The sequence below is a fragment of the Amphibalanus amphitrite genome, unplaced genomic scaffold (assembly GCF_019059575.1).
Source record: "Amphibalanus amphitrite isolate SeventyFive unplaced genomic scaffold, NRLGWU_Aamphi_draft 000233F_arrow, whole genome shotgun sequence".
NCBI classification, from domain to species: Eukaryota; Metazoa; Arthropoda; class Thecostraca; order Balanomorpha; family Balanidae; genus Amphibalanus; species Amphibalanus amphitrite.
The window spans coordinates 69,686-185,569 of NW_024881728.1; the positions used below are offsets into that span (position 1 = coordinate 69,686).

General features: G+C 48.6%; 3 protein-coding genes and 1 non-coding gene across 9 annotated transcripts; 1 reads left to right on the plus strand and 3 right to left on the minus strand.

Annotated features, from left to right (window-relative positions):
* Positions 1-7,694: 7,694 nt before the first annotated feature.
* Positions 7,695-35,639, minus strand: LOC122385846 (lachesin-like). Its single transcript, XM_043374435.1, has 10 exons — positions 35,298-35,639; positions 16,672-16,763; positions 15,605-15,766; positions 14,698-14,828; positions 14,189-14,314; positions 13,689-13,845; positions 12,587-12,693; positions 11,921-12,060; positions 9,411-9,528; positions 7,695-9,033 (listed from the first exon to the last, which is right to left on the minus strand). Coding segments are annotated over exons 1-10 (1,083 nt in total). The 5' UTR covers positions 35,347-35,639; the 3' UTR covers positions 7,695-9,032.
* A 1,021-nt stretch (positions 35,640-36,660) lies between these two features.
* On the minus strand, positions 36,661-48,154 carry LOC122385847 (stress-induced-phosphoprotein 1-like). Of its 2 annotated transcripts, none has more exons than XM_043374437.1 (9): positions 47,608-48,154; positions 43,299-43,433; positions 42,262-42,388; positions 41,371-41,516; positions 40,980-41,157; positions 40,592-40,753; positions 40,102-40,205; positions 39,270-39,433; positions 36,661-37,285 (listed from the first exon to the last, which is right to left on the minus strand). In XM_043374437.1, the coding sequence occupies exons 2-9, from the start codon at positions 43,314-43,316 to the stop codon at positions 37,213-37,215; spliced, it is 972 nt and encodes a 323-aa protein (XP_043230372.1). In that variant the 5' UTR covers positions 43,317-43,433; positions 47,608-48,154; the 3' UTR covers positions 36,661-37,212. The 2 variants fall into 2 exon arrangements, with proteins under 2 accessions (XP_043230372.1, XP_043230371.1); XM_043374436.1 differs by having other exon boundaries at positions 47,686-47,908.
* Positions 48,155-50,864: 2,710 nt separating this feature from the next.
* Positions 50,865-71,235, minus strand: LOC122385842 (stress-induced-phosphoprotein 1-like). 5 transcript variants are annotated; one of them, XM_043374427.1, is made up of 10 exons: positions 71,158-71,235; positions 68,985-69,069; positions 68,633-68,766; positions 63,107-63,233; positions 62,070-62,215; positions 60,833-61,013; positions 59,682-59,843; positions 57,409-57,512; positions 56,379-56,542; positions 50,865-51,614 (listed from the first exon to the last, which is right to left on the minus strand). In XM_043374427.1, exons 3-10 carry the CDS (start codon positions 68,648-68,650, stop codon positions 51,542-51,544), a joined length of 975 nt encoding a protein of 324 aa, XP_043230362.1. In that variant the 5' UTR covers positions 68,651-68,766; positions 68,985-69,069; positions 71,158-71,235; the 3' UTR covers positions 50,865-51,541. The 5 variants fall into 5 exon arrangements, with proteins under 5 accessions (XP_043230362.1, XP_043230365.1, XP_043230366.1 ...); XM_043374430.1 differs by lacking the exon at positions 71,158-71,235 and adding an exon at positions 71,086-71,154; XM_043374431.1 differs by lacking the exon at positions 71,158-71,235 and adding an exon at positions 70,417-70,435.
* Positions 51,789-51,874, plus strand: Trnay-gua. Its single transcript is given in 2 exon segments — positions 51,789-51,825; positions 51,839-51,874. It is a non-coding gene; the product is annotated as a tRNA-Tyr (tRNA).
* Positions 71,236-115,884: the final 44,649 nt, after the last annotated feature.

Sequence of the window (115,884 nt, forward strand, 5' to 3'; positions counted from 1 at the left end):
TGAATTATTACCAAAGTTACCAGCACGCTCGCAGAACCAGCCAGCCTTCTACACTTCAGGCTAGTCGTCTGCCGGGCCGGACATGCGTGACTCCCCGAGATACTCGGGACTCGCACTCCGTGGCCGTAGGCGGCACAGGACGTGGTTCCCAGATGTGGCCTCAAGGTCACCGTGTACATACACTCATCGAGCCAGTGTGTGTGTGTGTAAGGGAGCAAGGAGAGGGGGGCGTCGTGGGGGAACACTCGTTTAGGTGCTGAGAGTGCAAGTCATCGGTGAGAGATACACACGCGTGAGGAGAGGAGAAATGTGGTGGTTAGTTTCGCCGTATAATAATAAGATTAAAACAATTTTTACTGTCTGATCTTATTTCATGTGACATTTACCTCATTCGTTTCATTCTTTCAAATATCTGCATCTCTGAGTTTTAAAGTGTTATTTTCTTACGACCGCTCCACGCCTCACAGCTGAAAGGGTGGCGAAGCTCGACCATCACACTAAATTCTCGCCGATGACTGGTTTCGTGTCGTCCTTGGTCAAATTTCATCGCCTCCAGGCAGAGCACAGATGATGATTCGCCATCTGTTCTAACTCTCGGTAACCACAGTCGCCACTGAACCACATTTCCTCAGCACACCAGAGCTATACCATCCACCGACCAGCTCCGGCCCTGTCCTCCTTCACATGGCTCCGGTAACAGATGAGTCTGGCAACCACAGACGAGCGGCGGGTTTCTGGCTGACCGCTTGGAGCAGACGGTGGCGGCGTTTTGAGAGGGTTCACTGCCGCTGGCGCCGGCTGCGGGTTATGGCTGATACAGGCTGTCGTAGCCGCCGCAGAGCCGCTCGAGATTGGATGATGGGATGAGGGGATGGGCTTGTCGAAATGGCCACTGCCACCGGCCTGTGTTGGAATCGAGTGACAAGCTAAGAGGGCAGACGAAAGAGTGCAGTTTTGCGGTTGTGGCCCACCAGAGCCCAGAAGTGCAGATAGAGCAGCAGCACCTATATGCTGTGTTCGCATTTGGTGCATTATATCTCCCATGCTTCCATAAGTATTGCATTCTGCATTACTGCTTTCTACTGCAACCATACGTCTCCTCTAGAGCACTTCATGGGCCGGATAAATCCGTTATCCACGGATAAATCCGTGGACCGGATAGGATTGGATCCCAAATTTGGAAAAATAGAACGGATCTGGGCGGGCCGGATTTGGGAATTGAATGTTGAACACGGATCAGAACGGATAAAATTGTAACATTCAATATTCATGTTAAGAATTAGGTAACTTAACTTGCTAGGCACTGCAGCAGAAGTATTAATTGATTTACATGAGATTTATAAGCATACCTTTGTGAGCCATGATAGTCTGTAAGGTATATGGCAGCACCAACCAAATTTTTAAATATAGATAGTCACAACATAAAATCTGCAGACTCAGCCATGTTCCTAACCGAGGAAGCGAGAACAACCGCCATGGCATCATATCCACCATGGCTCGCTGGTTCCTGAATAAGATACGAATCATGTAAAAAAATGTGTTAATAACTCACTTGTCCTGAGAACAGTCCCCATATAATATGTATAAAAACGATAATGCGTTCTCGAATTTTTCAATCTTCCAGACAGCAACAAACACTGCGCAAGGTTAGAAACACATGCGCAATAACAGAGCTTTTAACCAGCTGAATAAAACGCTGCAAAAAAAAAGTTTTAAACTTGGCGCAATGCCTCGTGGATGATTTTTTTAGAAATAAAAACGATCCAAGACGATATCAAATTCTGATGTTATCAACATTTTCAGTGTAAATGACGCCAAAAAAATATTTTCTGATCAGAAATTCAACTTAAAGGGTAAACGAATCAATATTACGTCATCAGCTCGCCTATTTCATAAAGAGAGAGAGCAGATCTTATAAAAATCAATCCTTGCTTGCTTTCTTGCGCCACTATCGTCAATTTTGTCTGTGTATTGTGTTGTGTCGTCTTGCTGATACGACAAAATGCCGGTTTAACTTATCTTCCTTTCATTTTAGCACCAAAGTCAGGCTCAAGGCTATTTAATACCTACCTTTTCAGGTGGGTTTTCAGTGTCAAATTCTTTGTAGAGTGTGTCAGACCACATTCCAAGGCTAGTTTCCAAACAATGTGTTTTGAGGTGTTTTGATTCTGCCTTTTCCCATATAGAATGTTGCCAATGTCATGAAACTTTATTTTTTCATTGTATTATACTTATTATTACCTACCATTTGACTTACTAATTGATTGTGGTTTTGCTATATGAATAAGTACTCTTCCTTTTATAGACCACAGTAGATTCTTAACAATTCTAATGATAGCCAACCTTGTGAAATGCTGAGGTCCATGTCAATGTGTTACCCCTATCCTTAGCAATGCAGCTTTTACCACAAAATGTATTTTGCAGTGGCTAAGATTGCTGTTATTACAATTTGATAGCTTCCTAGTGTCCAACGTTTGGATCTTATGGCGATATGCTGATAGTCTCACAACCGGTTTGTAATGAAACGGATTATTATGGATATTTTTTGGATGTATGGCTGAGATACGGGCCATGGGCGGGCCGGATTTTGAAATTCAAAGAAACACGGATAATGGGCGGATCTGGATATGACTTGCCGGATATGGGCCGGGCCGGATCCTGAAAGCCTATCCGTGAAGTGCTCTAGTCTCCTCACCAATTGCAATGTCCGCTCTCACATCCATATTTCACTTCACACTACTTGTCTCCACTCTCCATCAGCTCATTCCTGTGGTGCGGTGGCCGTGTGATCGGGACCGTGGGAGTGATGAGTCAGCTGCAGCGCGATGTCTGCGATTCTGGCCACACCTGGCTGGTGATATATGGCGAATGCTGTCCCGGCCATTAAATGTTTGTGTGTTAATGGTGTTCAGCTGTCAGCTATCAACATTTTTGTCTGAAAGCTGGCCCCAGCCCCCAGATAAAGCATATGTTTCCCTCGTAGTCGGTGAGAATTGAAATTGAACTCATGAAAGGAAGATGCAGGGAACCGCCCAGTTTTACACATCGTTTGTGAGATAAACGAATGATATTGCCTTTACGCCAGCTTCACTTGTGTTTGTTTGTTTTAATTTGCTTTTTAATTCATTTATTTATTTTGTGGAAGCGCCCATTGATATCAAACGAACTTGAAACCGGCTGTCCGTTGGCTAAACTAAACACAAGATGGCTACCAGAATGCAATTTGCACTGCATATCAATCTAATATTCACCCACAGTCAGTTGTGCATCACTATTGTTGTCTACACAGCCCTTCTCCTGACCGACTTAACTGGATGGGAGATAACTACTGAACATATGTGGGAGACAGCCAGTGAGCCTGCAGACAGTGACTCCCACAATTGGCGGCAATGTGCAGGGCTAGCGGGCTCAGTGCACGAAGGTATGCAGACAACTGCAGACGACCGTATCTGAGTGGGATATTGCACAGTGCAAACCGACACCGTGCACGCGACATAGCCAATGACGACATCATTTGATGGGCGAGCAATTCGAAGGGAAATTCATGCTAAGCTATATGGTCAAGGGTCATTGTCGTTATCAAATTGCAGTTATTGCCATAATTTGAGTCGGTGTCGCAAACAGGGATCATGACAGATTTGCTTCTGTAGATATAATTGAATGTTTGAGTCAAATCAGTCACACGAGACATCAACACTTTCACCCGGGAATCGATGTCTCAAAACTATGTATGCAACACATCGCAATTACATTCAGACATTTCCCGGCGCATATAGGGATGCGATGTTGGTAGGCGTTCTGTAGACAAATTAAAACAAATTATTCATTCAAGCTGCAATTGACGGTTAAGATCGCTCGCATGATTCAGTCGCATAGACCTATCTTTTACCATTCTTATTCCAACTGGTTTTATCATTATCCTGTGCCTATAACCCCACTTGACGGTTAAGATAGACTTGCATGATCACATTAGGTACTAGTATTGCATGAGTACGCAACGCCAATATCCCACTGACTCACGATCGGTCTTTCTTTATCTCAGTTCCGAGTGTCAAGTCGTCGTCATCGCTATGTCACATGTATCAGTAGCTATTCGCAGTACGAGGCGGAAATCCGGTATAAAGCCAATCTGGCTCAGCAAGTATACGCTCATATACCGTATACGGCACGCGGTTTGGAGCGGTTCAGTCATCATTCAGGAAAGGAAAAAATAGTGAGAAAATCAGCGACACACTGAAAAAAAAGTCAGCCAAATTTTGGTCTCAGAGACCAGAAAGCGGTCTTTTTTCCCCTATTCAAATCAGACCACACTTTTTGAGCCATTCTGCGCGGTCTTTCTGAAACCCTTTTAGAGAGCTTAGAAACCGGTCTCGCGAAACCATTCAGTGGTCTCACGGAGAAACAAAACTGGTCTCCAAAATGCTCAAAGTGTGTTCTCTTTTGAAACTCTGAGCTGGATGAAACCACGTTCTGGTTTACGATAATACCGCTGGACTGTCTCAACATCAGCCACCATTGGATTAGACCAGAAAATGGTCTCATAGAAGAACTCAAGCCATTCTCGTTACGAGCCTTCTTTCTGGACTCTCGAATGTAGCCGCGCAGCCCCGCCCTGCCGCGCGGCCATATTGCCGCCCAAAATACAACCATGTTTTCTTCTCAAAATGTATTAGTCTCGTATTAGTCGCGTCGTGCCGCGCGCTGCCGGCCCGGTCGACACAGGCCCAGGCCCTCTCAAACACAAATTTCAGTGCAGTAGCATATATGCGGAGACAATTGGCAGTCCCGTCGTGCCACGCGCTGCCGACCCGGTCACAAAAGGCCCAAGCCCTCTCAAACACAAAGCTAGTTCATGCAGTTGCAATGGGCGTGGCGAAAGCAGTCGCGTCGTGCCGCGCTGCAGTCCCCAACCAAAGAACACTCGTCACTCACCCCGGCCGCCGCTACACCGTGGTGAACGCGCGGTTGTGCGAAACGTCTTCTCCTAGAGAGCGAAATTCCTCGGCCGCCACTGTCTCTTGGTTCTTCAATATGTAGAGGTCGGGAAGATCGTTACCTTCTTCAGAAGCCGAAGTCACTATGACATCTGCCCTTCCAATCTTGATTTCAACGAAATCTTACTGTAGCGAAAGATGAAAAGATTTTTGACCATGACTGATGAGCAAGTGTGTTGTTTCCTCTGTTATCATGCACAATATTTTATATATGGCTAAAGAATGTCTCTACTTATAACAATATAACTCCAAGCGCAGCGCACACCAACGCACACAATTTGCAAATGGCGCCTGACAATGCGCTGTATGTAAACAAGTCCAGAGACTGCACTTATCTGAAACCCACGCTGCCTCACACCGACGCAGGATATGAGATGAGACCGGCAAACATTCTCACGGTTAGTCCTAAAAAGAGTCGCACCCATGATGCTTCAAACGCTGTTCAAAACGAGACCAACTATCAGGCTTGTCAAACAGGAGACTCGGACAGCCCTAATAAATGAGGTCAAGCAAGCACCATTTCACTATATAGACCACCTCGTGGTTTCACATGAAACCCAATCCGTAACCATTCTCATTTTGTTTTTTCAGTGCAGAGTCGTGACCAAACCGCTGTGTGAGGCATGAAAAACCGGTAGAGACACGAAGGATTATCGTGTTATGTGTTGCATATCGCACAATGCGACAGACAGTAACACAAGGTGCTGTATACTTCGCGGCATGCATGTCAGAATACCGGTTGGCGCAATCCTCAAATTCCTATTAGTTGACCGGTCTGCTTTGTGATGTTAGGAGCATATCATCCGCCTGAATTGCGTTTAAGGCATTCATGGACTCCACGGTAAGCCCGCGCATCTTTTAGTCTCGGATAACAAATGAAAGACAGGTGTTTTGTGTTCAAAGAATAAAAAGAAAGGACCACCATGCGACACAAAAACGCAATGGCGCCGAGGATATCCTACTTAATGCGTCGACTCTGTATTCGCTCAAACAGGCTAAGATATCACCCAATGTCGTGAAGTTACCTTGGGGGGGCATCAAAAATAATGCTGTATATTTATCACACCATACCGTTTGAATTCACCATTTGCGTACACAGTACAGCACAGCAGCCATTCGCAAAGATGCAGATGTGGAGGGCAAATGGAGGCGCCATATCGGTTTCACCACTGCGCCTCCCAACGACCTGAATAAGTGAATAGTGTACGGTTGAGGCGAGCTCGCTGACCTCTCTGCAATGTCGACACGTCATTACATGATTCATCCTCGTGGAGAAGGTCAATAGGTGTTCCCCTCCAAGCCCACGTGCCTCGCCACAGATCATTGCAAGGCGAGAGCGACTCTCCACAGTAGCTCAGCGGCGTTTCTATCCTCTGACGTTGCGGGATCATCGTTATGGAATTAGTTCACAGGCGGATGATAGGATTACTGGTAGAACACGTGACATTGTCGGTAAAGCACCAGCTTGTTTAAGAATGATGTAATGTAAAAGCTGTTTTGTGTCACCCATGGGATACCGACGGATCGTTGCATGGTGCATTCAGGTTTAATTCGTGTTTTTCTTTATGTGTCATCGTCCATACTGTTTAGTCTTTATTTATACTATATGAGCTCTATCCAAATACGGAACAATTATGTAATAAAATGTGTGTCGTGTGCGTCAGGACTTATAAAGGCAGGAATTAGCCTTTTAGCATATCGCGTGACAAACCATCGCTGTAGATAACAGCTTGTCAAGCCCTATATATGGCCTAATGTCAAGCTGTCCGAAGTCCTACGTCACATATCGAACTATGCTTACATAGTTCAGTAACGCATGGCCAAACAAATCATTGAGCTAATAAATCACACGATCACGCACGGACAGCTGACGCATTATCTCAGCTAGTTCGCTGCACAGCAACACCCATCCCATGGAGGTTATTGATGGCGGTTCTAAAGACCGTGTCTGATTAAATTGTAAACAAGTCACCAGAAGTTCCTGTGGATTTTGCGTTCGAGACCTACTACAATGTATCCGCCTTCTTACATCCCTCTTGATGTGTCACCGTTCCGTGCTTCTATCCTCAGGATACTGAAATCCTTCTCCCCAACACCGCAACCCCCCTCCGGGCTGGACAGGCAACTTTATCTCATGCGGGCTGCTCCCTTGGAGCGGCACCGCTGCTCCCGAGGGAGCTGCACCCCGTAGCCGGGTGCAGAGAGTGCTTGGGGGGGCTGGTCGGCCTGTCCATTTGGACGGGCTCAGCCCCGGCGACTCTCTAGGGTGCCTGCCCAGACCAATGTCTCCCCCTAATTCCTATCATCCTTCCGGCTCTGCAATGGTCTTGTCGACCGAAAGGGCCTAACCCAACAAAACAAAAAACAAAAAATTGATGTGTCAGTGTAGTGTTGAAGGATAACATGAAATTACCTACCGTGAGATGGAATTTGAAACCTAAGGCTACAAGAGATATTATGGTACAGCCAACCGCTAAAGTAATGTGCGGTTTTGCCAATCTCAACGGATGGCTTTGACTGGCGATTTTTTAATGAAGAGTGATCGAAAAGAAGACGTCACTAGACAAAGTCATCGATCATATTTGATGAAAGGCGATTTCACCGTTTTGCTGAAGACCAGTGCTTACGGATGACCATTGGCTATTGCCTATTTGGTGTGGAAGTGCATTAAAGAAGTAAATACATACTAAAACAATGAGCTTCGGCCTTCACATATATTGTACACAAATGACTGCACGGTGACATGAAAAAGTGCTGTATAAAAGTACAATGACTACCCACTACGGACCTACTCACAAATACACCCCTGCACATGGCTGCACAAAATCGTTTTAAACTAGAGGTGGCAAATAGACACAGACACACATTGATCGTTAATCAGATCTCGTCAATCACCGGTTGCAGAAATATTTCAGATCTAAAATGGGTACCAAGCTTTACCAAACATTCGCAAGTATTACTTAAGCATTACTGAAGTGTAACTTCACATCAGTGACGAAAAACAAGTGAGCTATTAGTAAAGTGATAGCCGACTCGGTTTATTTCAGTAACCAGCAAACACCCGGTAGACGGCGCGACATACTCGACCATAAATAATCAGCCATCAGTTCACCTTCAGTCATACAGCCACCACACGTGGTTCACTAGTTTCACCAGTCTGAAAACAGCTCAGACCTCGCTCACTGAATCTTTCAATCATCTCTACCGCGCCACGGCACAAGTTCATCAACTCACAAATGACACATCACTCCCACTGCTCGCTGAGTGATCGCTCCTCTCACTGCTCACCGAGTGGTCACTCGTCTCTGACACGCCAACTCCATTCAGTTATAACTCGTCCCAGTGACCACAGATTGTCCGCAGCCGGCCACATTCGGAGCCCAGTTTTCTGCAGGCGGCGCCTCTTCGATCACCAGTCGAGCACAGCTCCTCCCTCTTCCTCTGGTGCTCTCTTCCTCTGCCTCTGACGGCACTCTTTAAGTCTCATTTGGCGTCACACGGCCGGACCATGCGCTGAGGAGAGAGGGAGAGAGCGAGGGAGAGGGAACGGGAGGGGACAAGCGACAGCGTCGACGACGACAATGACGCAACAACGCGACGGTGTCGGCGTGTCGAACGAGCCGTCTGGGACATTCCTACAGCCGGGACATTAGCGGGAGAGGGCGGAGGGAGTCCACACTCCACACCGGTTCTCTGTCGAGCAGAGAGTGGCTCCAGGGCGGGCCAGCTCCCCAACCGAGAGAAAAGGAAAGAGGGAGATTGAGGGGGGAAAGGGGGGAAACAAACAGGAAGACAGAGAAAAAGAGCGACAGAGTTAAGAATCGGGGGAGTTTTAGGCAGAGACAGGTAGGCGTGTAAACCATCCAGCCAGTGGGCAGAGCCGCTGGGGAAAGGTCGCCGGTGCAATTATTCCTCGCCGTGGGCGATGCAATTTGAACGAGCCGGATACGCCCAGTTGACGGTGCCGGCCGGATATTTCACCCTGAACCGGATACGTTGCTCCTCCGTCGCCAGTTTGAGGCGCTTTGGAGTGACTAATCTGTAATGTAAAGATAAGTGGTTAGAAACCGGTAATAGCGATAAGATGATGCCATACGGGCTACTTTACAGTGATCAATTGAAATCACTTTAGACGTGATAATCAAAGACAAGGCATATTGGATTAAATTACGCAAGAGGAAGAACAGTGTAAATTGATTCCTATGTGTGACATCGGCCACACTACAACTTCATAAATTATTTTCTGAAAATAAACTAGCAAAACATAGCCGTAAGGCATCAGACATTAATCGTCCTTAAAATACTTCAGCGGACTCTTTATTCTTTTGACATTCATCATCATCTCTATATTTCACTTTATCAATTAGGCTTATGGACACAATAGCAAACGACCGGCCACTAAATGACGCCACCTACCAGCGTCGGACGGCCACGACGGCCACCAGTGCTGTGGCGAGCGCTGTGACGCTGGGCAGGACGGCACCGGCACCTCCGTACACGTTACAGGCCGGCGGACACACCGGCTCGTACGACTCTGCGAATATGAAATAATGATAGGTAGATGTAAATGAGCTCATTGTAAATAAAATGAAATAATGCGGGTGACCGGGGTGAAGTACTTTGAATATAACATACGAGATTCTTTTCTGCAAGCCTCTCTCCTCTTTCAACACTAAAATGGACTAGAAATAATACGAGATGAAAATATCGGAGAGATGTCTCAAGCACCATAAATTCAATGCTGAGACTCGCACAAAACAATGGTTAGACTGTGCCGCAATGCATGCCCGGCGGATATACTGTGCCGCAAGGCAAGCAGCAGCTATTCAAAACGGATCTAGCGATATACTTAATTAAACTACTATGCCAAGAAGTGTTGTCAAGTTTCCTAATACAGACGGTTATTTCGGCATGTTTTTGGTGGGTAGATATATTTTCACCAAATAACGAATCTATGCCAAAACACTGAACAGCATGCAGATCGGGACGAGTTCTCGGACGAATACATGCGAATTGGCCCTTACAGCCCAGGCCATGACACATATTTAGTATGCACCAACTGTACCAGCGTGCTAGTCAACTCAAAAGACTTCCGCATCAGCCTCGTAACTGCTACAGCGCTTCGACTTTGAAGCGAGAGGCTTCGACGGGTATTACTACTGAAGCTAGATATATTCGCAGCTCTAGAGTAAATTACATCATGATTTATGTCCCACATGAAAGACATCGATCTGCTAAGGCTGCTGAGTGGCTTCACTTTGAAATCACGCACCAGTGAATATGCCGTGATAAACCGGCTAGAATTTCCTGAAATTGAACACAATGATGGAACACAAAGTATTTACATAAGTGACATCCTCCTGGCTACGAGCTACAGATCACCTCTCCACAGAGTGACAATGCAGTGCAGTTTTCCGATCGGATGCCAATCGTGTCCTACAAAATTATGGAAATTTATTTCTGTGACCTTCATTTTACGTTGATCATAAAATACCAATCATGATCAGGAAAGCCTTAACCCGCGCCCTGGTGGGGTCTGTTTATAACGCGACCTGGTGGGGGGGGGGCTATTTTTTGCCCCCCCTCGTATCTCCGAAACTACTTGACGGATCCTCAAAATTCAAACGGCGTTCGAAAGGCCTGTCAAATTTGTCGAGGGAAACCAAATTTCATTGACCTCGGGGTCACCGATGACGTCACAGGTCAGGTCAAAGATGACATGTTTCACCGTTCACGGGTCATCTAGGGAATGCGCTATAACACCGAAGAAAACGCATTTTGTCGAGAATCAGCGATAGGGCGTCAGTTGCCTAGTACATATGTTGCTATAAGAGGTCACTGACAATACCAGGTCAGGTCACAGGTCAGGTCACCAAGGGTCAGAGCCCAGAGGTCAGGTCACATGAACCTAACATTAGGTACTAAGGTTGTGCGATGCATGTTTTATGGCCAATTTTTCATTTCCAACTCAATGGTGTTGGTTATAAGACTATCAGGTACGGCTTAGGTCACTTTCTGGTGAAGGTCAGGTCAAGGTCAGGTCAAGAAAGGTCAAATTTTAAAGTTGATAGTTTTGCATAAAATGGGTATTGATTCGATGCAGCTCGTCACGGGGAGTCTAATAGTGGTCTTTGTTTTGCGCTACGGTGTCTAGAATTGCTAAAAATTGAGTTTGAAAATTTGACGTCATCAATTTTGAACAGTTTTTTCGCTATAACTTCGCCAAAAAATGAGGTATCAATCTCAAATTTGGTATGTGGATAGAAGGCGATAAGGACTATCATATATATTCCGGTTTTTGCGAAACTCCAAAAACTTTTTGGATTTTTCGGCTATTATATTCAAAAAATCTATTTTTTGATTTTTGGGGGTCAAAATCCAAAAAGTTCAAAAATCCGAGATAGCAGTTTTGTAGCCCTGTCAATTTTACATCTTTTATGTCTTAATCGTTTTTCTGTATTTGCAAAGCTATAGGCCTGACAGCTCTTCCCGCGAAACCCTTTTTTTGGTCGAAAACGGCAGAACATGACGTCACTCTGACGTCATTTCCAGCCAACCTATCATAGCCTTTGGAAAATTTTTTGGTCACGATGTGTAAAATTGATGTCCGAGAGGGTACTGAAAGTTTGGTGGCGATCGGCGCAGCGGTTCTGGAGATATATCGAAAAGTCTGGAGGGGGGCAAAAAATAGCCCCCCCCCCCCACCAGGGCGCGGGTTAAAAATGACCGAAATCAGTCATAAAAAGCATCATCCTTCTGAAACCCGATGGTCAAATTACTTACATTTTAAGTAATTCGCTTTCTTACACTCTCGCCGCCTGGCTTTTTCGTCTCCTTATACCTAACTCTCTTCTATAGCTCCATCTCTCCATCTATCCGTCTCTCCATCTATCCTCCCTCCCTCTCTTCCCCATCTCCCCTCTCACCAGTCAGCTGTATCTGCGCCTCGGCAATGCCCAGCCTGTTGGATGCGCGGCACGTGTACTGTCCGTACTGCTTGTACTCGACGGAGAGGACCCGCAGGTTAGAGTCGGTCGTCTGGTCCGTGGTCGTGAATGTGGTCATCCTGCGGAGAGAGTGACAGAGAGAGAGAGAGAGAGAGAGAGAGAGAGAGAGAGAGAGAGAGAGAGAGAGAGAGAGAGAGAGAGAGAGATAGAGAGAGAGAGAGAGAGAGAGGGAGAGAGAGAGAGGGTGAGAGATGCAGTGTGTGATAGACAACAAACAAATGTGTAATCACAGGTTTAATCGACGCCGGAAACGTAAAGGTCCTTTCTTAGCGGAGTATTTTGGTTTCGAGTCGACGTGATGATGGTATTTAAAAAGAATATTTGATGTTACACAATGTCGAAAGTACGTACTTCAAAGAACCCAGTACGTTTAAATCAGGCTCAGCTTTTATAGCTCGGGAAAATTTAAATGTAATCAAAAAGAATATGTCACTGTTTATAGTATGGGTCAAACAACCAGCTTTTCTTTAACGTGAGCAACTAAGCAGACAGCAGTAAAAACATCCATATAGGAGCCGCTGCACTATCACACCCAGCCGTGCGGTATAACACCCACGTCCCACATGTAGTAGTGCGACCACCTACTTGTAGTGCGAGTTGTCGTTAATGACGATGTCCTCCTTGAGCCACGTGATGCGGGGAGGGGGGTACGCCTCCACCAGACACTCCAGGTCCATGTCGTACTGCAGCGCCTGTGACACGGGACAGTGGAGGTCACCGGAGGTCATAGGAGGTCACGGGAGTTCAATGAAGGTCACGGGAGCATATGGATATGTTTCATGAATTATGCATGACATCTGCATTCATTTTGAACACCGTGTGTTGCCGCCAGACCACCACCCACGACACATTTGATTTGTTCCGTGTCTAAATTAGCAGAGAACATTATCGGCTTGGACAGGTCTTCAATAGTTAGACATAAGCTGCCAGGAAATTAAAATACTTCACTCTCATATTCTAATCATACACCGATCCAATTATCAACCATCCATCTGGTCGGAATTTCTCTGTAATCGACCAGTCGCCACCAGCGACAGAGGCCCCGGTCGCCGCCGTCGGACCGCTCTGGTATTGAGCAGCGCGTCCTCGAGCCATTGGACCGGCACCGACCTGGGTCACCGGAGCCACAGCGTCGGGCTCGACGCGGGCTCGACGCTAAATGAAAGCCGACAGCGACCGGCCCGACGAAAATAAATGGAATCGATCATCACTCCCGGAAATGATAAACGTCCCGCGATTGGAATTGGTGTGGGCTGTTCGCTTTTTGGGGATATATGAGGACAGAGGTTTGGGGGATAGATGGAACCTAGAGAGAGGAGGCGGACCGTCAGCGGAGGGGTGCATATAAATCGATAATCGTTCAATTGCTAGCATATCGGTCAATGCGGCAGATCATGCCATGGACGCCATGTCAAAGAGTCGGGTTTTCGATAAGTATTTTGATTACCTACGATGCAGGTTTGACCTTCAACATCATTTGAGGTGATTATTAATTAACTAAGTAAACCCCTGGATGAATCGCTGCTTGATTCGGACATGCATTCGACTTTGACCCAAGCAATTCACCTGGCGGATAATAGGCCATGAACTTGGAGTTATTTACCGATTTACGAAATACCAGAAACTTTGCTGGCGCAAATCCGGATACTAGGAACTGGAACAGTTTGTGACCCACACAGCCTCTCACCTGGCGTAGGGTGGGCCGGGGCACGCTGATGACAGGCGGAAACTCGACCTCCACGGCGACGTTCCTCCGCGAGCCCTCGGAGACGCCGTTGGTGGCCACGCAGTAGTACATGCCGCGGTCCTCCTTCTTGATGTTGTGGATTACCAGCACGTTGCCGCTGAGATTGTCACAGAGACAGTCAGAAATAGGGCCAGATGCAGGGCTCAGGTCAGGAGCCGGGGTCAAATGTGAAACTAATCTGTAACGTCGATAATCGATATGCTGGTAAAAGATCATACCCCTTCCAATAATGTATGGTCTGGTTTTATCAGCCTAATGCTGGCAATCAACTGTTACATGGCATATATGAATAATGCAGGGCCATCGTTTCTTTCGTATTGCCCAATTTCTTATTTCGGCGAGCAGGACTTCTTCACCATCGGAAGTCGTTGACAGTTCAGATCCCATCACTAGGTAGCGCCACCAGCCATACCACCGCTGTACCAGTTTCGACCACTCACCGATAGATAGCACTGCCGGTCGGCAAGAGGGCGTTGTTGTCGCGGCGCCAGGTGATCTCGGGCGGAGGAAAGCCAGTAGCGTGACAGTGCAGCTCCACGCGCTGTTTCTCACCAGCGATCACCGACCTGAGGCACAGACGAAGTGGTGTCAGCATGACCTCCAGCTATGACGTAGCTACGAGATCAGCTGACAGAGGCGACGAGTCGAGAGGCAAGTCATACCGCAGCCGACTAGGTCGTCACTGCTCAGGCGAATACCCACTGAACTACTTAGCTCAGACTCCAGTGAGCTAGCTCCCCGCTGAACTGAGCTCAGACTCCAGTGAGCTCCCCACGAGCTGAGCTCAAGCTCCAGGGCCGAGCTGAACTGAGCTCAGACTCTCCAGCGAACTCCCCGCTGAGCTGAGCTCAATGAGCTGAACTCAGAGTTTCCAGTGAGCTCCCCGCTGAACTCAGACTCTCTAGTGAGCTCCACGCTGAGCTGAGACTCTCCGCTGAGCTGCCCGCACCTGGTGGAGTTGTCGGAGATGACGGGCGGCAGGCGGACCGTCAGCTCGGCAGTCCCGCTGACAGACGTCTGCAGGTTGATCTGACAGCGGCACTCGTACGTCGCCTGATCCGTGTCCTGGATGTCACTGATCTGCGGACAGAGGTAAGGGTAGGTCAATGACCTGATCCGTGCCACCCAGAGGTCAGGGTAGGTCAATGGTCTGGTCCGTACCACCCAGAGGACAGGGTAGGTCAATGGTCTGGTCCATGTCACCTAGAGGTCAGGGTAGGTCAATGGTCTGGTCCGTACCACCCAGAGGCCAGGGTATGTCAATGACCTGGTCCGTGTCACCAAGAGGTCAGGGTAGGTCAATGAACTGGTCCATACCACCCAGAGGTCAGGGTAGGCCAATGACCTGATCCGTGCCACCCAGAGGTCAGGGTAGGTCAATGGTCTGGTCCGTACCACCCAAAGGTCAGGGTAGGTCAATGACCTGGTCCATGCCACCCAGAGGTCAGGGTAGGTCAATAGTCTGGTCCGTACCACCCAGAGGTCAGGGTAGGTCAATGGTCTGGTCCGTACCACCCAGAGGTCAGGGTAGGTCACGGGACGTGGTTCAATTGAGACCTAAGCGTCACGCAGATAGTAAAAGCTATTCATAAGCTCGTTTGGGCGAGAGTATAGATGCACTAACTATAATGATTGAAATCGTCTACCAGACAAAAAGAACATCAAGATGGTGGAAACGTTTAGTAATTAATTATTATGATCCATGTCTGCTCATCCCAAAACGTTACATTCAGCAAGTCTTGAACCTACCAAAGCAAAGGCATTTCTATTCATAATTTCAACACTGGTCCTGATTCAGACCGACCGACTCAAACTCAGTCAACTGAACTCGGACACGCACTCGGACTCGCACTGACCTGGAGTGTGTAGGTGGTGCTCTCTGGGTCATGTCGCAGGGCGAACCGACTCTCGCGCGCCAGCAGAATCGAGTTGGTGGAGATGAGCACGTCCTTCTGTTCGTCCTCGTCGCCGTATTCTTTTCCTTTCTTGATCCACAGCACGGGGAAGCTACCAGCGAACTGAAACGGAACGGCACAATAGAGTTCATGCATCCCAGCGAGTTAATGGGCCTACATATCTACCTTTCCGGTGCCTAGACAAAAATTCAATTACTGAAATCAATTGGGAAGTAATACAGGGTGTCCAGAAAAAACGGATACTATTATTTTTTGCTGTAATTCCGAAAATAAACACCGCACATTTTAAAATGGCACATGCTTGTATTCGCAAAAATATGGCAAAACAGACAGCATGTGCCACATGGCATGTAAACCCTTTGGTTAGTCGCGCCAGCTCCTCAAAGCAGATACTCAATGTGAGCGGCCTTCCGGCGGATCAGCTCCAGCACTAGCACGGTCGGCAGGTGACTGATGGTCATGTTGACCCTCTCGGAGGGCAGGCAGACAACTTTCCAACGACGCATTACAGTGCTCATGAGTTTTGCCAAATCTTGCACTATAAGCACATGAAGTTGGAAAAAAATCGGCACGTGCGTTAATAAATGCGACTTAATTTCCGTAGTATCTTTTTTTCTGGACACCCTGCCATAAGAATAATAAGTGTTCTTTGTTCGGACCGTATACATTTGGCGAAATCTTCTAACTAAGGAACCAAACATACTTATCACTTATCAGTATATGTCTAGAAGGTGGAATGCATATAGAAGGTGGAGACTGGAGCATGAAACAGATGAAGGTGGTCCTCGCAAAAAAAAGTGAAACATGAGACGACACCTGAGATATGAAGTTGCATATGACACAGGAAGTGACAAATTATCATTAGTAATTAGGTACGGTAAGAACCTACCCTAACGTGAAAAATGTTTTCGAAATTCAAAACTACATTAAGATGAGAAATAAGCACTGTTCTCACAGCTTCGGTTTCCGGTGATGCGATCGGTGACTATAACTTGCCCATAACGTACCTGAACGGAGCATTTGAGTTCGGCCGTGCCTCCGATGTCTGCCACAACATCCTGGCTGATGTAAGATATCTCCGGGTTACGCTGCGCCGACACTGAAACAAAATCATACAAAAGTTAATCAGCAGTAATTAAAAACACTCTGAATAGGGTCGGATACCACATTTATTTACTGTTGGGCTGATCTTAAAGGAAATAGTTCACTTTCACGAAATTATTTTTTTTTGCAACGATTTATGATTTTTTATGTTCAAAATAATCAGCAAAGAAAATAAAACCTTTTTATAACAAAATATTTTTTTTCTATATTTTGATATAGGAAGAACTTTTCAGTTTCTGTAAGGCACACGCGATCCAGTATGAAAAGAGCATGGGTCCCGAAAATTCTTCAGAAACAGAGAAATTATCGCAGCCACCGGCATTTGGGCGATCTGCTCGATCTGATAATGTTCCCCTGAATGTCCTAATTGATCAGTACGAGAATTTCTCTAGAGTTCTCGTAGATAATTTCTCTAATTTCTGAAGAATTTTCGGGACCCATGCTCTTTTCATACTGGATGGAAATATATGCAAGGCACACATCCTCACCGCAAGACACCTTTTTCGGGACGAGAAATAGAATATCTTTGCCTAGGGTGATCGTTGGGCTGTAAAAGCTCCTGATTTATGCTCGTCTCAGCCCAAGCTACGGAACTGCTATTCCAGTTCAAAACCCATGTTAAAAAGTGAACTATTTCCTTTAAAGTGAAATATGCTATGAGCGGCGCGTGCTGAGTCCACAACTCCGATCTAAGTATGACTCTGATCGGTATTTTGTGATCCTATACAATGTCGAATCTACCGGTGTTCCTGACAGCTTTGTGAATAGAAGCATCCAGCACCACTTCAGTTAGAAAACCATGAAATCCTCTGTATCGATACCGCCTAAGTAGGTAAGCCGGAAGTTACATTTACCACCAATAGCATCCCATTACTTATCGCTGAGTGCGTAAAATCTCTGTATAAATCGTCCATTCACTCACTGCTCCCTGGTGCTCGGTCTACAGGGCCCAGCTGTAGCTCCGCCCGGTTATAATTTGTCATCCCGAGGCCTGTCTTTTTCCGCGGCTAGCGACGTCATTAATATCAGTTCAGTTCATCCCAAACGGTGAAAAGATGGGCCAGGTGGCGCTCACCCAGCGCCACTATTGCCGCCTCACAGCTGCGACAAAAGTGGCGCACGGCGCGCCGCGCGGCGACACCGCCACCGCTTTGAAGGCTGCTCTGGCGGATGTTTGAAAGCCTGTTCTATGGACCGGCCCGCGGTGACCGCGGACGCACCCCGGGGTGTGGGGTGACGCAGCGGCGTGCTGCCGTCGGTGGAAGTGTACGGCTCGACACGCCACAGAGGGGCCGCCGATGGAAGGGGGCGGGGCGGGCCGTCACCCGTCACACGGCGTCCTTATTAGATCGTCCGACACACGCGTGACAGCCGGTTGGTCGCGGTCGGGCACCGGCGTGTTATCACGTGCCGCTAAAAAAGGACCGCCCGGGGGAGTCTTTTGTGGGGCCGCGGTCACGAGAGGGTCCGGAAATGATTAAAATATAAAACACCTCCCGCTGGGGAGGTGGCGGGGGACAGTTTGGCCACGCGGCGCTCCTGGGTGACAGCTGGAGCGGCGCGGATGATCGATTCGCCGCAGCCCTTCCCGGCAGAGCACGGAGACTGACGCTGCCATCGAGCGTCGTTAGCGCAGAAATGCTAATCAGCCGGACCTCCCGCCGCCTCGCGCCGACTGTTTGCTCGCCGGACGCGTCGCACGCATTCTCCAAATATCGGCGGGCTGAGAGAGGACGGACGCGGCGGCCGCATCCCATTGACAGGCGAGCGGGACGGCTGAGAGGGCTCCGGTGCTCCCCTCCACACAGACCCCTGGCCACCGGGCCGCTAAAGGGTGCACCCAACCACTCGAGGCGTTGAATTTCAAAGGGCTGTCGTTCTGATTCATAGGCGCTTTGACGGCGCGTGAAATTGAAACCGACTTGTGCCGCTGGTACGCTGAAAGCCGAGCGAGGGCCCAAAGAGGTTTCGAGAGGATTACAAGAGCTTTGATACGGTTTGGTTCACGTGCTCAATGATCATCACATTGGCAGATTTTGATCGGAATAGCTATTAGTTAATAATAGTGGGACGATTCAGATCAGTCAATTGCATATGAGATGAGTGGATAAAACTGAATTGGTTGCGGTAAAGCATTGTCATCTGATTCGCTGGAAGCTGCTAACTGATAACTACCCGAATAGCTATAATGTCTTATTTAAAAAAAAAAACTGACTACATCAAGAAAAGAAGCAAGCACAAGTGACAATAAATGTTGTCTTTTATAGATTTGTTTAACCGGGGTTGTCTTCTTAAAGATGAGTTGTTTGTATGTAGATCAGAACAGGTTTCGTTAAAAATATATTTTGATATAAGAAGACCAGCAAAGTGATGAGACTGAACATGGACTTTTCTAACCGAATAAGTGGTAACAAGACGTTTACTTTCAGTTAATTTTTTAGCTTTCCATATCTGTAGCTTTTTCGGTGTTTTTATGTAAGCAATCCAAGGGACCAAGCATGCATAATGTAAGCTCTCCTGTGGTCGCCCTCTGCCCGCCCAGCTGAGCTGTTCCCGCGGTAAGTGACCGCTGCTCTCTGCGGTTTCTGCCTGGTTACCGTAGGTATCTGCGCCCGCTGACCGCCGCGGGGCAGGGGACGCACCCCTGCAGTAGCCCACCCCTGCCCGACCACCTCTGCTGGAAGGTCGGGACGGCACGCAAACAGCCGATTAGCTGAGAACCGCGCCGCAATCGGCTCGCCGCGCCATTGTTGTCGACAGCCGCTCCGGTGCGCCAGAATAGCCGCGACAAGATAAGCCCCGGGTGATGGCCGCAGGGACGGCGGGTTCCGGTGGGCCCCTGTTTGAGCCGATCGGTAGCTGCCCCCGAACGGGCTTAGATCCCGAGCGGCCCGCAGCGGCCGATATGGACGAGCCGCCATCGAGCTCCCCTATCTGAGGATGAGCTTGGATGGCGCACTGGAGGCAAACGTGGCGCAGCGCCAGAGGTTCTGTGGCGATACAGACGCGAGGGGCTGGTATTGTGATGAGATGGAGCTTCACAGAGCGATTTTTCTATTCCTCTATCACGGCGAATCTTTTGCTTTCCACGCTTTTTGCGTGCTTTCAGACCGTTTGGAATAAGTGGAGAAGCCTTAGTGGCCAGCATCACCAAAATGGCACAATCACATATGACTAGAACGCATATCGGTACCTGGTTTTACAAAGGAACCAAGACCCCTTGTGGGGCGTGAGTATATTGGATGAAATATTCCGGTCATAAATCACTGACGCTTTTTAAGCTGCTCGTGAAATGAATTTGAGAACGTCAAAGGGCTTATTCTCCCCCAAAGTCCAGGGAGTCACCCCATCAAACGCGCATTCAGAGATTCAATTGTCCCTATCATAACTCACGTGGTCATCCAACCGGGCCAGGGCACCCAGAGATGATGAAGGGGTCCGAGTGATAAAAATATCACAACATATTGTCACGCATGGTGCGCCCTGTTGTGATATAAAATATAGCCGGGGTCCGTCGCGCAGGTCTGTGACGTCATCATGGCGTCACAGTCGCTGGTTCCGAGCGGGCGCTTTTCCCCTTTCGACAACAATATGCGCGACGGCTTGGCGGGGCGCCGCTGAAAGCCGCCTGATTATATTGTCCCCCGATAAATTTCGCAGGGATTTTCACAGACAGTGGGGTTTTGGAGCGTGTCAGCCAGGGGAGGGACAGAAAGGCTGTCTGTCACTGGTGCTCGGAGTCGGTAGTCATTTCAGATACAAAATCTGGCATTTGGCTGGTATTTCTTGTCCATAAATTATGAGCCGGATGGCAGAATCGAAACGAAGTCCGAGATTCAGCTCAGCGGCGAAAAAGTATTGCCAGGAACTACAAAGCACAACAAGCGCAACAGACTGGAAAGGAGACAAAACGAACGAAGTTCTTTCTTTTCTGTTTACGTCCGCCCACTAAAATCAGAATCATACAACGGAAACATTGGCTTGGCACGTTTGACAGCCAATATTGGCATCGAAGGCTGAAGTAAGCAGCAGAGAAGCCAAATCGCACAAACATTGAAGTGGATGCCAAGATGCATTACAAACCTCACGAGTCCGGAATCTCACTCATTTTACACCACTTCCTAACTTGCATATTGCGGTCCCTGTACCAGTAAGTCCTAGCGCTCGGTTCAGCCACCATCGGTCACGTGGTGGTCCATTCGCACGGTGTCCGTTATACCGACTCCCATCGACCAGTGACCACTGACCAACGAGCGAGCTCTAACGGGATGTGGGCTCTTCCATGCGACCAACAACTGAGGTGAACATGGGCTGTGGTCACTGGATTCAGCTCGCGGGGTTAACTTGTGGAGTTGGGGCGGTTAGGTAGAGTTGGGCAGTGCCCGGTGGATTTCACGTGTGTCTCTTGAGGTTTGGCTAACTTCGCAGCCGCAGTCGAATACCGCTTTCGACGTTGCTAGGTCGGAACTGAGAAGCAGCTCATTATTTATTTACTTATTTATATATTTTACTCAGCATTACCAGCTGAAGGTTATGCCATAGCCATTGGCCAATAAATTTCCAGTCGTCAAGCACGGTAAATCGCATTTGCTTGGATTCATGCGCGGTTTCCATCGTGTTGGGAGGTCAGATCGGGCATAGCTTAGCGACAGACGATGTATCCACCTTTTGCATAATGTATATGCATGGTGACCTATTCACTGTGCACTGCGCAGTGCACATATTGAAAACGGAGGTAGTCTAAACGTTGAGCTGCCCCTGATAACGAGCGACGACGATGTTTAGGAAGTGGAGGGGAACAGAGGACCTGAAGCGCTAATTGTTAAGGACAGGAAACGTGACATGTAGTTGGGCCAATATGGGACTCAGATAAGATTAAAGAGTGCCTGTCCCTAAATGACGTCCGAAGCGGTACGATGACGATGTATTCGTGAGGGAGGGCATGGGCGTCTTTCAAGTCTCTGAAGGTAATCAAAAGGCGTGACCATCTAACTCACCTGGAGCCCATGTGCTAGTGATAAGGTGACAAATGAATTTAGTTTGGTATACGTAAATGCCGCGCTGTGGGTATCTTGTTGGTAATAAAATATAGGGGATGACAAATGATGAAAAACTCGGATTTATACGCAGGAAACATACAATATGCTGATGATTATCAGGAATGAAAGCAGCTCGAATAGCTCAGTGGCAATGCTTATCATAGCAACCAACTACAACTCTATCTTGTTTTCACATTTTAATTAACGTGGATCATCTGTTAACTAAATTTAGATGATAATTAAAGTTGTTAGGTATATGCCATAAATAACGAACTCGAACTCCTATCAGTTTCTCCAAAAGAACACAAAACAACACCATTCAACCGGAAAAGAATATTCAATTATCCAACCAGAATTCTTTGATCAGTCTCACGCAAGACAGAAACTTTTCCCTCGACGGGCGAGGGCGCCACCCCAAACTCACAAACAGGCCCGAACGACCGCACGTCACGTCAATAAAGTCATTCGGAAGGCGGCATGCCGGCTGGAAAAGTCAGTCGGCTCCATCACGGGATAGGAGGGAGCCAGACTGACTGGTGGTGGCGGGCTGGAGGAGGGGAGGGGTTCAGACTGGCCTCAGTCGCCCGCGCGCTGGTGTTCGGCGTATAGACCAAACTTTCAGTCACAGTGGATCGCGCCGGGCCCCATTGTGCGCCTATTGATTCCGGCCATGGCCGGTCTCCGCGGCTGTTTGCCGCCACCCGTACGGTACACAGAGCGCACAAAGGTACCGCACAGAATAAATCTGTCCCACGATAAAGGGGAGGATACGGCCGGTCCAGAGGGGACGCCAGGGGGGATGAAGCGCCGAAAATGGTCCGAAAACATCACAGAGCCGATGGCGAAGGCCATAGACACATCGATCCTAGTATCAATGGCGAATCGTTTGTTTTGGTTTTCAATATTGTCAGGGTGGTGAGTGATGGGGAGATTGTATAAAACGAGATCGATAAAAATGGTAAATTTCATGGCTAGGGTTGCCGTACGGAGTTACGGACGGTCCATAGCGTGTAACACAACCGCTCAAAGGGTGCTGACAAAAAATTCATTACATAAGTCAGTCAAAATGACCGTTTCGTATGTTTATTTGTGTACAGCTGTTTATTTGTGGAAATGGTGGGGCTACTTGTTTTCAGCTGAAACGAAAACGACAGCTAAGAAGCAACATAAAACGAAGGAAGGCCTTCAATTCAAACTCCGAAACCGGTTTTACACGTGTCATGCGAGTGGCACCTCCGTAGTTCGATGGACCTGCCGCTGCATACCTACTGAGTCAAACCGCGCAGTTGTGTCGGTCAGCAGTCAGATATTCGGCACACCCTGACTGTCCCAGTGACGTCATCCGATTAGAATGCACCAGGAGTGACTGCGTCATAGGATCGCTGTTCAGCATCCGACCGCAGTCACGATCCACGGCCAATGGCCGGCGCGGTTTGGAAACGTAGTGTGACGAGTCCAGGATGATTCACGGTTAGGGTAGGGGATTCGTGATTTGCGCTGCAGCGCTGCATCATAGTCAAGAATCAGAATGCAGTTATCATTATAGTTTGATTTCAGACATTGATCGTGCTTTATCAAACTGCTAAGCTTCATATTTATTTGAACGTTTCCCGCTTTTTTTAATATTTCGACATTTCCCCAGCCCGACTTCCTTCAATCTTCAACAACACACGCCGGCATGCATTCCGTATCCATTTCAAACCCAAACCGGCCACCTTACCCGCTCAGCAGCGTGGACTGAGGAACCTGACCCCGGCCACGAAACTAGAGCAGCGCATGTGAGCGTCGGAGGGTGATCGACTCAGCACCCTTCACACCGTCCCTGGCCCCGCCTGTGGTCCTGCCGTGTGGCTGCGCGATACAACACGTCAGCTCGTACCCGTCGAGCGCCACCCTTTCAGCCGGGTATGGCGAGCGACCGGCAGCCTGGGGAACGCTGGGACAGGGAGAGGGAGTGGGGGCCCACCTCTCTCCCGAGCTATACCCTATGGTACGATCTAATCACCTACAATCGGCCCAGCTCCAAGCAAAACAGTTCCAGAGCGACCGACCACCGGCGGCTCTCTAACGCTGCCGACGACAAACAGCTTTTGTGAGCGGCGTCAATGTTGTCTTTGATGTGTCAGTGGTGGTGGTGGATTTTTGTGAGCGCTTGGTTCAGGGGAGGAGGGGGGAGCGCGGGGGAGGGGAGTCACCTCCCAGACAGAGATTAGCCACAGTTGCCGCCTGACAGACTCATTCAGGGACCGGTAACGAGGAGCTATGGCCCACGTGACACCGGCCGAGCGGGGTCCGAATTGAATTAGGGACAGGAGTCGGGCGGCGAAAATTGACGGCGGGCGCGGCGCCGGCTCCTGGGAGCGATCTCGGCGCAGACGCGGCGAACTGGGGACTGCCGAGGGCTGATGGACAAGGCGGAGGTCGGAGACGGAGCTACCGGCGTAAACAGAGGCAAGGATACAGGGCAAATGGAGGAAACAGAGCTAGCAGGAGGAAACTTCTTGAAATTCAGGATCGTTCGTCGTTCGTAACATGACAGGAGATCGTACCTAAGAATGTCGAAAACGGTCAGAAGTTCCCGGAAAAATGTTGGTGAAAACAATGAGTGAAATGCAAAATATCTCTTCAGCACTTATGTAACAGAATCTCTTCAACATGTCCAGGATGAGAGACGATGACATTCACCGATTATTTTATGAAAACACAAATGGCACTCCACCAACGAATGCCTACCAATTGATTTAAACTACATCCACTGGCGGATCCAAGGGGGGGCCACGGGGGCCATGGCCCGGGCGGGTGGTATGGGGGGGGGCCATTGGCCCCCCCCCCCCAAAGGCCTAAAGTGGCCTGTTTGGCCCCCCCTCCAAAACGTAAGAAAAATTGCTAAGAAAATATACCTTGATGGAGGTTTTTAGCCACTTGGTGAAGTAAAGCTTTCCACAGCATAATATGGAAGCAATATGATAGCAGTGAGGGTCAGTCAAAAGTTGCGCGAGTGGAGTCGACCTTCAAAAAAAGACTTGTTGGCACGTGTTTATGGCACGGTAGCTGGGAATTGGCGGTGTTTCGCGTGGTGTGGCATCACTGGCGGATCCGGGGGGGGGGGGGGCACGGGAGCCTGAGGTGCCCCTGACAGACCCGTGGTGCCCTTGGTAGGTCTGTGATGCCCCTGGACCCTGGCAGGCCTGTGGTGCCTCTGGCGGGCCTAGGGTGCCCCTGCTAGGCTGCTGATGCCCCTGGGACCTGACAGGACTGTGGTGCCCCTGACAAGCCTAAAGTGCCCCCAACAGGCCCGTGATGCCCCCGACAGGCCCAAGGTGCCCCTGCGTGATGCCGTGATGCCTGCGAGGCCGGTGGTGCCCCTGCGAGGTCGGTGGGGCCCCTGACAGGCCCATGGTGCCCCTGCGAGGCCGGTGGTGCCCCTGCTAGACCGGTGGTGCCCCTGGCAGGCCTGTGGTGCCCCTGCTAGGCCGCTGGTGCCCCTGGGCCCTGACAGGACTGTGGTGCCCCTGACAGGCCCAAGGTGCCCCTGTAAGGCCTGTGGTACACCTGCTAGGCCTCTGGTGCCCCTGACAGGCCCATGGTGCCCCTGCAAGGCCGGCGGCGCCCCTGGCAGGTCTCTGGTGTCCCTGACAGACCTGGGGTGCCCCTGACAAGCCAAGCCTGTGGGGCCCCTCACAGGCCCGTGGTGCCCTTGTTAGGCCTGTGGTGCCCCTGGCGGGCTGGTAGTGCCCCTGCTAGGCCGGTGGTGCCCCTGACAGGCCTGTGGTGCCCCCGGGCACCAAGGGGGGTCATGACCCATGTGGCCCCCCTTGGATCTGCCACTGGTACATATTATATTGATTTGTAATGGCGTTATGGCTTATGCAATATGCAATTGCAGGCACTTGGTATCCCTCACTTATCCCTCATTGGGGGCTCTGGCGGGCTCCTGAGGGCCCACGTCTATCTCCGGGAGCCCTAGACAGGCTCCTTTGGGTCCTTTCAGTCCACTATAGCATAAGAGGTCTCCATGCGAGTCCTATACATCTGAGGACGTACCCTGACGTCTGAGGTACTCAACTGCAGCTCCAATGGTCTCTTACACTGGCGGATCCAGGGAGGGGGCATTTAGAGCCATGCCCCCTTCCCAGAGGCCTAAAGTGGCCCGTTTGCCCCCTCCCCCAAGCGATAATGAAGCACAGTTCAATCAGTGCCTGGCCCAGGAGCCGAGTTAGACCACCTCCCGTTTTACCACCTCCCGGCCCGCAAAGGGACCCAAGCACTGACTCGAAGCGGGTTAACTGGTCGACAAAAGCAATAGTAAGTGTTTACAAAGTAATATAAAGGCATGGGTCGGGTGGGCTACCATTTATATATTTTTATTTTTAGTTAAAAAAAATATTCATAGTGTCAGGGCTGTGACGAAAAATAAGTGGCCTAAATCCGATGAGAAAACAGGATTTGGGGGTACCCTAGGTTTGGCTCCTGCATGAGTTGGCCCCCCCCCCCCAAAACGCAAGTCTGGATCCGCCAGTGACTACATCTGTTGATGCAAAACTGAAAAGCGTTAACAGTAGCAGAATACCAGCCGATTAAATTTCCATTATCTCAGACTGCTCACCAGTAAAATCTAACAATAAAACGGAACCTCGCGATGGGTACAACAATAAAACTCAGCGGAAGCCCCATAGCTTCCCGCTTTGAAGCAGCAGCTGCAAACCTAATCTACCTATCTGTCGTGCCGCCCATATACGATTTCGCTTTTAATCGCCGATCCGGGCGGGTCCAACAATAGCGCTAATCACTCCACACAGATCGGCGCATGGCTAAATCCGACGGCGACGCTTCTGACGGGGAGAGGGGCGGGGGACAGAGCGGTGCGCGTGGAACATGTCCGGTCACATGGGTTGGGTCAGGAGGACACAATGACAGAACGTCGCGCCCCGTCACAGGATGTAAACACAGACAAAAGGAAATACGACTCGGCTGGTACGGAGGGGGCCGGTGAGGCAGCCGTATTGTGCAGGTGAACTGGACAATGGGAGATGTTGATCGAGCTGTAAATACAGCTCAGGTTGGACCGTGGCCGTGGACTCGTGGACTCGTGGCCGTGGACGCGTGACCTGACCCGCCGAGGTCCAGGACACGGGTCAGGGATGTGGCACAGGGTAAACGATGTAAAACTAAAACACGAGTGGTGAACTTTCCGATTGGAATGTGAGGATGCTGGTTCCCAGGATGAAGAAGAAAAGAACACGATGCCAGACCCGACTTTCGGCAGAAGCCAAATTGGATATCGAGGAGAGGGCAGCCTCCTCCAATCATTCAAAGCTGACGAGATATTTCGGATGTTGCGTCTGACGGGCGCTCAGTGGAGGCAGCCCTGTTCGCCGTTACCTGACCTGAGCGTCATTAGTCGACCGCCAGACGGAATTAGCCCCAGCCAGGCAGAGACGCTCTTATCGCTCTCCAATCTACCCCTTCCACCATCGACCAGCTGCCCAGCCCCGCCCGGGGGGAGAGCCGTCTCCCTCCTAGGAACGAACCCCGCACGAGTTCTCGGATATGAAGGTAGCACGTCACCAAATTTATGCACGATTCTCGTCGCCATACTGTGCGGCTTTTCACAAGCCATAAACGGGCAGAATGGGGCGCTAACTATTGGAGGGCTGCCAGAACGGGTGGCGGTGCGCGGTCGGCCAGATTTTATCTGTCTCACTCGGGGAGACAATAGGGAGAGTGGAATCAGTCCCCATGGGATATCAGCGGGATGTCTGAGGGATATTGCCTGAGGCTCGTGCCGGCCGCCCAGGGGTTCGCTGAGGGGAATGCTCAGGAGAGGAGATGAATAAAATGAGTCTGAAATAAAGCAAATGAATACCTAAAAAAGACAACGTAAAACTTTATCAAACGACATTTGAGCGACGCGAATCTTCATTTTTAGGCTGTACCAATATGAAAAAAATCATGGAACTCCTAGCATTTAGTATTAATAAATAGATTGCAGAGATACGCATGGCGTAAATGATCAAATTCAAGCCAAGGGCCCTTGCATTCAACTCGCGTCCACGGCGTCCGTTCCAACCTCCCTCTCGGCCCCTTTCCACCACTGGGGCTAACACCGACCCCATGACTGGGGTCAGTGCGCCCCTGGGTTACCCCTGGTCACAGCTGACCAGCCGGTGCCGACAACAGCCATACATCATCTCCCTACCCCCGACACCCCGGCCGCCCCTCCCTGCCGGCGGGGAGGGGCAGCAGTCGGGACCGTGGCACCTCCCCACCGCGTGGTCAACGTTAGCAGGCGGTCCGAGCGGGGCTGAGCTATGTAAAGCTCGTGGTGGGACCACTGGCTCCAGCTGCAGCTGCAGCCTAAATATTTACATTTGTTGTGGATGTCGTGGGTGCCATAAGTCATTTATTCACAAATAGTAGGCCAATAAATCGCCGAATAACGTTGTAGGCCGTTACTTCTCGTTTTGTTTAACTAGACATTATACCGCCCACAGATAACAGTAGTACCAGTATAACGCCTTTTGGGGCGATTAACGGAGCGAGCGAGAGGGTGGGCCTTGCACGTGCGAAATTGCGAGGGGGTACCTTCAACTGACTTGTGCACGGCACCCTACTAACCGGTCTCCAGCGATGTGCCAAATTTGGGCACAATTGGCCCAGCCGTTCTCGAGATCTGGAAGCGGCACCCTGCACGTGCGCACGTGCAAAATGGGTCCCAACTGACTTGTGCACGGCACCCTACTAACTGGTCCCTAACTGTGTACCAAATTTGAGCGCAATCGGTCGAGCCGTTCTCGAGATCTGGAAACGACCCCTGCACGTGCGCACGTGCAGCAGCACCCCAACTGTGGCACATGGATATGCAGTGCCTAGTGGGTGCCTACCTACATGCCAACTTTCAGCGCAATCGGCCAAGTAGTTACCGAGATATTGCAACAATTACAAAACGGACACCTCTTCGTTTTGCACGTGGCACGTGCATAAGGGGTCACCCACATGCATCAGGCATAGTCCAATACTTGGTAGAAGGAATGAAGCTACCCTACAAAAATTACCGCGTGTAAATCGGTCAAGTGGTTGCTGAGATATAAGCCTCGCAAAAGCGTGACCACGGCCGGCCGGCCGGCCGCTCATACTCAGAAATTTCCGTTAACCTAAGGAAAGACTACGCTCGCTTCGCTCGCTCCGTAACTACTGTTATCTGTATACCGCCGAATTAAAAAGTTCCTTTCTAGGAGTTATATAATTATTTAATGAATCTAAAGTTAATCCAATAACTATTTTTGATCATGAAGAGTGAGTACAAATTATTGTTTTATATAGGTTAAAGGTAGTGTGCCACCTTTGAAAGATTTCCCATTTTATTTTTCCTAGGATAAGAAGCTTCTGTTTTTACCTAATATCGCAAAAAAAATTCAAAAATGGGCCTGGAATAGTGCCTTTTTCGCCTAAAAGTTTATCGGTTTTTCGATATGTATAACAACTGTAGTGGGCTGACCTGCAAACAGGCGTCGGCAACAATCACGAATGCGGCGCACATGTGACAATAAGCAAAGGTCATTATAGAGTTACGACGTACGGGAATGAGGTATCAGCTGTCTAATCGTAGACAACACAATGTCGAGCCTTAAACTGTAAGCCTGTATTGGTATTGTTTCTTTTATTTGGCTGTCGAACATTATTTATGGTTTGAAATATGATTTTATGTAAAATAATTGATATGAAAAAGCCGTCTCTTAAGTTATGACCCCATTTCACCACACGCAAGTGGCAGAAATGACAATGATCAGCTGACGCATTTTTCTTGGCCGAAGTCAGAGCGCGCGGCCCGACGCACCACCACCGCACCACAAAGTATGAGCAGAAGCCGCGCCCAAAGCCAGGGCCCCGGTAACGTGAGGTAGCCGAGTCGGGGCAGCGTGCGCTGACCCAAGCCGGGGCCGCAGCTTTGGGCGCGGTCTACCGCATCCCCGCGGGCAGCCCCGGGCTATCACATGACACCGGGAGGACGCGCGGCCCCGGCTTGGATCAGCGCACGCTGCCCCGACTCGGCTACCTCACGGTACCGGGGCCCTGGCTTTGGGCGCGGTCTACCGCACCACCTAACAGGCGTGTTCGAAACCGCAGGAGATGATGATGAACGGGTTTATCGAAACTTGATTGGATGAGCATATCGGTAATAGCGATTTCAGTGTGTGCATTTATTGTTCATAGTGGTGTGAAATGTGGTTGGGGTACGACCGACAACCCGTAGGGGCGAATTTCGCACTGGGGTACTCAAAATTTGAAGAATTTAAGACGTTTCCATGAGTTTTGAAGGTATGGATAAGTTCTAAAAATCCGGTTCTCCTTGTCTGGGCCATTAACTCCATACGGTCCAGGAAAGCTGGCACACTACCTTTAACACCATTCCATCCATTTCTGCTTGACAGAAACATTAGCACTATTCAATATGAAATTAAGCTATTGGCAACAAACAAAAAGTTTCCCAAACAAAATATTTACCTAGTGGACCCCACACCAACCACTCATCGGTACTCAGCGCAAACACCGCACAAACGCGGCATAAGCGGCGCGCCACAGATCGCCGGCGTATCCGGCGCGGGCGATCGTGAGCGATCCATCAGAGCAATTAGGGCCGGTCGCGGGCGGCCGCCGACTCCCTTAGTGGAGGGGAGGGGCGGCGCGTTTGCATACCTACTGCCCGTGACGTGGGGAGGGGAAGGGTGGGGTCGGATGCCTGAGTTTCCTCAGTGGAGGGGAAGGGGGGCAGGGCGGTGAGAGGAAAACGCCGCCGTTTATCCGATCTAAAACGTAAACGTATATGGTGGTCGCCCCTGACTGTGCAGTGTGCATTCCGGCAGATTGGCAGATAAAAAAGGTAGAATTTGACGCTGTGGAAGGACACAAATCCCAAAAAGGTTTTATTGTTTTCAGCGACAAGAATTTCGTTTCCTTACCCATTGCTGCTGACGTTAAACGTAAGCTCTTATGAAACAAGGTTATTTGATTTTCAAGGCGAGAAAACGACAAAACATCGTCAATTACACACCCTGCGGGACGGGTAACTTCCCATGTGACCCCAATCCTTTATCCAAATGACCCGTTGATCCTCTAGTGTGACGGCTAGAGGGTGCTGTTGCAGCAGCTTACGCGGAGACGGCATGTGTTTGAGTGATGTTTGCGGAGAGAGAAGCGCGTTATACTTCTCCGCCTTAATTTAACCAGACTGAGCATCTATCGTTGTCACTTTCCCTCTTATCGCAACATTATTTTTCGTTTTATTCGCAGATATTCATTACCTGGCCGGCGTTCCGCCATACACCACCGTCTAATCCATCTCTACCTTAAACTAGAAACGAATTTCCGGAGGGCTCCGAGCACCCTCTTTAGTGAAATTACCCGCATCTGCCCCACGAGACAGAAGGGTGGCCTCTCGCCAAACCGGACGCCCCCAGACGGTCCAATCGCAGCGATAAATTTCCCTCACCGCGGCGCGCAAGAAGCCTCTCATATAATCACCAGATTGGCTGTGGAACGCTCGGTGGCGGTTCGCCAGCGCTGGCGCGTGACGCCATTGTTGTGGGTAATCAGCCGCCCTCAGGCGTCGAGGTGCGCCACGATTGCCAAAGTTCGCACGTCGCGTTGGCCGCGCGGCGCGCCGGAAAGCAGTCAATGCGGCAATAATGTGTTCATTACTGCGCGGGCTGTGACTGTGGGGACCACGCGACCCACGGGGCAGGGGAGAGGGAGTGGAGGGAGGCGGTGACAAACGGCTGCAGGGGACACATGGTGCGGTGCCGGTCGGAAGTGCGTCGGGTTTGTCGCGTCGGCAGGTGGAATGAAACAGTTCTACAGTTCGAAACAAAACCGGATGCTACGCTCGTGAAGAAATGGTCCATTCAAACAGCCTCAAGTAAATTTAATCAAGAACGAGCAAAAAGTGGACACAGATTGGCGCAGAGACAATTGGGAAAATGGTTTGTTAAGTGGGGGAAGGGTTCATTTCTGCCTGTTATTGACCCCTGCCCTGTCCCCTTCAGCCACGTTGATGGCCTTCATGGTCGCGGCGAATCAGTGGTCACCGAATTCGAACGATGAACCCTGAAACCATCACTCTGTACACGCACGTCGCACAATTCAATATCGATGCCACCCGCTGATCATTAATAACTGTATTTCAATCGCGCTCTAGGGAGAGGCGCTAATGGTCGAAATCACTTAGAGACCACTATCGACACCCGTGGCGCCCACTGTGACCGACTATGACACCCCGGGTGACAGTATATAGCGCCCTGGGGCCTGATGTCGACCAGGGGGTATGGGCCGCCAGACCAGGGGGTAGGGGTCGCCAGACCAGGGGTAGGGGCCACCAGGACAGACGGTCCAGGGAGCTCCAGGTGACGCTCGCGCTCTCTGGATACCGCTTTAAATTTTCATGTTCGAAAATGTTAAATGTAAGGAGATAAGTCGCAGTTCTTTGTTTATCAATTCTGGATTAGCTTATGATGAACGTAATACGCATCAACGAACACCGCAGCCCGGATGTTTTAAAGTGACAGGTCCAGCATAAATTCTATAACATTTAGCTATTAAAGACCGGCGTTTCTCCACTTAAGTAATTCGGTGTGATGATATTGTATTATAGGTAATCCCGATCGCTGCGTTTTTATGTTTTATCGATACTTTTTGCTGTGCCCGAGTTGATTAGGAAATGGGAAGGGGCGAGTTAGGCGAGCAGATCAGGGCTGATTAGCCTTTTTTGCTTGTTTTCAATTTGATTGAGGAGGTTGACTGAGAGGGGATACCTGACTATTGTATAAACTTTAGGCCACGCGATGGTAACTAAAATCGTATAGTGCCCCACGTCTCATCGCGTGCCTGCCTCACTTACCGGCAGCAAGTTTTCTAATTGCGCGTAGCGAATCTAAGGCAATTAATATCCCTACACAGCCGAGACGCACAAATGATGAGGATGGTGTGTACACGACCTAATATATCAACATCTAGAGTGATAAATAATGTGTCGCACGTGCGGGGCGGCCAGAAGTCAATCAATTCGGGGCAGCGGACGACCGTCTGCGCCACCATTGAACCCACACTGATCCGGACGTTTCAGCGCGCTCCATATGAAAAATTAAGTCGGCGCGCACACGCGAAGGGCAGACACAATGCTGGGGTGGCCAGAGGTGCGTCTGTCTCCCTCCGTCCGCGTGCCCTGCCGTCCAGCGAGCGACCACACCGCGCGCCGGGCCCATAACGCTAACACCCTCTCAATGGCGCCGCCGAGACTTATTTCCCGGCGGCATTACCGACGCGCGGACAACGATCTCGACGCGGTGCGGACCTTTGTTCGACGCACACGTCGTCGCGACCGTCGCGGGCGTTCAAGTGATCGTGGGGAGACAGCACCAGAGGGGGAGGGGGAGGGGTGATTGACGGGAGGGAGGCCCATCTGCCTGCCGCAATTGGGACGTATTCACGATTATTTGCCGTGGGAATTCGACAGCGAGGTGCGGCCAATATGACGCGCCGGACGACGGCGGCTGTTTGCGACAAACAATGTCGCCGGCAGAGGTGTGAGGTTATCGACACCATCGAGCAGAGCATGGTGTGTTTTGTATCTACATTCTTCTCTCAGTCTCAATCGCCGTTTGCGTAAAACTAGCGCAAAGGAATGTAGGAATGGAAGTGACGATGGAAAGATACGTGTGGAAGCTGTGAATTAGAAAGCGGGATTAAATAAATGCTTTAGTCGCTACTAACGCTGCAATTTGGCCTGCCCATACGCGTCACGTCAGTCTATACCTAAATGAGCCCGTGGGTGCACAACGCGGGCTTTGATGACGTATATATGTTGATAATTAATTTGGACTTAGCATTTAAAAGTTTGTCAGACTAACCTAGTACCTATTCTAACATCTGGGCAAAAGTGAAGACGATAGGGAGATAACCCTGCCTACGCATCGAGCAGCGAGCTGTCGCAGTCATGCTATGTTTACCTTTCTCCGCTTTTTTCTTTCCGAGAAACGGAAAGGTAAACTTTTCATTATGCATTTAATCGGATATAATATCCAATATCCGTTACAATGAATAAAAGTGTAGTGCACAAAAATGTATATATTGATCGTGGGCCCTTATTTTCAAACTCGAAATGGTGAAACTGTATTAAATTGACGCCCCACCTAGCTCGCAGATCTTTCAGTAGCGCGGTTCGTTTGGAGACTGCAACGCCGCAGGAAAAACAACCCAGTGACAAACTGGATGAGATGATATGCCCGGTCCGCGTCCGCGAAAGCAAACGTTAGTTGTAACTAGAACTTCACGTTTTACATTTTATGTAAGCACAGGCCCTGACGACACATAGCGAATGGTTTTATTTCAATTACTACTTTTCACGGTAGAAAACAGTTGCCTTATTATACCTGAATGACGGCTTATGTCGGTTCTCCATGCACTTACAGACGTTCGAGGGAAATATTAGCTCCGATACCATGAAACTGCCGTCCAAAAGGACGCTAACAATTACAAAATTGGAAAATGTTTATCCTATATCTTTATGTGATTGTGATCTGGCCAGCAGTTGTCTGGATTGAGCCATATACAGAGTCAGGTATCACACTATCACAGATCTGCAGCGGAGACTTCCATGGATCGGTAGAAATTCGTCTGAAGTGATTAACTTACTTCTACAACTTGTCTGCCTATGAAGAAAAGTTCAATTCTTCAAAAAGAAAACAATCAAATCACAACCATGAGTTGCCAACTAAAATCAAAACGGTTATAAAAAAGTCTTCAGAATATTGATTTTTTTTTGCAGACCGGGAGAAAATCCCCTACAGCGGCAAAACACCTGAGGCTAGTTACCTATATACTAACAGAAAAATCGCCGGGTGCGGTCATGTTTCGCCTTCAGCCGCCCCCGAATCTCGCCAGCCTTGAGAAAAAAGAGCCGCTGACCGGCTAGTGCAAAACTAATTATTATATAAGCCTTACATTGTAGGCATCATTTCCACATAAGAGGTTTCTGTTTCGTATGGCTAATTTACCTTGTGGGATGCTTGTAGAAGTAAAATACCCGCAGCCGGCGATTTTCTGTTGGTAAACCTGACTCCCGAAAATAATAGCAGCATTCCGTTTACGCAATGTGTCTACTGTCTACGCATAGATATTGAGCACATCCGTATACCTAGCAGCCGGTGAGCGAAGCTAAAAAACTGCCTAATGCATGCAAGTATGAAGCTGTTTGTTGGAAACCTAGCCCACCTTTCAAATCCGCATGATCCCAGGCCTCAGCAACGGGGTACCGGGTATCTAGTCCTATCCATACCAGCATCCACCGGCCGCTCATGACAGGAAAATGCCCAGTCACGTGCTGGCGCTCGACTTCGTAAAAAAAAAAACGGAACATTGAGGAATGTCCCAACTCCCGGTGACCTTCACATGTTTTCTGGTGAAAATAAGGCGAGCGGCCCCACAAATGTACTCACCAATAGCTGCCGAGGCTAGCAGGAGTAACACCGTGTTGAGCGCCGCCATGCTGTCCAAGTCCGCACCACGCCTGGTTCCGCTCCGAGTCCTCCGTCCGCCGACCTTCCCCGCTCACCGCCGCCGCTGCTCTGCCGCCGCCACCGCCGGCGGGTCCCGCCCGTGCGCCGCCGCCGCCGCCGCCGCCGCGCGTCAGCGCAGAGCGGTACAGGAGGGACACACCACCGCACCGCGCTCAGCACAGGAAGGAACGGTCACGGGCTGCGGAGTCGCGGTCTGTCGCCTGCCGTGACACAGAGGAAGCACGTCGGCCGGTAGGTGCACGTCGGTGGTTCAACTGACACCGGACGGCGTAGCTGCACGGATCGACAGGTGCACCGGTGACCAGGGTGACCAGAGGCGGAGCCAGGCACGCGCACCTGGGGGGCAGCCGGCAGGGTGCGAAGCCGGCTCTGACATCATGACCTCATGTCATGGACTTCATGATAATGGGAAATAGCAAAGCCGAGAATGCATTTATTTTTGATCGCCTTGACTTCATGTCCTATGAGCGCCACTGATGACGGGCACCACGAAGTGAAGGGTGGTGAAAGGTGCACAATGCAGATGGCCGCACCACCTGGCGGACTTATTGAGAAGCTGTCGTTTGGTAACCACATAGATGTCCCTACCATCTGCAGAGGTTTACCGGGTTAGTACCCAAGGTCCCAGCAGAAGCTTCCGCCTGTCATCCTCCGCTTCATCGATTCCATTCTCAGGATAGTCAATTCCTTCTCCTCCAGCCCGTGGCCGGGTGCGGTTTCATGGGAATGAGTGGCCTGGGGTGGCCTGTTCACGTGGTGGGCTCAGCCCCGATGGGTCACCAGGGTGCCCGCCCAGACCAATGTCTTCCCCCTAATTCCTATCATCCTTCCGGCTCTGAAATGGTCTCACTAGACCGAAAGAGCCTAACCCAACAAAACAACAAACTTACGACTGTGAGGGTAGTTAGCCCCAAGTTTAGCCATAAGGCTCCTCAAGATGGTTAGCCCAAAGCCAATCCGAACACTTCTTTGCACTTATTTATTTTAGCAACGCCAACACTTAGGGTATCACCACAGGCCAGCAGAATCAGCTAACTCGGTCAGATGTAAGCGTTGAAGCCGTCCATCTAGCATTTTCACAATGCCTATCATGAAAAGTGCCAATGATAAACGAAGCGAATTTGTGAGAACTTAATCGTCAGAACTCAGAACTAACTCATAGGCGAGCAAAAATCAATTGCTTATGAGCAATCGCAAACAAGAAAAGCTCCCCCCCCCCCCCAGCCGGAAATTCTGCCTTAGGCTACGACCCCAGCGCCACCTACAATGTGCACAGACGGCATCGTAACGTGTTTGTATATTACGAATTGCTGCGGATGGACCGGGCGCGACAGGACGGCGGGTTTGTCCCACTCCGGCGCACCGGCACAACGCGAATGTATCATAAGCGCCACGCTCGCCACTGCGCCACTGCCGCCGGCGGCTACAAGTACCCAGCTTGAAATCACCGCTTAGAGTCAACACACACTCGCGCCGGCCACGACCGCGATACGAACGCGCTCAGACCGCGACGGCGCGGTCGCTACGGTCACGGCGGGCTCTCACTGAAAGCGACCCTGCCTGACGAGCACAGCTCAGTCCGGCCGTGCGCACACCGGGCGGTGACCCGTGCCGAGTTCGGGTCAGCCTGTCACGAGCCGAGGTCAGCCGTCGCTCCGAGCACCGTCTCAGCGGCAGGACGCCACTGAGCGCTACCGGTATTGGAGCTCAGTTACCATAACAAAACGTTACTAGAATCGCTCATTTAGCTTACGTTTCCAAAGAAACCGAGCATCAACACCGGTAGCGTCGTGCGCACTGAAACAGGGCCCCGGAAGGAGGATGGAGCGGGACTTCAGCGGAACGCGAGTATACCAGACTGCACCAGCTTCTGAACCTTCCGTGCCACATCTGGGTTATCCAAATGCCTGGAACACACAGAGAAACGAGAAAGTCAGGAGAGACACGGGTGAAGGTGGAATGAATTTCAAAGCGAACAGACCGTTCGCAAGGTCATGCAGCGTGTACCTATTTGAAGAAATGGATGTTAGATAAAATTGGACGCCATTTAATTGCGTCCCAGAAAAGCTATTTCTGGCACCTAAAAGCTGACTCGCCCCAAAATTGGTCCTCAGCACCTATTTGGTGGATACCAGCACCAATCATGGAAAATGACCTTAATTAGCTGTTTCTGGCACCTATTCACCGGTACGCCTTACTCTTTTTTCTGAATCTGGCACCTAAATGCTGAGCGTAGCACCAATCTAGTAGAAAAATGAACTACTGGCTGGTAGAATCATGTTGTTCTGGTATAATGACCCCTGGAGTCTAGCCTAAAGGTTGCCAGTGCAGCTACACTCTAAGACAGCCCCGTAGTGATCTCAACATTGTATATGACGTTTAAGTAAGCAAATAATATTAATTTGTTTGAAAAAAACAATGTCATTTAAATATTTAAAAGTATTTATTTGTAATGCTTAAAGGGAAACATTTTTGTGAGTAATTGTCTCGATTTTGACCATTAAAACGGGTATTGTATTTTTTGACGTCATCAAATAGCTCCAAAAAAGAAATGTAATGTTTTCATTCCGTTCAAGGCCGCTGAAGAAACGCGGGATCTTGCGTGGGACATTGTCCGTTGTTTGCCGCGCAGAGCTGTGCCGTGGTTGTGCCTTTTTCAGGACGACGGTGAAAACAGGGCGCCTGGGGCGATTTGATCAAGGTTCGTTAAATTTACACGTGACGTTTGGCATATAAAAGGCCCATAGAGAGGGAGAAGTTCCAAATGTCACGTGACTAATATGCCCTCCGGCGCCCTGTTTTCACCGGCGTCCCTTTTTCATCCGTTTCTTACGTATGGCATATGTGTGCATGAAGCTTTGATTTTGTTTTTGGTTATTGTGTGGCCGGTCAGTCAAACGCCCCTGTAGAAACCGGATGCTGCCTTTGATCGAGATGGAGTCAGACGATGATTGCAGAAAGCTAATAATATTGAAAAGAGGGCCGGTTGCGTGGCATGTCTGTTCAGAGTTGACATTTTGCTTTACTCCAGTTTATGACTTGAGAGCCTGGCTGGAAGTGACGGATCCAAACTTTTCACGTTAAAATGGCTGAGGGTGCAATACCTAATCTCTAGTCTCTACATAGCGGGCTGGTATAGGAGCGTCTTGCTACGCTGCACCATAGCTGGCTAGTGATTCTCTTTTGGCTAGAAATGGCATTAATCATTATCTCCACTGGCGAAAATGGCACTTGACATCACCGAATGCAACGTTCATGTTGTTAGGATACATAAAATCAGGAAGATTACGCGAATTAGGTAGGCAAACGTGGAATAAAATAGGTGCTGGATGTTTTGGTTTTGGTGCTGAATCAGCAAACAGCAAATACGGAGTTCAACTAGACGATCTGGCAACTTAAGGCTGTGTGGAAGCAATTAGGTGCCAGATTCAGATATTAGGGTCGAATAAGCCTTTTGGGGCTGATCAGCAATTAGGTGCCAGAAACAGCTTTTTAGGGACCAGAAACAAATATTCCCCGATAAAATTGAAATGTGACACAGCACTATCTAGTCCAGCATTAAGTCAACCGCCAACACCTCCTCTGGTAGCTCAGTTGATAGAGCGGTGGACTGTAGCGGTTTCACAGACATCCATAGGTCGCTGGTTCAAATCCGGCCCGGAGGACGTTTTCTCAATAACTCCTCAATACTATCGCCGCACCTCGCCGCACAATCTACAGTAAGTTGCGAAACGTAATTTCTTTCATAAACCGCTGCAAAAATAGTGACCAAACTAGGACAACCATAAGCTGAAGTAGACACATACGCTATTGATAGTGACTCCCATTGTCTGGTTTAACTCAGAATGTACCGGTAGTAGCCATCCCGGAGCCCTCGACCCGTATACGCACACTTTGGCCGCTCTCGGGTCGTCTCGCATCTGGTTGAGGATCTCCCTCATTCCTGGGTCGGACATAATGTCCTGCACCTCGGGGTCGTTGAGCGCGCGCCGCTGCACCGCCGCCGGGTCACTATCGATGGCCATCATCGCCTCTTTGTACCCGTTGAGCGCCTCCTGTCGATGGTAGATGGTGGGGACGTTAGAGAGGCAGAGAAATGAAACGATGGAAGGGAGGGAGGGAGGGAGGGAGGGAGGGACGGAAGGAGAGAGTGAGCCCGAGAGGGAGAGGGAGAGGGAGAGGGAGAGGGAGAGGGAGAGGGAGAGGGAGAGGGAGAGGGAGAGGGAGAGGGAGACGGAGAGGAAAAGAGAAAGAAAGAGAGAGAGAGAGAGAGAGAGAGAGAGAGAGAGAGAGAGAGAGAGAGAGAGAGAGAGAGAGAGAGAGAGAGAGAGAGAGAGAGAGAGAGAGAGAGAGAGAGAGAGAGAGAGAGAGAGAGAGAGAGAGAGAGAGAAAGCGCAGCGCGGTGGGAGGGATGCGGAGAGAGAAGAGAGAGCTCTCTTCACGGCGCTAAACTGTTCCACACAAGCCACGCCGCAACGGTGACGCCTTCGTTGTCAATGGAGCGATTATGCAATATGCAGTTGATTAGCCGGAGAAAGCGGTTAAATTGCTTATTTATAGTAAGATTTATTGAAAAAAATGTAGCGATGGGTTACCGATAATGACCAACGTTTAAAAGAAAGCTGCCTGTTTGAAAAAAAAACTATTACCAATCGTCGCCTAAAAGGAAATGAGCATTTCCGAAGAAATGATTGAAATGGTGATGTTTTTAATAACGACTCACCGCATTGTGTTCGTCGAGTTCGAGGGCTCTCTGGAAACATTCCAGGGCCTTTTCGAACTGCCCTTTGGCCTTCAGGAGCATGCCCTTGCGAACGTGACCCTTCACTGAAAACAGAGGCCACCACGTTCAATACTTCATGCAGTTTCCTTTCACGCCTTGTTTCCGTAGTCGTTCAACACTTGCGATATTCAATTAGGCACCTCCTAAATCCCTGAGAAGAGCCAAATACTTGGGAAAAGAGATAAGGCTACCGTACACAAAAAAAAAAAAAAAACGAAAAAAGGCAGGCTTATCGACTCAAAGATTAGGCACTGAAATAAGCCGGCATGAAATATAAACCTGCATAAGCCTAAAATAGAAGCCGCTTCATGCTTACAGGCACCATCCTGTTCCGGAATTATACCACTTTGAGTATCCTCTTAACACCCTGCCTCGACCGCGACCAAGTTGAAGGACGCAGCATCTACCGCAGTCCATCCGGAAAGCTCACCGAATTGGGAGTCCAGCTCGATGCACTTGTTGCAGTCCCTCAGGCCCAGATCGTACTCGGTAAGCTTATTGTAGCAGGCGGCCCGGTTACTGTACGTCTTCGCCTCATCAGGGTTGCGCTTAATGGACTCGGTGTAGGCCTTGATGGCTTCAGGGTACCTTCCTGGGGGGGGGGGGGGGGGGGCAGGAAAGGTCACAGGACGAATCATTGTGGACAGGCTTGTAGCCAAATATAAGCGTAAACGAACATACATTTATCAACATACAAACTTTCTCATTCCGCGACTAAGTATTTATCCAAACAACATCCTCCACCTCTAAGCCATTCGCTCCAATGAGCCCTACACGGAGGTTTCGTCCAGCAGTAGTCCCACGGCCGGGACACCCACCCTCTTTGAAGAGTTCGTTGCCCCTCGCGCGCTCCTGCTCAGCCTTTTCGGGATCGCGGTATTCTCGTTCTATTTTTTCTTTAATGAGTTTCTCCACTTCGGACAGCTTAGCCTTGGTTTCCGGGGTCCTGTGCTCCGCCAGGGACGACTCGTAGTATTTCTTGGCCAAGTCGTACGTCTGCAACGGACGAGGCAATTCGTGAGACAACACAGAGTAAAGCATACAACATACCAGGGCAGCGGAGACGATAGATTTTAAGGTGACTCCGACTCCGACTTTAAAAAATCGACTCCGACTCCGACTCCGACTGCAGCATACAACATGCAACAGCAGGACATGTGCCTCACACCGGACGGGTTTCATACTTGATCAGTGCAGTGCATTGCCCACCTTCTCGTCCTGTCTGTAGGCCAGCGCAGCGCGCGAGAAGGCCTTGGCAATCAGTTTGTAGTCGGCACGGTTGGCTCGCCCCACCTCGACCGCCTTGAGCGCTGTCTTGGCGCACTCCTCGTAGTTCTTCTGCTCATACAACACAGCTGGAAGGCGGTACACGGGTCCGTCAGACGTGTCAGAAATTGGAACGCAATTGCATGCGTAGTGAGGTACTTCAGAGGCAAACCCACACAGTTTGATCACAAACTAGGAAAGATTCTATGAATTTGAAATCCACATCTTTAGCTGCGGGAATATAACAGACTGAATAACGCCAAGAACAATATAACTAGAGTCGCCACGAAGATCTTTGATGACGAACACTTCTCCCATTTTCATAGTCGAGAGGAATATCCAGTGTAAGGTTTCAAACTCAGGAATATTTCGAATGAACCAAAATAATGACCACAGGCTATCTCTTCACAGCGAAGGAAACGTCGCTGTAGTGTACAAATTAGCAAACACTGACGGATTGGTGTCTGGAAAGTTCTAGCCCTTCTCTTGGACACCACCTAAAGCGCGCGGTGATTAGTGGAAAATCAGCCTATCACCACGGGCTTAACCCCTCGTTGACCGGTCAGCTGGGGGTCGTGCAAATATGACCTTGAAATCGTGTTCACGTTCAGTGATGGGCTTCAAGATGCACCTTGCCGCTGCCTGCCCGCGCGGTGCGGCCAGGCGCGACTTGGACGAAGCGCGAATTGGCTTGAGTTAAATTTACCTATTACCGTTATCGTATCCCGGCGTTTGCAAATGCTATCGTTTTCTGTCTGCTTTACTTCTCTGTTTGTTTGCTTATTTGTTGGCTGGGGTAATTAAGGGCACGTTGCCGATGTCACTATTACTCACCAGCCTCGTTCAGAATGAAACGCATGTCGGTCGGGTCGAGCTCCAAGCCCTTGCGGTAGTGTGCCAGCGCCTCCTCAAAGTTTCGCTTCTTGTAGGCGGCATTGCCGAGCTCCTTCTCCTTCAACGCCTGTGTGATAATGGGCAGAGCGTGAGCAGCCACATCAAAGTCATTTTTAATAAGCCATAATCATAATAAGCCAAAGTCATAATTTAATATCCCATATGATTAAATCCTGCCGAAGGACGACAATCGGCTAGGTTGTACTGCAATTTAATGCAACACCTATTCAGTGATCATACTTTTACGTCAAGCCAGTGACACCGAAATCGCACGATAATTAAGATCTAACAAGTACGAGTATAAATCGCTATTGACGGAGGTTTTGAGGCCGTTCTCGTTTTTCGCCACCACCGAGCCTTATCGGGTGCCTGGTTGGTCCGGCCGACGCCGGCCGATTCAGGTGGTGAACCACCCAGCGCCGCAGTAACCCTCTTATCGGCCGGCGCTCGCCGCACGTGCAGCGGCGGTATCGCCGCCCCACTAACCGCGAACCGGGGATAGGGGGTAACAAAGACCACTCACACCGGGAACTGACAAAAAAAAAATGTGATGGCTAAAAAACGACTAAAAATGGCTAACATGGCTAAAAACGACATTTGCTCACCACATCTAGACGATTTTAGCAATGAAATGTGACTTTAAATTGAATCAATTGTTCAACAGTGATTCTGTCTGAAAAGTTGTGTAAACGACCTATAGCAAGAGAGCATAAACAAAACAGTCATAGCTATCCGACTTCTGGAGATAATTCATATTCCATAGGTTATTCAACACCAAATTTTCATCTCTTTCACATGCTCTAATTCAACAGTGGCATTAAAATTCAATACTTGGTCAAATCATGCAACAGGATACCTACCCTCAAGGTGATAAATTTCAGAAAGCTTGGGTGTGTACAAATATGACACACTTTTGCTAAGAAAAAGATTGGTCCTATCTTCTACAAAGACACCACCATTTCTAGACAAGAACTTACCTCTTCTGAATTTGACATGGCTGCAGTTTGGTCTTTGTTGGCAGCTATACAGATGGGTGCCCAAAATATCTGAGCAGCTTCAGCAACTGACTGTGTCTATTTCCAAGGACCGTTTACCAGCCCTGATTGGTACACCTGGGAATGAGTGACAGACATTTGTAAGGATTGCACTGTTTGTTCTTTTCTGATGTTAAAATGAGCACTGGCTGATCCAGGAAGGCAGTCTTTGCCCTTGTGTTGTTGTTTTGTATTAGGGTGTGTAGCAAAGCAACTTTGCCCTTGTGGGGACTGGGGGTATACCTACCCCTAAAAAATGGTTGGTAGCTAGGTTATAGGTTGTAGGTTGTGGGTTGTAGGTGGTTGCATAGGTTGCAAGTGCAGTTTGGTAGGTTATAGGTATGTATGTTGTAGGGCCTGTTCCAGCGCCTCCAGTAGAAATTCTTGACTGGAGGCTCTACCAGAGGTTTCACTGGAGGCGCTGGAACGCAATCTGGAGATTTCTGGAGATTGGCATCACAGATACCAAAAGAATGAGGATTGATCTCTCTTGAAATGCAAAATTTATTTTCAATCTTATTAAGAAAGATTAGCAAAATTATAGCAATGTAATTTTCTTTACATTCAAGTTGTAAAGCAATCAGTCAAAAGTCCTTTGTTTACATTTGTGATTGTCACATGTGTGCCATAATTGTAGACCAGAGCCTCCAGAGAAATTTGGACCTCCCAACTCTCTGGAGGCTACTGGAGGTTTCTGGAGCTTTGACGAGAGCTTTCTGGAGCTTTCTGGAGGTGCTGGAACGCTCTCTGGAGGATTCTAGAGCTTTCTGGAGCTTTCTGGAGGTTTCTGGAGGTGCTGGAACAGGCCCTAAGTAAGGTTAGGTCAGGTTATGTTTTTTCTACTCAAATTTCATCTTCACATTTACAAAAAAAAATCACATTACCAAAAGCTAATTTGATTTTGAATTATTATGGCTGTCATGCAGTTTAAAACAAACTTGAGCTTTCCATACTGATCTACTTTTTAATTTCTTTGTACCCCCAAACCTGTCAATTATTCTTATCTTGATCTTTAATTGTGTGCTGCAGAATGCCTTTGCCTCAAATCCCCCTGATTGCCAGTGGCCTGGGGTTGGGGGTACCAATAATGTCCTCCAACACAGGGTGGTGAGGTGACCTGCGCACAACACAAGGATGAAAATGGAAGCACACTGCCCCACTCAACACTGGAATGTCAGTTGGGCAAACTAGACCTTTGGAATCAAAATATGGAGGCATCAAAAGATTGATTCCTTTTGGGCATAAATGCAGACCATTTCTAACTTACCAATCACATAAAAATAAGAGAGTGTTTCAAGAAGGAGCATGCCTGATCTTGAACAGAAATGCTTGAACTATCTTCTAAGCAAAATAATATTGCTCCTATCATAACAATTTGAATTCTAAAGGTAGTGAAAGGCAATCAAGGAATTGATTCACTTTAAACAGATAATCATAATATTGATTCCCCATCAGCTGGCTAATCATTATTTTGATTCACAGGTAATGTTCACAGATAGGCAACAATGACTTGCAAGAATACAGCATTTATCTTGCTATTATTCTCATTTAGTGGTATCCTCAGCACCACAACTGATGCCTATAGCATTGTTGTACTTTACTTTCACTACATTTGATAACAATTCACAATTTTTAAATGTCAAGAATACAAAAACTGAAGCAACAGGTAAAAACCATATAAATAATATAAACGCACTAGAACAATGATAATTAGGGGTTTAAAAATTTCATTTTGCCATTTTACACAAATACTGATTGGTTAGTATGTGATTCATGATACAAAAATAAAATACAGTGTGATTTCCTCAAAACAGCTTTTACGTGATGGACAGTGGCTCTTTCTTTTTCCCATTCATAAGGCCAAAGGGACAATTTCTTAGCTTTGAGGTAACACTTTTTGCAAACCTACCACATTTTTCTATCTTTTAAAAGAAAATCTCACCGTCATGGGCCTTTTTTCAACCGTAACGATTCATTTGAAGTCAAAAGTGTACCCAAATGAATCAAAAAATTGATTCCATGCCCATATTTGGTCATGGCTCCTCCCACCAGAATCAAATTATTGATGCCTCCATATTTTGATTCCAAAAGTCTAGTTTGCCCAACTGATGTGTCTCAGCTTACCACATCACATCAAAGCATTAGCAAACTGGTCATTTCAGTAGGTGGAACTATGGTCATGAGTACCCAAATATAGGAACGTTCCCATTTTTGGGAACGGAGTTCCCAAATATGGGAACGGGCGTTCCCATTTATGAGAACGGAAGGTAATTTTTCGGCCGTTCGCCTGCTAAAACTCATTAGTGCATCACGTCTCAAAAAAGTGCACGCTAATTTAAGTATCTACTAATTCTCTATAAAATTATCTTTAATCTGACCGTTGAACAAGGAAATTGACCGTCGAATGATATTTTTAATGATTTTTTGAAATGACGGAATGGTGAAAACATGGGTTATACTACATTTAACTTGCAATTTTAAGGAAAATGAAGCGTTTCTTACATTTTGAGGTCAAGTATAATAATTTTCGCCTGGTTATGAAGTTTCATACTAGCGACACCAGATGCTGACATATGCAAGCGAACACGCGCACAGTCCCGGGGTAATATTGTTGACATTTGGTGTCGGGGCGGACGACCAAGTGGAACGCCAGTGATTTTACCAAACTACTGTTGTAAACTCAGTTTAAGTGGTCGAAAATTATTCAGCTGTATTTTATCATCCCGGAAAGACATATTTTATTTGGATGCTAGCTGTTTAGCGCTGTTTTATAAGGGCGCTGTTCGGCGGCCGGCTAGCGCGCTAGCCCGTGCACACATACGTGCACGTTGCCCCGGCAACGGGCTATTGACCAATGAGAAGCGCGCTACAGGGGGGCACAGGTATATGAAAAATCGCAGTGACGTTGCACTTTCCTCGCTTCTCATTGGTCAATAGCCCGTTGCCGGGGCAACCAGCACGTATGTGAGCGCCGGCAAGAGTACTAGCCGGCCGCCGATCAGGGCTAAGGAGCGTCATGAGCGTGGTTTTTGTCATCCGTGTTTCTAACCATGATCGTTTTGGGGGAATTTCTCTTATATAGGTCGCTCTGTGTGACTTATTTATAATTTTTATGCTGATTTCGATCATTCCTCGTGCCCATCCTACCAGGCCTTTTGCCACTTACACTCATCAAGAAAGGAAAAAACTAGATTTTCATTGGGACTAGGCATGGGTGTCGTTTTGTATAGGCATGGTAGGGCCCGAGCCCTACCAATAATTTTGGAAATTTAACATTATGCCTATGGCGTTGCGTGGAAAGAATCGCTTTGAATTGGCAAAAATTTACATTAGAGCCCTACCAATAATTTTCGGAAAGTGTCGCCCCTGGGACTAGGTGTTTTGAGGGTGTAACATATTCAGCGTTCCCATTTTTGGATACTTCCCTGTGCTCGTTAACTATCGGTGATCAACAGACAGGTGCTTGACATGTCTCCGCCCTCGGCGCGGACGGTGGATATAGGTATGGAAGACCTTGTTGAACATCGCTGAGCGTTGTGAATTACGTAATCCTGCAGAGGGGGGCGTGCCCGCTGCAAGATCGACGGAAATAAAAGCGCAGAAGACCGGGCAAACATGCGACGGTCTTGCCGGAAAGGTCATCTGATGATTGTTGCGTTAACAATAATTTGCGGCGTTGGACGTGATGCTTGTTAATGAAAAGAGCCCATGAAAGGCGTCGGTGAAATCGTTCCCAATTTTGGGTACGCCGTTCCCATAATAAGGAACGCTTGCAGCGCCAGTGTACGAGAGCGTTCCCAAATTTGGGCTCGCGGCCCGGATGATGGACTGCTTTAGAAATAGGGGAACAATTTGAAACTACGATGGGCCTTACAATATCGAACTTTTTCCCAACAATATCGAGACAAATATCAGGCGGTTCACAATCATTTTATATTTTTTGGACGTCATTTAACGGTTCTTTTTCTTGTTTTAAATAATGCCTACATGGCGTTCCCATATTTGGGTTTATCGTTCCCAAAAATGGGAATGAAAATGCGTTCCCGAAAATGGGTACGCTTGACCATAGTTCCGCCTACTGATTTGCTTTAATTGGTAAAATCAGCATTTAATGATTAATGAGTCTGATATTTCGCAAAAATCCTACGAGCTCAAACTTATTTACTGGAAAAATGTCCAGCTCATCACCGTCCGATTGGGGGCATGCACGGGCATTGAACTGGAGAATCAGAATCGGAATTTGATGCCTTACCTCGAGGCTCGGTTATAAGCGAATTAGCGACTCGAGTATTATCAACACCAGGAACTAGTATCAGACTTCCACACTCACTTCAACTTGTCAGAGTTTTCGAGACTGAAAGATAACGTCAACGCCAACGCCGGCCTCCTTTTCCCAGCGCTTTCGTTCCTCGCTCCTCACCCTCCTCACGTTTACCACGCGCGCGCCGGATTTGCACCGAATTCCGTTTGTTTCCACGGGTGGACAAGGCTATAAAATTAAATCGCATGCTGAAGCACGGGCGACCTTCAGCCCGTCAGCTGGGCTGGGCTGGGCCGAGAAGCTTCGCGAACAGAGCGGCAAGTTTACTAAAAAAAGGTCAGGCCCGTCACCATTCACCAGCGTGGTGTGGTTGACCGAAAGGTGTTAAAATAATGAAATATTTATCATTACACATCTAATATTACTAGCAGCTTGTAATTTCACGTTCTGGATTGTGGGATAGGGTGTAAAGACTCAAGAGGAGCGAGCTAAGTATTTATAGTCACCGTGGAGCTAAGGACAGTAGAAATGTCTGAGCAGAGCACACGGGGCAGGGACGTAGCCAGGGTCTTTTCTCGGGGGGGGGGGGGGGGATCGGATAAGTGACGGGGACGAAGACGGGGGCGGGCCAGGGCTGGACGGACGCAGGTGCGGCGGTGGCCAAGATGACCAGAGGCGAAGCAAGGAACGCGCACCGGTTGTGAAGCCGGTTCTTTTTTCGAACACATCATTGATCGCAAGGTCGTATACGAAGGTCGTGCCGTGGAGTGTAAACTACATGGTTATGATAAATGTAAGGCGATACTGAGCAAATAGCAAATATCGATCGCCTTGGTCCCAAGTCCTTAAACTATCATAAGTGACAGGCAGCACCACAGTAAAGTGAAGGGTGATGGCATTCAGCGGCGTATTTAGAAAATCGCGAAGGGGGGGGCCAAGGGTTTGGAGGGCGCCACCTCACCCAAGGAGGGCGCCATACGGTCGCGAGATAAAAAATCGCTCAGTGGGGGTTGGGGGGTTGGGAGGCGTTTTTTACCATGCCACCAGTTTTTTTTGCGTAACCTCGTATAGGTCGTGCTGCATTGATTTTGCATCGTGTGTATTCTTTATACTCCAGGTCACAAAAGGTCAAGTGTTCTTGAAATGCTGCGCCGAAGGCGCGCGAAATTTTTGAAAACAACCTTTTCCTCCGCTTTTTAGGCACGCCTTTTATACGATCACTGTTCAAAGCTCCTCTCGCTCTTTTACCAAATTTGAAGGTGTAAAAAATACCTAAGGTTTGGTCGGGCCGCTGCCACACAAACTGTACAGAAAGCTTGGCTCATGGGTGTCGATGTATAAAAGTTTATTGGCGGTGGCATATCTACGCACCAGATCACCGTATCGGATTGATACCGGAGCGCGAGATGCGTAAACATCATCCAAATTACCTCAGACCAGCCTTCATAGCCTTCTCACAGATGCATACAGTGTACCCACATAACCAGTTTCAATCACCGAAACTTCAGATGCCTGCTGTTGCGCCCGAACCTGTTGACAATACTTAATCGTAATCCATATAGATGCCATGATGCACGTAAAGTAGGATCAATCCGTTAAGACCAAAGACGTGTTTTATGCATCGTAGAGCGTAGATAGTTTTGGTAGGTATAGATACTTCATTCATTGTGGTGAATGCACGTTCATTTGTGGCAGTTTTCACAGGCAAGACATCAACTATGTGCAATAGAACGACTAAGTTGAAAAACATGCCAAAGGAGTAAATAAATGATAGGAGGGCAGCGATCAACGGATGTTGCTAATAGGTAGAAGGGCTGCGATCCACAGGAGGGCACTAATAGGTAGAAGAGCCCCGATCAACATCCCGAGTTTCGACAGTAGGGCACCGATAGGTAGGAAGTTGGCGAGCAGCAGGAGGGCGCCAATGGATAGAAGGGCAGCGATCAACAGGAGGGCACCAATAGGTAGGAGGGCGCCGATCAACAATCAACAGGAGGGCGCCACCAGGTAAGAGGGTGGCGAGGAACAGGAGAGCACCAATAGGAGGGTGGCGATCAACAAGAGGTCGCCAATAGGTGGGAGGGCGGTCATCAACTGGAAGTCGCCAATAAGCGGAAGGGTGACGATTAAAATGGGGGTGGCAATGGTGAGGAGGGCGCCTTTGCTCAAGAGGATGACACGAACAGGAGGGCGTCTGTGCGGAGGGCGCTGGTCAACAGGAAGGTGCCAGTGGATAGGAGGGCGGTGATCAACAGGAGGGTGCCAGTGGTTAGGAGGGCGGCGATCTACACGAGGGCGCCAATAGAAGGGCCCCGATTAACATTCAACAGGAAGGACTAGGGAACCAATAGGTAGGAGGGCGGCACTGAACAAGAGGGTGCCAAAAGGGAGAAAGGCGGCCTTCAAAATTTCACATGAGGGCTCAATAGGTAGGAGAGCGCCAATAATTATGAGGACGCCGATCAGCAGAAGGGCGGCAATGTGTAGCAGGGTGGCGACCTACAGGAGGGCGCCTTCGGGTGAGAGGGCGCTTATTTACAGGACAGCGGCTTACATAGGCGACCACCGTTACGCTTAGAGAGCTACAGCCTACAAATGTGGTTGGAGAGCGCCCGAGGGAGCCCTCCAACCGTATTTGGAGGGCGTATTTGGAATGGGCGTCCTCCGAGGGCGCCCTCCATCCGTATTTTCCCTGTAAACACATTCGCGATTGGAGGGCGCCCTCCAGTCGCGATTGTTTTTCGATTCGATTATATCACAATTGCATTTGCGATTGGAGGGCGCCTTCGGCGCCCAAGGGGGGGGGGGCCATGGCCCAGTGCCCCCCCCCCCCCTGCCTACGCCCCTGATGGCATTGATCAACTGATGACTTGAGGCACATTGCAGATGGCCGCACCACCTGGCGGACATATTGTGAAGCCGCGCCTTGACTAACTCATTGATGTCCGTACCGTTTGCAATGGCCCTCGCAAAACCCGAGAACACTGGGTTTCCCGATCCAAATAATTCGTCCAAAGGAGTTGAAAGGACTCGGCACTCGGCAGAACCTTTCGACCGCAAGGATCGTTTTCCATAAACACATCACTTCTTACTTAGCACGCATCTTCTAGCGAACAATGCGAATACATACAGCACGTCGCTAAAGACTAGGGCAAGTACCTAGCGCGAATTCGCCCGGTCAGTTGATAACTAGGCCTATTCAACTTTTTTTGGTAATGGCAATTCGCAATCATGATAAGTCCAAACGATAAAAAGCATATGAATATATTTTAGCTTATTGATAGAAAGACGGTCATTGGCAAACATAAAAGCAATTTGTTTGTTTGTTTTGTTGGGTTAGGCCCTTTCGGTCGACAAGACCATTGCAGAGCCGGAAGGATGATAGGAATTAGGGGGAGACATTGGTCTGGGCAGGCAGATAAAAGCAATTAGCAACAGCACTTATGATCAATAACAAGCTCAGCCTCCAAGCCCGGCGCAGTATGCCTTGCTCGCGCAGTCATCCTAGCGCCACCTACATAACACACAGACGGTATCGTATCACTATTCATGGCAGGGGAGGGCGGGGGAATGTCGCCCATCGGGTGATACCGCCCACCCTGGATCACGAATTGCTGCGGATGGACCGGGCGCGACAGGACGGCGGGTTTGTCCCACTCCGGCACACCGCGAATGTATCATAAGCGCCACGCTCGCCACTGCGCCACTGCCGCCGGTGGCTACCAGTATCCAGCTTAAAATCGCCGCTTAGAGTACACACTGGTACATACACACACACTCGCGCCGGCCACGACCGCGATACGAACGCGCTCCGACGGCGGACTCTCACTGATATCGACCCTGCCTGGCCGAGTTCGTGCCCATTTCGGGTGAGACACGTGCCGGGGTCAGCCGTCGCTCCAGACGACAGGGTAGAGCGGGAGTATCAGCGGAACAAGAGTATACCCGACTGCACCAGCCTTTGAATCTTGTGCGCCACCTCCGGGTCCTTCATATGCCTGGCAAAGAGAGAGAGATGGATAAGTCAGGAGAGAGACACGGTGAGTTTCAAAGCTACATGTCGTCCAAGAGCCAAGAGACCATACAGCGCGTATGTAAAAAGGATCCTGCATGAATTCTGAGAGGATACACAACACTGTGCATACCAGTTTTCAAGCCCATCGGCCCCAACTCCTCTGGTAGCTCAGTTGGTAGAGCGGTGGACTGTAGCGGACACACAGGCATCCATAGGTCGCTGGTTCAAATCCGGCCCGGAGGACTTTTCTTATCAAATCCAGTCGGTACCGCAACCTAACTAGAGCAAAGGAAATATAGCGGCCTCTCTCTATCACACTGCTCTACCATTAGAGATTACCTATGCAAAAAATAGGTACCAAATTAGGACAGAACTAGGTGGTAAAGTTTCCGTGCCTTTAACTCATTACCATTGCTTGGCTTAAAGGTAGTGTGCCACCTTTGAAAGATTCCCCATTTTATTTTTCCTAGGATAAGAAGCTTCTGTTTTTACATAATATCGCAAAAAAAAAATCAAAAATGGGCCTGGAATAGTGCCTTTTTCGCCTAAAAGTTTTTCGGTTTTTAGATATGTATAACAACTGTAGTGGGCTCACCTGCAAACAGGCGTCGGGCAACAATCGCGAATGCGGCGCACTTGTGACAATAAGCAAAGGTCATTATAGTGTTACGACCATACGACGTACGGGAATGAGTTATCAGCTGTCTAATCGTAGACAACACAATGTCGAGCCTTAAACTGTATTGGTATTGTTTCTTTTATTTGGCTGTCGAACATTATTTATGGTTTGAAATATGATTTTATGTAAAATAATTGATATGAAAAAGCCGTCTTATAAGTTATGACCCCATTTCACCACACGCAAGTGGCAGAAATGACAATGATCAGCTGACGCATTTTTCTTGGCCGAAGTCAGAGCGCGCGGCCCGACGCACCACGCGTATTTGGAAATTCCGACCTCGACGAGCATCAGAAGCCACCTAACAGGCGTGTTCGAAACCGCAGGAGATGATGATGAACGGGTTTATCGAAACTTGATTGGATGAGCATATCGGTAATAGCGATTTCAGTGTGTGCATTTATTGTTCATAGTGGTGTGAAATGTGGTTGGGGTACGACCGACAACCCGTCGGGGCGAATTTCGCACTGGGGTACTCAAAATTTGAAGAATTTAAGACGTTTCCATGAGTTTTGAAGGTATGGATAAGTTCTAAAAATCCGGTTCTCCTTACCTGGGCCATTAACTCCATACGGTCCAAGAAAGCTGGCACACTACCTTTAAGTCGTAACTCACAAATGCTCGCCGTTATAATAGCAGTAAGGCACGGCCTACGCAGAGGCGTCGCTATTGCCAGGATTCCCATTAGGGTGTGTCATCGAGGGGGTGATTCTCGCAGAATCAAACGCCGTAAGGTTTTTCCTTGGCACATTGATCAATAATGAATTTTCATCCATATCCGAGTCCACCAAAATTAAAATTCGTGCGGCGCCAGCCGTTCAAAGTTTTGGCGCCCGGCGTTGCAGTCTCCAATGCTGAGCGTCACCCAGCACTGCGAGTAACACCAAGTATTGTAGGAGGTAATAATGCAAAATAACTACCGCTGAAAATGATGCTTTTGAGCGCTTCTAAGGCTGATTGTTGCAAAAAAGCATGTCCTTAGAGTGTCCAATTATTCTTTTTATTGTGCTCAATGAATTAAATCGAGCATGGCTTCTGAAACTAAAGAAGAAGCTACCCGATTTTGAGAAGCGGGCGGGGTGGAGGCGGAGACGGCAAGTGACTCAGATTCGTCTTCTGAAAACACCGACTCCGTGGCATCCTCTGGGCGGTGCTTCTTCTTCTTCTTCTTCTTCTTCAGCATGTCATCTCGTGTGACCTGGCCCGTCTCCACCAGGAAGTCCCGGATGAGTCCAGCCTCGGTGGAAAGGATCTCCCTCAGCGTCGGCAAAGGGCCCCACGGGCGGGTCCGTGGCCCCTGGTAGGCGGGGTAGTCGACCAACAGGTGTTTGGCCGAGTCCGGTTCGTCGCAACGGACTTTCTCGTCAGACTCGGCCGGACCGAGTCGGAATCGGGTGTCTCCGGTGAGTGGGGAGCAGCTCACGCGGAGCTGTGCCACTGTGATCGACGCTCGGCGGTCCAGTTCTCTCTCCGTGGCCCAGAGCGCCACATCGTCCGCATTCGCAGATGTGTACCTCCAGTTCCCGAGCCGCAGTTATAGCCGGTCATACGAGCCTGCAGGGTTAGCGTCCGATGGCTGCGTTGGTCCTTCAGGAAGACAGCCTCCTCCTGAGTGACTCAGTGGGCGATGAGACTTTTGAACCTGCTCTGAGAGTTGCATTTGCATTTGGCGATATCCAGGAGTTGTTGAATTATGCAGTGGCGGCGCTTTGCTGGTTCCCTGTGTCGTGCTATAATTGTCGTATGGGCATTTCCTAATCAGCTACGTTTTTTTCGCCTCGTGAATTATGATCCGGATAGCATAGGGCCCTGCCGAAAGTGACACGGCCGCGTACAAAACATTTCGTGATAGGACAGCCGGCACTTTTGTCCCAACAGCGACTGCTGACTAAAGCAGAGGCCTTCAGTTATGTCAGGTGGCTGAGTGCTCAAAGAAGAAATCCAACAAATAGTGCATTTAGGGCCGTGGCGAAAAAAGGACAAGGCAACTCTGAACTAATGAAGGAATCCCTGTTCGCGATCTATGTAAAACACACGACGAAAGTGATCAAAAGGGACTGCTATAAGCCCTACAGACAGCCCTACAAGTACAGACTTCTGAACAAAACACCAGAGACACAGGAAGGAACAAAGCGCCGCCACTGCATAATTCAACAACTCCTGGATATCGCCAAATGCAAATGCAACTCTCAGAGCAGGTGCACAAGTCTCACCGCCCACTGAGTCACTCAGGAGGAGGCTGTCTTCCTGAAGGACCAACGCAGCCATCGGACGCTAACCCTGCAGGCTCGTATGACCGGCTATAACTGCGGCTCGGGAACTGGAGGTACACATCTGCGAATGCGGACGATGTGGCGCTCTGGGCCACGGAGAGAGAACTGGACCGCCGAGCGTCGATCACAGTGGCACAGCTCCGCGTGAGCTGCTCCCCACTCACCGGAGACACCCGATTCCGACTCGGTCCGGCCGAGTCTGACGAGAAAGTCCGTTGCGACGAACCGGACTCGGCCAAACACCTGTTGGTCGACTACCCCGCCTACCAGGGGCCACGGACCCGCCCGTGGGGCCCTTTGCCGACGCTGAGGGAGATCCTTTCCACCGAGGCTGGACTCATCCGGGACTCCCTGGCCGGGTCACACGAGATGACATGCTGAAGAAGAGGAAGAAGAAGAAGCACCGCCCAGAGGATGCTTCGGAGTCGGTGTTTTCAGAAGACGAATCTGAGTCACTTCCCGTCTCCGCCTCCAGTTCCACCCCGCCCGCTTCTCAAAATCGGGCAGTTTTTTCTTTAGTTTCAGTAGCAATGCTCGATTTAATTCATTGAGCACAATAAAAACAGTAATTGGACACTCTAATGACATGCTTTTTGCAACAATCAGCCTTAGAAGCGCTCAAAAGCATCATTTTCAGCGGTAGTTATTTTGCATTATTACCTGCTGCAATACTTGGTGTTACTCGCAGTGCTGGGTGACGCTCAGCATTGGAGACTGCAACGCCGGGCGCCAAAACTTTGAACGGCTGGCGCCGCACGAATTTTAATTTTTTGCAAAAACGGTTGCTATGCCGTGTGTTTGCAGGTCTCAGTGCCAAGGAATTTCTTTACGGCATTTGGTTCTGTTACTGATGACACACCCTAATTCCCATGCTCTCCATTAACCCTCGTCGACCGAGGAAGGGGAGGGGGTGGGGGATGGCGAATGCAGGTGCCACTCCTGTTTTTGTTTGTTTCTTTGTTTGTTTTTTTACTATCTCTCGGAACACCCTGGCGATAACGAGCTAGTCCCTTGTATTCCCTAACCTTTGATTCAAGCCGGATCTTGTGACACTAACTACATTTTCAGGTCAGGTCCCTGAACCATGACATCGTAAGTGAACCAGCAGCTCTGCACGACCCTAACATGTCGCAGCTTCGCAATGCCCTCAGTGTCAAAGGAACGTCTATAGGGAGATGAAATTGATAGGACCTAGGTAGCATCCTCCAGAGGCCTTAAAACTTAAGTATTTCAAAATTTTCCTTAAAGGGACCCTCCCACCTTCAAAAAAGTTAATTAATTGGCATGAAAGTGATGTCGCTCGGTTCAGAAAGAGCAAAAACGAATATCTACCAAATTTCATCGAAAAATATTCACCGGTTTTCAAGATATTACTTTTATTTTTGTTTACTTTTTGGGATCTCCGCTGTTCCTAGCGACTTTATTTGAAAGTGCGGCATTTGTTGCGCGCAAAGCAGCATATACCACCGCGTGCTACAAAACGTTTTAGTCTAACATTTAACGGACGTTCGAAAGCCTGATGACGTCATCAGATTCCCGTAATGGTTAAGAGATAGGGACCACGCTGGTCCCACCCTGCAAGTAAAGGGAAGAAATTTCTTGACCACCATAAAGCTGCGGGGGTTGCGACCAGGATAAATGGTGGTTTCTGAGCCTGGCCGCAAACTTGGCTATCTCAACTCAAAACTAATGTTAAGGTGGGAGGGTCCCTTTAAACAGAGCCCCCGTCCCCCCTACCAAGAGGGTCACGCCAAAGCCCTCCCTCCCTCCTACCCCCCCCCCCCCGTGTACGTACTCTCTGCCGGCGAGCGGGTCGTCCCGCATCTGTTGAATAATTTCCATCATCTTCTCGTCTTTCATGGTATCGTCAACCAGAGGATCGTAGCGCGCGCGTCGTTCCACTCCCGCTGGGTCGCTGTTGAGGATCATCATCACCTCCTTGTAGCCTCTGAGCGCCTCCTGTCGACGGTCGATAGAGGGAGGGCGGTTAGAGAGGGAAAAGGGAGAGAAAGAGAGTCAGAAACAGGACAGAGACAGAGACAGAGAGAGAGAGAGAGAGAGAGAGGGGGGGAAGTGAGAGAGAGAGAGAGAGAGGGAGAGAGAGGGGGAAGAGAGAGAGGGAGAGAGAGAGGGGAGAGAGAGGAGAGAGAGAGTCAGAGACAGATAGAGACTGAGACAGAGGGTGTACCGCAAGCACCGACTAACAGCAGCAGCAAAGTCCGAAGGGGTACCTGGAGCGAGATATTGCTAGCAAGGCACGGTATTATTTCGCATATCTTTGTGGTTTCCAATATACAATTGGCTTGTTACACCACAGCGTCATACAAATACACATACCGGCTGCCATGATATACAGAATAAAATATACATGGACGCAGTGGCGTGAGTGATGCCTAAAAAAAGCTAAAAAAAGACATGTAACGACTAGCTCAATGACAAGGCTAAAAGATGGTGACGCAATGTAATATAAAACACTCTTGTTTAAAATGATGGTAGGTGTGTGCGTGCTCTAGAGTTTGGTAAGCGGTACCAACACGTCCCACACAAGCAGCGCCATGATATAAATTGACAAACCGACAGTTCCGGTGTTAGTGGGGTTGTTCTGCGGCTGATAAGCCAGAGAGAGTGGTCATATTCTTAATCTACTCGTATTAACATAAATCACTGCAATACGAGACTTGTTGAAAAACATGGACAATGGGCGTCAACGATTTCACAAATGTTTCAAAGATGATAGAGCACCCACTATCAGACGTTCCCTAGCCTAACCGTTTCCGACTTCCGAGCTAATTATCGAAACGGTGACCTCTTAAACAACGACTCACCACACTGTTTTCGTCGAGTTGGATGGCTCGCCGGAAAGACTCCAGGGCATTTTCGTAATCCCCTTTGGCCCTCAGCGAAATGGCTTTGCCAAGGTGCCCCTTCACTGAGAACAGAGGTCATCACTTTTAACATGTCATGCCTTCAACGCCGCGTTTCCACGCAGTCACTCAACACCTGTGGCATACCTACATTTAGGCACCTCCCAAATCCCTGAGAGTAGTGAAATAACTGGGAGAAAAGATAAGGTTACCGTACAAAAAGAAAGCAAGTTAATCGACTAAGAAGTTGCAGAAATATCAACCCGCATGAGAGTGAGACATGAACCTACGTCCCACACATGCCAAAAACATCAGTAAGACCGCCTTCTGGGGCGAAAAACGAGCCATCGAGAGTAAGCCCCCCACGAGCGGAAGTGCGAGAGGGTTCTTTCGACTGACTTGTGCAGTGTGCACGGCACCCTACTAACCGATCTCTAGCGGTGTGCAAAATTTGAACACAATCGGCCCAGCCGTCCTTGAGATGTGGAAGAGGCACCCTGCACGTGCGCACGCACACGTGGAAACTGGGTCTCAACTGACTTTCACGGCGCCCTGCTCGCCGGTCACTAACCGTTTTTCATATTTGAGCGCAATCGGCCCAGCCGTTCTCGAGATTGATCAATTAATCATGTAGTTCAGCTTGCATCCATAAAATGGGTTTTCAGCACACAGTCACACACGGCGATCAAAAGGTAAGAGGTAAAATACAAAGCAATAAAATGAATATGGCATAAAATAATGATAAGATGTGTTATCATCAGTCTCCACCTAGGCCACGTCTAAATACCGTCAAAGCTGGCGAGTTCCTCACATGGCTCGGTAGCCGGTTCCCTGTTCTGACGGCTAGCGCCAGAAACGCACGGCGGGCAAACTCGGCGGAGTGCGTGGCGCCTCCAGAAAACGGTCGTCTATATGGCTCTGGTTGTTTGAGTAGACGCATCGACGCGACATGGGATGTGTGCGGCGTGCGCGCAACAGTTCCGGGGTAATGTCATCGTGTAAGAGGTGATGCATCGTGCACAGGCCGTGCTCCACTACCATGTCACCCATACCGCTCCAGCCCAGCTCTGAATGAGCCGCTGACGTGGTCCCTGCGGTTAACCCGGAGACAAGGCGGGCTCCAGAGCTCACGGCCTCTCTTCTGGCGGGCCGCAGTACAGCTTTCCCGCACAGACACGCAAAGTGGGGTACCACCAGCGCCTCTACAAGCAGAGGCCTGGATTCGCACGGGATACCGCTCTGCATTCCGGCAAGTCCGATCAGTAGCATCGTCTGACGATAATCGAGACATACTGCTTCCACGACAGACACGAGGCAACGGTGACGCCCGGAATTTTAGCCGATTGTACAGTACTGATTTTGATCTGCCAAATTTCACAGCGAAATTTGTAGCTTAAATTTTGTGGGATGCTCTCAGAACAATGAATTCCGTTTTAATGTTGATAAATTCCGAGATCTGGAAGTGACCTCTGTAGGTGCGCACGCGCCGTAGCACCCCATTTACGAAGGCAAATGTGAATGCATTGCCCGGGTGGGCGCCTCCTGGCTACATATCAGTTTAGGCACGATCGGCAAGGTATTGCAATTGTTGCAAATTTGACCTCATCGTTTTGCACGAGGCACGGCAAGTGGTGGTAATGCACATGCATAGAAAGTAGCTGCATTCATGATTTATGGGATGAAGCCAGTGTCCCAAAATTGAGTTTTGTCTGGGGTGTCAGAGGGGAAAATTACCCACCAAAAAGAGGGGAGAGTGGAAAACTGCTGATTTGATTAGATCCAAAAAGAGTGAGAAACGCCATAAAACATGGATTTTATTCTAGGATGTAGAATGTTTGATGCTAAACCGGGCATTCAGAACTGACAACCGCTCTTTCTAGAGGTAAAAAAAAATCTAGGTTTTCTTGGTTGGGAGTGGAAAATTGTTCTTAAAAATTGGTGGTGAGAGTGGAAAATGGATTTCCTTTGGATGTCATTTCCCACCCAAATCGACAAATTTTGGGACATTGGATGAAGCCATATGATGCCGAAGACCGCTTGTCGATCGGTCGATGAGTGCCTAAGCCTATCAATAGCGTCCTGCTGCTCCGATATTCTACTCTGAGTATCCTCTCAACATCCTACCAATATCCTCGACCGCCACCAAGCTCAAGGCAGCGCCCCCCACCCCCTGCCAGTCGGTCCCAAGGCTCTATAGAATAGAGGCTGTCTATAGGTCGGTCCCGACCACTCACTATGGGTGGAGTCCAGATGGATGCTCGTGTCACAGTCCTTCAGCGCCAGGTCGTGTTCGCCTATCGCCTGGTAGCATTCGGCACGGTCACTGAACGCGTGCGGCTTATCAGCATTCCGCCTGATCGACGCCTCGTAGGACTCTAAGGCCTTGTCGTACTTTCCTGGGGGAGGAGAGGGGGAGCGGAGAGGGGTCAGACGGTGATGTGGTGATTTACGATTTCACGACGCCCGGATTGGTCATTAGCGTCCAAAACGGCGGGCTATTAAAACGTAAAAAATAGCGTAAGAATATGTTACATCACAAAAACCGTCTATTAACACGTTAGGCATTCAAACCAATCACACTTGACGACCATACAATCAGCTGGGGCCGGCAGCCTGACGGCCCACCCGACTGAGCCAGGACGGGCCGTCAGCCCTCGCTGCGGGCGGAGGGGGAGGGGGCTCAGGACGGGCCGTCAGCCCTCGCCGCGGGCGGGGGGGGGGGGGCTTCAGCCCACCCGACTGAGCCAGGACTTATCAGCCCTCGCTGCGGGCGGAGGGGGCTTCAGCCCACCCGACTGAGCCAGGACGGGCCGTCAGCCCTCGCTGCGGGCGGGGGGGGGGGCTTCAGCCCACCCGACTGAGCCAGGACGGGCCGTCAGCCCTCGCCGCGGGCGGGGTGGAGGGGGGGCGGGGAGGCTTCAGCCCACCCGACTGAGCCAGGACGGGCCGTGAGCCCTCGCCGCGGGCGGGGTGGAGGGGGGGGGGGGGGCGGGGGGGCTTCAGCCCACCCGACTGAGCCAGGACGGGCCGTGAGCCCTCACCGCGGGCGGGGGGGGGGCTCAGCAGTAAACGTTGGTCTGGTCCCATATCTAAGTATGCCGTTACTGGGGTCAGAGGGGCGATCATGGAACGAACCATTGCGCACCCGTTACACAGGCATGAACTAAAACATACTTTTTTCTCAACAAAGTTTAAGCTGATTTGATCAGGTCCATGGCTGATTTAGAATTACAGGCTTAGAAGCTAATGAACAAACTTTTTTCTTCAAAAATCCCATCCCGCGGCAAAGTTATCCAAACAACACCCTCACTCGTTAGATGTTTCCTCCAATGAGCCCACGCGGAGGTTGCGTCCCGCATAGTCCCAGGGCCGCGGGGACACTCACGCTGTTTGTAACGAAAGTTGCCATATTCCCGCTCTAAATCTGCCATTCCGATATGGCGGCGGTCCAGTTCCACATCGACCTTCTTCGCTGTTTCCTCCAATTTAGGCAGCATATCCTCGATTTCTTTGGAATACTCATACTTCAGCGATTCCTGGTAGTATCTCCGGGCGAATGAAAAATGCTGCCGGAGACAATACAATTACTGAGACAACAGCGCAAAACGTACAATATACAGCTTACAACGGGAGCATGCAACACGAATACACAGTGGCGATGCTGAATGGACGTGACAAAGATATGCCAGCATGACGTGTTCCAGTACAGGGAATGACATTCTGCAAGTTAAAGGGACCCTCCCGCCTTCAAAAAAGTTTATGAATTGGCATGAAAGTGATGTCGCTCGGTTCAGAAAGAGCGAAAACAAATATCTACCAAATTTCACCGAAAAATATTCACCGGTTTTCAAGATATTAGACTTTTACTTTTGTTTACTTTTTTGGGATCTCCGCTGTTTCTAGCGACTTTATTTTAGAAGTGCGGCGTTCGCGGCAGATGTTGCGCGCAAATAGCATATATCACCGCGTGCTACAAAACGTTTTAGTCAAACATTTAAAAATCGTTTGATATTTGCGCTGACGTCACACATTCAGAGGGGTATTCCTAAGCATTAGCCCCTCTGAATCAAAATGCTGCAATTTTGAAATTCAATATTTCCTATTTAAGGCATTTCTCGATGTTGTGAGTGCCGGAACCGGTAATTGTGAGCCAGGGACCCCATTTTGGCTATCTCAACTCAAATCTAATGTTAAGGTGGGAGGGTCCCTTTAATGCATGGCTGCCTGATTTACAAATATTCTGAAAGACACATTACACAAGAAGATGAACTGTAAGCACAGCTATGAAATAAGCATCATACGCCAGTCTTTGTTAGTCCACGACTTAACTGTCATGAAAAGCCAGATCAGAATCACGTTCAAATCGATATTTACACAGGAGAGTCCATAGCAAATAGCATTTTGTATAATTTTTATCACTCTTACCATACCCACCATAGAATGCATCAGTAGGAACACAGCATTGAACCCAAACGGTCCTCCGAGTGCGGGCACATATCGTGTACCCAGCGGTTCCGGTGCATTTACATCAAACTCTCGCCCGATAGAGCCCAGCTAAGAGCTGCCCCGTGGCGCCCCACACGGACGGGGCTGCTTGATCACTAAGCCAGTGCGCTGCCCACCTTGAAGTTCTCGTAGCTGCGCGCGGAGCGCACGTAAGCCTTGGCGATCAGCTTTTTGTTGTCGGGGTCGTTCTCTTCTCCCACCTTGGCCGCGTCGCGGGCGAACTTGGCGGCCGTCTGGTAGTCTCCCTTCTCAAACATCGCGGCTGGAAGGCGGCGCGCGGGTCCGGGACGCGTCACAGACACTCAGAGAGACCGGGATAACATGCGTAATGAGGTATGTCAGAGGTGCACCCACTCAATCAATTCGATCAAAAAGAAAACAGTCCAAAAATTTGATATCCGCAACTTTATGTGGGGGAATATAGAAACCAGAATAAATATACAAACAAGACAACTTATGTGGCCTTTAGCCTCCATGATGAGAAACACTTTCCTCATTTTTACCAGAATAAAACTCCTAGCTGATTAAGTAACTGTGTAGTGTGTTGAGCATAAACGTGGTTAATGACAATAAAATCAGTCATAGACCTTTTCCAGTTTTCGTTGTTTTCGAAAGCAGTAAGCAAGATAACGATTCAGAGAAAGGCCCACGGCAGCGTTATTCCCCGAGGACTACACATAGGGTGTAACAAAATTATACAGGCATCTTCATTCACGCTGGAATTAAGAAGTAAAACAATCTGCGGTTCGATTTCGAATGAGCCAAAAATATGACCAGAGGTTATCCCTTTGCAACGAAGGAAAAGTTCCCTACATTTGTATTTACACGGTGCATATCTCAGCACGCATTTACGTATTACCGGTCTGTTTTCGTATCCCAAAATTTACGAATAAGATCAATGCGGTGTTTGCAAATTTCAAAAAGTGGCTCAGCATATTTGACTGAGCGAATCTTCCCCTGAATCAGAATATGCATAAATGATAAAATTACATATCCTGATTCAATTGAGGATTCGGTCAATTAAAATATGCTTATCATCATCATGTCATCGTCTGTGATTTGTTTGTTTGTTTGTTTGTTTGTTTGTTTGTTTGTTTGTTTGTACATTGGGCTTTTAGGGCACGTTGCCAGACTGGGCCATTGTCGATCTTACCGGCCTGGTTGAGGAGGAAACGCATGTCGGTAGGGTCGAGCTTATACGCCTTGCGGTAGCGTGCCAGCGCCTCCTCAAAGTCCTTCTTCTTGTAGGCGGCATTGCCGAGCTCCTTCTCCTTCAACGCCTGTGTGGAAGCGGGTAGGTCGTGAGCAGCCAGCTGTAACCAACATTTTAAGTACTGATTCCCGATGAAAAAAATCCTACCAGAAAGCAGCAAACGACTAGGCTGTACAGCAATCGACTGCAACATCACGTATAGGGATACATAGCAAAGGTCTCAGATTTCAAGTTAAATATCGCAAAAAGCTGATATCGCCGGATGATGTATATCAAAGAAGTCTGAAGTACAACTGACTCTCTATTAACGACCGTTTTCGAGCCTCTCCTTGTTTTTCGCCATCACCCAGTCTTATCGGATGTCGAGTTCGTCCTACAGACGCTGGCCGTACATCCAGTGGTGTGAATCACCCAGCTGCACCCCTCTTATCGGCCGGCGCTCGCTGCGCGTGCAGCGGCGTTATCGCCGTCCAAATGACCGCGAACCGTCACGGATAACAAAGACGACTCGCAACGGAAGATGATAAGGCTTATGATGAAACAAAAAAAAAATCTCACAATTTCTACCAATTTTAGCAGTGGATTAAACCAAATACAATGTTTACTAGTGAATAATATCTTGCCTGAAAAAACTGACCCATTAGCAAGAAAGCATGAATGAAACAGACATTGGAATGGTAGCATGGGATAATACACATTTCATAGCTTATTCAAAGAAAATACGTTATCTCTAGCACATACATTAAATAAATGGAAAAACCAAACTTCACTTACCTGTTCTTACCTGGTATTCTTACCTGGTAGGGTTCCCTTAGTCTTATTAGGATGTGATTGGGGATGGTCCGGGATAGGATAAGGAACCCAAGATTCTGAGACGCGCCAGTTCTCTGGGTACACAACTGCCAATAAGGCCATCAGAGTACACACTACAACTGGAATCGAGCGTCTTCCAATGTGATAGTTGGCAACAAAATCAGTAAACTAGAGACTTGCAATGAGAATATCGACAATGTCCTAACCTAATCTAAACTAAGTGTATGCATACAGAGAGTCATGAAGGTGGGCGTGTAACAATTGTTTAAAGGTTTTCAAGTTAGGAGTACATACTGCTTCCTCAGGCAATGAATTCCATATAGGTACACATCGAACAGAGAAGAAACGCTTTCTAACATCAGTGCGACTATGTGACAGGAGAATCTTAAAGCAGTGTCCTCTGGTTCGACCTTGGGGGGCCAGGTCAAACAGGTCTTTAGGCGATATACAAGAGTGTCCATGGAAGACCTTCCAGCACTGGATGAGGTCAGCTCTTAATAGTCTACCCTGAACTGAGTACAAGTCAAGTGTTTTTAGACGATCGCAGTAACTTAGGTTACACAACCCGGAGATGTGTTTCGTCCATTTTCTTTGTACATTTTCTAGCAGATGCAAGTCTTTAGAATATCCAGTGGACCACACGCATGAACAATATTCAATTATTGGACGAATATGAGTGGTGAGAAGGAAAAGCATGAATTCAGAGGATCTACAGACTGTGGACTTCAAAAGACTGTGAGCCAGCCCACCAGCCTTGTGGACAGTGGATTGGACGTGCTCATGGAACTTCAGGTCTACATCGATGGTTACACCGAGGTCAACGTGGGAGGTCGCAGGCTGGATGGGCACTCCATCAAGGAAATATTTAGGCACAGCAAGATCAGCTCTTCGCTTGGAGAAACGGAGCACCGCACACTTCTTTGGGTTCATATGGAGGCCCCAGGAAGCTGCAGTGGAGTGCAATGTATCAATGTCATTTTGGGCTCTCCTCATGTGATTTTGAGATTGATCATTGTAAGTATCATAGTTCGTGCAAGCAAACATCTTAAGGTCATCTGCAAATATTGCATATGTGCTGTGCAATTGGGATGCTATGTTATTAATATAAATCAAAAACAAAAGAGGACCAATCACGGAGCCCTGCGGTACACCACTAGATACATGTTTAGGTTGGCTGAAAAGACCTCTCACACAGACTCTCATGGTTCTATCAGTAAGGAACGACGATATCCATTGTAGCATACATCCATTAACACCAATCAAGCTCAATTTTGTTAGTAGCAATTCATGGCTCACAACATCAAAGGCTTTACTAAAGTCAAAGAGCATCACATCAGTTACAAGTCCTCTATCTGTGTTAAGAGAAACTGAGTTGTAAAACAGCAGAAGTTGTTCCATAGTTGATCTCCCTGATCTGAAGCCAAACTGATATGGAGATAGTAGTTCATTACTTTCAAGATAATGTCTCAGGCGAGCACATACAATTCGCTCCATTGTCTTACAGCATGTTGATGTTAGGCTTATCGGTCTATAATTAAGAGGGTCATATCTCATACCTTTCTTAAAGATTGGAATCACAGATGATGACTTCCAGCTAATGGGCACCTTACCCTCCTGCATTGATCTGTTGAAAATTAGACACAAAGGGTATGCTAATACATTGCGGCACTGTTTCAGTAGTAATGGATGTATGCCATCAGGGCCCATGGCCGAATTTCCATCAAGTTGGTCTATAGCTTCATAGACATCCTTGGGGCTTATACGGCTATGCCCAACGGACCCATCAAATAATTGGTGGGGGTGAGGGTTATCTGGGACATTTCTGGTGTAAACAGACACAAAAGCTGTTGCAAAGATTTCAGTCATTAGTTGAGGTTGGTCTGTCAGCTGACCACAATCATCTTTCAGTGGGCCTACCATTGGTCGGCTAACCTTCTTGTGCCTTATATATGAATGGAGAAGTTTAGGATTCTCTTTGGATTCTAGTATCAACTTTTCTTCGTAACTTATCTGGGACTGGACAGCAAAATTTCTATATCGTCGGTTTACACATGTAAATGCAGCATATGCAGAAAGAGCCTCCTGGGATCGCCTACCAAGCCGCCCTCTGATAGCTTTGTAATGGCCCCATGCTTTCTGCCTTTGATTTATCAGGGACGTGGGAGGTCTGGTGGACCATGGAGGTTTCTGATTGGCAGGGGGCTTATGAGGGATGTATTCCTCAATGAGATCGTGGATTATAGACGCAAAGTGACAGTATGACTCATCAGCATTCAGAGAAGCTAACTGGCAGTCCCAGTCTATAGCACTTAGGCAACGACAAATGTCTCCGTAGTGACCCTTGTGCCAAGATCTCATGAGGCCATCACATTTGCCAACTGAGGCATGAGACCCGTGGGACCCGGGATCTGTAAACACATAGTCAAATACTGTAGGGCAGTGGTCACAGCCAGGAGGAGGCGGGATCACTTTTAGGGTACCAATTCTGTCAGCTTCAGAAGTAAATACTAGGTCGAGGATGTTTCCGGATCTAGGGAAGGTAGTCTCTGTAACCCATTGGTGCAAGCCAAGGGAGATAAAGGCAGAGTAGAAATTCCTTTCCATAGGAGAGGCATGTGTGGATGGGCTGCTCGAGGACCAGTCCAAGTTCGGTAGATTGAAATCTCCAAGGACGATTACCTCTTTTCCTACACAGTAATCGACAATAAATGAGCACAAACTTTCATCGTCATCAGGAGTGTTTGATGGGGGGCGATATGCAAGCAAAATAAAAACATTAAATGAAACAAGATGAAAAGCAAGAACATTGGGAATATGAGAAACAATGTCACCAATTGTAATATTTTTCTTGACATATGCACAGACACCGTGCTTCGCAACTGGACCAGCAACATCATTACGAAGGAGGTTAAAGTGGGGTATGCCGACAAAGGAGTCTGATAGGAGGGGAAGGAGATGGGATTCAGTGACACAGACTATGTCCAAGGAAAGATCTATGACTGAATCTGCTAGAGTACTGAGTTTAGGAGCAAGGCCATTTATGTTGAGTTGGGCAACTTTAATTGGCAGGGAGTTTGGCAGGCTAGGATTCAGTTTCCCTGGGTTGACGGGGTTCCCTGGGAGTTGGAGGGGGGCACCACAGGGACAGATGGGGTAGGAGTAGGAGCAGCAGATGGCGCAGCTACGGCTGGGGCGGCTTGGTTGGTGGCTGTGTCAACACTCATGGCTTGATGGGGAGGTGGGGCTCCTCCCACAGCCCCCAGAGTTTCAGAGCTATCCTGGGCTCGTCGAGCCTGGCGCCGGTTGAACATCTCAGCTCTTTGAGCATAAGTGAGATCCCGTGAGATATAAACATGTTCATGTCGTGTGCCCCGGAGGCTCTTCGCTTTGTCGAGGATTTCTCTACGGGTGTCATCATGAGTAATTTTGACTCGAAAAATATCAGCATGTCCAGAGATTTTCTGCACTTCAGTAGGGACAACCTTAACACTGAACTGTCTCTCTGCCAACTGAACAAAGCTGGTGGAAAAGTCTGTGACTGAGTTGGCTTTTAGCCCTTTGACTATGATGGACTCTTTACGTTTTTCCCTTTCCTTCAGCTCCCTCAGCTCCTCACGGATGGCTGACCTGTACTCGGGTATGGTCTTGAGCGGTTGGGAAGAGGGTACCATCTGAGGTGCGCGAGGGAGAGGCTGGATGGGGGCCTCTCGATCCTGCACTGAAGGAGTGTCGAGAGATCTCTGGCCTGTTTGGAGAGAAGTCAGGGATTGGATCTGTTTGGATAGTTCCTTCACCACACCACATATTCCCCTGATCTGATGAAATAGTTGCTTTAGAGTTCCTGCAACATCAGGATCAGCATTAGCAGGGACAGATTTGCCTTTCATGGTCACATTGGAGATCCTACATTGCATGCATGAAAATTTTATACCATCACCACTGTACTTGGAGATAGCTTCCCTAACATCCGAAGGGAGACCCGAGCACATGTCCGAGTTGTGCACCCAGGTTTCACAGTCATCACACCCGATCGCGTCGTCCCCAACATCCAGACAGCAAGATCCACATAGTTGAGTCCCTTCAGCAGCATTGGTGGCAGAAGCACCTGCTCCCCGCCCACCCTTCGCCCGTTGGCTGCTTTTGCGGGTCATGCTTCCCAAGCGCTCAACAGGAAAAGCCACAGCACACGTGCACAATCAGTGTCAAGCGCTAGCTCAATCAGTGTCCTAGCGCTAGCACAATCAGTGTCCAAGCAATCCTCTAGCCAGTGAGCAGGCAACAGGCAGGGAGGCCAAGGTGCAGGAGAGGACAGAGTGACAAGACAAGACAATTAGGTACTTCCAACCAGGCTTAGAAGGCCATGCAGATTGCAGACAGCTTCATGCAGACAGCAGGCAGACCAGCGGCTCCTCAGACCAGCGTGTTTCCGTTTCGCCAGCTCACCACTCCTTGCGAGTTGCGCACGCTCCGGATGGTGACAAACTTCCGACCAAGTTACTACCAAGTTAGTTAACACATCCAACATGCTATATACCAACCCTCTTGGTAATAAGCTTCAATAAGCTTGCATATTGTGCACAAGCTTGTTTCCTTCTTGCTAAGAACAAGAGAGGTCTACCACAAAAATAACACCATTTCCAGACAAGAGCTTACCTCTTCTTTATGTGACATGGCTGCAATTAGCTCTTTATTGGCAGCTATACAGATGGGTGCCCAAAATATCTGGACAGCTTCAGCAACTGATGTAACCGTCCCCAAGGATGGTTTACCAGCCCTGATTGATATACCTGTGAATGAGTGACGGTCAGACATTTGTAAGAATTGCACTGTTCTTTTCTGATACCTATGGACAAAGCAGCCTAATCTTTTATAAAAATCCTATGAGTAGAAACTGTTCATTTACTAATTACTAAAACATATCAAGCACAAGACTATTAGAGTGTGATAAATAAATAAGCATGCAAGCAGGGGCTCTGGATTGGAGACTCAGAATAAGATGTCTTACCTCGATAATAAACAAATTAACAACTTGATTATAGTCAACGCCAGTACCCAACTCACGTCTTCCACAGCTCCTTCAATTACTCAGGCTGAAAGATAACCAGTAACTGTGACAATGCCAGTCTAGGGCCTCCTGCTTTCCAACATGCATGGGCAATCATATACAGGCATCTCACATGCTGCCACTCATTTGTGAAAGGTTGTTACCTCCAGCTCCTGAGATATTAATGCAAATTTTGTTGTAAGATGCACCCAGGGCAATAAAGTAGCAAGGTTTCACATTGGTAGGTTGTAAGTTTGTAGCTTGTAGTTTTGTTGGTTTGTAGGTTGTAGGTTAGTAAGGTTAGGTTAGGCAAAATTAAAGGGACCCTCCCACCTTAACATTAGTTTTGAGTTGAGATAGCCAAGTTTGCGGCCAGGCTCAGAAACCACCATTTATCCTGGTCGCAACCCCCGCAGCTTTATGGTGTTCAAGAAATTTCTTCCCTTTACTTGCAGGGTGGGACCAGCGTGGTCCCTATCTCTTAACCATTACGGGAATCTGATGACGTCATCAGGCTTTCGAACGTCCGTTAAATGTTTGACTAAAACGTTTTGTAGCACGCGGTGGTATATGCTGCTTTGCGCGCAACAAATGCCGCACTTTCAAAGAAAGTCGCTAGGAACAGCGGAGATCCCAAAAAGTAAACAAAAGTAAAAGTCTAATATCTTGAAAACCGGTGAATATTTTTCGATGAAATTTGGTAGATATTCGTTTTTGCTCTTTCTGAACCGAGCGACATCACTTTCATGCCAATTCATTAACTTTTTTGAAGGTGGGAGGGTCCCTTTAAACTATATTTTGTTCTGTAAGACTATTTGAATTGACCTTAATATCAGAATTTTGTAAATATTTCCAGAACTGGAGAGTCTTGCGACTTTTCACCAATGGCTGGCAGCATGTGAGATGCCTAGTATATGAATACCCGTGCATGCCAGATCTATTGCACTTTCCGCAATTATTTAACCATACTGCATTGTGCGCAGTGACCTATACAATATAAATATACGAGTTACATCGTCAATAACACATATTTTTATCTTGACAGTAGCTAGGAAAAGGTGCAGATTTTGTCAGTATCAGCTACATGACCTTGGATATAGAACAGAACTAAGGGAATTTAGATTGTGATGCTCGAGCACCCCTTGAGTTAAAGTTGAGTGCGCCACCTTATTGCAAAAACACACCTCAACCTTGAATGTCAACACAATAATCAATTTCACATGATATCTAGGTATGAGCCCACAAACACATAGGTAGTGTTCATTGAAAAATTATGCATTATCATTTATCAACACTGGTATCAGTATTGCCATCAATATCAAACTTCAAAGACAATGGTATTGTTTACTCCGGGGGTATATAATGTGTGCCACGAAGTCCACGTCTCACTGACCAAGTGACCAATGTCCTGCTACTCAAGGCCCTATATACCAGGTAGGGTCGTCCGGCGATTCTACCTTTTCGTGACGTCAGCTCGTGACGTCATTTGGAGTCAAGTCTCGAAGCCCCGTTCAATCCTCATGTAAATGAGCGATTTTCGAAGCACTGTAGAATGAAGTCTGCACAAGATATATCAAACTTAAGTATCTTATCTGAAAGAGCAGACAATTTTCTGCAAGTTATCTATTACGTGTTTTTCGCTAAATCTTTTGCTTTTTTCATAAAAGCGTAAAATGTCCCCCCATGTCTCCGCAGCCTCCCTGCCGCCGGCCGCCGCGCGGTCGCGGTAGTGTAGTGGTTAGCGTGCCCGCGCAGTATTCCAAAGGTCCCGAGTTCGAATCTATGCGGTGTGGAACTTTAATTGCAATTCCAAGCTGAACATACACACATCCATAATAAATTATTATTCGTATAGCTAAACTGTCACCAAGCTATCCATATAAATTGACTTCACCCAAAATATCGGCAAGATTCTATTAAAATATAAATTCAAATATGGCGGCTTGGACTGCCGCGTGCGTTAGGCTCCGCCCATAGCTCCGCCCACATGCGTGACGTCATTCGTGTTAGTGGACACGCAGAGAGATAGGGGACGACATGGGCCTGCTGCTACTCAATATACCCTGTGTCCTGCTAATCCAAATCTCAAGAGCATCTCAAAGCAAACTAAACCACTGAAACGACTAAAACTGACCGACTAAAAGTATGACGTTGACTGACACACAGACTGACACAGACTGACACTGACACACGCAAAAATAGTGTGCGCCACATTCGTCACAAAGGCAGTGTAAACGTCTATTTGTTATTCCTGCCATATCAAGTATTTTCTTCATCATGAGGGAACCAACGATTTTCACGATCGTGCAATCTTGCACAATAGTGAATAGCCTGTAGCCACATACCTATAATCAGGCACGTATCCAGGATTTCGCTCAGGGGGGGGGCGACAGCCGAGAAGGGCCCGGAGGTCAGCCAAAAGGGGCCCCACAGCGACTGCCTATCCTGGCGTGTAAAAATTCGAGAATGTCGAAAAAACAGCAAATTTACGATATAATTTGGCATTGTAAATGAAAATGCATTGTCTTGCGTTTCTCGACCTTGATAACATGTTTGCAGTTAGCTTCCGTTGAAGTTCGTTTTTGCAGTTCACTTCCGTTGAAGTTCGTTAACCCGCGCCCGGCCGGGGGGGGGGGGCTGTTTGAACACCTCCTCCTTGCGGTTTTACGTGGATATAAAAAAGAGGGATGAATCTTATCTACAGATATGAAAATTTTACACCCAGGTCGCTCAAGGTCAGGTCACCAGACCACGTCAAGTGACCTCACCTCAGAAAAGGTTAGAATGCTCTCCATAGCAACACCGACTGAACGATCGGCTTGAAACTTTTAGCGATTGATAAGAGTAACAGTATGTATAAAATGATTATCTCGAAATTTGCATACCGGTGGTGACATAAGGTCAAGTCAATTTTTGCGCCCTCTCCATTAGGTTTTATAAATGGGAGAAAATCGAAAGGTGCCTCTTTTAGGCAAACGTCATCCTAGGCACCCTCAATCACCTGGTTACATAAAAAATGACAACCTAAATCGGAAATTTGTACCCGTGACCCCTCCTTATGTCTATGGGGTCATCTCAGGTCACGAAACGTCTCCACAGCTTTTGACAATAGCATTTGTTAGAGACACGCTAGAGCGTTGAAAACACCTTAGATGTGTTCAGGCCTTATCGACGATACGGTTTGACGGATGTGCAACATGACCTTTCAGGTCAGGTCACCTTGAATTTAGTTCAAATTTTCTAAATGACCTGATAAGGTCAAATTATATGTAGTTCATTCGACGCGTCTCGACGAGAGTAACACGATGCTGACAAAAGAAATGTCGTGCCTTTTCCTGAGTCGAAAATTGTTAAAGAAAAAAAGTGTTTCATAAAACGACTATTTTAAAAGTTTTTTCTCTCAAGAGGCTAAACCGTTAACCCGAGCACCGACGGGGGGGACTGTTATCCGCCCCCCCCCCCTTGAGGTTATGTGGGAAAACCGCGGCGCGTAGCGCCGCGAAATTTGGCATGACTATTTTCTCATTAATTTTACACATGGTGTGCAAGTTTGAACCTCCTAACTTTTAAGGTCAGATCACCAGGTTACTTCGAATGACCCAACCTCAAATCACTTTTTTGCAACTTTGTCACGTCGTGTCAGAGCTACAGTAGATAACGGAGTATGATTCGATGCGGATTGACGAGAGGATCACGATGGTGCCCTTAGTTTGTTCCTAGCTTGGCTAATTCGAAAGTTATTCGAGAAAAACTCTTCATATCTAGCGCCGCCATTTTGACTTTTTTTACCCCTGTGACGTCATCTTTGACCTGATCTGGAAATGACCTAATTAAAAATTGTAGACCTTGTCCGTGCGTACCCCATGCCGTTTACCGCTTGTCGCTATCTTGCTTCGTTCTTGAGATCTCAGCAGGGCCTATTTTAACATGTTAACTGGGGTGGCAAAACCCACCCCAGTGGTGCGGTTTTCCACCCCAGTCGTCTTGCTTTGCCACCCCAGTGCAAAACAGCCCAAAAGTCTGCCCACAGATATTGGCTGCCGACAATCACGGAGGCGATACATTCTTGGGGCGAACTCAGCTTGACAGGGGGAAAAGGGCTCACTGAGGCGCCACCACCACCAATGGGATGCCCTCTCACTACTGGGGGCGCCCTGCCGCAACTGTGGCGCCCTACTTTTTTATAAATTTAGCTTGAATGTTTGAATGGACGGATTGACAGAGCCGGAGCCCACGCTAAGCAGAGCTTGTTGCGTAGACCCCGACCCCTACCGTCCGATCGCGCAATTCCGGGTAACGGAATAATTTAGATGCCTAAGTTTAACGTGCCCTTCAAAGCCGGACACAACCTGTCCCACTCAACTGACTTCAACTGGCTGCGGCTGCTCCCACCAACCGCAGACCATCCCCGTCAGGAGTCTCAAATATCGAGCACCGGAGCGACTCGAACCCGGGCTCTCACTACCGGGAGTCCGGTGCTCTACCAACTGAGCTATGGGACTCTCTAATTCGATTGGGACACACTACCGGCAATGGCGCGCCCTACCAGCACTTGGGCGCCTACCACGACTGAAGAGCCCTATCAACATTCGGGCGCCCAGACACGATTGGGGCGCCACACCACTACTGGGGCGCCAACTGCACCTTTGGGAGCCCTATCAGTATCGGCCGCAAAATTAAATTTGTCATGTGGCTATGAGACAGGCCGTGTGATCAACAATGGATTTTCAAACGCACGTGCACGCATTGCTTCTGACGAGGGTATTTCCAAGAGAAAAATCTGGCGAGCGGCGGTTTAACCCGCGCCCCGCTGGGGGTCCTGGATTTCCACGCCCTGCTGGGGGGGCGGGGATTTGAACACCCCCCATCTAAGTCGGCTCCTGGGCCAAGTAGCGACACGCGGTAAGCGACATCCGAAAGAACGTCAAAAACCATGACGAAAATACCCACTTGTTATTTTTTAGGTCAGGTCAAAGGTCAGGTCACCAAAGGTCATCAAAGTTCAAATTTTGTTATTTCAACATTTTTCGAAACTGCCGACGGACAACTCGGGAACCAATAGAGCTACAGCGCCGCGGAAAAGCGCAATCGATAGCTCTTTTACAGGGCTTTCTGAATAATGTTCTCAGGTTTGACCTCAGGTCAACGGTTTAGCCTCCAGAGTGCAAAAACTTCGTTTTCTTCAATAACTTTTGACTCAAGAGAGACACGACAGTATTTTTGCCAGCATGGTGTTCCTCTCGTCTAGACGCGTCGAATGAACTATAATTTGACCTTGAAAGGTCAACTTGAAAATTTGACTACAGGTCAAGGTAATGACCTGACCGGAAATGGTCGAGCTGCATATCAGTCGATCCGTATCGTCGAGCCAAACACATCTGAGGCGTTTTCATCGCTCTAGCTTGCCTCTATCAGAAGTTATTAGCGAAAAACTGTTGGATACCATTCGTGACCTGATATGACCTCGGGGGCATAACGAGGGGTCACGGGTGCCATTTTCTGGTTCAGCGTGTCATGTTAACTCGTAATTTAGTGTTTGAAAATGTTTAGAATGGCGTTCGTCTAAAAGAGGCGCTTTTCAATTTTCTCCCATTGACTTATACCTAATGGAGAGGTCGAAAAATTGACCTGACCTTAGGTCATCGATATCGAAATTTCAAGATAAAGTGACCTCGAGTGGCGCCGGCTTCTTGGTATGGGAAGGTGTTTATCATGGACGGATCGGGGGGGGGGGGGGGATTTGAGGGCCATCGGCATAAGCAGTAAAAGTTCTCTGACGAAAGGGGGTTGCACCATGCACAGCCGACTTTTGGCTTAATTCTTTCCATGCATCGCCCGAAAGGGCTATGTTAGAAAAAAAAAACTATGCCAACAAAGGCCTCCAGACACTTTCCCGAAACGTTAGCCCTTACGTACTACCGTCACAAAGAAAAGATTCTGAGACTCGATTGCGACGCCCCCCCCCCCCCCCATCGAAATGCTGCGCACAGCAGTATTTCGGTGGGGGGGGGGAGACGCCCACACAAGAGACAGGGGCGCCACCACTGCCTGGCCACCCCAGTCCAATTGTCTTAAAATAGGCCCTGGATCTCAGGGGGCGGGCGGTCATCCGCCCCCCCCCCCCGTCGGTTCTAAGTTGGCGCGGACCCCCGTCGGTGCGCGGGTTAATCGCAGGTCAATTCTGAGAACAGTTTACGGAAAGAACGTTAAAAGAACTATTGAATGCGTTTTTTTTTTTGTGGCGCTGCAGCTCTGTTTGTACCCGGGTTATGCGCCGGAGTTGTCAAACAATGTTGAAATAGGCAAAATGTGACCTTTGCTGACTTATGGTGACCTGACCTTTGACCTGACCTAGAAAATGACCGAGTTACTTTCGGCATGATTTTTTACGCTCTTCCGAATGCCACGTACGCTTACGTGTCGCTACGTGGCCCAGGAGCCGAGTTAGAGAGAGAGGGTGTTCAAACGCCTCCCCCACCGCCTGTCCCAAACGCCATCCGTGGCGCAACTATGGAGCTCATTTTGTTCGGAGAACTGTAAACAGGAGCAGCCCCATGAGGTCAGTCGAAAGGGTCCCATCATCGGCTGTTGCCTGTTCCTCGGGCCCCATGGCCTGGGCAGGGCCTTCTCAGCGGGCCCTTCCGTTTCTGGGGCCCGGCCAGGACAAGCTGTTTCTGAGACTGGGCACGGAAGTGTATATCTGGGCTCGCTTTCTTGATACGTTGTCGAGGCCGAGGGACCAATACTTAAGCTCAAAAGCCTGCTTCAAGGCTTTCTGAGCGGGCCCTTCCGCTTTTGTAGACCTCCCGGGCCCCCGGTTGTCATTGGCTTGGCCCGGTCTGCTTGTGGGGCCCGGCTAGGGACCCATATGAGCACCGGCAAGACCCTATGGGCCCTTTTTGGACCCGAAAGCCTGGGCAAGATCTTCTCAGCGGGCCCTTCCACATCTAGGGCACGGACAGGCCCTGTGACTGGGCACGGAAGAGGATTTTTTTTCGGATCCGCTAACCATAACTTCTCCGGGGCCAATTAGCTCAAAAGCGATACCTTTGGGCCCGATAAGGGACCCGTTTGGAGTCCGGCAGGGCCATAGGGGCTCTTCCTCAAGCTCGAAGGCTCGAGCATATCCTTCTGAACGGGTCTTTCCGCTTTTGGGGCCCTGCCGGGCTCCAAATTGCCCTCGCTCTGCCCAAAAGTGGGCCGAAGGGCCCAGTTACGGACCTGTTTGTGGCCCGGCAGGGCTCCAGGGGCCCATCCGCGAACCAAAAAATTCGAACAAATCCTTCTGAACATGCCCTTCCGCTTTTTGGCCCAGCCGACCCCAAATTGTTCCTGACTAGGCCCCAAAGCGGGCCCTTCGGGCCCGCTTTCTTGATGCCTAGCGGGCCCTGCCGGGCCCGCTTTTGGGGCCCGGCAGGACCCAGGGGGGGCGACCGCCCCCGTCGCCCCCCCCCCTTGGATACGTCCCTGCCTATAATTAAAATCAAATTGATTATCATAGTTTATTTATGCGTCCGTGCGGTAACTAACTGATGGATCCAGGGGTTGAGCGGGTCGAGAACATTTGGGGCATGCCTCCCGCAGCCACTGGCGGTCGCAGCCGCTAGCAAAAGGGGGGGGGGGCCAAAGTCACACTCGCGGGACATAACATTTATCCGTCACCGGAGGGGGGGGAGTGATCGGCTAATTTTTTACGTCCACGAGGCGCTGCGTGGTTGGCATTACTTATGCTTCATCCATCTCATTCTTGCGTGATATCTTTAAGCTCAATGTAAGGCAAAATCACCAGTTCCATTTCTCGTCCCACGGTGTTTCCACTGGTCAGGCCACTGCACGGTGCACCATGACGACGTATCGGTGTAGCATATGCTGGAAGGTCGGGCACGCGGATGCATGACCTTACCACTATAAAACAATTCGGAAAAGTACAGATACCTCTTGCTTTGAACAAGCATGTGAAACCCAGAGAGCATTTTCAGACTATGACATTTACCAATAGGTATAGTTGTGTGGCGGTGGGAGAGAGTTGGTAGACCGACCTCTGGAGACCCCCACAGGTTCCTGGTTTTCAAAATTATTGGCATCTGAGGGCCGTGAGCGACTTCTGCGGGGCTTCGCAACGGCTCTATTGGGGCTCACTCAACCTGCCTAGTCCTACTGCTAAAAAGACTGGCCCTGAGCCCTAAGGACTTCATCAGTCACTGCCAGCCCCAGGACCCATACCGGCTCATGGGGCCCCGACGTCGAAATAGGAGGGAATCTGCGCGGGACCATCCGGACGTAAAGTAACCTCGATCAGGACCAACGTAAGGCTGTGCAGGAGTCTGCGTGAGCTCTCTGATGTTCAGAAGCCCACCCATGTATGTTTTCACTTAGAGGCCAGTTTAGGGCCCTCAGAGACCAGTACAGGGCCTGCAAACTGCAAAGGCCAGTGGTTTGAGACCATCAGAGACCGAGTTGGGCTCTCAGAGGCTAATGTGGGTCCTTACTCAGTACAGGCCAACATGGGGCCCTCAGAGGTCAGCGTGGGGCCCTTAAAGACCGGCATGAGCCGTCGTTGGACCCCAGAGGCCAGCAGAGAGCCCTCAAAGGCCAAGATGGGCCCTCCTCAGAGGCCAATACAGGCCCTTAGAGGCCGGCATCGGGTCTTCAGCAGCCAGTGCGAGGCCCTCATTGGCACCTAAATGTTCGTCTTGGGACACCAGAGACAGAAATAAGGCCACCAGAGACCGGTGTGAGACCCTCGACGCCGTTTGGGGCCCCTGAGGCCTGTTAGGGGCCCTCATAGGCCAGATGTGGGACCTCAGAGGTCGATGTGGGCTCTTAGTGGTCAACGTGGGCGCTTGACCGCCACTGAAGTTCCCTCAGAGGTCAGTTTCGGACTCTCAAAGACCGGTGTGGGAGCTATATTAATAGCTGGGCGTGGGATTTTTTAGCCTCATGACGATCGAATCAGGGCCAGGGCCCCATATACCTATGGGGGGCCCATCGGTTGCTTGAGTGGGAGGGGGCAAATGATATGATGGCCCCCTTTATGTGCCTTTGGGGGGAGGGCATGGCCCTGATGCCCCCCCCCCCGCGACCGCCACTGTGTACACATTACACACAGGCCTCTGAGATTACATACTAGCTCATGCAAACTCTATGCAGGCCCCGGAGGTCCCACGCTAATCCTTAAGAAACCAAGCCGGCATACGGCGTCACCACCGGGCTTCTGAGATGCATAGCACCAACCCATGAGGTCTTACTTTAGTGTCGTAGAGCCACGCTCATTTGGCAGGGCCCACCCGCCACTACCGAAGAGGGTCTCATGTCAGCCATTGCTGGGCCTACGAGAGCCTCAAGTAAACCCAGGCTGATATTCCATATAAGATCCGGCCATACTCGTGAACCGGTGCCAGCGACGCTGACCGCCAAATTGACAGAATGCGAAACTGAACCCACTCATGACTGAAATTCACGTCCTTTGATGGCTCAAGAAAGAAAATGAAACATACAAAAAGCTTTTCTAGGACTTTTGTTCGATTTGAAAGGTGGGGCCAAAAGATAGTATGGCCCCACCTTTCAGCACCAAAGGGGGGGCATGGCCCCCGTGGCCCCCCCCCCCCCCTGGGACCGCCAGTGCCCGCAGCGCTCGAAATCGACAGAAATTTCAAATTTGTGTTTTTTGATCGACTAAAAAACGAAAACTCAACAATTTTATTACATATTAGGAAAAGTTTCTTTCTAACTGCACAGCAGGGCACAAGGCAGGGCATAAGTGTAATAGTCGACGTGCCTCGGTTCCAACTGGCTGTAATCGGGACGGCGGCAGAGGTAGGTATAGCCGAGCCCGGCGCCGCCCTCCTGCGCCTCCTGCAGGTGGCTGCGGGATGTTGGAGGAGGTTCCGCTGTCGCTCTGACGGTGTGTAACCACCGTGTGGTCTGCGACAAGTGTCCGCGACCAAGTGCCTGCCGGTGTCAGTTCCAGCAATGAAAGCCATTCTCAATTTCATGGGAGGTAAAACCAAAGGTCAGGGACGGTAACTACAAAGTACCGACGGTGATTGGTGATCTGTAGGTCTCCCACACCATTTTTATATGCACATTTGTCGTCCTGCAACAGCGCCACTCTAAAACAGCAGCCATGAGCATTCTATCTTAAAGGAAGGGTGCCACCTTCCGAAATTTTTGTTCTATGAATCTATTTTACTTATTTGAATTTTTAGACGTGGTTAGCGCGTCCACAATATACAAAAAACCGAAACATTGCATTTAATACATTGGCCAAAAAAAAAGATCGTTGTTTATATCACCACTACAACTCAAGGTCGTTTGATGTGGCAGCTAGGACGGCTGGCATATCCTGTTGTCATGGCAACATATCATTCTGCCATTTGCATTGATGGCGCAACTGAGACAAAAAGATGAACAAATAAAAAGGAAGAAGATAACATGATTTGAACTAAAGGTTTCATCAAAAGAACATCAGAAAGAACATCAGAAAAGAACATCAAATAAGTCGAGTAAAGGTTTTTCCTTTACAATGCTTAAGAGATCTATGGAACCCTTCACCCTTCATGCAACTTACTAGAAAAACTTCCCAATTAAAATTTTAAAACTTAAGTGTATACCATAAAGAAAAAATATACCCTTTCAAAATGATAAAACATGCTTCAAAAGTATAAGTTTTATACATACCTTTGCTGATTTCATGTTTTATAAAATACCCTTAACACGACGAGGAAATAGTGCTGAAGATTTTTGCCTGCCCGAATGCTGGCAGCAAAACTCGCAAATGATAACTTCACGTGCGGATTCAATGCTGACCGTCTCGAGCATAGGTAAGTGAAACCGGTTTTTAGGTTCATGTGAGGCTAATCTTGTAAAAACTGCGTTGTGTCCAAAAGGTGGCACCCTTCCTTTAACAACAGCTTATTGTATTATATCAATTAGAAGACACGATTTCTTATCTAACGTATAGGTACTATTTATATACTTATGATTATATTTATATAGGTACTGTAACGTAACGTTTTTTAGTAACTGGTATTGGTAAATCCTGTCGTTCTCAATGTCGGTGCACCGCTGGGCGATAATTGCTCATCCCGTTGTGAGAGGAGGAGCGTCGCGGTGGGACCTGCCGCACAGCCGCTCAAATGGTCACTCGGACATGCTGTTTCTATTGGTGCTGCCCTCAGTGGCCATTTGAGCATCAGTAGGAGCCTGCCTAATAGTGACCGAATGCCTGACCGTGGCTAACTTTTTGTACATAAAGAGCCTGTGTTTGATTTAGGAAGGGCAGGTATTAATAGCCCTTTGCACGACGGCCATATGGTACACATTATTTGGTGTAGATTAGATGCACATTTGGTGCAGATTTGGTGAAATTAGGCTCCATTGTGTTTTGTTCCGCAAGTGATTAGTTAGGGTTGCACCATAGGCGTAGGAACAGGGGGGGCCAGGTGGGCAAGTGCCCACCCACTTTTCGAGGTGGGGGGGGGGCCAACCATGTGTTTTGGCCCACCCACTTTTTACTCGAGGCCCCTCGTCTCGATTTGAGAGGACGTCGTCACCTTCCAGAATAAACAATCTCCGTAAAAATAAGTTCCACGAATCCCCACGCACGGGCTCCAAGGGGCCGTGATGGATCCAAGGAGGCCCTCTGTTCATACTTGTCAGTCGAAGCCCCTGAGACTGATGGCCTGAGAGGCCCTAGTGGATCTGAGGAGGCCCCAATATCCACACTGGTCTGGGGAGGCCCCTGACACTGGCAGTCTGGGAGGCCCCTCTATCCACACTAGTCAGATGTCTGAGACTGGTGGTCTGGGAGGCCCCTCCATCCACACTAGTCAGAATAGGCCCCTGACACTGGCGGTCTAGCCGAGGCCCCCTACCCTCACTAGTCAGAGGAGGCCCCTCTATCCTCAATAGTCAGATGAGGCCCCTGAGATTGATGGTCTGGGAGGCCTATCCATCTACACTGTAGTCAGAGGAGGCCCCTGAGACTGATGACCTGAGAGGCCCTTATAATCACACCAGGCAGAAGAGGCCCATGAGACTGATGGACTGAGAGGCTCTTCTATTCATACTGGCCAGAGGAGACCCCCAAAACTTTCAGTCTAGGAGGTCCCTCAATCCGGCACCAGCCAGAAGAGTCCCCTGAGACTGATGGCCTGGGAAGCCCTTATATTCACACTAGGCAGAGGAGGCCCCTGAGACTGATGGTATGAGAGGCCCTCATATTCACACCAGTCAGAAGAGGCCCCTGAGGCTGATGGCTGTGAGGCCCTTCTGTTCATATAACTGGCCACTGGAGGCCCCTGAAAGCGGTGGTCTGGGAGGGCCGTCTATCCACACTAGTCAGAAGAGGCCCCTGAGACCGATGGTCTGAGAGGCTCTTATATTCATACTGGCCACAAGAGGCCCCTGAGACTGATAGTCAGAGAGGTCCACTCCTAATGAATCTGAGGGGGCCCTCTATCCACATTTACACTTTTCTAGGGAGGCCCCCGAGACTGATGGTCTGAGAGGCCCTTTTATTTATACTGTCCACAGGAGCCCCCTGAGATTAATGGTCTGAGAGGTTCTTCTATTTATACTAACCAGAGGAGGCCCCTAGGATTGATGGTCTAACAGGCCCTTCTATTTATACTAGCCAGAGGAGGCCCATGAGACTGATGGTCTGAGAGGCCCTTCTATTCAAACTAGGCAGATGAGGCCCCTGAGAATGATAGTCCGAAGAGCCATGCGGCGGCAACTGGCCGTGGCCATATTACGGCTCGGTAGGGCCCCACAGAGCTCATGAGAGCACCTCAAGGGCTCCTAAGTAGACACGCTTATCCCCATAAGGATGCCACGACGGCTTCTGAAGGCTCCTTGTATGATGTAGGCATCTAAGGGCCCTTTCCGGCCTCTAACGGCTCCACCCGCCTGTGATGGCTCCACGCCAGTGTTTATGAGCGCCACACAGCGGCGCCTTTGAGGGTCATACTAGTGTCTCTTAGGGCCCTATATCGGTGGCTCTGGGGCCCCACACCGGCGCCTCTGTGGGCCACCACACCTGTGCATCTCAAGGCTCTATAGATACATTTGAAGGACTCACACCGACACCTCTGAGGGCCCCACACCAGTATCTCGGAGCTCTGAAGGCCCCCAGTGACTCCGAGGACTCACCGGCTCCTGAGAGCACCATGTTGATGTCTAACGGCTCCACAAGGCCACTGAAGGCACCACACAAGCTCTCACTGAGCTCTAATGTCCATGTACCGGCCTCTGAGCGGTTTAAGCCAGCGCATTCATAGCTCCACACCAGCAATTGTAAGAGCTTCACACTGAAGTATCTGAGGGTTCCACACCGGTGTCTCTAAGGGCCACATACCGGCATATCTGAGGGCCCCATACCGGCGTCTCCGAGGGTCCACATCTGGCGGGCACCCATCAGCGACTGAAGGTCCCACACTGTCGACTCCGAGAGCCCCATCTGCGTCTGGGAGCACCTCTAAGTCTAATCTCTAAGAACCACAGCGGCTCCTCCGTACGAAAGATGGGCGTCTGCATGCCAAAGGGGAGCGGTTCTGAGACAGTAGGGCACCTACGTGCAATAGAGGGGCGCCTATGAAGCCCATAGGGGCGCCTCAATGCGAAAGAGGGGCGCCTCTGAAGCCTACATATATGAGCGTCCACATGCAATAGAGATCTGCAGACTGCAATTGATCAATGCCATGGGGTCTGGGGGTGCATTCATAAGAAACAGGAGCGCCGGCATGGCAAAGAGAGGCGCCTTCAAGTGTCCATAAAAGAGAGACGTCTATGATAAGCGCACATTGTATGCGACAACGGGGCGACTGTGGGACATATAGGGATGTCTCTGATGACTATACATAGGGCGCTTATATGCCAAAGAGGGCGCCTATGAAGCTAATGGGGACACCTGGGAAACGAGGAAGACATTTGTGTAAGGGTTTTCAGGGGTCATGCGCCGTTTGCGGCAAATAGATTCTAAAAAAATCGGAGGGGGAATAAGTTTTAAAAATGGTGCGCGGACTTTCCGCACTGTTCGCTTAAGCGGTTACGCCCCTGGGTACATCTGCCCGAGCTCAGAAGCTAGATTTGGAGGTCATACTTGAAATTAGCCAGCAGGACGAGGCAAAAGTTGGAGGCCCCTGAAAATAGGAGGCCCCCTGGAAAAGGAGGCCCCTTGACAGGGTGGCCCACCCACTTTTCATGACGTTCCTACGCCCGTGGGTTGCACAGATGCTTATACCTATAGGTAGGTATCCTATCTTTCATATTGTTATGAAGATGTTTGTTATAAATGAAATTAGGTGCAGATTTGGTCAAATTAGGTGCATTCGCCAAATAACCCGTCGTGAAAACGACGGCCTAATATGCATCTATTTTCCATCAATAACTTAAGTATTTAAAAGCTAGTTATGCTGTTAGCAACAACTAGTGAGCATCGGATGCACCACAGGGGAATGGGTATTGGGCTAGGTCGGAGCTGTCTCAACAAAACGCATAAACTGCTGGCGTTATCCGGCTCAAGATAACTCCTGTTACCCGTGGTAGCGTGGTCTACTTCAACCACTCACTGGAGAGAGAGATAGAGAGAGAGAGAGAGAGAGAGAGAGAGAGAGAGAGAGAGAGAGAGAGAGAGAGAGAGAGAGAGAGAGAGAGAGAGAGAGAGAGAGAGAGAGAGAGAGAGAGAGAGAGAGAGAGAGAGAGAGAGAGAGAGAGAGAGAGAGAGAAAGAGAGAAAGAGAGAAAGAGAGAGAGAGAGGAGAGAGAGAGAGAGAGAGAGAGAGAGAGAGAGAGAGAGAGAGAGAGAGAGGGAGAGAGAGAATGAGAGCGAGAGGGAGGGAGGAAGAGAGAAGAGGAAGGAAAATAACGAGCCTTTTCCCGCTGGTAAGCTAGCCTGTCTGAGACCGTTCTCATAATTCGGGACATTCAGCATTTTCATTGGAAATTGTTCACGGTTAGATAATGGCGCAGGCAACTACCTATAACTAACCTTAGCTGGTGTTCAGAGCGACGTAGCGTTTAATGCTTGTTATGTAGGAGATAAATCATAAATATAATTTTTCCTTTGTGACTGAACGAGATAAAATATCATGCCCAGCCTTTGCTTCATGCGCTATTCCAAGCTCCAATAGCATCGATTGAACTGGTAGCTGCACCCTCACACCACAAGCACTATCATTTTCAATATGCGGTCTCTGCTCGCACTGAGACGCAGTCCCCCCTTCGTCCCCCCCGCGCGCCGGCCGAGCTCGCGAGGGGGCGATCACGCCACCTGACCCCTAACCTCTTCGTCTGGATTTCTGCTTCGAGACGAAACATGAACGGCGCCCGTTTGTTTACATCTTTTGTGCTTCGATATCCGCTATGATCGTATGCACGAGGAATTCCTTGACCCTTTAGCAGTACTATCAAACGTATTTCGTATATTGGGATTCAAAATCGCTGCCTTTAGATGCGTATTTCACCCCAGAGAATGGGGCGGATACAGGCAGCGCCTCTAGCGGCCGGCCGGCGAACTACCGTCGGGCGGGAGAATCGCCTCGAGTCGTCTGCTGGAGCCGGCCGCGGTCAGGTCGCTGTCGCGGTAATGCCAGAAAATGGGAAACTCTGCGGTAATTTCGTAACGGGGCTAGCGATTCATGCGTGTGCGTTACGATGGGGGGTATTTTGAAGTGTCTGTGGTGGTAGAGTGAGGTGTCAGTGCTCCGGTGTTCCGTGAGTGAGGGGTGCTCCCCTGGCCACTGACGGCCGAGGAGATCCGCCCAGCTATGGGGCCGGCACCTGTCAGAAGACCGGCTCGTCGGATCCTGAATGGTCAGTCCGTCCCGCTCATGTTGTGGACGGTAATTCGGTTATCTTTTCCGACTTTTTCTGTATCGGTACCTCTGACGTATGCTGTCTATTTGCCGGCGGATCCAAACGGAAACAGGCTAATTATTTATAAAATTATTTATGAAATAATCATTGGTGATTGCACATTGGTTTGACTAAATGAATATAATTGAGATAATCTGAAAACACCTTTGGGCTTTTACTGATGCAATTCTAACGCTGCTAATACCAATTCCCTGTGTATGTTTTGTACCTAACTGTTTCGTGTTATTTGTCAGATTCCATTATGTCCTTGTCATTGTGAGCATTTAGTTGGTTTTCAATAGCAATATTTTGGTTTATCATTGCACTGCTTTTCCGTGTCTAGGCCTACTTAAAGGTAGACTGCCACCTTTTTTCCACAAAACGGTTTTCACTAGAGCTGAGCCACCTATGTCCCAGACTGAAGTCGGTTTTCCGAAATTCGAACCCGTTTGCGAGAAAACGGAGACCAAAGTTCAGTTTGATGCCATTTTTTAGTCCAAGAAAACCGACATCTCTACTGTTTATCGATAACTTTGAAACATGAATTTTCTTATCTTTTGGTAAATATATGTCAAAACTTTGATTGTTTCGAGATCAGAGAAGAATTTTGGGGAGTCAAAATAAAAGTTAAACTTATATAATATATATTCAGTAGTTCATTTTTTCCAAAAAGTGTGGGAAATGGGGTTTAACATGGGCCAGACCCATTCCAAATGAGCCATGATTTTTAAATGTTTTACGAACTTAAATGCAAAATAAATTAAACATGGCCAATTTCTTATGAAATCATATATTAGTAAATCATAAAATACCTTACTTTTTCAAATAAAATGTAATAATCTTATGACCTTGAAGTCTAGTGATGTGTAAACATTGTCGCTAGACATTAACCGATTGATAATTGTATGATAATCGACAATTTTTTTCGCGATTCACGTGATGATACTTTGTCAGGTGAATTCTAAAATTTTGTTTTGTCCAGGGAATAAATCATAGGCCGATCTGAGAAAACTTTTTGAAGGTGGCAGTCTTCCTTTAACGCCACATTGGATCCGCCGGACTTTTTTTTAGTATCAGGTCGGCAATGCACCCCTCCAATCTAAATCGCTCGCCATGTTAAGCTTTTATTGAACAATGAACTTGAACCGTTACCGATCGCCCTTGAAATTAACTTGACAGGGACCGATTTTAACCTTGAAGTGATAGATTTTCAATGTTGTTACGAATATTCAGTCATTAAATAGTAGAAACCAATAGCGTATAGCCAGTGTTACGTACCTATTTACCAGTAATAGACTTACAATTGTGTCAGTACAACAATAATTGTCATTTCAATTTTGTGTATCAATATGGATAAGATTTTCCTGTAATGCTCACAAAACCGTCCATCACTTATATGATATGTATGTTTATATAATTTGCCGAGTTTTATAGCAATCCGTTGCGGCCTTGTGCTGATCGATTTCTGATTGGAGACGTGCATTGCTGAACTTAATTGATTAATGTGACCTGACTCGCATTATTTTAACCGTTTTGTTCAAGGGCGCTCGAAACGTTCACCGATTTGCGGTGAGTGTTATCCTTCGCTGATGCAGTGCATGATAATATGCTTACTGATGATTATTAATAATTTTTAGCATTATGAAAATTACCTGCAAACAAAACAAGTTTTATCGGCAACAGGTAACTCCATACAATGTGTGCTGCAGTTTGTAAATTAACTGAAGTGTTTTTGCGTCAAGTTTCATAGAGTTTAGCTCAGTTATGCTAAAGCTGCGTAACCATTGAACTCAATATTTTATGGCTCATTACAATATTTTCGTCTGTTTTCACAAACATAACTATATGAAGCAACATTAATCTGACAAACTAATACTTTTTATGAACACAACCTGCCAAGTTGAACCTGGGGAGGTATTTGCCGAGTTTCTATCAGCCCGTAATCGGATCATTACCTTGGGTGTTCTGGGTATTCATATGAAATATTTCTAGGCTCCATTTAAGTCCAGCTTTATGTCGGGTATGTTTTCATCGTTGCCATTGTGTTTGTCGTTGGTAATTTGCTCCAGTGCAAGATGCAACTGGTTATCAATTCCGGTCTCCCTGCATCTGCTGCGTCATTTGTTAGGTGGTGTTCCAGCCAGGGCTGCGGAGTCGGAGTCGGAGTCGGAGTCGGAGTCGGTCGGAGTCGACAGTTGTGACCGGTGTCGGAGTCGGAGTCGGAGTCGATTTTAGAAACCCGAGCCGGAGTCGGAGTCGGGGTCATCGAAAATCTGTTGACTCCGCACTCCGCAGCCCTGCTAGGTCTGCGTAGTCGGAGTCGGGAGTTGGAGTCGGTCGGAGTCGACAATTCTGCCCGGAGTCGGAGTCGGAGCTGGTTTTTGAAAGCCGGAGTCGGAGTGGGAGTCGGAGTCGCCGAAAATCCATCGACTCCGCAGCCCTGGTTCCAGCGCCAATAAATGTCTTCTTTTATTTAAAGTTTACTATACTTCTTCAGTCAGCTTTCATTTTGCTCCAAAGACTGTATCATACATGGTTTTCATTCGTCGATTGAGTTCGCTCAGATGCTCGTTCATTATCGTCTGCAACTTCTAGTTCTCTGTAAATGAGTCATAGAAATTCGGTCGTCAACTGTCGTCTGATGTCATCAGCCAGTCTTCTCTCGTCACCAAATCTCCCATCACCAGCCATTCTTCGGTCGTCACCAGCTCGTCACAGCTCGTCACCTTCTATTCTACTGTCGTCAACTGTCGTCACAGCTCAACACCATCTAGACTCCTATCGTCACAGCTCGTCACAGCACAACACCAGGTGATCAGCTAGTCATCCGTTGTCACAGCTCGTCACAGCTCAACACCAGCTAGTCTACTATCGTCACAGCTCGTCACAGCACAACGCCAAGCTAGTCATCCGTCGTCACCGAAATATTACTCCCTGGGTAAAAAAAATCGGCAACTGTCTATTAACGAGACTCCGAGTAGGGATGTCGAAATTAAATGCACATCAATTTACAATCCAAAGAGTAGATTCGCCAAGCTGCCACTGCGGCAACGAGCTTGAAAATGTAAAACACTTTTTTCTACACTGCCCATCATATATCGAACAACGACGTACTTTATACAGGTTTATTACTCATAATATTTGTGACGACTTCGCCCTTAAATCCGACACAGGTAAACTGAATCTCCTTCTACACGGAACAACCAACGAGCATGAACAACTCCTGACACTGGCACAACAGGTCCAAAATTACATTATGTCAACTAAACGTTTTTGTGTGTGAAACGCAAAAGTGTGTGATGCGTAAAAATAAATGAAATAATGAAATTAAATAAGTAAATAAATAAATAAATAAATGAATAAATAAACAAATAAATGAATAAATAAATATACAATAGGGAACCCCTGGCGCTGCTGCTGCCGGCTGCTGATCCATCTTTATTACCGAGCGGGTAAATGAACTCACACCTATACGAGCGGCGGTCAACACATAGTCAAAATAAAGAAGCAAACAAGTAGACAAATATGTAAATACGAGTTACCTGATTAAGCAAAAGGCGCCATGATTCAAGTGTTTAGGCACTTTTGCGCCAATTGCATGCTCATCTTGTTTTTATTTTCATTTGTGTTTGTAATAAAATTCGTTGTGTGTGTGTGTGTGTGTGTGTGTGTCACAGCCGTCACCATCTAGTCATCCGTCGTCACAGATCGTCACCAGCTCTTCATAACTCAACACCAGCTAGTCTATTATCGTCACAGCTCAACGCCAGCTAGTTATATGCTGTCGTCACAGCTCATCACCAGCTGGTCACCATCCAGTCTGCTATCGTCACCAGCTCGACACAGCTGAACATCAGGTAGTCTGCTGTCGTCAGATCTCGTCACCAGCTCACCACCATTTTGTGAGTAATGTCGTCACAGCTCGTCACCAGCTCTACATCAGCTAGTCTACCATCTTCACAGCTTCTCACCAGCTCGTCACAGTTCGTCACCAGCTCCTGACAGCTCAACACCAGCTAGTTTATCGTCACATCTCGTCACGGCTCAACACCAGCCACTGTACTGTCGTCCGATCTCGTCACCAGCTCGGCACCATCTAGTCTACGGTCGTCACAGATGATCACCAGCTCAACACCGGCTAGTCTCCGTCGTCATAGCTTGTCACCAGCTCATCACTGTTTGACACCAGCTAGTCTACTGTCGTCCAGATCGTCACAGTTCGTCAGCAGTTCGGAGTCAGCCAGTCACAGCTCAACACCAGCTAGTCTGTTGTCGTTACATCTCGTCACCAGCTCAGCACCAGCTTGTCAACAGCTCACGTACTGTCTTCACTGCTCGTCACATTTCGTCACAGCTCAACACCAACTAGTCTACTGTCGCTACGTCTTGTCACAGCTCGTTGCCATTTAGTCTACTGTCGTCACACAGCTCGTCATATCTCGTCAGCCTTCACGACTCAACACTATCAAGTCTACCATGTCGTCACATCTCGTCAAGGCTCGGCACCAGCTTGTCTACCGTCGCCACGTCTCGTCCCAGTTCGTCACATGTCGTCATAAGCTCTTCACAGCCCAACACCAGCTAGTCTACCGTCGTCACTACTGGTCACAGCTAGGCACCATCCTGTCGTCTCAGTTCGTCACCAGCTCGTCACAGCTCGGCACCACCTAGTCTGCTGTCGTCACAGCTCGTTACAGCTAGTTACCATCTATGTATAGTAGGGTGTCTCGAAAGTGGGGTCAAAAAAATTAATTCACTTCCTATAGCAAAAACCACTTGCATCTAGCCTTATTATGACATGAAATGATGATTAAAAAATTTTCATTTAATGTTAAGAACCAGCGCACCTCGTCTATCGTAACCCTTTCCGGACAATTTCAGGCGTTGCAGTCTCCATAGGCTTTCTTCGGTGTTATTTTCACGTAAACCGTATAAATGCGTTCTCGCTTCAACTTGCGATCTTTCAACGAATCAATACATATGTTGCATAAACATTTACTAAAACACTTTCCTAGCGCAACATATCCAAGAATTGCTACCTCAGTGATACTCATCCTGCTGACAGTAGGTTATGCTAAAAGCTAATATCCATGTCGCTGACTAGGTAAAATGCAGTAAGAATGCCAACACACATGATATACGGCGTTTTCTACGTTTCTGTCCTGCTCTTGAGCGCACTCCACTCAAATTTTTTTTTTTGTCCGGATAAGTGGGAGGTCGAGCCTTGACTTCGCACGGCTGACATTGATATCGGCCGTCATGGCCGACACGCTTCTGCGACACTCTTCTGCGCTAGCAGCATTCCTCTACTTCAGGAATCATGGGAGAACATCGCTTCTCCACGGAAGCTGCGTGCGAGGAAGACTAGCGGATCCAGATTTGCGTTTTTTTTTTTGGGGGGGGCAACTCATGTAGGAGCCAAACCTAGCGTACCCCCAAATCCTATTTTCTCATCGGATTTAGGCCACTTATTTTTCGTCACAGCCCTGACACGATGAACATTTTTTTTTAACTAAAAAGAAAAAAAATATAGAAATGGTAACCCACCCGACCCATGCCTTTATATCACTTTGTATAAACACTTCACATTGCTTTTGTCGACCAGTTAACCCGCTCCGGGTCGGTGCTTGGCGCAACCTTTGCGGGCCGGGAGGTGGTAAAACACCCCCTGTTTAACTCGGCTCCTGGGCCACGCACTGATTGAACTATGTTTCATTATCGTTTGGGGGGGGGGGGGCAAACAGGCCACTTTAGCCCTTTGAGGGGGCATAGCCCTAAATGCCCCCTGCCTGCAGATCCGCGAGTGTAAGAGACCATTGGAGCTGGAGGAAGTTCTGCTGGGTGGACATTCAGGACCGGGACCACGGTCTGGTTACGGGTACTTGGACCGGGCTTTGCCATGGCCTGAGAATGAATGAGGAACTTCACCACCAATGCATACATCGACAGTTGACACCATCACGAGAGTTCAATCAACACTGGCGGCCGCAGCCCCTCGAGGTGAAACTCACCAAGCCTCCAGGCGGCAGCGGGCGTCGTTCTCGTCCTCGCCGAGTGGCAAGTAGGCTCTGGACACGAGACGGCTCACAATTGTGGCTTGGGTACTATGATTATGGCTAGAGCAGACGAAAGCTATCACTGTGCTGCTGCCGCGGTCGGGCTCGAGGGGCTCGAGTGTCGACTAGGCGTCTGTGGCGCTAGCGTGTCTGGTCCGAGTTCCGACTGAGATTATGGGCTGGTGCCGGACGTGGTTTGTCCAGAGTTTAGCTGCGCTGAAGCGGAGGGTGCATTACAGGCGTGACTTTATAAAGTGTATCGACAACGTCTACACTAAATAAAGTCAATTAACTACCGACCTGAAACTACGCTTAAACTCTTCACCCACGAACTCTGCCTGAGACTTTCGTGAAACTACCACCGTATTATTACTGCCACTAACACCAAGCAAAACCAATGGAGACTGCAACGCCCGAAAAGTAGGTGCAAGCTTTTGGAAATCGCGACTGCGCTTGTTGAAGACAATGGCTCATAATTTTTTAATTGCGATTTTCGAAACCAGCAGACTCGATTGCAAATGTTTTGGGCTATAGGCATGTCAACTTTATTTTTCGAGACACCCTAATGTATAGTGTACTGTAGACACCAACTCATCATCATCTACATCATGCCTGGTCTTCATGGTTCGTCATCATCTAGCTGTCGTCACATCTCGCCTACAGCTCGTCACCATCTAGTCTACTCTCGTCACATCTCGTCAAATCGCGTCACAGCTCAACACCAGCTAGTCTCCTGCCGTTACCAGCTCGTCACCAGCTCATCAGAGCTTGACACCAGCTAGACTGCTGTCGTCACAAATACGTCACCATCTAGTCTCCTCTCGTCACTTCTCGTCACCGCTCTGAGCTCACAGCTCACAGCTAGGCACCATCTAGGCTACTGTTGTCACAGTTCGTCACCAGCTCGTCACAGCTCGGCACCATCTAGGCTACCGTCGTCACAGTTTGTTTTCAGCTCGTCACAGCTCATCACCATCTAGTCTACTGTCGACACAGCTCATCACAGCTCAACATCAGCCAGTCAACCGTCGTCACAGCTCGTGACAGCTGAACAACAGCTAGCCTGCTGTCGTCACAGCTCGTCACAATCTAGTCTGCTGCCGTCACAGATCGTCAGCAGCTCTTCATAGCTCAAAACCAGGTACTCAGCGTTATCACATCTCGTCACCAGCTTGCCACCATCTAGTGCACTGTCGTCACAACTCGTCGCCAGCCCGTCACAGCTCGTCACCATCTAGCCTACTGCCTACGGTCGTCACAGCTCGTCACCAGCTCAACATCAGCTAGTCTATCGTCGTCACATCTCGTCACGGCTCAACACTAGCTAGACTACTGTGGGCACAGCTCGCCACCAACCCGTCACAGCTGGCCGCAATCTAGTCTACGGTCGTTACAGATCGTCACCAGCTCAACACCAGCTAGTCTACCGTCGTCACAGCTTGTCACCAGCTTGTCACTGTTCGTCGCCAGCTCTGAGTCAGCCCGTCACAGCTCAGCACCAGCAAGTCTGCTGTCGTCACCAGCTCGTAACAGCTCAGCACCAGCTCGGCTACTGTCGTTACATTTCGTAACAGCTAGTCACAGCTCGTAACCTTCTAGTCTTCTGTCGTCACAGCTCGTCACCAGCCCCGAGCCCGTCACAGCTCGTTACCATTTAGTCTACGGTCATCACAACTCGTCTCCAGCTCAACACCAGCTACTCTACCGGGCGTCACAGATCGTCACAGTTCGTCACCAGCTCGGAGTCAGCCCGTCACAGCTCAGCACCAGCTAGTCTACTGTCGTTATAGCTCAACACCATCTAGTCCACTGTCGTCACAGCTTGTCATTAGCTCGTCGAAGCTCGTCACCATCTAGTCTACTCTGGCCACAGCTCATCTCAGCTCAGCACCAGCTATTCTACCATCATCACAGCTCGTGAGATCTGAACATTAACTAGTCCACTGTCGTCACAGTTCGGCACATTTCGTCATTAGCTCATAGTCAGCCGTCACAGGTCAACACTAGCAAGTCTGCTGTTGTCGCGTCTCGTCACCAGCTCTTCATAGTTCATCATCTAGATTTCTGTCGTCACAGCTCGTCACAGCTCGTCACCTTCTATAGTTGACAGTCGTCACAGATCGCCACAAAGCTTTTCATAGCTCAGCACCAGCTAGTTTATCGTCACATCTCATCACGGCTCGACACCAGCGAATGTACTGTCGTCACAGCTCGTCACCAGCTCAACACCATTTAGTCTACTGTCGTCACCAGGTCTTGGCGGCTGAACATCAGGTAGTCTGCGTTCGTCAAATCTCGTCACCAGCTGCCATCATTTAGTGTACTGTCGCCACAGCTCGTCACCAGTCCGTCACAGCTCGGCACCATCTAGTCTACGGTCGTTACAGCTCGTCACCAGCTCAACATCAGCGAGTCTACCGTCGTCACAGCTTTTCACAGCTTGTCACAGTTCGTCACCAGCTCTGAGGCAGCCCGTCACGACTCAACCCTAGTTAGTCTGCTCTCGTTACACCTCGTCACCAGCTCAGCACCAGATCGTCAACAGCTAATCTACTGTCTTCACAGCTCGTCACATCTCGCCACAGCTGAACACCACCTAGTCTACCGTCGCCACGTCTCATCACAACTCGACGTCATCTAGTCTACTGTCGTCACATGTCACAGCTCGTCACCATCTAGTCTACTCTCCTCACAGCTCGACACAGCCCACAGCTCAACACCAGCTAGTCTGGTGTCGTCACAATTCAACGGCATCTAGGCTACTGTCGTCACAGCTCGTCACCAGCCCGCCACAGTTCGGCACCAGCTAGTCTACCGTCGTCACAGCTCGTCAAAGCTCGTGACTGTCTAGTCTACTGTCGTCAGCAGGTCATCATCATTACATCTTTACTTCGGTGTCTTCACGGCTCGTCGTTCATCTAGTCTGCTGTCGTCACGTCACGTCAACATCTCGTCGCCATCTAGTTTACTCTCCTCAAATCTCGTCAGAGCGTGTCACAGCTCAACACCAGCTAGAATTCTGTCGCCAGTTCGTCACAACTGGTCACCACCTACTCTGCTATCGTCACCAGCTCGTAACATCTCAGCACCAGCTAGGCTACTGTCGTTACATTTCGTAACAGCTCGTCACAGCTCGTTACCTTCTAGTCTTCTGTCGTCACAGCTCGTCACCAGCCCCGAGCCCGTCACAGCTCGTTACTATTTAGTCTACGGTCATCACAACTCGTCTCCAGCTCAACACCAGCTACTCTACCGGGCGTCACAGCTCGTCACAGCTCGTCACCAGCTCGGAGTCAGCCCGTCACGGCTCAACACCAGCTAGTCTGCTGTCGTCACATCTCGTCACAAGCTCAGCACCAGCTCGTCAACAACTAATCTATACTGCCTTCACAGCTCGTCTCATCTCGTCACAACTGAACACCAGCTAGTCTTCCGTTGCCACGTCTCGTCACAGCTCGTCACCATCTAGTCCACTGTCGTCACAGCTCGTCACATCTCAACATCAGGTAGTCTGCTGTCGTCACATCTCGTCACCAGGTCGTCACGGTCACCAGCAAGTTTACTGTCGGTGCATCTCGTCACAAGCTCGTTACCAGCTAGTCAACCGTCGTCACAGCTAGTCAACCGTCGTCACAGCTAGTCACCCGTCGTCACAGCTTGTCACCAGCTCGTCACAGCTCGTCACCAACTAGTCTACTGTCGACACAGCTCATCACAGCTCAACATCAGCCAGTCAATCGTCGTCACAGCTCGTGATAGCTGAACAACAGCTAGCCTGCTGTCGTCACAGCTCGTCACAATCTAGTCTGCTGCCGTCACAGATCGTCACCAGCTCTTCATAGCTCAACACCAGCTAGTGTGCTGTCGTCACAGCTCAACGCTACCTAGTCTACCGTTGTCACAGCTCGTCACAGCTCGTCATAGTCCAACACCAGCTAGTCGGCTGTCGTCACAGCTCGTCACAGCTCAACCCCAGGTACTAGGTAGTCAACCATCGTCACAGCACCTCACAGCTCAACACCATCTAATCCACTGGCGACATAGCTCCGCACCAAGTAGTCTACTGTCGTCACAGCTCGTCACAGCCAGGCACCAGCTCGTGGCCATCTAGTCTTTTGTCTTCACAGCTCATCTCAGCTCAACACCATCTAGTCTGTTTGCTGTCGTCACATCTCGTCACCAGATCGGCACCATCTATAGTCATACTGTCGGCACGTGTCATCACAGCTCGTCACATTTCGTCAACAGCAGCACATCACAGCTGAACACCTGCTTACTAGTCTACTGTCGTCACAACTCACTGTCACAGGTCGTCACTTTTCGTCACCAGCTCGTAGTCAGCCCGTCACAGCTCAACACCAGCTAGTCTGCTGTCGTTACATCTCGTCACCAGCTTGGCACCAGCTCGTCACCAGCTCGTAGTCAGCCCGTCACAGCTCAACACCAGCTAGTCTGCTGTCGTTACATCTCGTCACCAGCTTGGCACCAGCTCGTCGCCATCTAGTCTGCTGTCGTCACAGCTCGTCACCAGCTAGTCTTCTGTCGTTACAACTCAACACCATGCAGTCTACCGTCGTCACGTCTCGTCACAGCTCGATACATCTCAGCACCATCTAGTGTATGTACTGTCGTCGTAGCTCAACACCATCTAGTCTACTGTCGTCACAGCTCAGCACCATCTAGGCTACTGTCGTCACGGCTTGTCATCAGCTCGACACAGCTCGTTACCATCTAGTCTACAGTCGTCACTGCTCGCCACACCTGGTCACCAGCTGGTGTACTTTCGTCACAGCTTGTCGTCATCTAGTCTGCTGTCGTCACTTCTCGTCATCATCTGGTATTGTATTGTATTGTATTGACAATTAAAACACTCTCCATATTAAAATGGCTATTCTGAGTGTCGCGTCTGAGTTAAAAGGGGAAAACGAGTTAAAATGCACCCAAATCACAGCACTCAGTAAACATATCGAACCATTCACTCATCCCTAAATACGTAAAAACCACTCGGAAACAGAGCGTTTAAAACTTCCCATAGAGAGGCTCCTAAAATCATGGGGCAGGCGATTATATAACTGGGCGATGCTGTAGAGCAGACGGCGCCTCCCTGCTTCGGTCCTCACGCGTGGGAGAGCCAGATCAGTGTCCCGCCTTGTCGAGCGTGAGCGCAGGGAAGAGTTGGTCAGGATTTGAGAGGATATAGTCTCCGGCTCCCCAGTGCAGCGTATTTTGTGAAGGAAATTGAGTGAGTGGATTTCGAACAGCTGACGGGCGGTGGGCCAACCCAGTTCCTCTCGCACGTCCGATATGTGATCAAATTTTCTTCGGCCAGACACAACGCGCAGCGCAAAATTTATGACTTTTTGGAGACGTTGTATGTTTTTGTCCGAGCCGTTTCCGTAGACCGAGAGACAATAACGGACGTGCGAGAGGACCAAGGCGCTGACCACAGTAGGCAGGAGTTCACTAGGGATGTGGTGACGCACGTGGGACAGCCCGATGAGAATACCGTTGCATTTTTGGACGAGGGCCGATACGTGAGCGTCCCAGGTGAGGTGCTTGTCGAAAACCACGCCAAGGTTCCTCACCGTAGGGTCCTCACGGATCGTGTCCTCACGGAACCGAATCGAGATGGGATCCAAGCCACGGCAATTTTGACGAGAGCCAAACATGATGAGTTCAGTTTTGTTAGTGTTAACTTTCAAACCGTTGGTATGAAACCAGGCGTCAAATGAGTCCAAAATTTGTTCCAAAGTTGCAATGAGATGAGGGAGGGAGTCTTTTTTGCCAGATAGTAAGATTTGAGTATCGTCAGCGTACTGCACCACGTGCGCCCCAGGGGCGTAGAGGGGGAGGTCATTGGCAAATATTTGGAACAGGAGCGGACCGAGCGAGGATCCTTGGAACACGCCGATAGGATTGGGTAGAGGATCGGAGAGGACTCGATTTCCTCGCCCGTCAGCTGTGCAAACAGATTGGGTATGGCCACGGAGGTAAGAAGAAAACCAGGTCGGATCGATAGAATAGGTTTGAAGTTTGGACAGAAGCTTTGTGTGGTCGATCACGTCAAAGCATTTGGAGAGATCTATTGTCTTATTGAGATCTATTGAGAGGTCTATTGTCGTCATAGCTCGTGACGGCGTCGTCATAGGGTATGAGTGCAAAAACTTAACTAAAACATGTCGAAAAGTTTTTCGCTTATAACTTTTTACCTAGTAAAGATAGAGCCAAAATAAAAGGACCAGTGAACTCAGGGCGTCCGTGCGCATCGCATGATATACTTTGTTACCAATTTGAGTGATCTCTGGAATTCAGTTGCCGCTAAGCTAGTCCAATTTTCCCTTGACCTTGTACCGGTTTTTGTGACCTGATGTTTTGCTTGCTTTTTCTCGTTTCGGATTACCGACTTTCCGCGATGTTCTCGTGCCTGCGGAATTATTTATGCAAGAAAAACCAAGGCAGCGTTGTATTAAGGTGTTGAAGTGTGATTGGTGATTGTTCCAGTGGTGATTTGCTGAACTGGCGTCCAAGGGAGATTCGGTGAGGGGTTAACAGGTACATATGTACTCTTTTTATTTTCAGGGCTCTAATCTCTATTTATGCTTTTATTCTTTAAGGGCTAAATGTTTAATAACATATACCTACATGGCAGGCTGTGTAAAATGAATGCAGTGTTGAAACACATACGGGCACCTGAATTTGTATCACTTCCGCTTGCATGTAGAAGGTTTACCCGTATCTACATGTATGAGTTTCTTTGCATAAGCACGCACAATAAACCCATAAATAATTCTGCTGAACAGCTCAGTGCTCACGATATTTACTAACTGCGTTATACCGCAAACAAAATAAGCCTGCAAACAAATAGACCGGAACACACCTCGGCATACTATCGGTAACGCACGGTTTTCAACTGCGCCACGTTTATTTGATGTGTGGTTAAGTGCTCCGTCTTTCGATTCCGGTGTTTTACGCGTTTACTTTTCTCATTTTTCTCTGCATTTGAGGCCACATTTCCGCGCTCTTTTTTATTTATTTTTTACTGTTTTCGTTTCGCTTTTCAGGGGTATGTGCACACAGTGATTTTGACAGCACGATGCTGCAGGATTGAGGTAACAGCATGGTGAGTACGTTACCCGATGTTACAGTGCTCCTGTTGATTGCTTGTTTCTTCGACATTGTAAGCGCATTGTGTTTGTTTGTGCTCGCAGACGTGTGGATGTGAGATCGTGAATGCCTACATGGTGTCATGTGTTGATTTGCTGACCTGGCTGGTGTCTCCTTCAGGATGGCGTGCTCATTTGTTTGGATTTTAATCACATCCTTATAGTATATTGATGCATCGCCATTTAGGTATCTTTGCCACACATTTGCTCTCAAAGCTTCTAAAAATGTAGGCAGGCTGGCTCCAGTGCGGTATACGTGTACTTTTGTGACATTTCTTTTTTAACCTACTGCATCCAAAGTACTTTTCTGTTAAAAGTCAAAAAGGTAAAGATGATGGCATTCACTGTTTTAAAATCCTTTTTCAGTAGAGTTTTCAATTTTAATCTATTGCTTGTTTTTTAATGTTGTCTTTTTATGATGGTAAGTGGATTCATATCCATAATAATTTAGTGATAATATTGTTTAAATGCAGTTAAGGAGAACGTTATGCGTTAGACGATTATCAATCAGATAACAATATTAGGAGTAGCGATTCCTGGAATTGTGAAAAAACTTGCACATATAGTTAGGTGCGTATAGTTGAAATTAAGGGCAGTGTGGACATTGATTGTCATATTCCATTCACATGCGATGGCGAGCTCATTTTTTTACTTAATTATATATAACAAATACCAATGTGAAATGGGACATGACGTAACTTTTAGACTGGTTTGCAGTGTTTTGCCGGGAACTTGTTAAGATTCGGGTAGTATAAAGTAAGTGAGAATCAATATCAGGTTGTAGCTAGTGGTTAGAGTTTGTGCGTAATTAGGCAACGTGCCTAGCTAGCTACTCACGTATTAGGTAGACTTAAGCCATGATACTTGACCTGAAAAATACTGTATCATGGGTTTTGGACAGCAGTCAGCCACCGACATGAGTTTGATTTTGTTTCGTCATCCAGTGATTCGATACACGTTTTAGTGTTTCTCACGTAATTCATTGTTTTTCCCTAAGCATAAGTGTAATATATTTTTGCACTTTGTCGGCCTGACTGCTCTCCAAGACGATGCCCGTCCTATCCCTCCGGCTCCACGTGCCGGGCATCGGGCAACAGGGAGGCGCGCCCGCTGCTCATCTGACCGCCCTGACACCCCGCTGGGTGTGACCGATCAGGACCGGGCTGTATGCGCCCTTGACGGGTGTTCGGGTGAAGGGGTGTCAGTTAAGTTATAACGGTGAGTCTGACAGCATGGCGCCGTCCTGGCTGAGAGAGGGATATCTTTCTAGAAGTTTTTTTTTTGCAATTGGTTCTATAGTGCAATGATATTTCTATTTCGCACTCCCCTGAGATGCAAAGATAAGAAGACCGAAAGATTATCTTTTGAGAATTTGAGGGGATGGGGCTTTTGTAGAGTGTGGTTGTCGATGGCAGACTTGGTTTCTATTGCGGGTATGTTTTTATATGAATCCTGAAATGATTCATTCATTACCGATACCGACTTCAATATCTGCGTCATTCATATGGACCAAATAGCGCCATACGCAACACTGCATAACCGGTTAGTTAACAGGTTAAGTCAGCCATTATCAGAACGCCACATCGAAACTTCATCTATACCCTCTCATGTCATAGTCATAACATAGATAAAACACGTGCGCCCAGACGCCTGTCATTATGGTCCCTTCGCAGTAGTGAGTCCATGCAGTCCAATATCGTCTGATCTGATACCAACCGGCCCGGCTACAAGGCACCCCGAATGAAAACTGAGACGCACGCTGATCACGTGACGGGCAGAGTCGGCGGCGCGGGAGGAGGCGAATAGGAGAAGTCGGGAGGGGAGGGGCGGAACAGGGAGACGTCAGTGAAAGCTGCAGTGACAGATGACACGTGGCAGTGCAGTGGCAGCTGACAGTTGCCGTGACAGCAGTCAGCAAGTGACGGGCGACATTGAATTGCAGAGCGATGGAGGCAGTCACGCTAGTAACTAAGTCATTTCTGTCATCTGAAAATATTTGAAACGGGTAGTGTCGAGGGGTACTTTATTATTTTTGCGTTGTTTCAATCAGGGCTGCGAATTCGATAGATTTTCGGTGTTTTCGACACCGACGACTCCGGGCTTCCAAAAATCGACTCCGCCTCCGGGCAGAGGCAGAGCTGTCGACCCGCAGCCCTGGCATGTATGCGTACTCGATGAATTTTCGGTGACTGACTCCAACTCAGTGCAGTGCATGTGCGAAATTGGACTCCGATTCTGACTCCCTGGACCATATCAGTGATCAGTCATGATCAACACCAACCCTCGTTATTGCGGCTGGCGCACCTCTGCAATCGAATCTTCCCTTTCATGAGAAACTCGAGCTTTCCCACCCGCGCGCATTTCCAAACCGTCAGTTCCCGCCGGCGCGGCGGCTCATCTCGTTCCTGCGCGCTGATTGGTCGGACGGTGGACCGTCTCCTAGGGGGCGGGGCTTGGTCGGCGGCGACTGCGGGCGACGGGGGAGGTTCTCACGGGACCGAGCGGCCGCAGCTCCGCGCGGTGGTTAGTTGTGATCCAGACTTGATGGAGGTCGGGTGGTATCGTGGGTGGAGTCGGTGGTGTGCATTGTGCGAGCCAGGGCATATTTTAACATACTGACTGCGTCCCATTTTGGGACGCAGCCCCCTGCCTTTGGGACGTAGCCCTCGCGAAATTTGGACCACTGCGTCCCACACTGAAATGTCACGGTTTCAGCGGAAAAGTGCAAGCAAAAATATTTAGCATGCCTCGGTCTTTTACTATGCAACAGATGTTGCCTTTCCAGGCACGTACCCAGGATTTCGCCCAGGAGGGGGCCACCTGCTTTCGAAGGGGCCCCCCACAGTGTATAGGGCCCCCAGGTTCCCCGGGAGCCCCCGGGAGTCATGAAGAACCTTTCGATGGTGGGGGGGGGGGGGGGCATAGTGGGTCCGGTCTCCTTTGCAGACGTAGGTGAGAAAACGCCACGTGTGTGGGAAAACGCAATTCAGTTCTTTACAACCTAATGTAGCATTTGGTTGTGATTTCTCGCGTTCAACTTCATCAAAGTCAATTAAAACGGTCTCTCTAACGGTCTAAGCCTTGAGAAAATGTGGAAAATTGGAAAGTAAAAATATTTTTGCTTGAGGAGTGTGCATGAAACGCATAGCATTTTATGAGCGAGCGCCTCAATTACTGAACATCCTCCAATTCCGGATATGTAGGTATATAATATAATAGTGGGGAATAAATGTCTCGTTATCGGAATTCCACTATCTGGCAACTAGCCCTATGTAAACGCGGCTATTATATGTTTCACTAGAAATCGAGCGCAATTGTACTTTAAGCCAGAAAATAAATGTTTGTGTATTTCTGGGACACTCTGTATTAATTGGAGGAATAGGACTTAGGAGGAAATGCGATTGCAAATCGACCCACATCCCTGTGTTAGCCAATGACGCCTTTGTGGCCAAGGTTGGGGGCCGGGGGGTATTCAGTTTAGCCTTTTTGTTTTTCTGTGATATCTCCGGCACCGTGAAAGATATTGGCTCCTTCAGATGAGTGCCTACTCCAGTCACTACTTATATCCAGTAGCCAGTAGCCACTCAGATGATTTGGGATCAAGCAGGTGATAAGCGTACTTTCAGACCACCAGGGGCCCCCAGTTGACCAGGGGTTCCCAGGCGACCAGGTCCTCCAGATGACTAGGGGCCCCACTGCCCCAGGCGACCAGGGCCCTCCAGGCGACCAAGGGCCAATGCGATCAGGTCCCCAAAGCGATCAGGGGCCCCCAGGCGACCAGGGGGCCCCCAGGCGACCAGGGGCCCTCTAGGTGACCAGCGGCCCTCAGGCGATCAGGGACCCCCAGGCGACCAGGGGATCCCAGGCTACCAGGGGCCCAAGGCGACCAGGGTCCCCCAGGCGACTAGGGGCGACCGGGGGCCCCAGGCAACCAGGGGCCCCCATGCGACCAGGCTCCCCGGCTACCAGGGGCCCCCTGGGCGACTAGGTACCCCCAGGCGATCAGGGGCCTCAATATCATGCAACCAGAGGCCCCCCATGCGACTAGGGCCCCCTAGGCCACTAGGGGCCACAGACTATCAGGGGCCCATACGACCAGGCCCCGGGCTATCAGGGCCCCCTAGGCAACTAGGGGCCCCCAGTCGATCAGGGGCCTCATGCGACCAGAGGCCCCCCATGCGACCAGGGCCCCCTAGGCGACTAGGGGCCACAGGCTATCACGGGCCCCCATGAGACCAGGCCCCCGGCTACCAGAGGCCCCCTAGGCGACCAGGGGCCCAGGAAACTGGGGGCCCTTGGATGACTGCAGGGGCCCCTTGGGTACCCAGGGCACATAAATGAAACTTTTTAATATCAATTTTTCTTCCGAGTAAAAGACGTTTTATCCAGTGTTTAAAAAAATATCCTGGGGCCTGAGGGGCCCCCTGAGCGCCTTCGGCGCTCAGGGGGGGGCCTTGGCCCCCGTGGCCCCCCCATTGGGTACGTCACTGTGCCTTTCTGATTGCTTTGTGCCCTGATTTACTATGCACCTAAGTACATACATGCGCTCTCCAGTCCTTGTGCCCTGCCCTATCCTAGGGTCGTACACCTTGTTATGTCCTGCCCTACTATACCCCTAGGATATGTGACCTGCCCAGTGCCCTGTCCTAAGGTCTTGTACCTTGCCCTGCCCTTCCTTCAGGCCCTGCGCCCTGCTCTGCATTCAGGCCCTGTGACCCTCTCTGCCCTGCCCAGTTCCCTCAAACCCGATACCTTGTTGTCTTCCCGTCTTAAGGACCCGTTCGGTGCTGCTGCCGGTTCGGTGCTGGGCCCGGATTTCGGGAAAATTGTGCATGTCTAGTCCTGTTCCTTGCCCTGCCCTCAGATCCAATAATACTTATATTGATTTAAAAAATCAAATATAAGACTTTAGCTAAAGCTGGAGAAGATTATCCCTGGACCTGGGCGGAACCCAGGGAGGCGAGGCGAGTTATCACAAGCAGCATAAGTGTCACCTTTAATCCCCTACGCTCCCCCTCCCGTGTGGCACCATCCGCCGCCCACCACCCATTCATGATTCACATTCGCGTAGTCGCCGTGCTGGACCTGTCGGAGCCGAGGCGGACATGCGAGCCTGGCATGGTGTGTCGTTTCGGGAACTAGCGACCCGCGGCCGGGCGGCAAATTCCCAATAGTGCTACACGCTACGCACAGCCCAGGCGGGTGACGTCACGGTGTCGTCACTCGCGTCCGGGGCATGCGCATGGGGGCCCGCTCGGCTCTGGAGGCGCCGGCGGCAGGCGGCTCAGAGATCTGCACGGCCGATGGGAGGGGTTCCGAGATGTGCACGGCCGATGGGAGGGCTCGAAGACCACTGCTCTGATGCCTTTAATAGTCAACTACACTGCGAACGATTTATCGGGTATATCCGACGCAGAAGTTGCGGCGAAAGAACCTGAGGCTGTTGCGTCATGCAGCATTATGGTAAACGAAATGTGCTCTGCTCGTGCGAGGGTTTAGAGTTGTGGCTTGGTGGGACAGATTCCTGTGCCCATCGCCACTTGCTAGTAGTCTGAAGCTGTTCAGAGTAGTTGAGGTAGAAGAACAGTAAATTTCAAGCCAGTTTCTGAACTCTTCTCGGGTTTTGACGTCCTACATCCCAAAGTCAAGGTTGAGGTATCATCTTTGCAGTTCACGTCGACGGTCGATGTTTGAAAAGCCTGAAGATTCAATTTTTTTTCCGAGAAAAAAACACATCTTTTTCCATCTTGCACCAAAGGTACAGAAACAACACCACCCACAAATCCAACACAAATTACAGTCTAATAGGTGTAACACCAACACGGCCTTCAAATCCAACATCCAGCGCCAGGGCTGCGGAGTCGGAGTCGGAGTCGGAGTCGGTCGGAGTCGACAGATCTGCCCGGAGTCGAGTCGGAGTCGGAGTCGATTTTGGAAACCGTATCTGGAGTCGGAGTTGGAGTCACCGAAAATCAATTGACTCCGCAGTCCTGGCAGTGCTGCGGAGTCGGAGTCGGGAGTTGGAGTCGGTCGGAGTCGACAGTTCTGCGCGGAGTCGGAGTCGGGGTCGGAGTTGGTTTTTGAAAGTCGGAGTCGGAGTCGGAGTCAGAGTCGCCTAAAATCCATCGACTCCGCAGCTCTGTCCAGCGCACTCGGCCAAGGCCATCAATCAAGGCCGTAATTCTATATACCCTGGTATGAGGCCCTTGAATTCGCGCCTTAGGTCCGCGTGTGATTCGTGCATAGACTCGTATATTGTCGTCATAGACTTTCCTTAACCTATATCTGAACTAGCGAATAGATCCCCACCTCGTCTGACTATTGGCTGATGGATGTGACGTCACATAACCCCCAGGCCAATGAGCGTGGGCGTCAGGTTATGACGTCATCTCCCGCGAAAACCAGCCAGTCAGCGCTGGAGGTGCGTAGCGTGTAGCATGATTGGGAATTTGCGGCCGGGCGGCGAGTTACCTAAGTGTGGAACTACAAGTCGATTCTAGGGCTCTGATTGGTGACTTTGGTCGGGGGATGACGCTTATAGCATGACGTCACTCGCGTACTTGGCCGGACCAACGGCGCGGCGCAGGCGCGCCGAGCCAACCCAGAGGCTCTCAAACTCAATTGTACAGATCCTGCGCATTGAATGGCGAAACTTCGGCGAGTTCGCTTGAGTTTGGAAGCCCCTGCTGCAGAGAACTGGAGACGGCCGGATTATTTGCTGGACAGTGGGCAGCGCAGATGGCGATTGACGGTGCCAAAAAGATGATAGGGAAAAAGGGGTTGAGACTTGAGCAGTGAATTATAAGCCTGTTGCATAGCTGAGTGGTAAATTGTAAAATACTTAAGGTTTGAAGAGATGCAGTGTAGTTTAGCCGACTCAGGGGCATTCTGCCGAGTTATGTAAGGCGGAAGGGTCGCAACTTGCAAGTCGTTTGTTTACATGATTGCCTGATTAAAATGTAAAGCGTACCTAATGTTTAGTTGATAATACAGCGAGGTTGGGCATCTGCTCAATCCATTTCTTCTCTGCAATAGTGCATTCGCCACTGTAATTCATTGTAAGAGGCACTGGGCTGCGCCGCCTGTTAATTATTCCGAAACCACTCCAGTGGTTTCGTTTATCCAGTTTTATCCAGTTTATCCAGTTCGTTTATACTCCAGTTTGGAATGCCCCGTCAGTGAATTGTCACAGTCACTCACAACAATACGAATCGTTCAGTCGTGCGCTGGGGGTCCGCCAAGTTTGAGTGTGCTGCAGAATGCAGACTGGACCGCCGAGAATATAACACTTCCGTCTCCCTGGGCGAGCGGCGCATTGGAGCCGAAGGAAACTGCTTCAGTTTTTTGTGGGGAAGATACCCATGTTTGAAAATTATGTTCTGGAATGATGCAATAAGGAAAAGGACGGTTTCTTGAATTGAGGGCTGTGGAGAAGAAGCAGATTTTCTCATTTGCTACCCGATACAACGCGAAAAGACGCAAATGTTGCACATTGGGCTTAATAAGTCTAATAAAAGATAAGGGATTTCGTGAATCATGCCTAACTGACCGCAACCCAGTTATTTGCCACTGCAGGTAGGTAGTAGGTAGGTAGATACTCATTTGTAAACAGAGCGTTCCACCAACCCTCGCCAGAAATTCAATCAGCAGTTGCTTATCTTAAAACGTGTGAGTGCACCTAACAACCTTTAAAAAATGACGTACTCCCTTTCAATGGTTCGTTCGAAGACACAAAGCCAGAATCAGCCAAGCAATATCGGAATCCATTGCGCAGTGTGTCGACTGTCTGATGTGCCCATCCACATAGCATAGCACGCACTGCTAAATGCAGGTACGCTCACCTACACATTAAGTATTCGAAGGACTTGATAGCTCATACACATGGAAGAAACGCATGAAATGTGATTAATAGCTGCAGCAGAAGTTTGGCGTCCGATGCCTCTTCGCCAAGTTAAGACCATGCCAATCTCGGCCAGTCTGCCGCCGCGCCGGCACTGCAGGCCGTGGTGTGACGTCATCCGGCCGGCTCGGCGCTGGGTAGTTCCACACTTAGGTAACTCGCGGCCGGGCGCCGCGGAGAGGTGCCCGCCATAGGGTTTGGGGGCTATTTTTTCACGTTTCGGTCTGAATCGTGAAAAGTACTGGTCGTAGCAAATATGTTCCCTGGTTTCTGAATTTTCAGCCCACGTGGAGTGCGATAGGACAAGAGTCATTTTCGTACAGACAAAACTGTGCCCGCGTTTTTTGGTCAAAGTAAAAATGTTCAGCAGCTTTTAACACGTGGGCCGCCGCAAAACAGGGTACACCGGAGGACTTAAGATTCAATATCTCCTAAGCCATCATAGATAGCAAATATGTTCCCTGGATCTATGTAGATGATACTTTAGAGAACACTTCAGGCCAAAAATTGTTTCTCGACAACTTACACCCAGCCCGCGTTTTTGGCCCAAATGCATTGCAACAAGGCAGCCGACCTTTAGGGCTCAGTTAGCGAGTTTATTTTTGGGTGCGGTTATTTTTTCTCATCTTAGTTTGCTATTTTGGCGCGATTTTGACAATTTCTGGCGCATTCCACTTATTTACTTTAGCGGCCATAGGGCAATGGTTTACTAACGGGAGATGTGATGAATTGCAGCAGCAATACTTGGAATATAAAGAAGAAGTGAAGCAATTATGATACCTATTATTTTTTATGATGACAGAAGGAACGTGGAAGAAAAAACGTTTTGTGCAGCATGTGAAAACAAGGAAATAGAATGAAAGAAGGGCTGCTACTTTTCATGCTGATGCGCCCGAAATCAGCCACCTCATCAGTCATCATCATAGCATGGTAATGATAGTTTAAGTTTGTGTTAAAAAAGAATAGCCGAGGAGCTGCTGCAAAGGTGATGCCTCAAAGCTGTCAAGTCAAGTCAGGCATGCTCTTACAGACTGAACGTTCAAGTTACGAGACCCCATCATACCGTTCCAGTGGCTGGTGCCTATATCAATATTGTGCAATTTCAGGTACTTTGTTTATTTTTTGTGGCATAATATCTAGAAAGTTTTTTTTTTACAAGTCTGGTGATGACTGATAATTCAAGTAAGTGATGTAGTAAAATTAAGTTGAGTGGGTACAAGTGCTTTTTTCTGTAGAAGAAATATTTGATTTTGTTTTTACTTTGCTTACATGCTGTCATTATCATAATTGCCTCTATTGAGCTGGGTATTTCATTATATACTGAACTACCGAATTTATATTTGAAAAGTAGGTATTTAATCTGTAATCAACGAGCATTAGACTGCATGGCAGTAGTCGAGCTTGTCAAATGCCTAAAAGTTTTGCTCAGAAATTGTTTGCTTTATTGGTTTCTTGAGTTTCACCAGATAAAGATACAAGGTTGGATGATTTGGTGTTAGTTATCCATGTTAAAGTGCACTGTTTGTGACAAGATAATGGAAATTGTAACCTCAATATGGTTTCATATGAAATTTCATGCTGTCAAAGCTATGAGATGTTGCCTTGAGTTTGGAATCAGGCAAACATGGATTGAAGCTGTTTTCTAAAAAAAAAACTGCTTCCTAGTAACTTTCACCTCATAATTCACCTCACAAGTCACGGTCACGGCCTTGGATATCACAGAAGATTTTGCTGAACTGCCAAAGAGAATCCTGTGCAAGGAAATGTTTTGGTTGATTTGGCTTAACAGCATAAATTTTATTTTCCCAGTTGCATTGGGGCTCTGCTGGAGTTTGCTGATGACACGATGCTGAAGGGCTGAAGCTGGCAGCTGTGGCAGGCCGCAGGAGTCCAGTGTCCACCAGCTCAAGATCCGACGCCGCCGCGTCGCCGCCGTGCGGCACTCCGCGGAGACGGGGACGGCGGTCATGATTGAAGACACCGCTTACCCGCCTGGACTGTCCGGTCGGAGACTGGTAATCCCTCCGGTGAGACGCACACCGTGGAGCTACTGCACCGCGCGTGTCCACCCGCAGTGCAGTGCCAGCAACGGTGCCGTGAGTGCGACATCTGCGTGCATATGACGCAGTGCGACTGTCACGACTCGCGGCTCAGTGTTAACTGTCAGTGTGACAGTGCGGCTCGCGCTCGTTTTAGCGAGGTGCTCTGTTGTATATAACCGCCTTGATGGAGACCTATGTGCTGCCGCTTGAGTTTCATTCAATCATCAATGTACAGTTTTATGCATCAAACTGGCGTAAGTAAATGGCTGTCAGAGGTCAATTTGAAGCGCAATTAGTACCCATAACCCAGCTGGGTTGAGCGTGTCATGTGACTAGTCCCGATGAACGTACTGTTTCGATGTCGTCAGTCGTAGACTTTTGTAAACCATTCGTTTCGGAGCTCTGTGTTGTGTTGTTCGGGATCGCAGTTGTTTGAGCAATTTGCTTTATGCGTCGTACGCTGACAGAACGCTGGTCGTACACAAGTTATGTGTTTCCTTTCGCCCCTAATGGGTTACTGCGGTATCTATGCAGTTGGAATGTGTCTCGAGACACTAACTGGTTGCACTTGGTTGTGAAAATGACACTAGCTGGTCGCACTAGGTTTCAAGCTGCGCTTGGAAATGGTGCAATATTATTTGCATTTTGCAATGCAATTTTATTGCCGTAACCGTATTGGTAGATAGTGTCAGAAGTTGGCCATTTGATGCGTTGTCACTTGTCAGACGCTGTTGCCTTAGTACTGACAAATTGATGGGCCTCGTTTGTGTTCTTGTTAAGAAACGGATCTCAATATAAGGTGATTCAGAGGTAGGAACCTGAATGCATTCGTTCAGACTTTTCATTTAATGGGGATGCACTGTTTCATGAGCAAGAACGAGCATGGCTCTGGTTGAGCGAAGCGCAATGATATTTGTTATCGTGTTTGTAGACTGTGGCCACGTTTACATCACTATTCAACTCCACGCACCAGCATTATTTAAACTGCTTGAACTTATACTTCATTTCGCTAAATTTCGGGGTCGTCAACCTACGGTCCGTGGCCGTTACGTTTGGCCAATAACTAGATTTTATACATATTAACGGGTTCATATAATCACAGCATGATGCCCCGGACAATTTTTATTTGATTCACTGATAATGAATGTATCCCAGTACCGCACAAACTGAGACTGAAACTGGACAACTCGCTTTTCGAGGTTCAAGTTCATTATCTTCAGATGTTATGGTATGGTAAGCATTTAATGTTCGAAGAAAATGTTCAGCGTTAGCAGTGCTAAGCGGGTATTATGAGCTTTCAGTTATTTCAATATTTGTTTAGGCTATTATTCTTGTAGTATCTGCTGTCAATTTCACGCGGAATATATAGTATTATCTTATACAATCGCGGTAACTAGTAACTACATATTTTCTGCCGGTTACCTACTGTTTTTATCATTGATTCGTAATATTTCGCTACGAGCGTGGCTCGATTCACATTGTTATTATATTGGTATTCAAGATTTAAGAATAAACATCTTTTAATGCATTCCAATCCCATCAAAATGTCAATATGCAAAAAAAAAAGTTATAAAAATTGCAGCAGTTTTGTGAATCAAAAATAGCTGTAAAATAGGCCTGTATAACTTCAACAACAGTGCGCCGAAAAACGTCTAAAAACGCGGCAACAAAAACTAAGATGTAAAAAAATAACTGCACCCTTATTTTTTAGCGAGCACTTCAAGCATTTCAACGTTCAATGAAATGACATATTTTTTCAACGCAGTCGTTTCTTCATTTGCATCTAAACGCGACCCATATGATAATGTGACGGTATCGTCACACTAGAAAGTGTAATTCATATTAATTTATAGGGCTAATTCTCGGCGCACAGCAGCAGACGGACACCGACTGACCCACCATCTAAAGGCAGTTTGGCGAAGCAGTATCGTGAATCACAGCCGCGAGATGTCCCTAGCGTAGAACACCGTCTGTTTGCCCAGTTTAAATGCGTGCTGTTTGCCCTCTGTCAACCCCTGAATCATGGGGCTGGGGTCGCGGATGAATGGGCGACCGCCCGCCGCGCGGGGAGGGGGCTGCTCCCCTGACCCGGACCGCCACGGCGTGGGGACAGACGGTCCCGCGCGTGCCTCACGTCGCCGCATCACACCGGTCAATTACGCTGGTTGTGAGGAACCGCCCATTGTAGTGGTGGGTGATCCAACGCAGACCATGTCAGAACCCCACTGAGGGGGTGTCAACTGTCACCCGTGTCAGCTGGCTCAGACCCATGATATCCCCATACGGAAAGCGACGTTCCAAAGAGCAATATGCCTATAGCAGGTATTATTGATGTTTAATTCGAGAATGTATGCATGTAAGTTCATGATGTGTGTTAAAGCACTCCAACTGCACAACTTTGCCCTCTCATCTCGAGCAATAACCTATTTTTTACTTTTGACAGATCTTTAGTGACTTAACACTCGCAAGTCGCACTTATAGCGGGGTCGAACGGACCCCCCCCCCCCCACGGTTTTTCGCGATTACCTATCTCGCGCAAAAAGCGGCCGATCGCGACGAAACTCTCAGTACCCTCGAGTTAATCAATTTTACACATACTCTTAAAATTTTATGACCTGACCCAAATGACCTTTGACCTGTGACCTGATTCTCGAGACCATGTTCGACCGGAATCGCGAATTGGCGATGTCGGCTCACATTATCCGCGCAATTTCCTTTTTTGTGGTGTGGGTTTCAAGGTCACGTGATGGTCAGGTCAAGGTCATTGATGACCTTGATGACCTTGCTTCACTTTTTCGAGTTTAACATGTTTCTAGGGTAGTCTCTGGAGCTGATTTCGAATTCCCATTTGAAGATTTATGAAGTAGTTTTGGTGCCCTCGTAACATGCTACGAAGCTGTCAGTGGTGGTCAACACCTGATATGGATGGCCGCCGGCCGGCAGGACTCCTACTGGTTGACCTGACCTGACCTGACCCGACCTGGCCTAAATACATTAAGACATCATAGGTATGTGATCAAAACTAACATGAACTAGGTGTTCAGTATCCCGCAAAATCCCTTTTTCAGCCTCACTTTACGAACTTCCAGCAAATCCTGATTTTCCCGATTTTTGGGTCATTGACCTGACCTGGAAGGTCAACCAATGACATAAATAAGACCATAAAATTGGGCATCATTGGCTTACTCTCGTCGCGGGCAACACGTTCGTTTTTCTTTTCTGGAAGCTCTAGCTCCACCAGAGGCCAAACGGCAAGGAGGGTCCAACAGACCCCCCCCCCCCCCTATGCATTAGACGCTGGCAAACACGAATACGGGCGAGGGTTTAAACGAAGGAGAAATATTATTACCAGCGAACGGACAGCGCAAGCGAAGCGAAATCTTTTTAAGATACTCGTAACGGAAAGATATCAGCATTTACATACATATAGCGTCCCGGCCCGGCCTGTAACGCTTTTGAGAGGCATATGTATATTTCAGGCCTCAGTAACCGTAGCAGTGGTTGGGCTGATCGACCTGCCGCCCTTTTTGCTGGGTAGCCTATTTCCTCTACCTCGCAATTAACTTGCCATTTTGCCCCACCAATGAGTGTTTTGCCCCACCAACTTGAGCTGATTTGCAGGACTTTGTTGCTTTTCAAATCAATCATTGAGGAGCACGTGTCACGCGAAAGCTGTTTTGTTGAAGTAGCACTTTTGAAAGACCTAAACCTTTCTAGTAGAGGTTTTAGCCAATGGGTCTACAGTGCAGGGATATTTCTATTTTGCACTCCTCTGAGAGCTAGAGCTTCGCGGAAAAAACGAGCGTGCTGTCCGTCACAAGAAGAAGCCGATGATACCCAATTTTAAGGTCCTAGGTCATCGGTTGACCTTCCAGGTCAGGTCAATGACCCAGAAGTCGGGAAAATCGGGACCTGTTAGAAAGTCGTTAACCCGCGCTCCGTTGGGCTCTGCCGAGCAACGCCGCCCCGTTGGGGGGGGGGGCAATTTGCCCCCCCCCTAAGATCTCGAGAACCACGCAACCTAGCGACAAGCGGCAAACGGTGTTGGATAGCCCTATCAGGGAACTACCTTGTGACCCAAATTTATTGACCCAGGTCAAACCGATGACGTCACAGGTCAGGTCAAAGGTCGAATTTTCACCGTTTACAGGCATTTCAAGAAATGCGTTGTAAAATCGAGTAAAATGCATTTCATTGAAAATCATTGATGGGGAAATGTTCTTCAAACACATATTTTTCTATTTGAGGCCACTGATACCAGGTCAGGTCACAGAGGTCAGGTCACTGGGGGGTTCACAATATGAAAGTGTCGTGTGATACATGTTTTATGGTCCATTTTACATGACAAATGCGATTATGTGGGTCAGGCAGACTTTTGAGCCAGCTTAGGTCACGTTTTGGTCAAGGTCAGGTCAAGGTCAGGTCAAGGTCAGGTCAAATAAGGTCAAATTTCAAAGTTGATATTTTGCATAAAAAGGGTATCGATTCGATGCAGCTCGTCACGGGGAGTTCAATGGTGGTCTTGCCCTACGTGGTCTAGAATCGCTAAAAATTGAGTTCAAAAATTTGACGTCATCATTTTTGAACAGTTTTTTCGCTATAACTTGGCCAAAAAACGAGATATCGATCTGAAATTTGGTATGTTTATAGAAGAGCACAGGGACTATCATATATTCCCGGTTTGTTTCGAAATTCGGATTTTTTTTTGGATTTTTTGAGTTTTTCTAAAAAATCAATTTTTTTGAATTTTTGGGGGTTAAAAACCCAAAATTTTGAAAATCCTAGATAGCAGTTTTGTAGCGCCGCTTTTTGTCTGCTAGACCATATAAAGAACTTTGAAATTGCTTGGTAACTGTAAATTTGGTGAGCGTTTCAAGATTGCATGTTTTTTGCTCATTTTTGCTCAAACATGACCTCAGTTTGACCTCAATAACTCCTGACCTAAGGTGACCTAAGACTTGAAATTTGGTGTGAAAATGTCAAATTGATGCCCGGGAAGGTATTGGAAATTTGGCGGCGCTGCGCGCCGCCGTTTTCTTGCTATTCAGGAAAGACCACAGTCTGATGGGGCCAAAATGCCCCCCCCCCCCCAACGGGGCGATGGTTGTGTGGCTGCTATGTGATTTTCCCGGGGTGCCGATCACGAATATCGTTTTAGTTTTGATCACAGATGATGTCATTGAGCATTTAGACCAGGTCGGGTCAGGTCAGGTCAGGTCAACCAGTAGGTAGTTTGTTTGTAGGTAGTTTGTTTCAACCAGTTTGTATTTGTTTTTTCAGGTCAACCAGTTTTGTGTTTGTTTCAACCAGTTTTTGCCTGTTAACAATGTTAAGAATGTCAATTAATGTTCGTGCCGTTAATAAATTGGAAAAAAAGGTCAACCAGTAGGGGTCGTAACTGGTATTCGAAATACGTGTCAACTGCCTCTGACAGCTTCGTAACATGTTACGAAGGCAGCAAACTACTTCGTAAATGTTCAAATCGTTGCTGAATTAGAATTCAGCTTCAAAAACTAGCCTAGAAACATGTAAAACTCGAAAAAGGGACCAAGGTCACCAAAGGTCAATGAACTGACCTGACCTTCAGGTGACCTTGACATCCACCCAAATGCATGGGAGCAACATCAAATCACATGTTTGAACGTTTGAAACCACAAAAAGCTTGCAAACGCGCGGCTAATGCGAGCCGACATAGGCCGAATCGCGATTCCGGCCAAACATGGTCTCGGAAAGCATGTCACAGTTCAAAGGTCATTTGGCTCAGGGTCATGAAATTTCCAGGGTAGGTGTAAAACTGATCAATGCGAGGGACTGAAAGTTTCGTCGCGATCGGCCGCTTTTTACGCGAGTTATTCGCGAAAAACCTTAGGGGATGGTTGCCCCCTGTGCCGGCGAGAGTTAAGCAGTCGAAAAAAAGGCACTTTTGGAAAATTGACATGTGATGGAGACATGGATGATGGAAGAGCAGTAAAAACAGCTGCAATGCGTTCAGTTTTACAATGAGCATTGAGCAATCGATTGGGATGCAACATGAGTTTTACCGGTCAGGTCATGAGCTCGACCTGGAATCAGGTCATGGCCCTCGCCGGCACAGGCCATTTTGAGTCCTTCGACGGCAAAAGGGGGGGGGGGGGGTTGGTACAACCCCCCCCTCGCGTTTGACCCCTGATGGAGCTAGAGCTTCGCGGAAAAAACGAGCGTGTTGCCCGTCACTAGAGGAAGCCAATGATACTCAACTTTAAGATCCTAGGTCATCGGTTGACCTTCCAGGTCAGGTCAATGACCCAAAAATCGGGAATGTCGGGACCTGTTAGAAAGTCGTAAAGCGTGGCTGCTAAACGGTTTTCCGGGGTGCTGATCACGAATATCGTGTTAGTTTTAATCACAGATGATGTCGTTAACCCGCGCGGGGCTGGGGTCTCCAGCCGAACGCGCGGGGCTGGGGGGGGGGGGTAAATTTTACCCCCCCCCCCTGTTATCTCCCGAACTAATGGTCCGATTTGGAAAATTCAAACGCCAATCGAAAGATCTAATCACGAACAACTAAAAACATGTACTTAATTTAAAGTTTGAGGTCAAGGTCAAGGTCAGGTCAAGGGCACAAATTGGAAGTTTCTACAGTATCGGTCTTGCACCGTAGTTGCCGAAGAATGGAGTCATCGACTGAGACTGATTGCCCAAAACGTGTTCTTAGGCTACCAAGACAATATGCGTTGCATACAATATCATTCAGAGGTCAAGGTCAAGGCCAAGGTCAGGTCAGGTCAGGTCAGGTCACCAAAAAACAAAATATAGAAAAGAGCATGTGCGACACATGTTTTATGGGTCATTTTACTCATAGAATTCAATAGGCACACTCAATAAGTGATATGGACCACCTTTGGATGAATTTCAGGTCGAGGTCAGGTCAAGGTCAGGTCAAGTGAGGTCAAATTTTGAAGTTGGTTCTTAAGGCCTAAAAAGGTGTCTATCTGATGCAGTTTTTCACGGCGAATCGAATGGTGCTATTTTTATTTCCGTACGAGGTCTAGAACTTAAAAAAATCATTTTTCAAAATTTTTGTGTGTCGTGACGTCATAAAATTTTTGAATAACTCCCACATTTTTGAACCGATTCTTCTAAAAATTGGTGTGTGGGTGCACATAGACCACTTCTCTGACATATATTCCGGTTTTTTCGATACACTCAAAATTTTGGATTTTATAACTATTTTCCCCAAAAAGTCAGTTTTTTGAAAAAAATTTGGGCCAAAATCCAACATTCTCAAAAAACTGAGATAGCCATTTGATAGAAAAAGCAGAATGACGTATAAACTTCTTTGTTACGTCTCGATTCCTTTAACCCGCGCCCCGCTGGGCTATTCAGCCATACGCGCCCTGCTGGGGGGGGCAGATTCTGCCCCCCCTGTCTAACTTCCGAACCGATGGTCGTAGAAAGACGGGGAAAACGGCAATCGAAAGCTCTCAACAAGGCGGATCTTAAGAGCCCAAATTTTTTTGCTTAAGTAGGTCAGAGGTCAGGTCAAGGTCAGGTCAAGGGTACAAAATACAAGTTTCTACAGTATCGGCCTTGCACCGTAGTTGCCGAAGAATGGACTGAGACTGATTGCCCAAAACGTGTTCTTAGACTGCCAAGACAATATTCATTGCACACAATGTCATTCAAAGGTCAAGGTCAAGGTCAGGTCAGGTCAGGTCAGGTCACCAAAAACAAAATATAGAAAAGGGCATGTGCGACACATGTTTTATGGGTCATTTTACTCATGGAATTCAATAGGCACACTCAATAAGTGATATGGACCACCTCTGGATGAATTTCAGGTCGAGGTCAGGTCAAGGTCAGG

Bases quoted from the DNA above. Each gene is read 5' to 3' on its own strand.
- LOC122385847 (XM_043374437.1), bottom strand. The intron at 41,158-41,370 runs GTGGGCAATGCA...CGTCCGTTGCAG, and splicing joins CCTACAGACAGGACGAGAAG to ACGTACGACTTGGCCAAGAA. The intron at 40,206-40,591 runs GTGAGCTTTCCG...CTCTGTTTTCAG, and splicing joins CGAGCTGGACTCCCAATTCG to TGAAGGGTCACGTTCGCAAG.
- LOC122385842 (XM_043374427.1), bottom strand. The intron at 62,216-63,106 runs GTAAGATCGACA...GCCGCCTTCCAG, and splicing joins TTTCCTCCTCAACCAGGCCG to CCGCGATGTTTGAGAAGGGA. The intron at 57,513-59,681 runs GTGAGTGGTCGG...CTCTGTTCTCAG, and splicing joins CCATCTGGACTCCACCCATA to TGAAGGGGCACCTTGGCAAA.
- LOC122385846 (XM_043374435.1), bottom strand. From the start codon at position 35,346: ATGGCGGCGCTCAACACGGTGTTACTCCTGCTAGCCTCGGCAGCTATT. The intron at 14,315-14,697 runs GTGCGGGCAGCT...TCTGTGCCTCAG, and splicing joins ATCTCCGACAACTCCACCAG to GTCGGTGATCGCTGGTGAGA. The intron at 12,061-12,586 runs GTAGGTGGTCGC...CTCTCTCCGCAG, and splicing joins AACGACAACTCGCACTACAA to GATGACCACATTCACGACCA.